At 38.9% G+C, this 144,179-nt stretch overlaps 1 protein-coding gene across 2 annotated transcripts; it reads right to left on the reverse strand.

Annotated features, from left to right (window-relative positions):
• Window positions 1-17,233: 17,233 nt before the first annotated feature.
• COLEC10 (collectin subfamily member 10) lies at window positions 17,234-93,507 on the reverse strand. 2 transcript variants are annotated; one of them, XM_061123565.1, is made up of 6 exons: window positions 93,464-93,507; window positions 33,517-33,588; window positions 32,000-32,071; window positions 21,990-22,043; window positions 20,133-20,228; window positions 17,234-17,683 (listed from the first exon to the last, which is right to left on the reverse strand). In XM_061123565.1, the coding sequence occupies exons 2-6, from the start codon at window positions 33,527-33,529 to the stop codon at window positions 17,292-17,294; spliced, it is 627 nt and encodes a 208-aa protein (XP_060979548.1). In that variant the 5' UTR covers window positions 33,530-33,588; window positions 93,464-93,507; the 3' UTR covers window positions 17,234-17,291. The 2 variants fall into 2 exon arrangements, with proteins under 2 accessions (XP_060979548.1, XP_060979547.1); XM_061123564.1 differs by lacking the exon at window positions 93,464-93,507 and adding an exon at window positions 60,242-60,506.
• Window positions 93,508-144,179: the final 50,672 nt, after the last annotated feature.

Here is a 144,179-nt window from a genome sequence, read left to right on the forward strand (position 1 = left end):
GCCTTCAGGAGGAGTATTTCTTAAGTGAGTATCAAATTAGGCCCATCTGAAGAATTTTCACTAGTGTCTCATCCTATTGGCTCAACACATTATCTAAAACAAATCCTGCAAAATTGAAATGAGCTAAAATAATAGGACACAGAATGAGAGGCATGAGTTATTTTGGCCTTAGAGCCCCATGGGCTGGGATTTTTAAATATCAGTATTTCTAGTCAAATCAACTGACTATAGAATGGCTCCTTTGCTAATTATGTTGGTGTGCTCTGTACTGACATTTCAACAATTTGCTGTGTAACTCTTATATAACCTTACATAGCACTTACTGGTGTGCCAGGCTTGCTCTAATGACTTTACGTATATAAACCTATGACCCTCTGATGTAGTTACCCTTTCACAATCCCCATTTTACATGGAAAGAAACTGTAGCACATGGAGGTTAAGTAACTTGCTTAATGTCCCGTGACCAATACACAGTAAAATCAGGGTCATTATACTTAACTACCAGTTTGTATTTGCAGGCAGCAGAGAAAATGGTATGTGTTTACTACATTTTCCTCTTACAATCACACAGAAAAGCTTCATTTGCTAGATTGCCTTGCAACTAGATAGGGCAAAATGACTGAGTTCTAGCTAGAAGAATGTAGGCAATAACGATATGAACTTCCTTCCAGACATGGCCTTTAAAATAATTTTCTGCTGTCTTTCAGATCTCTCTCTCCTTTGCGGCAACTAGGAAGCTAGTGGCTCTACACAGGGCCACCAAGAGATGGAGAAGGACTCCCCAGTCTATTTTTAAGGGTCTTATGAATGAGAATTAAACATTTGGTGCATTAAACCCCTATGATTTGACAGTGCATTTACTTAGACATACTTCAATGTATCCTGACCAGTAAAGGAATTGGTATTTTGAATCAAACCGCTTTAAATAAGTTATAATATGTGACATTAGCTTCATTATTAGTCATCAAGAAGATCCATATCACAGGCTAGGATTATGAGAAACTATCTATTCTGTTTATACTGTAGAAGAGCAGCTGGAAAGAACTGTGATTCTAGTAACTTCATAGACAGAATAAATGTCTTTAACTTGTTAGAAATGGATGTATAAGATGAGAACACTAGTGTCTATTGGCTATTACTGGCTGCCTTTGGCAAGGTTATTATGCAAAAAAAAAAATCTGACAAGAACTGGCCAATATGTAAGCAGAATTGAAAGAGAACAGCATGCAGAAATTGAGTTCTTGCCACGTCGGAAGGCGTCCAAAAATTAAAGAAGATGCTCCTTTCTTTTAGTTTCTTTTCAGAACTACCATCTTTTAGTAATTTGCCAAAATGACCAACACAAAGGGACAGGCATTCCCACTACATGTTCTTTAGGCCTTTTAGAAAACATGGAGTTGTTCCTTTGGCTACATCCAGGCAAATCTACAAGAAAGGTGACATTGTAGATATCAAAGGAATGGACACTTTTCAAAAAGGAATGTCCCGCAAATGTTACCATGGCAAAACTAGAAGAGCCTACAGTGTCACCCAGCATGCTGTTGGCATTATGTAAACAAACAAGTTAAGGGCAGGTTTCCTGCCAAGAGAATTAACGTGCCTTGCGAGGGTATTAAGCACTCAGAGTGGAGAAAACGTCTTGAAACATGTGAAGTAAAGTGATCAGAAAAAGAAGAAAGCTAAAGAGAAAGGTAAGTAAGTAAGTAAGTGTTAGTCGCTCAGTCGTGCCCAACTCTTTGCGACCCCATGGACTGCAGCCCACCAGGCTCCACTGTCCATGAGATATTCCAGGCAAGGATACTGGAGTGGGTTGCCATTTCCTTCTCCAGGGGATCTTCCCAACCCAGGGATCAAACCCAGGTCTTCTGCACTGCAGGCAGATTCTTTACTGACTGAGCTACCAGGAAAGCCCAAAAGAGAAAGGCACTTGGGTTCAACTGAAGCACCAGCTTGCCCTACCCAGAGAAGCACACTTCATAAGAACCAATGGAAGGGAACTTGAGTTCAAGTTGGAGCCTATCCATGTGAATTCATGGCAAAATGGGTCTAAAAAAGATAGAAGACCTGGACTGTAAAAAAAAAAAAAAAAAAAAAAAAGATGTGATGCTAGAAGACATTCAAGAAAAGGTTTAATAAAACTTCTCAGTTGAAATAAAGTAATCTGGGTAAAGACAGATGAAGACTGTAGACTTTCCAATACTGCCTCCAGAGAGTCTCCAAGAGAGGGAATGGGACAGGCACAGAGCAAGAAAACAGAGAAATACATCAGGTTTGAAAATTCTTCCTATCAAAGAATTTTATGTGTGGTTGCTGACACATGGAACCTAGAGCAAGAAGAGGAGAAAACTGCTGATTTTTAAAGGAACTGCATTCCTGAAGAGATCACAACTCTGGCTTTAAAAGTTCCTTCGGATGAGACCTAAAACAATCCTTTGGTCCCAAACTTTTGAAGAACAGTCAAGCTTCAAAGGGGCTTTCCAGGTGGTGCTAGTGGTAAGGAACCCATCTGACAAAGCAGGAGACATAAGAGATGCAGGTTCAATCCCTAAGTCAGGAAGATCACCTGGAGGAGGGCATGGAAACCCACTCCTGTATTCTTGCCTGGAGAATCCCATGGACAGAGGAACCTACAAAGGCTATAGTCCATAGGATAGTAAAGAGTGGGACATGACTGAAGTGACTTAGCATGCACACATGCAAGCTTCAAAAGCTATTCAACCCCGAAAGAAGGCATGGTCTCTAACATCCGCATCAGTACAGGCCAAGGAGAATGATGAACAAGAAGGAACTTGCCCAGTGATAGAAACAGGGGTGCTTAAGATCAACGGTCAAATGTATGCCCTGTTGGACCAGAAAGAGTGGTAGGTCAGCAGAATAAAAGAGCACACATGCACTTATTCTTGTAGCTGGAACAACTTTAGATTCTCAAATTGACTGATGGCGCTGTCAAATTGCCAGGTATAATGTGTCAACTCAGCAGCCATATGTTTTTTTAAATCACAGAAAAAGCCTTTCTCACCTTGAAAATGTCAACTTGATTTAAAAAAAAGAAAAGATAAATAGGATCACCATGAACATAATAAAAACCTGAAATACCTCATGGTCATTGCCATAATTGCTAGTTCTTCATTTGGGAAATGTCTGGTAATCGTAAAAATACTCAGGGCAATTAAAATTTCAGTGAGTGTGAAAGTGATCTTACACAATCAAATTGATTTCCAGCTGGCAATCACACCCCCATGGTCTTACCCAAGTTTGGTTTCTGTGTGAGGCAGTAACACAACCCTGCTTATTGGACCAAGATATTTCAAGCAGTGTGCCAAAGATGTCCAGTGTAAAGGAGAAATACGGTCTGTGTTTCTCTACTGCCTGAAACAGCCAGTAGGCACATTGTTTTATATTAAAGTAAACATACTGTATTGTAGATGAGATTGCAGCGTTGAGATGAATTTTTGAGATGAGCTATGGAAGTGCAAATAAATTTATTTTTGCAGCATTGGCAAACTTCAGCTTCCATGGGCTGAATCACTTGGCAGAGACAAGCCTGCCTGCCTTAGTTAACTGAGAAACTGGGAGGCAAGGATGAACAGAAGGGAGAATGGCTGTAGGAGGCAATTTACAATTTAGCAGGATGGGTATCGGTGCCTCCTCAGATATTTATATCAAAAATCCCACTGGTCTTAACTCACTGGATACAAGAGCAGAATTCAGGTCTAGGACTTTCAAGGATGCATGTTCCTTACAAGTAATTGCGGTTGATTGTGATGGATGACATCTCCTGGGCAAAATGAAGGTGCAGTAATGGCACAGCTAGGTCCTTTATCCCTCTTCATTTCTTTCCCTTCTTCCTACTTAGCCCTTCAATTCTAATCCACACAATTCAAAACAGTATTACTCCATACAAAGATAGATGCATTTCTAGATGGGTAGATGATTAGATAAATCAAAACATAGAAAGAAAAAAGAGAGACATAGAAAGAGAGAGATTCCATGAGTTACTGGAACTGTTACTTACTCCGTCCCCATCCCAGCTCTTCTGCCTTAGTGCTGGGACAGACCAAAACCAAGCTCTGCGGGGACGACAATGGGATCTTGTGTCACAGCCAGCAGGACACACTGCATTTTCACAGAGATTGGTGAAGAGGAAGAATGAGAGTCTACATGAGGCTGACAAGTGGCCAGCATTCCATCAAGGCATAAGAGTCTGTAAGGACATCAAGACAAGAACCCAGAAAAGGTAGAGTCCTTTCAGGACTTGGATCCAGATGAATCACAATCTAGCAACAGCCCTATGTTTCCCACTTTCTTCCCCTGCTTCAGTCGGTCTGAGCTGAGTTGCTCTTTCCTGCTGTTAAAATATTCTGGCCTTGGCATTGACATGTACACACTGCAGTGTTTAAAATGGATAACCAAGAGGGATCTTCGGTACAGCAAAGGGCACTCTGCTCAATGCTATGTGGCAGCCTGGATGCGAGAGGAGTTCGGGGGAGAATGGATACATGTTTGTGTATGTGTGCTCAGTCGCTCAGTCATGTCTGACTCTGCAATCTCATGGACTGTATGTAGCCTGTCGGGCTCCTCTGTTTATGGGATTTTCCAGGCAAGAATACTGGAGTAGACTGCCATTTCCTTCTGCAGGAGATCTTCCTGACCTAGGGATCGAACCTGTGTCTTCTGCATTGCCAGGCTGATTCTGTACCACTGTGCCACCTGGGAAACCCACGTATGTGTATGGCTGGGTCACCTTGCAGTGCACTGGAAACTGTCACAACATTGCTAATTGAGTATACTCCAATATAAAATAAAAAGCCAAAAAAATATTCTGGCCTGAAGCAGTACAAAGGGAAAGCTAGAAGCCCAGAAGTAGTGGGGCAGAGGGAATGGGGAAACACACTCTTTGCACAAATGACTTTTGCTTGATTGAGTTGACTCTGACTGACAATAAAATTTGAGTCTTACTTTATGTGTTGTTATGATTAGAATTAAAATAGACTCATGATAACCAATTTATTGGTAACTTTTTGAAGAATTTAGACGTAAAACTGTATATACACATTTTCATTTCTTAAGTATGATACCCATGATAGCAAAGAATTTCAGGGTCTTGTGGAAACCTTTTTTAAAGTTCTCAAGGACTGGGGATCACAAGAGTGTGCTTAAAGATGTGAGATGATAGAATATGCAGATACGGATGGCACACTTGAATTCCATCTGACCCTTTTGCATTGGCGATTTAGAAACTCCTAAAGTTAGGAATATCTTTTAGTCCCCTTTGCATCTGCCAAAACCAGCTCTGTAGACTTAGTAGTTCTTTCTTCTCCTAAAAATAAATCTGTAAACATTTTGTGAAAAGTCCCTATAACCAACTCTACTATTTTAGAGAGTCTCTCCTCCCTCACCTTCTAATTTTCACTGAAACTTTCCTGTTTCATCCTGGGTTCAAGTCCCATTGCCTCACATCTGGTATCTACCATTCTGCTCATCTCTTTATTCTGATGCTTTGTCAGGACTATCTCTATTAATCCTGGCTGTCCATTGCTTGCTGCCTTTCTAAGTTTAATGGCCTTCCAAATTCCTTATCATATCCTAGTTTCTAGACACCCTAGTAGGCATTGCTAGCCTCTGCTTGCTAAAGAAGTGAGTTTGGACTCTGGTCTCTCTGGTGGATTATTTTGTTTGCCCTTCAACTCCATCTTTACCTGGCTCCACTGTGGTTAGAGTCTAGAGAGGTTGAATTTTTTAGCCTACAACAGCTGATCCCTCACACTGGTTTCTGGTTGGGATTAGCAATGGGAAGCACTTGTGGGTTAACAGGGAGGAGTAGGAGATGCTAGTCAGCTAATGATCTGTTGGTTTCCCTCCCCGCCTGGCAGAAAGTCGCTCTCCTACCTCTAAGTCACAGTTCCTCTTGGATCGCTCTCCCATGAGCTCTCTCCAAGTGTGGTAACCCATTCCTCAGACTGGCCCTATAGGCATGGCTGTTACTGCCCCTCATGTTTCATCACATCTTGGTGGTTTCTCTTAACTGCCCATGAGCATGCATGCTCAGTCACTTCAGTCTTAACCTGCCTACATCTTTGTAAAAGCTCCCCTTTTCAAGTCTTCTCACTTACCTCATTTACATGTTCCATCTCTTTCCCATAAGGACCCTAAATAAAACACCCCTTGTTCCTAAAATACTGCTCTGAACATAGTAGGGCCAGAGGACACCAAGAGACCTTGAACTCTCTTCCTGAATTGGCCCTTTATAAAGTAGCTATTGAGCAAACATGTGGTTGCTTAGTCGCTAAGGCATGTCCAGCTCTTGAAAACCCAGGGACTGTAGTCCACCAGGCTCCTCTGTCCATGGGATTTCCCACACAAGAATACTGGAGTGGGTTGCCATTTCTTCCTCCAGGGGATCTTCTCAATCCAAGTATCAGACTCACATCTCTTGGATTGGCAGACAGATTCTTTACCACTGAACCACCTGGGAAGTCCTGTCCCACTATATACATCACAGTAATAAAAGAGGAAGGCAGGGAATAGGTTTTTCCAGGCTAGAATACTATTTCTACAGCACTGGGACCCAAATGCTTTCAGAATCCCCCAAAATGACTAGACATACTCACTAGGGGGGACCCACAGGCCTATGCTTCCCTCCAATGGCACTCACACTGTCCTTTAAGATGACCCCCGAGCATTCCATCTTCCTGCCACACTGCATCCCACAGTCACACCACTCCAGCCCAGGGAAGCCTAGTTATGTCATTTTCCCTCCTCTAGGTCAAAGCAGTTGCTTCTTAAGGTTCTTTCAGGAACTTCATCATGTTTGGCTTTTAAGTGTTTTCCACCAGATCCCCCTGGAACGCTGTCTCTATTAGAGTCACTTCCTTTATGTGAGGCTGTAATTTTTCTCGCCTTCTGAGGGACAGAGAAAAAGAGTAGTCTCCAAAACTCTTGAAATATCCATTTGTTCTTTTTGAGATACAGACAATATGTTCCTAAGTTCCAAACCAATTCATGACTGATGGAGTTGTTGTAAAACAGGAGTTTTTTGGACAGTTTTTCCTCTTTTCCACACATCCATCAATACGTGTGTTGTATACACTGACAACATGCCCAGAAAAACTGATTTGTGAAGGTTTTATCTAGAACCTAACTAGCAAAGCCAGAGCAGAAACTCTGGAGTTTCCAAATATGCCAATTACATGGTAAGGTGGAACAGTGCAATGATTCGGCAATGAAAGCACTGGACTGAACTGCCTGCAATGAAATCCTCGTGGGGTGACCTTGGGAATGCTCTGTCATCTCTGGGCCTCTATGTACTCACAGGTAAAATGGAGATGGTAATAGCGTGTGCCATATAGGGTTGATTTGTGGATTAAATTGAAACCACATGTAAAATGCTTAACATAGCGTTCAAATTACTTTAGTTAGTGCTGTACTATTATTTTGATTGATAATGTCCAGTTTCCATTCTTGATTTGATTGTTTCAACTCTCTTCTACTGGAAAACTTCCTGAAAAATATTACCTATATATACCACCTCTGGGACTTCTCAGGCAGTATTAGCGGTAAAGAAGCCGCCTGCCAATGCAGGAGACATAGGAGATGAAGGTTTGATTCCTGGGTCAGGAAGATCTCCTAGAGAAGGAAAGGGCAACCCACTCCAGTATTCTTGCCTGGAGAATCCCAAGGACAGAGAAGCCTGGCAGGTTACAGTCCACAGGATCACAAAGAATTGGACACTACTGGAGCGACTTAGCATGCACACACGCGTATCATCTCTCCTCTTTGCAGACCATTACCCCCGAGACCCAAGCCTACTTTATCTCCTGATTCTCTTGTTCTATTGAGATTTCTTTTGCTAACTTCTTTTAGAACTTCATGTTGACAAGTCCAACAGGTACTTTTTAATGGCTTGTCTTTGAACTCTCATAGACTTTCAATAAAGTTGATGCTTCCTTTTTGAAATGTTCCTGAGTGTACTGCTATTCTCCCTGCACTCTTTAACAATGTATCTTAAGAAACCTATCTCTCTCCTTCTCCCTAACCTTTAAATATTAGAATACCTCAGATCTCAGGTTTGGGATATTTGGTCTCCTCACTCAACATTGTAACCCAAAGCAACCTACCTCATTTCTGTACCTTCAAATCCCACCTCCATGTTCAGGATAGCTGTGGGGTACTCTGACCAGGACTGCCCATGAAAAGTCTCTAAAATAACATGAATGGGAAATGTCTACGTGCTGTGATACAGACTCAAGTAAAGTGAACTTTTAAAATTGCTAGCATAGAATTTCAAATTCTGGAACCTACTCTTTAGGCATATATGACATGACTTGTTGATTTGCAGAATTATTGTCATACAATAGCATAAATTGTTTTTGACAAGGTCTTTTGAAGAGAAGGAAGCTTGATTTGCTCAGGACTTCTCATAGTATATTACTCTCCTCATGTGGGGTGTGGAGTATTACCAGTATTTTGAGTGAATCTTAGTGAGAAATAAAAAAGGAAACTTGTTCAGATGTGTAATTTGGTGGATATCACTCTTGCTAATTAATAAAGTATTGATGATTTTTATTTCTTCAGTCCTTGAATTCATCCTTGATTTCTTTGATCTAGGTTTAAGACCTTTAGTATCATGAGCTGGATGGTAAAATTGATCTAATAGCTTATATGGGACAAAAAGAAACAAGGATAATATAGCATTTCATCATGTCAGAATAGGTTAAGGCTAAGCCTAATGCCTGGTGGTAAAAGAATCAAAGTCTTATTTTGAATAGTCCATTAATGAGAAAAAAACAATTTATGCTGCTATCAGCATAAATTCATGCAAAAGGAGGTAAATGAGAGACTAACTCTTCCTTATTGTCCTAGGATAGTTGGAGAGATCAAGTTTAGCAGAAAGATGGGATGCTGAGAATGTAAACACAGAAACAGAAAACAGAAGCTACATCTTTAAAAACGACAGGGCGTGAAGCTGCTGATGACAAAAGTCACAGGACTGTGGACAGAAACCTCAATGCCCACCAAATATCTTGAAGTTAGAGGTACTTGATTTTAAACATGAGGCTTCTGAGGAAAGCCCTGGAAAAGCTGAGATACAGAAAATGATAAAATATGACAAAGTCTCAAAGGTTTAATTCCTTGAGGTTTTTAAAGTCCAGTGGGTCTCAGGTTCTTCTGCTGCTTGCCATTGAATATTTTCCACATTATCTTTTACCACACCAAATAGCCTCAGCCGAGGTCATCCAGTAGAGGCATAGTGAGAAGTGCTTATGACCCCAAGCTACACCGATATCTGTAAAAATGGCATTCTTCTAGGACAATATTTCCCGAAGCTGCGATACCAGTTAGAATCAATTTGTCTGGTTCTGGTGAGGTGAAGTGGACTCTATTGAACTTGATGGGATGGAGATTCTCTAGATCAAATGCTTATCCAAAGATCTCTTATGGATGCTGAGCGCAGAAACCTAAAGAAGGTGGGGTTACTTCCAGTGATCTTTGCACAAAATAAAGTGGAATTGCCTTTTACTCTTCATCACTGGGTGTTAATGGAAGAAGCCGAGTTAAGAAGAAAGGAACTAAGGAATTCTAATCCTGGTAACTAAGTGATAATTATACTTCTGCCAAGGGTGAGGATGTTTTCCAACAACTCTGGCTAGGAGTTCCCAGAAACTAATAAGCCATCATGACTATGTTAAATGTAAGATTTCAGAATCCCAAGAATGCCAATTATTTAGGAGTGATTATGAAGTTTGACAGTAAAGATTTCCAGTGTAAGAAGTTTATATACCAGGACCCAGATATCTTGTTATTTCTGTCCAGATGGACCTGAGGCTTTGTTTGTGGTGATCAAAGGAATACATCCCCCCCTTTTTTTTTCCTTGCACAATTTCACTCTGTGCCTACCATCTTGATAATTCATACAGGCATGAATTGGTTAGACCTGCATATTACTTCATACTGAGCTGTTGAATTTTTTAAAATTTCTTTTTGGTTGTGCTGGGCTTCTTTGTTGCTGTGTGTGGACTTTCTCTAGTTGTGGCTCATGGGCTTCTCAATGCAGTGACTTCTCTTGTTGTGTACTACGGGCTCCAGGGTGTGCAGGCTTCAGTAGTTGTGGCACATGGGCTCAGTTGCCCCTTGGCATGTGGGATTTTCCCAGGCCAGGAATCGAACCTGTGTGCTCTGCATGGGCAGGCAGGTTCTCAACCACTGGACCACTAGGGAAGTCCTGAGCTCTTGAATTTTCGAAAATGTAAGAATGAGGAAAATTTAAAACACATTTTAAAAGGAGCAGTCATGTAATGCTCCATCCCGCCCCCAATAATATAGGAAATTATATGAAGAAAGAAGAGCTTAGGAATTTTTTTCTTTTACACTTTCAAAGATGGAGACACAAACATATATATTTATTCCCTGCCCTACACTTTTTATCAAATCTCTCTGTGCAAGGGTGTTTAGGGTTAGAAAACCCAGAAAAAATATTTCCAAGCTTCTCAAAAAAAAAAAAAAAAAAAACTGTGTTTTTTGATATTTCACTCCAGTGTCTCAGAATGTATTTTTGGATTTCCTTTTTTCTCAAATGTAGAGACCAATATTTTGGACTGTGTTGGAAATAGCTTCCTGTGTTGGCTCACTCTATTCGTTAAGTCCTAAGGTCCTTTAGGGCAAAGATAATATCTTGGTTTTGTGGATGAGAGAACTTTGGGGCTTGTAAGTGCCTGTACAAAAATCCTTCATTCTTCCCGGAGACTGAGTCCCTGAAATGTACCAATGTCAGCAGAATCAAAGATAAGATCAGAAAAATCAGGGAGCTTGGGAAAACATATTCTGAAACATATTATTATTTTAAACATAAACATTTCCAGAAAACATCTATGTGTAAAAACACATATACCTCTTCTGGTAAGATTTCTTCAGAATCGTCTTCTCTGAGTTGATTCAGGAAATATGCACATGAAATTGTGATCTCCTAGGGAAGAGTCTCCCACAATTGTCCATTATGTGTGCTATAGTTCTTTTTTATATATTAATCTTTTTATTAGAATATATTAATAATTGGTTTAAAGTGTTGCATTAGTTTTTGCTGTGTAACATCGTGAATCAGCCATATGTATACATATATAACCCCTCCCTTTGGAGCCTACCTCCCACCCCACTCCCATCCCATTCTTCTATACTTCTTAGTAAAAATATTCACCTAGATTTTATTGGATTTAAATTGAATGTGTTTTGCAATTATGTCTCCACTTACCTCATTTTCTCAAGACCTAGGAAATGTTTCTGTATCTTGGCTTTTCACACATTGTGATGGAGCTTATGATTACTCTTCCCAACTGACATCCTAAAAATGTATCAGGGGATGCGTTGTAGACGATCTTCATCTCCTTCACCTCCTCCAAAAGCCCACCAACCAGATTTGTGCAAAGAATAAGGCTTACTTAACTTTTGATAAATTAGCCTGTGTGAGGGTTTTAAAGTCAAAAATACATCAGCCAAAGTGTTATATGGATTTTAAAATTGTATGGACACAGTTTAATCTGTCTTATTTTCTAGTTGCAGATGCCAACATGGTGATTAATTCAAGGTAACCATACTCACGTTTTAAAAAATTATAAAATGTCTGATTCACTTCTCCCTTCTTCCTACCTGTCTTTATTATGAAAGTGACAATCTGTGGCAAATCTGTGTTTCATTGAATTTTGGTGTAGGTCACAGAAGAAAATAATGTGGAGGAACATTTATCAGGGGTCAATATTCATCCAGGCACAGACCCAAAGATATATTCTGTCTTCTAAAGAAGTGGTGTGGGTGGGTATACCCAATGACGCAGGAACTTCTTGTTCACATCAAAATTAGTCAGCCTACAGGAATGTAAAAATGTATTTGAAGAAATATGTTAATGTTGCTCTTCAAGAAATGGTAATGTGGTACTTTTATCAAAAAAGTTTCCTTGTCCGACTTGTTTCAGTATAATTTTGAAGAAGTGTTACATTGAAGAGGAAGTAGGAGTAAAAATAGAATAGGTTTATATATTCCATCCCCAACAATGGATTAACTTTTTGGCTTCAGTATGGTAGCCTTGATGTTCAATGAGCCAGAGGAGAGTTCTGTTCATGAGGCTAGGAATCTGATCTGTCTCCTTTTTCATTGTGCCTCTCGCCCTCATATCATAGTTAAACGCTCCTTAAGTATATTTGGTGAATTAGAGTTAGTGAGCTCTACTCTCCACCTAAGTCAATTGTTCACCAAGTACATTTTAACACATCTGGACTCTGATCTAGATTTCATCCCACTGGCATTGGACACCTGCCTTGAACCCACTCAGTGAGGTCTTACCAAACCATTGACCTCCTCCCTTGGGGTTTAACCCTGTCCACCATATACCTTCTCCTAAACTGGGTTGGCCAAGAAGCTCATTCAGGGTTTTTGTAACATTTTACAGAAAAACCTAAAAGAACTATTTAGACAGTCCAATAAATAGATTATTTATATTTGAGATGCTCACATGACTTTGAATCTTAGTTCTACTCTTTATCTGTGCCTCTAATGCCTCACCAACAAAATCTGAAGTCACTGGATATAGGGCATAATATCTAGGTTTAGAGAAATGTGCAAAACTCGATATTCACCTTAGTAACCAGTGCCACAGTGAGCACAGCTCTCCTGCCCTGATTTGTATTTTCATTAAGAGCCTACCCTAGCTTGTCTCAGGGCCAGGCCTTTCAGAGTTATAAACAGCAGAAAGACAGATGGAAATCAGAGTGAAGTATTTTAGTTCACTGTAAGAAAAAGAATTCAAATGGGGTTAGCAAATTACTAAAACCCTTCAGATATGGACTTTATGGCCATATGTTGGGGTGCAGTAAAAGAAAGTCTCATATTAAAAAATGTATGTATACCATAACTGTGGCAAATGCAGTGGGTGCTGCGATTTTGTTAACTTTTCTTATTCCATAGATGTTTTATGTCTCCGGGTATGCAATCCAGAGAGCTGAAAATTAATTGGTTAATAACAATCAAAGCAGTTCATATTTGGGCATACACCTTAGCAGGAAAAAATACATTTTTTTTAATACCAGTAGTTTTTATGGGTGAATTATCCAAAGTGTAATCAATGTTTGTTAAATGTGTCTCAACACAGGATGTATACCTTTTTATTGTGTTTAGGCGATGACTCTGGACATAAGCTCTTGTCTAGTTATAGAATGTGTTGCTTTGAGAAGGCAGTGTTGTGCAGCTGTGAATAAATTTTTAATTTTCATCCCCTGGAACCTTTGTGTCATCCTTGGGAAATGCCCAGCTATATTTCTGAAAAGTTGAATAAACAGTTCACTTTTGAGAATGAAATTTATTTTAAATGCTATTTAAGGAAATTCTCTCCTGAATTATTTTATGGGACAAATAATTACTTGCTCATTTTATATTTTTAAACTTTCTGTTTTATATTGGCATGTAGACGATTAACAACGTCGTGACAGTTCAGGTGGACAGCGAAGGGACTCAGCCATACATACACATGTATCCATTCTCCCCCAAGCTCCTCTCTCATTCAGGGTGCCACATAACTTGAGCAGAGTTCCCTTTGCTATACAGTAAGTAGGTCCTTGTTGGTTATCCATTTTAAATAGAGCATTGTGTATCTGTCCACCTCAAGCTCCCTAACTGTTCCTCCCCCTATCCTTCCCGCACCCTGGCAATCATAAATTCATTCTCTAAGCCCGTGAGTCTGTTTCTATTTTCTAAATACTTTCATTTGCATCATGTCTTTAAGATATTTGTTTTGCTTTCCCTATAGTTAACTCTGTAAGTTATCTGCAAAACTACAGTGATGCTGCACTGCCACCTCCTCAACATTAATGACATGTAGACATTCTCAAATTTAAAGAGAAACCTGCGAGTACCATATTTGTAACACACATTTCTGAATTCCTAGCATCTCTGTTAATTAGCCCTAATCTTTAACTTTGGAAAATAATCAAGAGAGATTATCTGAGCCTCTGTTATCACAAGAGAATCATGGATGAAATTCCATTCAAAATAAGAGTAAAATCAGAAGAGAACACTGGATTGAGAGCTTCAATCAGTAGGCTGGAGTTCTGCTTTTCCCACAAACTGATTTTGGTAAATTGTTTAGCTTCCCTGGACCTCAGTATTCTCTTTAGGAAGATGGCATTAAGAATGTCTGCCCTTCATACTTAGAGTTTATCAGGATTACAGGGAAAATAAATATGTGAGGGCATTTATTTTGTAAGCACAAAGTAAGTTTCACTGCAAATCTAATCAAGTGTGTGGTGTCTTCGAAATGTCCCCCAGGCAAGATTGCAGGATAAATCCTATTCACTGAAACTCTGTCATCTTCTCTTGGAAGCATTGGCAGCAAAGATGAGTCATTAAGAGAAATGTTGTTATTATTACAAAGATCATAAGAGAAATAAGAATAGCATTGACAGTGCACATAATTAATATTCACACTTAGGGGAGCCTAGAACAACTCAGAATATGGGTCCCAATGTGAGCTGCCTGTGGGCAATGTTTATTGTCTGTTCCCTCTCTACTTTTTCATCCTGTAAGTGATCCCTGGTGGATCATTCGGTAGAGAGTCTGCCTGCAATACAGGAGACCCAGGTTCAATCCCTGGGTCAGGAAGTTACCTTGGCGGAGGACATGGCAACCCACTCCAGTATTCTTGCCTGGAGAATCCCATGGACAGAGGAGCCTGGCGGGCTACATAGTCCATGGGGGTCACACGAGTTGGACACGACTTAGCGACTAAACCTACCTACCAAAGTATTTCTAGACTCTTGTTCCTTGAGCTCTTGGCTGGCATTCTACCCAGGGATCCTGACTTTGATCTGATGTCTTGCTTTGTAATTCTGATTTAATTGCTCTGCCTTCAAAATATGCCATATTCTCAAAAGTCTGAATCCATAACTAGTTTATTAACCTGATGAATGATAAACATTGACCAAATTCCTGTTATTGAGCTGAATTGAATGTGGTATAAATGGCTGGCCTTGACTTTGGAGCTGAATTGAATGTGGTATAAATGGGAGACCTTGACTTTGACATCACTGTGTCCTAATGACCTACTATATAGTTAGAACCTTCAGAACTTTTCTTCAGAGGTGAGAAGTGGAGAGGTCACAGTTTTGGCTAGCAGACTCTTTTATATGACTTAGAATTTAGATTAAGAATCACGAGTCACCAACTTTTAAAAATAGAAAACTATCTCACAAATTTCCAGCTTTCTGACTTCTCTTAAATATCAGACCATATAGTGGCACTGGGTACTTCATGGCAAAAATAGCAATGACTGAGAAGCAGCTGGTTTCTTTAGGAGGGCAATCTGTGTTCAGTGTACCAGGGTCCCCACCTGTACCACTTCATTTATTTATGTCATCTGTGTGGCCCCTGTAGGACCTGAGTTTGTGACCCTTGAAACATTCTCGGAAATAACCTAATTAAATCCATTCTCATAACCAGTTAGTCATGGATGAAATCATGAACAGATGGTTTAAGGTGAACATATGTTGTTGATCTGTTTCTCTTACTTCATTAACTGTTTTGCCAGCATTTTAAACAGTCTAATTATATGTCACAAACTATAACTGGAGCAGCAGTTTACAAGGGGATAATCTAGGGTTTGGCTGAACTTTTATTTTTAAATTTTAAACAAGAGCTGCTTTGAGGTTTGAACTGCAGTTCAAAGTAGAATTTTAACAGCTTAGTATTATAATATAGGTGAGTCTTAGGCATGTTCCAAATGCCATACTTGACACATTGTTGTGATGTCATAGGAAAATGTCATAGGAAATGACATCATAGGAAATGACATCTTGTGATATCATAGGAAAGCACCACTGATGTGGGGTTTTTACAACATACAGTTACACAGAATAAAGCACCTGCCATGAAATGTCACCATGAGTGATATATTAGAGGCAGACAAAGACCTTAGAGACATGATGTTAGCCCTGTGAAGCTCCCAGAGTTCTCTGAAGGCTTCACAAACTCTTTCCCTCATTCTCCATGCCCAAGAGAAGGAAAGTTGCTATGTATAAACCTAAGATGAGGGAAAAAATGGAGACATATTAATAGAAGGGGGTCATCTTAGCACAAGATTATAAATAATATTGTTTGGGAACTAAGCTTTTCTCTTTTGGGAGGGTCCTTTCTTGGGCGGGGCTGCATAGTTGCTTTGCAATGCTGTGTTAGTTTCTGCTATACCACCAAGTACATCAGCTATACGTGTGCATATATCCCCTACCTTCTGGAACCCCCTCCCTCTCCCCCATCCTACCTTTCCAGGTCACCGTAGAGTGCCAGCGAGCTCCCTGTGCAATGCAGCTGCTTCCCGCTAGCTATATGTTTCACACATGGCGTACAAATACATCAATCCATACCCCCCAATTCATCCTCACTCCCTCTTCCCCATTTCCACATGACTGGTCACCACATCTTCATCTCTACTCCTGCCCTGCAAATAGATTCATCTGTACCATTTTTCTAGATTCCACATACATGCATTAATATACAATGTTTGTTTCTCTTTTTATCTTTTCAATTTCTGGAGTTCCCTTTTCCTCAGATCAGAGGGTTAATATCTGGAGGCCTGGGATTAAGTTGTGGGTGTACACAAAGGTGGCCCATGTTTGGTATACTTCAGTGAAGGCTGTCAATCAGAAGCATAACATTTAACTATATGATTCCATATGGCCTAGAATAGGTCACTAAGCTAGAAGGTCCTCATATAGAGATTTAAGATTAAAGTATTTCTATGTCTGTGCAAACAGAGGACCTTGCAAGTGTGGCTATGGCCATGGTGAGTGACTGGTCAAAGAACTGGGGACCTTGGGTTCAAAGATAGATAGTACCTTGACATTACTAGTAGAAGCCTTCTCATATATCTGGCTTTGAGCCTAGTCATCTTCAACCCACTGTCCAATTCATCATCCACTAGGCCATATAGACAGTGGTTTAGGGCCTTAGAGAGAGTCAACAGAGCAAATGTCTCTTAGCATTCCATCTGAGAAGTAGACAACCATCTCCTATACAACGAGTGATTCAGGTTCTCTCTTGGGACCCGTAACCTGGTGAGCTACTGAATCAATAACATACCATGTATGAAAATGATCAAAATCATCATGGATAAGCATGGCGATGAAGATCCCAAAATTTAGTCTAGCATTTCTCACTTGCCTGGAGTCAGAATGAATCTAGTGCAGTTAGAAAAGGATGGATAAAAATAACAGCGACGGTAGTCACAGGGAAATGACAAATGTGTAGGGAGAGGGAAATTACTTTTTCTTCTTGATGAATTCACAGACAAAGTACATGGTAAGATGGCACTCGGTGTCATTCCATCTGCCAGAGCTCAGCATCTCCACACAGTCCTCATGGCCATAGGGGTCGCTAGGCTCACCCTCCTTCCAGTTGCTGTAGTTCTGCAGGGGAGTGTTGTCAGTGAACACATACTGACCCTCCCTCTCAAGGTCGTTCACCCCGATGAACACCCGGAAGAAGCCACTCTTGGAAACGTAGTCAGCCAGCAGCGTGTTGGCAGCTTCGTCCTTGGGCATGGCTAGCATGCCACCCCGGATGCGGCAGTGGGTCAGGGATTCCCTGTAGTTCTTCTCCTCCTGCACGATGTAGTAGAATTTCTCTTCGGTTTCCCTAATCCCTGCTATGACTTCGCAGTGAGGAAAAGAAGAACATGATTATCTGTCTCAAACAGAGAAAAGCTAAGTATGTAATATTGCTAGATTTAAATTAATTTATTCAAGATTTAACAATTATTTTGCCTATCACGAGGTAGGCACTGCTTCCGTGTTTTGCCCGCCTTTGTAGTTGTCTGATGGAGAACCAACTCCTGTCATTGGTCCTCCCCTGTCTTTCCTCCTTTACTTCCCACACAACGTGAAGCAGACAGCTATTTGGACAAAGATGTATTATATGAACCGTCACCCAGCTCATCTCAGACAATCTTTCCCCCACTAGTTTATGCTTTTGCCACCCTTTCAGTTCCATGAATGTGCCCTTCTCTCTTCCCCTTCCATGCCTTTCATGCCTGGAAAGTGTTCTTAGAGCTTCATCTGGCAAATTCCTACCCATCCTTTAGATTTTAGTCAAAATGCTTTCTTCTATAAGAGCCTTTCCAATGCCCCTGGACAGAGACAGAGGCTATTGTGCTTTCTCCCTTATGTTCCACGGACCCCTTCACTTCATAGCACTCAACACATTTTAGCCTAATCGTGTGTCTCTTAAGCTTGTGAACATCCTAAGGCCCATGACCATGTCCTTGTCACTCTGTCGACTCAGTGCCTGTACCAGTGCAGGGTAGTGGTAAAGGCTTATTGGACTGATACAGAAATAATACAGAATCTCATCCACTTCTGGCCAGATTTCTAGATTGTGAATATACGTATCAGTTGAGATGGTCTATACTTCAATTCTGGACTGCAAGTAGATCAAATCAGTCAATCCTAAAGGAAATCAATCCTGAATATTCATTGGAAAGACTGATGCTGAAGCTGAAACTCCAATACTTTGACCACCTGATGTGAAGAGCTGACTCATTTGAAAAGACCCTGATGATGGGAAAGATTGAAGGCAAGAGGAGAAGAGGGCCACAGAGAATGAGATGGTTGGATGACATCAGTGAATCCATGGACATGAGTTTGAGCAGGCTCCGGGAGACAGTGAAGGACAGGGAAGACTGGTGTGCTGCAGTCCATGGGGTCGCAAGGAATTGGACAGGATTTAGCAAACTGAACAATAACACATACTTCACTTCCGGTACATAAAGTAGATTGAGCTTCTGAGTAAGATTCAGGACAGAATTAGGAAGTCAGTATCATCCCAAGATCATGATACGCTATATATATTTAGGGCTTTGTGGTCCAAACACACACACACATATATATGTATATATACACTTCAGGGTTTTTAAGTTAAAATTTACAAATAAAACTATGAGTACTCAAATGTTAAGAACTATGGCACTATGTTAAACCTCTGGAGTTTGGTTTATTCATTGGGGTCGAAGTCAGGTCAGAGGCAGCATTTGTACAGCTTATAACCAGAGTTATAACCGAGGGTTAATTAATATCAAACATTTCCTATGCCTCTAGTATTACAAGATGAGGATGGACACAAGATAGCATTTGTGTGCCTCTGCTAATGTAAATAAATATGACTGGATTATAATATTTCTGTACCATTGTATGGAAAACTCCAAATGAACTTTTTGGTCAACCCAATAAATAAAAGTACAACAAAGTGAAAGCAATTGTGACAGCAACTAGAACAGCTCCCTGATTCATACTGTCTTAGGAGAGAGCACATAAGCCCCACTTTAAGGGTTTTACTGCTAACCACCCTGGGGAAATACGAGAGAAAACAAAAATGGCTAACACGGACTATTGCACAGTTTAGAGAAATGCATAATGTTCTCATTCATTTGTACTGAGGGTAGAGGAGTCAGTGAAACTTGTATTCAAATCCTTCCTCCACTGCTCAATAGCGTGTATCTATGGGTAAGGTAATCTCTCTAAACTTCAGTCTAATCATAACAATTAGTATTATTGCAAGTAAGCAACAAAGCAACTCCTGTTTTCATTACTATTTTTATCTTCTAAGATGCTGGTTGTTTGGCTCTTGTCTCTTTTTTTTTTAAGGCCCAGCTAGTCAAATTCTGCCTTTTCTCCGTTTCCCTCTCTCACTAAAATCCCCTTTTCTACCTATAGGAATGTGCATATGTATGTCCACAGGGCCTGAAGTGTACTAAGTGGATAATCAGAATTTTAAGAGATCTCTAATCTGGTGACTCTATCTCAATAATCTTTTCCCAAACTAAGTTAGTTCCTGCTAGAGATATTAGAATTGCAGTGGTTTGTTGGTTTTTGTTTCTTTAAGAAAGAGATTACTTTATTTTTAAATTTGTATTTATTTATTTATTTTGGTCATGTGACATTCAAGATCTTGGTTCCTCAACCGGAGATCAAAACCATGCCCCCTGCAATGGAAGGGCACAGCCCTAACCACGAGAAAGCCAGGAAAATCCCAGAATTGCCATGTTGAAAGAGATAAATCTGTGGATAAATACAAACAAACAACAAAGCAAACGAGAATAGACTCACCATTCTTGACAAACTTCATTGAAGCCTTAAGGCGAGCCACACTGATGTCTAGTTGTCCAACAACTTTTCGGTATCTTCCACAATCACAGACAGTACCTTTTAAATGATAAAGTTCTCAATTCATGTTGATGCCCATGAAGAATGGATAAGAAGGGCAATTACTCTCTTCCCTATATTTACTGTCTTTTTCTAGTCTAGCTATGTCTTTCTGTGAATGGCGATGCTTTTCGTGTTTTATTAAAGACAAGGTTTCCAATATACAGGAATTCAGAATATATCTTTTACAATATTTTGAAGGAGTTAAAACAGAGTTCTAAAGCAGTTTTTTTTTAAAAGAACAGTAAGTATGACAAACCACTGCTCACATATTGTGAATCATTTGGCATTTTTGTTGAACACAGAACGTACCTCTACAGTCTCAGAATAAAATCTTTACAGCATTTTAAAAACATATTTCTAGTTTTCTCTTGTGTTACTGTATTGTTCGTTGGCGCACATAACTCTTCTAAGATGGGAGAAACCTTTTATGACGACATTAATGTTAATTCTGATTATCCATTTGGAGTATAGCTTAATGTTTTGAGGACTAAGTTTAAATCTTGTGAATAGATTCATCTTATAATTTTAAGAGCAAGTTATCACATTTGTGGATTAACTATGATTTTAATTTCTGCCACTAATTCCCCTTCACTCATTTACTTTGTCAATCACCTACTGCTAATGTGGCAGAGAAAAAACAGTAAGGAAGATGATGTAAAGTTCAAATGATTTTTTTTTTCCTATTTAATGGATGCTTCATGTCAACATTTCCATTTGCTTTTTTCTCTAATGGTTGAAAAGAAAAATGAATTTTACTAGCCAAAGGGAGAAAAAATTCTGTGGCTTTATTCATCCATATTCACAGTTAAATATAAGGAATTTAAAACAGCTCTTACAATTAGGCTTCTCTACGTCTTTATGGATAGGGGCTTCCCAGGTGGCTCAGTGGTAGAGAATCCACTTGCCAACGCAGGAGATGCAAGAGATGCGGGTTTGATCCCCTGGGTTGGGAAGATCCCCTGGAGGAGGAAATGGCAACCCACTCCAGTATTCTTGCTGGAAAAATCCATTGACAGAGAAGCTTGGCAGGCGACAGTCTGTGGGGTCACAAAGAGTCGGATACAACTGAGCAACTAAGAACGCGCACACTCACACCTTTATGGATAGAAATAATTGAAGCTCACTAGGAATGAGCTACTTTCTTTCCCTGCATCAAGCACTGGAAAGAGTCCTCTTTTCAGTATCAGGGAGAGGCTCCCAGGCCACTGACGCATGTTCTATAACCACCAGGCCTCGCTCCATCAGGCCAGTTTGCTTGGCCAATGTTTGGTTGAGACTCTGGTGAAAGGCTGAGTCTATTGCTGGTCCTATTGTTGAGGTCCTTATGGATTTTCCTCTTGGTCTAGGGGGATGAGGGCTGCTTCCTGATGTACTAGATTTGCTACCTCAAGCAAGCGTGGCAGAGGTGGAATGAACCACCTTCCTTCTACCCGTTCCATAGGGCCTGAAAAGTCACCACTTGAGAGAGAGGAGAATTTCCTTCCCTCCTTTCCTCTGGCCCAAGGAAAAGGTGGTTAATCACACTGAACAGACTATTGTTCTTCTATTAAATACATTTATTTTTGAGACAAATAGTTTTGTAATGATGCTAAAAATTAAAAAGAAAAGCAACCTGAATATCTATCAACAGAGGAATGGATAAAGAAGATGTGGCTGATTCATTTTGCTGTATAGTAGAAACTAGTATAACATTGTAAAGCAACCACACTACAATAAAAATTAATTTTAAAAAGAAAAAAAAAATCGAGCATATTATACCTGCTTTGCCTTTTCCCCCAGGTATTCCAGGCAAACCCTTTTCCCCTTTGTCACCTGAAGAAAAACAATAGCCATGAAAAGAACAACTAAACAAAATAGTACTATTCATGAGTAGAATTAAATGCATAAAATATAATGAAAGAATTATATCAGGCAGACAATATATTAGACACCTAAAATAAGAAGAAAGAGGTTTTAAAGTTCATTTGTAATATCTCCAAATAATATTTACTAATATTATAAAAATAATTTGGTTTCGAGTTGGCTGCACAGGTACAACTAATCAAACAAGTCAATTAGATGGAACAAGTTACTTAGATGGAATACAGAATTCCAGCTGGATGTATAAACATTTAATTTTGTGTCATTTATCCCACTAACATGTTTTTATAGTGTGGCCTTCTAGGCAAAGATAATATAATATTCTGCATGTTTTTAATTTTTAAAGTTCTGTTGCTTTACATATCTGAATCAATTTATTAGCATAATGCAGTGTCTGTGTATTTATTATATTATGCCCCCAAGTTCTTCCATGTGGCTTTGCCCTTGGATTTTCAAAAATGTATATTGTGCTTTTTCAATTTAATTGAACAAATACATACTATTTACTTACTCTATGCAAGACAAAACATTTGCTTGGTACTTTGAAAAGATATAAAGAGAGATAAGAGTAAACTTTTGGCTTGAAAGAGTTTATGCTTTTTGGAAGAGATGTGATGTATGCAAATATTGATAAAATAAAGTTTTGTCAAAAATATTATTCTGAAATATCAATCTTGATAATTTTCCTTTCTGCTCTTTTTCGTATGTGACCTTTTTCTTAGTCAGAGACATTGACAAAATAAATTTGAGAATCAGAATTGTTAAAGCACAGAGGAAAAAAGCTGACTTTTTTTTCAACTTCAAAATAGGCTCTTGAAGTCCACATCAGACACAATAATTGAAAGCAAAAGCTTTTGATTTATAAGAGGAAATGTTTGGCTGAACTTTGGGGGAATCAAAAGAGAAGATCCCGATAGAAGTAAAATAGAGCTTATGCTTCAATGGAGATCTGGAAAAAGAATAAGAAAAAATTCAGGGGGATAAATACAGGATGATGGTCATACAGGCTAAAGAAGAGTATGAGGTTTACTCTTGTAGGACAATGATATGGCCAGGGATTGGGTAAATAACAGAGGGGACAATGTAAGGGGGAATGGAGTCAGCATTGAGGTTCTGCCTATTTCTTTCCTTTCCCAACAAAAAGGGAAAACCCAAAGGATTCCCCATATTACCTGTCCATTAGCTATTCTGTCTTTGCTGATCACTTTTCATTAAGAGTCCTGTATGTGTTGATCATTGATCATCCAGAAATTCATGCCGACCAGGGCCCCAAGGATTTGCTGAGCCTTTCCTAATTGACCCACATGGACGCTTTTCTTTACAGTGATGCCAGACCTTCATGAGCTCCCCAGATAAAAGGAGGGGGCTCCTTGAAACTCTGAATGTAGTTTGAGTATGCAGTGGAATATGTCTGATCCTTGTGCTTAGATGAAATGAGACAATGGTGAAATCTATGACAACGGAATGTGATAAATATTTTAAGAGATACCATGAACAGAGATAACATACTCTGTCCAATGTTAGAGGGAGCTGGCAGAGATGGTGCTCCAGCTGGAAGAATGAAGGAAGGCTCTCCTGAGGAGATGGTGCTGGAGTTTCAGCAGGTGGAGGTGGGAGCCAGGTAGTAGACCCCAAAGAGCAGAGGTGTAGTTGGGAAAGAAGCATAAAAGTATGCTGAGCATCCTGATAAGGAAGATTGATCTGGACACATCTGATCTGTGTGCTGAAAACTCCTCATTTCCCTTATGTGTAAGCTGGAAAAGATAAGACTAGATTTGAGAAAATGTTAAGGGAAGAAAGGGAATATATGTTTGCTGAGTGCCAATTATTTGTCAAGTATTGTTTGGATAGTTTAGATGTATTGTCATATGAAATCCAATGAGATAGGTGCTATCCTTATTTTTCTTCTAACAACTGAAGAAATTGAGAGTCAGGGAGGCAAAATAAATGACTCAAGGACATCCAACAATTCAATAGCAGTGCTGCTATTAAAACCCAACCACTTCTGACTCTCTAGTTTGTGGTTCAGTTCAGTTCAGTCACTCAGTCATGTCCCGACTCTTTGCGACTCCATGAACCACAGCACACCAGGTCTCCCTGTCCATCACCAACTCCTGGAGTTCACCCAAACCCATGTCCATCGAGTCAGTGAGGCCATCCAACCATCTCATCCTCTGTCATCCCCTTCTGCTCCTGCCCTCAAACTTTCCCAGCATCAGGGTCTTTTCAAATGAGTCAGCTCTTCGCATGAGGTGGACAAAGTATTGGAGTTTCAGCTTCAACATCAGTCCTTCCAATGAACACCCAGGACTGATCTCCTTTAGGATGGACTGGTTGGATCTCCTTGCAGTCCAAGGTACTCTCAAGAGTCTTCTCCAACACCACAATTCAAAAGCACCAATTCTTCGGGGCTCAGCTTTCTTTATAGTCCAACTCTCACATCCACACATGACCACTGGAAAAACCATAGCCTTAACTAGACGGACCTTTCTTGGCAAAGTAATGTCTCTGCTTTTAAATACGCTGTCTACGTTGGTCATAACTTTCCTTCCAAGGAGTAAGCATCTTTTAATTTCATGGCTACAATCACCATCTGCAGTGATTTTGGAGCCCAGAAAAATAAAGCCAACCACTGTTTCCACTGTTTCCCCATCTATTTGCCATGAAGTGATGGGACCAGATGCCATGATCTTAGTTTTCTAAATGTTGAGCTTTAAGCCAACTTTTTCACTTTCCTCTTTCATTTTCATCAAGAGGCACTTTAGTTCTTCTTCACTTTCTGCCATAAGGGTGGTGTCATCTGCATAACTGAGGTTATTGATATTTCTCTTGGCAATCTTGATTCCAGCTTGTGCTTCCTCCAGCCCAGCATTTCTCATGATGTCCTCTGCATATAAGTTAAATAAGCAGGGTGACAATATACAGCCTTGACTTACTCCTTTTCCTATTTGGAACCAATCGGTTGTTCCATGTTCAGTTCTAACTGTTGCTTCCTGACCTGCATACAGATTTCTCAGGAGGCAGCTCAGGTGGTCTGGTATGCCCATCTCTTTAAGAACTTTCCACAGTTTACTGTGATCCACACAGTCAAAGGCTTTGGCATGGTCAATAAAGCAGAAGTAGATGTTTTTCTGGAACTCTCTTGGTTTTTCAATGATCCAGCAGATGTTGGCAATTTGATCTCTGGTTCCTCTGCCTTTTCTAAAACCAGCTTAAACATCACATATTGCTGAAGCTAGTTTGTGGTATTTTTCAAATAATTTAACCAACAATCTATTGAAGGGAAGCAAAGTCTTCAAAAAGAGCTATAAAATGTTGAAAGTAATATAAACCTTATCATCACCAAAAACAATATGGACTTGAAAGATCATATGAATCTAGCTTCATATTTTAATTAAAAAATAGTTTATTTTCTTTATATGTGAATCTCTTTCAATTCAACATGAGTTGAAAACTGATTCTCATTCTGCTATGATCCTAGTTCTTGTCTAAGTCCAATAATAAACATTTAAAAAGTATACAGAAAGTATTTGCTTTAGAAAGGTATAGGCTTTTGGAGAACTTCGCTGGTAGTCCAGTGGTTGGGACTCCATGCTTTCACTGCTGAGGATGCTGGTTCAATCCCTAGTTGAGGAAGTAGGAGCTTCCTACAGCTTGCAGCTGTGCAGCATGGCCAAAATGTTAGGTTTTTAAGGAAAACAAAGTGCACGTAAGAGACCAAGGAGATGAGACACTAGCACTATTACTCCCTAACAGAGAGAAATAAAAGAAATGCCTGGTAGGTATTCAGAGAAGGCAAAGATGACTGTGGATCAGAGTAGGAAAGGAAGGCTTCTTTGAAGCAGCAGCCTTTAACTGGATATTAACAATGTGGAGGATAGATTCTTGAATTGATACATGGATTTTTTTTCTGAGAAGATGTAAACACTGTGACTACTTTCCAGTATTTTGACATGAATTCCTTCCTGTTTTTTAACAGATGGGAAAGTCAAAACAGTATGGTGGAGTGAAAAACCACAGAAGTCTGAACAACCAGGGTTTGAATGCTGACTCTGCATCTTACTAGCTAAACATGGACCAGTTACTTAATTCCTTTAAATTTCCATTTCTTCATTTTCAAAGTGGAATGATGGTGCCTAAAGTCATAAGAAGGATAAATTAGACAATGTCATGGCATTAGGTCTGTGCTTGACTTGTAGAGGGTATTTAACCAATGTTTGCTTCCACACACTAAATCAGAGTTACAGTAAAGGAAAGCATGCCAAGTAGTTAGCCAGTTCATGGTGGATGTGAGCTCATTATGTCTATTTCCCCAAAATGAAATCTGGTTTAAAGCCACACATAAAAATTAATAAGTGAGAACACCTCTGTATTAACTGTCTTAAGGTTGAAGAATCACAGGCTGCATTTAAACAAACAAAACACCATAATACTTTCATTGTAAAAGGATTATCAACCTTAAATAAAAGCATCTATTTTGCTATGAGATTGAATTTACCTATAGTAAATCAACCTTTCCTATTCCTGAAATGAAATATTGACATCCAGAAAGCTACCTTCTCCATACAAGTGACAACATTAAGGTCAGCCCAGAAAGTTGAGATTAATCTGAGTCAGTGAAAAATTTAGAAGGACCAGGGACAAAATGAGGACAATAAATTTCAAAGTACAGTTTAAAAATGAAATTAATCCAGTTGAGCCAGAACACTGAACCTCCATTTTCAAAAATATTCCAGGACATGCCCATAAATTTTCAAGGCATGTCTCTGGAGGAGAAAAACACTTAGCCAGTGTTGAAAACTGATGTTAGGGGAAAGTAGTAGCTAACAAAAATAAAGAGTAGAAAAGAGAGTCACATCATAGGAAATGACATATATCATTTATTTTTCATTCTTAATGCAATAAACATTTAGAAAATTTCTCCTTTATAGTAGACATTAGAAAAAAAATGATTAAAAAGCAGGATTTCCCAAATACAACTTATATATATTTAAACAAATAGATCTGATATAGCTTCCATTCATTTCCTCCAGAAATTCATAGCCTATTGAATGACATGGACAAATTAATAAGGCATAGTGATAATAATAAAGTGATAGGTGTGCACTAGGTGCATATACATAAGAGTTTGAATAAGGAATTGGCCTGAAGAAGATAAGGTTAGTTAACCCTATCCATTCCAGACTGCTACTTCTCCAATATTTGGAACTTCATCCATTTTGAGGCTCAGAAAAATTATAGCACACTTTTTGACCTTCCCCCCATCTCTGTTGTTTACCATCCTCTCTTCAAGAGTTATCTAGTCTTGTTCTATGGAAGGGTTAAGACTTGGCTCAACATCATGAACTTCAACTCTCCTGGTTGGAGTCTTATCTAGATTTGACACATCTAAATCTAGGAAAGTTCAACATCTAGAATAATTCACTGAAAAATGAAGGTCTTGAATTCTGGATGTGTTCATCGCAATAACGTAGTCTCCCCCTCCACTTCTGCTCATCTCTAGGGCAATACTTGAGATCTTAACCTTATGTAATGTGATTGCATCTCAGAAATCTTGAAGTCCAACATCCTACACTCTAGTTACACATTTCCATCCCTTAACCATTTGTTAAGTGAAGCTGATATAACCAGAGGCAGATTCATGATGATTTTATCCAAAGCTTATACAATTTGAGGAGACTTTTTAAAAAAATACCAAATTCCAAATTGAAAAGGACTTATAAAAATGAACACATTATAAGAAAAAATTTTGGATCATTTTTATTATCATTATTCTAAATTCTTTTTCAGGTAGATTCCCTATCTCCTCCTCTTTTGTTTGGCTTGGTGGGCATTTCTCATGTTCCTTTACCTGTTGGCTATTTCTCTGCCTTTTCATCTTGTTCAGATTGCTGTGTTTGGAGTGGCCTTTCTGTATTCTGGTGGTCTGTGGTTCCTTTTTATTGTGGAGGTTTCTCCCAGTGGGTGGGGTTGGACGATTGGCTTGTCAAGGTAAAACCAAATGGCTAAATTTTAAAAGCAGTCAAGGGCCACAATACAAAATTCACTTAAAAATGTAACTTTTTAATTAATAAATGAATTTTGTGCATCTATAATTGTTCTTTTCATATAGTATGTGCTGTGTATGTTTGGCTGCATTCATATTCATCCAATTGACCTAGCAATATTTATTGATGGGTGTCTCATGTCCCTTTTCAAATATCACCTTTGCCTAACTCAAGTTTGGGGTCTGTTTCTGCATTGTTTATTTCTTTCCACTGGATAGACTTTGCACTAAATCAACACTATCTTAATTGTTTAGCTTTATAATAAATGTTTAAATTTATTAAACATTAATTTATAACATTTATTTGATTTAAGTCTTTCACTTTCGTTTTTATTTTTCAAGATACTCTTTGGGTATCCATGGTCGTTTTCATTTCCATATAAATTTTGAATTGGCTTATCAGATACCAAGAGAACTACTTCTGGGATGTTAATTGAGAGAAGGCTGAAACTATAGATCAAATTTGGGACATCTTAACAATATTAATTATCCTAACAATATTGAGTCTCCCAATCTATGCATGTAGCTTTACTTCCATCTCCTTAGATAATCTTTAATTTCTCTCCTTATAATCATGTAGTGTTTGTTGTAGAGAGCTTATACATCATTTGTTAGATTTATTTCTAGATATTTGCTATCATAAAGGGAATCTTTTTAATTTCAGTTTTTAAAATTCTTTCTAGTACTTAGAAACAAAAATTGATTTTTGTAAGTCAAAGCGCTGCCTGCATGTTTAGTCATGTCTGACTCCCACCGGGCTCCTCTGTCCCTGGGATTCCCCAAGCAAGGGTACTGGAGTGGGTTGTCATGCCCTCCTCCAGGGGATCTTTTTCACCAGGGATTGAACCTGCATCTCCTTCAGCTCCTGCATTGGCAGGCAGATTCTTACCATTGCACCACCTGGGAAGACCCTTGTTAAGCTATCTTTAAAAAAACAATACAAATAGCTTATCTGTAGATTCTTTTGAATTTTCTGGGTATGTTACAAGATTAGGAAATAATCACCATCTTATTTCTCCATTTCCAAGTATTGTGATTCTTATCTCTTATTCTGGCATTTTTGCTCTGGCTAGAACGTCTTCTATAATGTTAACTGGACTTGATGATGAGGGTTATACTTATCTCATTTCCATTATCAGGAGAGCTGTGTTCAATATTTCATTACCAAGTATGATTTTTAAATAAGTTTTAATTGATGCTATTCCTTTTCATATTAAATGTTCCCCTTGATTTTCAGTTTGCTAAGATTTTTTTTAAAAAACATAAATGGCTGTGTGTTTGACTATTTTATTCAGAATTTCATAAGTTCTAACTGGAGGTTTTTATTTTTGAAATGAAAAATAAGTGTCCCATTTCCTGGGCCACTCATCTCTGGCAGACTTTGAACACCAATTAAGTCTGAGCAACTTTCTGCTCAAGTCTCTTAGTCCTTTAATGCTGCCTCACATGTGAATCTGTAAATGAGGAAAAATGGATCAGGATGTAGAGCCTACCTTAGTGTGGTCCCCTTCTTCTCCAGATCACAGCCCCTAAAGTCTATTCAATTTGGTTGCTCTCTCATGTCTTCAAATATGTTTGTTTGTTTGTTTTTGACTCAACTAGTCATTCTTAGCAGAAGGATTCATGCAGGTGAATCTCTCATAGACTGTAGCAGAAATCTGAATTTTATCTTTGTTATAAATCATGTTAAGTGATTTTTCTCACCTTCACAACTTGTTATTGATGGTGTATGTAAATTAAGAATATTGTCAAACTTGAAAATACCTCTGTAAAGTCTTGTTCACATATGAGCTGTTAGATTTGAAATTTTTTTCCACCAATGAACTCTGCCTGGTACATTTCATACCCTGTTTCTTTTGCACAACCTACACATTTCTTGGGCTGGATGCCCTGGACATATTCCTATGATGATCTGACCCTTGCCCCTCCACTGTTCCATCATGACTTTGGATACATCTGCACAGTAGGTGGTAGAAGTATTCCTGGAAGCTATTCCAACATCAGAATTGTTAGCAGGAACTTAACTGTACGTGGAAGTGACTACAAACTATTGAGATATATTCCATTAAGTCCAAATGAAATATTTCCCCTATTCAAGTTCTTTTTAACTAGCTCCCAAAATACTTGTATCCACTCCAAAAACTGATACAAGGAGAAATATGATGGAGGAGAGTTGGATCAGAAGACAGGACTCTTTTTTTTTTTTTTTTAATGCTGTTATTGTCTTTATTTTGTCCATGAGGGAACTGAAGCACAGATAGATTAAGAAATGTCCACAAGGTCAAATATATACAAGAAAGACCCTGAGTGGATTGAAACCCAATCATTCTGATTTCAAACCTCAAGAGCTTAAATACTCTGCTGAATGACAGACCAAATAATCCATGGTAGAAGATGTTCATACTTTAATGGATGATCAAGCTTAGGCTGGGAGCACAAAAGAAAGGAGGGGTTCAGGAAAAGCTTTATCAAGTTTATTTTTCCATGGTTTCAAAGAATGAGTGGTATTTTGACTGACAAAGAGGTGTCTGGGGTAGAAAACTGTCTGAGTAAAGGCAGGGGGCAGGAGAAGACACCTTGACACGTTTGGGAAACAGCAAAAGGAGACAGTCCTCTTAATCCATGCATTCCAGTGGGGACAGTATCACCTCACAGATCAAAAGTCAGTGCAGCAGGGGTGAAAAAATCTTACTCTTTTAAAATATATAAAGGAGAAATATACACAAACTACATAACATGTGGTCCATCGGTGGGAAGTTTTTGGAGACTTGCAACAATTTGAAAAAACTCACAAATAAACTGCATAGACTAGAAATACCAAAACAAATTAAGAAAAACGTATGTCATGAACACATTAAATATATGTGTTAAATAGTAGTCTATTTTATCATTTATACCATAAAATATATACAAATTAATTATAGAAAGTTAATGTTTATCAAAACTTCCATACACAATCACAGGCCATACATGGTGCCATTCCCAGTTGTGAGAAATGTAAACAAACATAATGATGCAGTATTAAGTCCTAACTGCATAAATTTAACTGGAGTAAATACTGTACTAAGGTATAGTTTCGTAGCCACCTCCCACTACTCAAGTGTTGCAAGTATCTGCTTAAAATACTCCTCTGATGCAATTCATCTCCACTGGAGCAGTTGGTAGGTTCAAGCAAATTGTGTATCCAAGTAAAAAGTGATCACTCTGCATCTTCAAACCAATAGTACAATGTCTGTATGAATTGCTAAATATCAGAAGCAGTAAGAACTGGCTACCATTGTGGGGTTTTAGGAAAAGAGGATAAAGAGTGCTGAGATAATAAAGAGAAGGCCACCTCCATAGTGAAGCAGGAATGTGCAGGATCAAAATATGAGTGAAAACAAAAGGATGTAGACATATACACTTCAGATTCCTACTCTGTTAACATATCTCAGACATAGAATTATTATTATTCCACTCCAATTAAAATACAGTATTATACTGTTCTTGGCCACCTTGATTTTTATGAATAATTGTTTTCTACAACCGAGTGTGCTTCATGATCATAAAATGGGGTTTGATGACATCATTTTAATCGTATAAAGGATTATAACCAGTAGGTCCCAGGAGACAGTTCTATGTAGAGTTTAACTGAACTTTATGTTTGACTCTGTCCTTGAATTTCAATTGAATTTTGCTCAAGGCCTTTTTGTAAAAACACATTGCTTACATATGGAAGAAACAGCCAAGCTAGGAAGAGAGAACTCGTATTTTAAAAGAAAGAAAAAGGGTCATTTTTGTGATACAGAACATTTCAAAATAGATCAAGGGTAGGTTCCCTCTGCTTTAAATTGCTACTGGAAAATGGTAAAATACAGCTTACCCTTCTTGCCAATGGGCCCAGTCTTGCCAATATTGCCTTGATCTCCTATATCACCCAGTTCTCCCTTAACTCCTGAAAAGAAAAATGTGTCATCTTTATATCTTAAGGTTTTATCTTCCTTTTAATGATATGCCTAATATATGATATTCACTTGAAGGAAATACTTAAAAGTGCATTCTTCTATCTGTGATATATAATATATATTCTTTGCTATATCACCTCTTTTAATAGCATTATAATGCATGCAGTAAAATTAAAGTGTGGGTGAGTATGACAGTCCGGGGTTTGATGATATTAAAATGCTTACAGATGCAATATTTCTAAAGAACTTGAGCAGAGGATGTTTAATCTAAAGGTCAGATAAGGGGCTGAGTGAAAGAATTCTTGTATTTTATTCTGATTCTATTCCTCCTGAGATCCATTTTAGCTTCACTTTGGGATTCTATTTCCTCACTGCCTTAAAACAAGATTTGACTTTCTTACCATTTTTTAGAAAGGGAGCGAATGTACAATCATAAAACCTAGTAATCAAAGGGACATCAAAGATTGTTCCACCATATTTTTATTTAAAATATATATATATATAAAATCAGGAATTCCTGAGATCCTACAAAATTGTTATTAATTTGGGTTTTTAATCTGGGATTATCTAAAAGATATTTACCAGCTGTAAAGCTGTCTATATGTGAGAATAATTCTGCAGTTGATTGTACATATTTCTTCCCAGTCCAGGGATCCAACTCATGTCTCTTACATTTTCCACATTGGCAGGTGTGTTCTTTACCACCAGCAGCACCAGGGAAGCCTATTTTCAGACTAAGAAGAGTTTAAGTCAGCATTTCTCAAATTGAAGCCTCAAAAGCCTGAGTCTGCTTCTCTTTAAATTACTGAAGATACAAAAATCAGTGGTCCAGGGCCACCACCTTGCAGCAATTGGCGAGGAATGGTTCTAGCACTCAGGACACACACTTACCCATCACAATGCAGAAGCTGTATTTTGTCAAGGTTAAGTCTTGTCTTGTGATTAAAACATTCACAAAAATCCTTTGTGTTATTCTCATTTTCTTTGCTTGTACCTCTCCCATAAATACCCCACCATTTGCTGGGAGATCTTGGAGAAAAGTGAGTAAATGAATGGGTCAGACAGTTCTTTCTGTTCTTTCTTATCTTCCTCCTCACACTCTAAACCAGAGTTGCTTAATGTGGCTTCTGAGAAGAGACACAGCAATGAACAAAGCTGTGTTTCTAAAACTAATGGTTTCTCAGATATTCCCAGAGACTGCTATGCTCCAGAATTCCCAGGGTGTTCCTCTTTCATTGGCCCTAATGATGCAGCCTGAGAGCTGTGTCCGAGTCTTGCTGACAACCAATCTCATGGGGACTCTCTGGGGGTGGCTAAATTCACATGTGAAATACATTTCGTGACTCTTTGGAGCAGAGGGTGTTATGAAAGCTGCTAAACTTCCAGGCCAACTCCCGTATAGAGAAAAGTGTCAAAGTGATGTCCTGTCACCTACCTTTCGGCCCCATGCGTCCCACTTTGCCAAGCTTTCCCTCCTCTCCTGGATCTCCTTTTTCACCATCATTTCCTTTTGAAATGAAAAATGAATGAGTGAAGCAGCTCAAATAGTAATATAAGCACAGACTCCCCAGGAGAAACTGAACGTGGTTAGAATTCATCTCTCAGCTCAGTGCTTGCCTTACAGTTTCAAGGTGATTATGCCTAATAGGAACACATGAACTAAACACTCAGAGAAAGAGAAGAGACTCCCATTAACTTTTTTCTTTCACTTTTTCCCCTTGTTGTTGGAGGAGGTAATCAAGAGGATGTGACTGTTGGTTGACCAGCAAGCTAGACCCTAGATCCTCACCCTCTCCCTTGTCCATGGAATGTACATTCCAGCCTGTTTGCATAGCTCAAGCCATGTCAAGGATGCAGCCTTGAGACAATAATGTGTTGAAACCACCTAGGCTGAAAATATGACTGAGCCCAGTTAAGGCATCTATGTAAATAAACCTTTAAGATTCTGGTGGGTGAATGCAGAGATCTACTTGTCTTAAGCTGCTCAATACGAATCTTGAAACTTCCATTGTTTATGAAACATTCCACCTACCAATTTGGAGTGGCCTGCCTTTCTTTTTCACCCCTTGCCCTCTGTGTAGGGGGACAGGTTCAGATTTCACTGAGGAAATTCCTAAAATTGCAAACCAACACACACCCAACTTGGTATTTAAAGAAATATCCTTTTTGGTAAAACCCTGAGAAGTTTGCTTGGCCTGACAAATCTTTATTCTTGCTGGAGAATCTGGCAAATTCTGGAAGCATGTGCATGTATATACATCCACACATGCATATCAATGTATTATATGTATATATATATATATATATATATATATATATATATATAAAGTATACATAAAGTTTATAATATGTGTGTATGTGTCCATGCTCAGCTGTGTCCATCTGGAAAGCCCATATATATTTATTGCTCTCTGACTTGAGAATCAAAGATGCTTGAAAATCCCAAAATCATAAGCATGGACCTAGAAGGTAAGAACAGAAAACTCGCTAGGAGTGGGGAACAGCTGCAAGGCGGGTCAGTGTGAGCAGTGACTATTCTAGTCATAGGTGGGTCGAGCTCTAGCAGTTCCCCAGTCAACAAGGACTGAATGAGTGGTTTGGTGGAAGGTGCCCTAAACTGTGACCCAGGAATCCTGACTTTACGTTGAGTTAGTTGCTTGATGGATTAAGCAAATTTGCAAAAGTCAGTGATTGAGCTTATTGGCTTTGGTGTGAGATCAATCTGGAGTTTCTCAGCTCTAGTATTCAGTATCTGGAGAAAGTTGAATATGTGACTTCATTTTATGAGCCTCATTTTTGTCTTCTATAAATGGAACTAATAACATCTAGCAAAGAAGGCTCCTGAGAAATTTAAGTAAGATACTATGTGTAAAAGAAGGGCTTCCCTGGTAGTCAACAGTAAAGAATCTGTCTGCCAATTCAGGAAATGCAGGTTAGATCCCTGGGTTGGGAAGATCCCCCGGAGGAGGGAATGGCCACCCACTCCAGTACTCTTGCCTGGAAAATCCCATGGACAGAGGAACCTGGTGGGCTATCGCCCATGGGGCCGAAAGAGAGTCAGACACAGCTTAGCAACTAAACAACAAAAATGCATAAAAGACTGAAACATTGCACAGAGCTGAAACTAACACAACATTGTTAATCAACTATACTCCAGCATATAATAAAAAAAATTTTAAAAGACCCAGAATGTAATTGATGCTTAGCAGTGGTGGTGGCTTTTGTTCTTCCCTTTATACTTCAGTTTCCCCACCCTTCAAGTGGAGATAATCACCGTCCTCCCCAACTCTCCCAGTGTATTAGGATCAACAAGGAAGGCATGTGAATGTGCTTTGAAAATAAGAAGCACAACCCACAATATTATTAAAATCAGCTACCTGCCTTATCACCACAGCAATCTCAGGACAGGAAGGAGAAGGAGTCCTGGACATCTCCAGTGGAAAGTGGTAGATAACAGACTTCAAAAAACGAAAATAAAATTCCTGGAATTAGATTAGATTAGTATGGGAGAGAGACTGTTGAGACATTCATTTATCCAGAAAAAGCACAATCAGCCATTCTCTAATTTTTTTCTGAGAACAGAATGTTTAAATGAAAGCATAGCAAAGTATGGAAGAGGTTAGATTTCCAGATCGTGGGACTGGTCAGGCACTGGAACTGAAACTCTAGTATCTCCTTTAGGGGAAGGCTTTCAGAAAAAATTTCACAGGGGATTAGTGTGATCAGGCCAGTGACGTGACGTGGATGAATGAGATGGCATTTCTCTAGCTAAAGTTATTAGTGAATGTTTATTGAGCAATTATAATGTGTGCCAACACTGTGCTAATGTGCTCATCACAGCAATTCTAGGAGATAGAAAGGATTACTGCTCCATTTTATGGATGGAAAAACTGAGACTCACTGAGATTAAGTTTTTACCCTACTGTCATAGAACTTGTGAGTGGCAGAACTAGGATTCAACAATACAATTCTCTGCCCCTCTGGATCCATACTAAAAAACAATTGTTTCTTCCACTCTAGGATTGTGTGATTTTTAGTACATTGTGGATTTTATAGAACTTCACGCTGCACCAAATTTTTCAAGGAGAAAAGGGGAGATGGAGAAAGTGAGTTTTTATTCCTCTTAAAGTAAGAAAGAGAGTGGGGAAGACAAAACCAGCTCAATGTCTCAGTGACTTAGTTCATAGGGAATGTATCCTTGAGGTAATTTACTATAAGTGTGATCTGGCTCTGCCACTCATGAGCTGAGGGACCTCTGGAAGCCCTTGACCTTGGACCTTGTTTCACTCATTTGTAGAATGTCAGAATAATACCCTTTTCAGAGAGTTTTAGTATAAATAAAATTAGAAAAATATTTCCTTCAGGAAGCTCTCTCTGACTCTCTCAGGCTGCACTAAATTCTCCTTCTAATTATCTTCATTGTTTAAAATGCCATTTAAATGAAGTTTAAAATAAACTTCATTGTTTATCCGTGCTGTGTGTTTATCTGTTTATCCTTTCTACTCATCTGTGACCTGTGGGATTCCTGGGTCTTGAGTGATTTTTCTACCACCCCCAAAACTTAGCAAAGTGCTTGACTCTGGAGCTTAACAAATATAGTTGAACCGGGTATATTCTATGAGCCATAAAACATTTTACAAATACAATGATAATGTTTACTGAATATTAAGCACCAAAGAGTTCCTAGTCCTGGACCTGCATCCTGTCCTTTGAGCTTCACAACAACCTCTGAGATGGATATCTCCCTTTTACAGAAGAGAGAATGAGGTCAAAAAGAGGTTAAATAACTTCCCAAGGTCACATCGATCATAAGTAATAAAGCCAGAATTCAAACCAGGGAAAATGCCTTCAAAACCAATGTCCTGAACAATGTGTAGGATTGGGAACAAATTTCTGTTTTAACATTTCTGGGTCTGGGGATTGTTATTCCGAAACAATGAGGCTTCCTTGATGGCTCAGTGGTGAATAATCCATCTGTCAATGTAGGAGGGAGAAGGAAATGGCAATCCACTCCAGTGTTCTTGCCTGGAGAATCCCAGGGACGGCCGAGCCTGGTGGGCTGCGGTCTACGAGGTCGCACAGTCAGACACGACTGAAGCGACTTAGCAGCAGCAGCAATGCAGGAGATGCAGGAGATGCTGGTTCAATTCCTGGGTTGGGAAAATCCTCTGGAGAAGGAAATGGCAACCCACTCCAGTATTCTTGCCTGGAAAATCTCATGGACAGAGGAGCCTGGCAGGCTATAGTCCCTGCAGTTGCAAAAAAAGTTGCGCATGACTTGGTGACTAAACAACAGTTCCACACAATGGTACCAAAGATGCATGTCTGGCTCACCAAAAGGCAAGATCAAACGCGGGCGTGTGTGTGCTTTGGTGAGTCATAAAACCACACTAATTATTATTCGTGCCATGATTATTTCTCCTCTCTCCCTTCTTGTAAGCTTTCCCATTCATTTTCAAGCAAGTACTTAAGTGGAGGCAGCCAGATGAGTGACTTAGTCATCTGCTGCTCCCTGGTGGTTGCTGATAGAGACCTGGGAGGGTGAAAATAGGATTATTATCCTTTTGACCTGTATGCCTGAATCCCAGCCTGGTGGTGAGAGGGCTGCTGGCTGCAATGAAGTAAACAACTTGTCCCCTTGCCTTGAGCCTGGGCCCCAGCTTCATTTGATCTTTGGGACTTGTTTTAATGAGAACAGAAGAGAAGCATAAAAGCAAGCTTTGGAAAGGATCCCCACATGGCTCACAGTTGTCTGCTTTTATCCTCTTGGCAATATTTCATTGGATTAGTAGGGCAATTTAGACTTACTTTCCTTCTTTTAAAAATAGCCACTTTGCATTTAAAAATTAAATGAAAAGCTATCAACTGTAATGAACTCATTTCAATTTTACAAAAATGATTTGTTTCAGCCCCCCGCCCCAGGCCACCAGCTTGCTTCGGTAATCTCTCCAGCAGAATTCCAGCAGAGCACACAGTTGAGCAATCTTTCTTAGGTACAATTTTTTTCTCCAACAAGCAAAACGTCTTTTAAAATTAAATTCTAGTTTGAAATGAAATAGCTGAGCCTAGGTCATTACCCCCTGCTCAAAGGAAGTAATTATTAAAAATTAGAGAATTGGTTTTGGAAATACTAAAGAAAATTCACAGGAAGTTTTGTACTTTTTCCACTGCCAGAATAATGTTATGTACGATGGGGGTGGGGATGGGGGACATTAACAGTCCTTCTCCTGGTTTCAGGATGATTCAAGGGCATTAGATCTATTCCTAATATTATTACATCAACTCCACCTCAGATCATCAGGCATTAGATCTCAGAGGTTAGGGACCCCTGGTCTAAATGGTTTTATACTTAAACTGGTACCGAATGGTTAATGGGAGCCAATAAGAGAAGATTATCTTTAGATATATATATTTTTTGAAGGAGAAGATTAAAGATAATATCAAAGATTATTAGTAAAGAAAATTAAAGATTATCTTTAATTTAAAACCAGGTATGACTTGCTGATTGCCCCAAATATAGCACTCGGGGATAGTGTAGTGAGATTACAGATCTATGGTGACGTTTTTTATAACAGCACTCTTTCTTCATTTGAGATTCTAAGGGGCAATTCTCTTCATTTTTTTTTTTTTTTTTTTAATGAAAGCAGAAAAAAATGAGCAGGTATGATTTCTAAGAAACATTATTTTTACCATCTTCATGGCCGGGAGGCTTGCTATCTGTGGATAAGGGAGATCCTGACCTTGGTCAACCTTGCTTGAGAACAATAAACAATATGTTTCGCCATGATTAGTAAAGAGATGGTGGTAGCACACAGGTTCTCTAAGAGATTTTTCTGAGATGCTTCCCTAACATTACGTCACCTCCTTATGATGAACGCGCATGAAATAAGATCATTCTTGTAAACAGCCAACACTTTTCCTAACACATTTAAAATGTTCACAGGGACCTCCCTGCTGGTCCAGTGGTTAAGAATCTGCCCTGCAATGCAGGGGACATGGGTTTGATACTTGGTGGGCAACTAAGATCCTACATGCCGCAGAGAAATTAAGCCTGCTCACCACAACTAGAAAATTCATGTGCCACATCGAATATCCTGCTTGCCGCATCAAAGACCTGAATACAGTAAAATAAATAAATAAATACTAAAACATTCACAAAAAATTGCTTGTACCTGTCCAGAGGAGGGATATGGTTACAAAAGAACCATGATCAGGAAACTGCATGCCTTCAAAGAGAAAAGCTGTCCCAGGGAGAATCTTACATGAAAGGTAACAGCTTTTGATCAAGGTGAAATTTTCAAGGGGCTCAGTCTTAAGAACCATAAGTCTATTCAAGTTGAATGTAGCAATGGGACCATCATTCAGGTTTCCTCTAGAAGCCTGATGCAATGGATAGAACAGGAGTTTCATAGTCTGTTATGGGCTGAATTGTGTCCTCTCTCCAAAATTAAGTCTGAGCACTGAAGAAATGATGCTTTCAAATTGTGGTCTTGGAGAAGACTCTTGAGTCCCTTGGACTACAAGGAGATCAAACCAGTCAGTCCTAAAGAGAATCAACCCTGAATATTCATTGGAAGGACTGATGCTGAAGCTGAAGCTCTAATATTTTGGCTACCTGATGCAAAGAGCCAACTCATTGGAAAAGACCCTTATGGTGGGAAAAACTGAAGCCAAAAGAAGGGGGCAGCAGAAGATGAGACAGATAGCGTCAGCAGCTCAATGCACATGAATGGAGCAAACTCTGGGAGATAGCAGAGGACAGAAGAGCCTGGCATGCTGCAGTCCATGGAATCACAAAGAGCTGGACATGACTTAGAGACTGGACAACCATAACCCCAGAATCCATATGTCCAAGCCCTACACTAGCACTTTAGAATGGGACGATATTTGGAGATAAGGCTTTTAAAAAGGTGGTTCACTTAAATCATGGCTTTTAGGGCAGTCAATCCAATCTGACTGGTATCCTTATGAGAAGAGAAACTTAAACACACAAAGGAATATGAGGGATACTTATGCTTACCCTGACAAGGCCATGTAAGGACACAGTGAGGAGACAACCATCTGTAAGTCGATGAAAGGGGTCTTGGCTAAGAGAGACTAAATCTGCCAACTCTTTGTCCTTGGACTTCCAGTCTCCAGAATGGCAAGACAATAAATTTCTGTTGTTCAAGCCACCCAGTTTGTGGCATTTTGTTATTGCAGCCCTAGAAAACTATTAATAAATTACAGTCATGCGGAATCCAGTTTCCTGACCAGGGATGGAAACCTGGTCCCCTGCATTGGAAGCACAGAGTCTTTGCCACTGGACCACCAGGGAAGTCCTCATTCCTCCTTTCTATCTCCCATCTTGATGCTTATTTTTTCTCATATCCATCCTTTCTTTTTCTTCCATTTCTATTGCCATTACTTAACCTCTTCCTGTCCTCATACACTAACCCTTGCAAGTAAGCCCTAAATGGTCTCCACAGTCTTTTATTCACTGGTGATTCCAAGTGCCTAGAACTGTGTCTGTTCAATACATAGTTGTTGAAATACTGGTTTCTTTGACACTGAACTTCAGTTTTTCAAACCACCATGCAAACTTAATCTTTAAAAAATCACATTTTCAATATAAAACTGCCCTATTCAAAACATTTCAGCAGTTCCTCTGTGTTTCTAGGTCAAGTCCAAACTAATTAGTCTAGTGTTTGGACTTTCACAGACTGGCATCAGTGGAACTTTCTGGCATTATTTTTTGACACTGACCTGTATAACCTTCTATTCCTGCCCAATGTGTCTGTTCATTGTTCATTAAAATGTCTTTCAATGTGTGTCTCCATTGAAAGGCACATGGCTTTCTCTCTGTTTGAAATTCATCTCCTAGGGAACAGTTATAAAATAAAAGACTTATATGACCATATGAGAAATTTAAAGTTTTTATATGATAAAAGATGCCACATAAATATATAAAGTTTTTCAACAAAAATATGATAGATAAGAAAAAAATCAAACACTAAGACATAAAACATGATTAATACTTTTATCATACAAAAAGTTTTTGCAAATCACTTCCCAAAAAAAGACAATAAATTAAATTAAAAGGTTAAAAGCTAATCTAAGAATATTAACAGCAAATGATGGATGAAAATGTCCAGATTCACTATTAGTCAGAAAAACATATGTCTGTGTAAATATCTGTATCATATTTTGCCATCAGATTTAGTAATAATTTCAAAAGATTAATGTATCGGAAGGTGCCAGATATAGAGAAAACACTGTCATTGTTTTTGGCAACATAAATTGTTACAACACTTTTGGAAAATAATCTATCAATGATGATTAAAATAAAAAATCCACACACTCTACCTTGAAAGAAAAATGAAAGTGTTAGTTGCTCAGTCATGTCTGACTCTTTGCGATCCCATGGACTCTAGCCCACCAGGCTCCTCTGTCCATGGAATTCTCCAGGCAAGAATACTGGAGTGGGTTGCCATTTCCTTGTCAGGGGGATCTTCCTGACCCAGGGATCAAACCCAAGTCTCCTGCAGTGTAGGCAGATTCTTCACCATCTGAGCCACCAGGGATAGGAAACCTATTTTATGGGAATAACTATAAGAACAAATGTATATATGTATATATGCCTGTAGTGGTAAAAGCAAAAAGCCATTAACAATCTGAAGTTTATCATCATGAGACTAATGAAAATATGAGGAATGTTACGCAACTACTAAAAATAATGAAAGATCCCTGAATTAAGGAGTGTCTATGTTCTATTATGTAAAGAATTCCTCTTGTAAAGTCATATCCATATGATCTGATTTAGAAGAAAGAACAAATAAACTGAACAAATACAGAGAAAAGTGTTAATATCAAGCTATTAATGATGGTTACATGAGAGAATTGGATCTGAAACAGAAGCCATAGTGAAAAGAGAGATCATTAGCTTTTTCTTTATACATCTTTATTTTATACACATTTATACATGTTATATGTTACAACAAGCTTGAATTACTCTTGCAATTAAAAAAATAAATCGCAAATAATATAGAGGAATCACAGCCCTTTTCTCCCTTTATAAATCCTACCCATGAGTCTTGTCTCAAATTAAATTCTAAATTCTCTGAATTTATTGATGGAATTATTTCCTTGGAAACTCACCATCTGGTTCCTTGTTAATACTTTCTAACTGCTGTCTTGAAGCATTATTTTTAAATGCATTGTTATTTAAATTAAGAGTGTAAGTTCTTTGTGATAAGGGTGACATTCTACACTTTGTTCTCAAGAGCTATTCAGAACTGCACAATGTGCTCACTCATTCATTGCTTGAACACATATTTATTGAGTTTCTACCAGTTCCCAAGTTCTGGGCTGGATCCTAAGGATACAACACTGCCTCAGACAAAACATGATCTAAGACTAAAAGTTTAGCAGGAAGAAGGCACCCAGCAAGATCCTGTAAGTGTCATGAGAGTTACAAAAGGGAAATTACTGTGTATTTTGTTGGCAATTAACAATAATGTAGGGGTAAGAAGACTAGGGCGTTCCCTGATGGCTTAGCAGTAAACAATCTGTCTGAAATGCAGGAGACATAGGAGATGTACAAGACATGGGTTCTATCTCTGGGTTGGGAAGATCCCCTGGAGAAGGAAATCGCAAACGACTTCACTATTCTTGCCTGGGAAATCCTACGGACAGAGGAGCCTGGTGGGCTATAGTCCATGGGGTCGATAAAGGATTGGACGAGACCCGGTGACTAAACAACAACAACAAAAGAGACTTGGCTTTTATTCATCTATACTGCTTTTTCCTCTGATGACAAGATAACCTATCAAATAAGCAAATAAAATGGAAGTGCTTTTTCTCTATTAACACACTAAACAATTGCAAGGTAATACTGGAATAGGTAGCCATTCCCTTCGTCAGGGGATCATCCCAACCCAGGGATCGAACCCAGATCTCCTGCATTGCAGGTAGATTCTTTATCATCTGAGCCACCTGGGAAGCCCTTAAGGAGATACCAGTAATGTACTTGGGTCTTCCCTGATGGCTCAGTGGTAAAGAATCCACCTGCAGAGCAGGAAATGCCAGTTCGATCCCTCCATCAGGAAGATCCCCTGGAGGAGAGCACGGTAACCCATTCCAGTATCCTTGCCTGGAGAGTCTCACGGACAGAATGGCCTGGTGGGCTACAGTCCATAGGATGGCAAAGAGTCAGCCGTGACTGAAGCAACTGAGCACGCATGCATATTGTATGAACTTATTGACTAATGATATCAGCATTAATAATGATAACAGCTATGTTTATTGGGTGCTTACTATGGGCCAAGCTGGAATGTTAATATGCATGGCCATGACGTCAACCAGTCTCTTTACTGTGTTTCATCAACTCCAGGGGCCCATAAACTTCATTTCTCCTTCACCTCACCCTTGTATAACCTAGCAAAGTAAAAGGAGAATCTCAGGAATCCTACAATCTTTCTTACTTGAATTACAAAGCACCTACTCTGTTTTCAGACTTATCTACCTGAAAAAATTTCCTCCTTGGAACCTGCAAGTCTTTTGCAGTCACTGCATGTCTGAGTAACAAGGAGGAAAACAACAGCAACTAATATTATCCTTAATGTCAAATACAACATTAAGCTTTGTGGGGCAGGTTTTCTTCTGCCTGAACATATATTCACTATTTAAATGCACTCATAGCCAAGTCGTAGAAACAATTGCAAGGAGGGTATATCCAATCTGTCTAGACTGCGTGGTGACCCACAGTGCAGTGCAGTGGTAAAGAACAGGGTGTGGGGGATCAGCACTCACAGGCTGGGAGAGCTTAGTAACCCGCGTCAAATTTTTCAGCCTCGGTTTCCTCATCAGTAAATCAGAACAGTGAGATATCTTACTCAGAGTGTTGTGGAGATGAGTAAAGTGATGATACTTACAAGGGCCACATGGTACTGGAATGCAGTGAGTACTCGAGAAATATTACTGGGTTGGCAAGAAACGTCATTGGGGTTTTTCATAAGATGTTATACAAAAACTCAAATGAAAGTTTTGGTCAACCCAGTGCATTATGGGCCCCTAGAATTTCTAGCCACTATAAAAATTAGAGGGATGCAAATTTTATAATTACCTATAAGGGAAAAGTATTTGAAGAAAATGCATATATTTATATATCATTTATATATATATATGTATATATATATATATATACATTATAAATCAACTACATTTCAAATTTAAAAAATAAAATAGAATGAGAATCCCCCTTAAAAAAAAAAAAATGTGAAAAAAAGAAAGTAGAGTGATATGAAGAGAAGCCAAAGGGAAGCAATGTCCCTCTCAGCCCATACCTTGGTTGTGCAGGTTTCCCATGCCCTGGATGGTACGTATTTTTGCTTCCAGAGGTCTGTGCTTCCGGCATTGAAATGTTTACAAACCCTATAGATGGAACATACAATATTTTGTCTAAAGTTCCTTCCAGCACATAATGGGGGCGGAAGCAAACTTAAACAAAAAGAGTAGGAGTAGTAGTGTTGTGTAAGTCATAATTCTGCTATTACATAAATGAACAGCCCGATCCACGGATATCCAAACTGTATGGAAAAAGGCAGTCCTCCCTGCTGACTCTCACTGAAAAAGACCAAAAGTTACTGAGCAGGACCCACTGGGCCTTCCTAGGACAGGCCTTCCCCTCCCTATATCCTTGGCTTTAGCTCCTCTCTGAAGTACCTAGATAATGGTCTCTGATGCACATTTCCAGAGTTTTTTTTTTGCAGATGTGAAAACCCCCACAAAATGAAGATGTTCACTACTTGATGACCATGAGCACATAGCTCCCAGGCCTCCTGGAGCCTAAAGACTATAAAATTAACCCTTGTGACACCACCCTGTTACCTCACCATCAGCCAATCAGAGACTTGTACACAAGTAGATCGGGTACCCTGTGGACCCCACCATCAATGCACCTCACCAGCTTTTAAAAGTGCTTTACTGAAACCCTTCTGGGAGCACAAGGATTTTTAGGGCATGAGGCACCTCATCTCCTTGCATGGCCCTGCAGGAAATATTTCTCTGCTTCCAAACTCCGACGTTTCGGTTTGTTTGGCCGCACTGTGTGTTGGGTGCACGAACTTGGTTAACAAAAATATAATAACTAAGAGTAAAGACTGTAGGTCGTGTGATTAGCTTCTATAGAGAGGAAATACCTAAAAATTATTTAGGATCTCTGTTTTCAAATGCCTATTGCACTTAAACATCTGGATGTTCACAGGCAATTCAAAGAGAGTTTGGAATTCAGTACAATCTGCCAATTTTCTTCTGAAATATATACCCCCTTCACCCTCTCCCAACAGCGTTAATGTATGCCTTATTTTTAATTTATGTTCCACCAGGACCTTCTCACATCCTTCAATCTATTATCACCCCTTCCAAGAGATTTATCTGGTTGAAAAACAAGAGATAATTTTTGTCATTCTCCTACTCAAAAACTTCCATTGGTTCCTTTGGTTTAAACTATCATTTCATTGGTCAAACCTGATAAATATCACTACTTCTACAGAACAGCTATGAAAACTGAAAAGAAAAAGAGAAAGAGAGCGAGACGAAGAAGAAGAAAGAAAACCTAAAGTACAATGAAAATTAGATTAACAAAGCATAATGAAGCATATGAATATTTACATAGATGTCATTGGAGCTAGGATAGGGAAAATAATTCTGTCTTCTACTTTATTAAAATATCAATCCTATTTACCTAAATTGGAGGTAGAATAACACTTAACTCCTCCTCCACCAGATACCACTTCTCTAAGACTAGGTCTCTGATGACCAGAAAATTGACTCAATAATTTTGTTACATTGTGATATTTTTTTGACAGGGCAGAGTACTGCATCCTAACCTCCCACCCCTACTCATATTTTAATTCTAAAAGGTAAGGCAGAAAGAGATGGAGAAGGACGGGCTATGGGATGAAGCATTTTCATAGAGTCCTTTCCCAGTAAAAAAAACTTTTTAGGAAGATTCAGGAACACTTTGGCTGCCATAAATGCTGAACATTTTAATTTTGCACATGCTCATTTGTCAGGAGTTAAAATGTTAGTCAGTTGCTGGACATTTTAGCTTTGTACATGCTCATTTGTTGAGAGTTAAAATATTAGTCAGTCAGAAAGGGGGAGCAGGAAAATGTGCCATTTTTGTATGGTTGAGCAACACTGGAATAACACCAACATGGTATTATTGCTCCCCCTGATCATCAGAAGATGATGATATAGATAATATAGATCTGGATCTAGATATTGTTGACTAAAAAAATATGCACAACCTAAAAGTTGAGTTATGTTTTATTCAGCAGAAATTTTTAGTACTTCAAGTCCAAGAGGAAGGTAGTATCTCAAGTAACCCTGAGAGAACTGCTTCGAGAAGTGAGCAGGAAGCCAGGATATATATGAGTTTTGCAACAAAGGGCAGCTAGTTGGAACAAAAGATTACTGTTAATTAAAAAAAACAAAACAAAACAAAACAAAACTAGATATCCCCTGGAATTCAACACTTTTCTATGTATGGGCAGATGCAAGAGTCTGGGCTCACTGAAATAATTTCTTTGATGTGTACCTCAGTTATCTGGGCCAGTATCCTGTGTTTTCACATCCTGAGTTTTCTCAGGGCTCATGTAGGGAGTGGCTGCAGTCCGATCGCTGCTGTTTGCTATGCTAAATCACTTCAGTTGTGTCTGACTCTTTGCGACCCTGTGGACCATAGCCTGCCAGTCTCCTCTGTCCATGGGATTCTCCAGGCATGAATATAGAATGGGTCGCCATGCCCTCCTCCAGGGGAATCTTCCAGATCCAAAGTTCGATTCCATGTCTTTTAGGTCTCCTGCATTGGCAAGCAGTTTCTTTACCGCTAGTGCCACCTGGGAAGCCCCCTGATGGCTGCTAGATGAAAGATATTCTTCATTTCCTTTCTGAGTTCCCTCAGGGCTCACTGGTTGCTATCAGTGGCTGCTATCACTGATGACTGTGACATCTTTTGTTTACTGATATGGCAGGCAATATTTTATTTCTCAATATATATACATATACATACATACATATATACATACACATATATTAAATGTGTGTGTGTGCTCAGTCATGTCTGGCATTTTTTTGCAACTCTAAAGACTACAGACCACCTGTTCCTCTGTCCACAGGATTTTCCAGGCAAGAATAGTGGAGTGGGTTTCCATTTCCTACTCGGGGGCATCTTCCCAATCCAGGGATTAAACCTGAGTCTCTTGCATTTCTTGCATTGGCAGGTGTATTCTTTACCACTGAGCTGCCTGGGAATATATATTAATAAAAGTGGCCCATTTTAACAAAAGTATAATGTCCCCTTAGGAGTACTCTCATCTAAGAAAGCAGGTCATATCCCTCACCTTTGTACACTCTGTGTGAGCTTTATTTCAATGTATTTGGTCTCTGTCCATGGTCTAGCACTGGCTTTGCCCCGAGATCATTGGTCACATTGTCCAGCCTTGCTCTACAAGTGCTGGGGCAGCACTGATAAAAATAGATCGAGAGACCCTCCTTTTTGGTATATCAAAGCCTCCCAGTCTCTGGGGACTTTCATTTTGATCTGTTGCACATTGTCACACTTGCTGCCTCACTCCATCTCCCAACTTCCTATTGGACATATGGGCCTCTTCCTTTTGGTTGTCTGGTCATATGGTAACTCAGCATGTGGTCTGATGAAAGAGAGGTGACTTTGTCATAGCTCTGAATATCAAAATCTTTTTCTAGATATCTGTTCATCTCAGGCCAGGCAGAATGAGAAAAGGAATATTTCCACCCATATCAATAAAGAAAGGATGTTACAGTCAACAGTGATTGCAAGTCATCACTGATGGTGAGCCCTGAGGGAACTCAGGAAGGAAAGAATACCTGCCATTTAGCAGCCATCAGACTACAGCCAATACCAAAATCATATTGATTACATTCTTTGCAGCCAAAGATGGAAAAAGCTCTAAATAGTCAGCAAAAACAAGACCAGGAGCAGACTATGGCTCAGATTATGAACTCCTTATTGCCAAATTCAGACTTAAATTGAAGAAAGTAGGGAAAACCACTAGACCATTCAGGTATGACCTAAAGTAAATCCCTTATGATTATACAGCGTATGTGACAAATAGATTCAAGGGATTAGATCTGATAGAGTGCCTGAAGAACTATGGACAGAGGTTCGTGACACTGTACAGGAGGCAGGGATCAAGACCATCCCCAAGAAAAAGAAATGCAAAAAGGCAAAATGGTTGTCTGAGGAGGCCTTACAAATAGCTGAGAAAAGAAGAGAAGCTAAAGGCAAAGGAGAAAAGGAAATATATATCCATTTGAATGAAGAGTTCCAAAGAATAGCAAGGAGAGATAAGAAAGCCTTCCTCAGCAATCCCTGCAAAGAAATAGAGGGAAACAATAGAATGGGAAAGACTAGAGATCTCTTCAAGAAAATTAGAGATACCAAGGGAACATTTCATGCAAAGATGGGCACAATAAAGGACAGAGTAAAGGACAGAAATGGTAGGGACCTAACAGAAGCAGAAGATATTAAGTATAGGTGGCAAGAATACACAGAAGAACCATACAAAAAAGATCTTCATGACCCAGATAATCACGATGGTGTGATCACTCACCGAGAGCCAGACATCCTGGAATGTGAAGTCAAGTGGGCCTTAGGAAGCATCACTATGAACAAAGCTAGTGGAGGTGACGGAATTCCAGTTGAGCTATTTCAAATCTTAAAAGATGATGCTGTGAAAGCGCTGCACTCCATATGACAGCAAATCTGGAGAACTCAGCAGTGGCCACTGGAAAAGGTCAGTTTTCATTCCAACCCCAAAGAAAGGCAATGCCAAAGAATGTTCGAAGTACCACACAATTGCACTCATCTCACACGCTAGCAAGGTAATGGTCAAAATTCTCTAAGCCAGGCTTCAACACTATGTGAACCGTGAACTCCCAGATGGTCAAGCTGGATTTAGAAAAGGCGTAGGACCCAGAGATCAAATTGCCAACATCAGTTGGATCATTGAAAAAGCAAGAGAGTTCCAGAAAAACATCTACTTCTGCTTTATTGACTTTGCCAAAGGCTTTGACTGTGTGGATCACAACAAACTGTGAAAATTCTTCAAGAGATGGGAATACAAGACCACCTGACCTGCCTCCTGAGAAATCTGTATGCAGGTGAGGAAGCAACAGTTAGAAGTGGACATGGAACAACAGATTGGTTCCAAATCAGGAAAGGAGTATGTCAAGGCTGTGTATTGTCACCCTGCTTATTTAACTTATATGCAGAGTACATCATGAGAAATGCTGGGCTGGATGAAGCACAAGCTGGAATCAAGAATGCTGGGAGAAATGTCAGTAACCTCAGATATGCAGATGATACCACCCTTATGGCAGAAAGTGAAGAAGAACTAAAGAGCCTCTTGATGAAAGTGAAAGAGGAAAGTGAAAAAGTTGGCTTAAAACTCAACATTCAGACAACTAAGACTATGGCATCTGGTCCCATCACTTCATGGCAAATAGATGGGGAAACAGTGGAAACAGTGGCTGACTATTTTTCTAGGCTCCAAAGTCACTGCAGATGGTGACTGCATTCCTGAAATTTAAAAGCCTGCTCCTTGGAAGTAAACTTATGACCAATCCAGACAGCATATAAAAAAGCAGAGACATTACTTTGCCAACAAAGGTCTGTCTAGTCAATGCTATGGTTTTTCCAGTAGTCATGTATGGATGTAAGAGTTGGACTATAAAGAAAGCTGAGTGTTGAAGAATTGATACTTTTGAACTGTGGTGTAGGAGCAGACTCGTGAGAGTCCCTTGGACTGCAAGAAGATCCAACCAATCCATCCTAAAGGAAATCAGTCTTGAATATTCATTGGAAGGACTCATGCTGAAGCTGAAACTCCAATACTTTGGCCACCTGATGTGAAGAACTACTCGTTGGAAAAGACCCCGATGCTGGGAAAGATTGAAGGCTGGAGGAGAAGGGGACAACAGAGGATGAGATGGTTGGATGCTAGCACCAACTCGATGGACATGAGTTTGAGTAGGATTCAGGTGTTGGTGTTGGACAGGGAATCCTAGTCTGCTGCAGTTCGTGGGGTCACAAAGAGTCATGGGGTCACGCTGAATGACTGAATTGAACTCAACTGTGACTACAGCCACTCCCTAAGAAAACTCACCTCAGGATGAGTTTTCACTCCAGATATGAAAACAAAGAACACTGGCCCCAGGTAGCTGAGATGCATATCAAAGGAACAGTTTCTGAAGTGATAAATTCCTTAACTTGAGATATCTGGTTTTCCTTTAATTAACAATAGTCTTTTGATGTTCAGACTACCTGCCCTTTGTTGCAAAACTTCTATTTAACCTGACTGCCCCCACCACCTCCTCAGATCAGTTCTCTCAAGGTTACTTGAGATGCTGCCTCCTTGGCTTGAAATCCTAAAAATTCCCACTGAATAAAACGTAGCTCTCAACTTTTAGGTTGTGAAGACATTTCAAGTCAACAAGTACACACCATGTAAACTATTTTTGACTGCAACTGATATTGTAATGTCTTATATGTACACCCATCCTGGGTGATATGTCAAATAAACGACCTTCAAAAGGATCATAAGCTTTAGTTTCCTTCTCTTTAAATAGAGATAATGATTCCTATAGCATGTCAGTGGAGCCAAAGCAAAATAATGCATAAACCTTTGTGAATTCTAGAGACTCATATTCATATAATTTATTTCACAGATATAAGTATTTTCAAGAGACTTGAAATGATGTTTTTAGATAAGAATAACCATGATAAAAAATTTGAAAACAACTAAATTATTCAAATGCTACTTCACTTGAGTCTCTGAGTGTAGATTTTAACCACACATATTTATAACTCTTTCATGAAAGAGTAGAGAAAACCGTAAAGTATAATTTAAAGAATTCTAGAAAATTATAGAATATTGCAGATCAAATACCAGTGCAAAAACCATACAGACTGGTTATCAGTTGGAATATCCTGTAAAGATGTGGAGGTACCAAATAAAACCATTTCTAACAGAATTAGAAAGTGTTTAGAAATAGAATTTCATAAGTAAAAATAAAAAGATAGATCTAAGTTGTATCTGGCCTATATGTGTGTGTGTGTGTGTGTGTGTGTGTGTGTGTATATATATATATATATATATGGCTAATGACATAAGACCAACAGAAGTGCCTGCCCAGGACACAGATTGTGGCTATAGGAAAATGGTTCTTAAAGGAAAAAAAAGAAGAAAAACCTAGAAATATCATTCTCACTCTCCTTGGATTTTACTAATCTATGGTTTTCTAATACTTAAAGAGTCCTTGAGAGTGTGTTAGGGATAGTGCTAAGTGCTTTATGTGGCTTAACTAATTTCTCCTCATCACAGTCCTATGAAGCAGTCATGCCATTATCAATCCATCTTACAGATAAAAAGAGTGAGGCTTGTTTTTTTATGTTTTTATTCATTTAATCCTACTACATTCTTAGGGAGTATTTACACTATTATTACTGTTTAATTGATAAGAAGCCCTAGGTTCAGTTGGAGAGTTAGGAAAAAGAAGCCACATTAACAAAGAGAAAGGGTGGACTTAAGTTTGTGAACTTCTGATAAATAAAAGTTTACTTTGCAGTGAGACTAAAATAGGCAGGAAATGGCAGCAAGGAGCAGAAGTGGGTCCTTTTCCCTGGTAGATTTCTGTCTGTAGAGCCAAGATTACCACCTGTGAGCCTTTGTTTAGGGACGTGGGGAGAGGTTTATGGTGCTAGTAGCAGCAGTGGTTCAGTTCAGTTCAGTTCAGTCGCTCAGTTGCGTCCGACTCTTTGTGACCCCATGGACTGCAGCACGGCACGTCTTCCTGTCCACCACCAGCTCCTGGAGTTTACTCAAACTCATGTCCATTGTGTCGGTGATGCCATCCAACCATCTCATCCTCTGTCGTCCCCTTCTCCTCCAGCCTTCAATCTTTCCCAGCATCAGGGTCTCTTCAAATGAGTCAGTTCTTTGCATCAGGTGGCCAAAGTATTGGAGTTTCAGCTTCAGCATGAGTCCTTCTGACGAATATTCAGGACTGATTTCCTTTAGGATGGACTGGTTGGATCTCTTTGCAATCCAAGGGACTCACAAGAGTCTTCTCCAACACCACAGTTCAAAAGCACAAGTTCTTTGGCGCTCAGCTTTCTTTATAGTCCAACTCTTACATCCATACATGACTACTGGAAAAACCATGGCTTTGACTAGACAGACTTTTGTTGGCAAAGTAATGTCTCTGTTTTATAATATGCTGTCTAGGTTGATCATAACTTTCCCTCCAAGGAGTGTCTTTTAATTTCATGGCTGCAATCACCATCTGCAGTGATTTTGGAGCCCAAAAAATAAAGTCTGCCCCTGTTCCCACTGTTTCCCCATCTATTTGCCATGAAGTGATGGGACTGGATGCCATGATCTTAGTTTTCTGAATGTTGAGCTGTGGAAGCTCATGAAAAAAAAAGAAAATGATAGTTGAGCTCTATGCTAAACATGTCTTAATTTTCAGATTAAGCATTTGAGACTGGCAATATAATTCTCTCCATTTAGAAAACAGGGACACCAAGGTTGATAAATGTTGTTTGTTGTTGTCTTAGTTGCTAAGTTGTGTCTGACTTTTGCGACCCCGTGGACTGTAGCCTGCCAGGCTCCTCTGTCTATGGGATTTCCCAGGCAAGAATACTGGAGTGGGTTGTCATTTCTTTCTCCAGGGGCTCTTCCTGACCCAGCAATCAAATCTGTGTCTCCTGCATTGGCAGGCAGGTTCTTTACCACTGAGCCACCAGGGAACTCCAGATAGGTAAGTGACAGAGCTCAAATTCAAAACCATATATTCCGTCTTCAAAGTGTATCATCTTTATCAACATGTGATTTCTATTACTGCAGTCCCTAATAATGATTGATATATAGCCAAATTATTATGTAAGCAAGTTGTGGGGAAAAAATGGCATAGGTCATGCATAAAATTTTGTTAAATGAAACAAACTAATTTATATTTTTTGTCATTACCTACTGACTCATCTTTGTCCACACTTTGATTGACTGAAGTTTTATTCTTCCCATCCTGATCTAACCTTGAACTCTTTTCTTGACATCTATTCAAAGGGAAAAGGAGAGGGGGAAAAATGGTTCAGAACACCCACATACTGGAATATAAAGTTGAAAAAGCCAAGCCACTTAAAATTTTGGTCCGTCCTCATGCATAGCATACATATTAACACTCTTAATGAAAGACTCTAGTGAATTAATATAATTAATATAAAGGTTTTAGGAAAATGCCTCCTTGCTTAACCTCTCTGATAAAGTCACCAGAAAGAACTCAGCAGCTTAATCTGTATCAAGGTGACCGAGCTAAAACAATTCCGTGCCATGTTTATACATTGACCTCCTTTTCTAATGTTAATTTATAACTCCAAGGGAAGGATCATTTCATGCCTAATGAGGATGACAAAACGTGAGGACAATGGTATAACATGGTGAAATGGAACAAGGTTTACTGGTTGGAAATCTGGAAGATGACTGCCACCAACGAGGAGCTGTGTGACCTCAAACAAGTTACTTTATGTCTCTGGGCTTCAGTTCCCAGAAATGTGAAAATAACGGGTTAAATTAAGTAATCTGGAAATACTTTAAAAGGTACAGTTACTTTAAAAGGTAGTTACACTTCCAATCGGGGTGTGAAAGTGCCCCAGATACTGCTGGGCACACTGGCCATCTGTTTGGAAACTGAAAACACTCTTGAAAAATAACTCGTGTGTCAATTTACGGGATCCAGGGCCATGTTCAGAAAAATAGTGAGTGGCCAGATGAAGTCCAAATCCTAGAGGTAAGAGATTTGCCAAGAAATTGTCCCAAAGAAAGACGTTTACATACTGGCAAAGCCATGTGATCTCATAGTGTCAGGCACTCAAAGATTAGTGCTCTCGTCCACCCACGCATGGGTTCCATAGGGATGGATAGGATTTTTAAGCCAAAACTTAAGTATAATAGCTATTTCATCCTGCCCTGTAAAATCTTCTGATGTCATCAACACCGGTTGGGGCCCCTCCAGCTGATTAGACGGTTTAGCACAATGACTGGAGCGTGGAGTCCAATTGGGATTGAACTGAGCTCCAACCCGCCACCTTCCAACTGTGTGACCTTAGGCAAGTGACATAATAGTTCTGAACCTCAGATTCTTCATCTCTCAAATAAGAATTATAATGTCTCCTCTCTCAAAGTCTATTGAGAGAGTTTAACTTAAAAATTGCTGGAAAGCATTCAAGCAGTGCCTGGCCAGTAGCATCTATTCAATGGGTGCTAGTCTTATTATGGCCACCACTATGCCTGAGACTGCCATTACACTCAAACTGAAGAGCAGAGAGCCTTTCTTGGCCACATGAGTTCATCACAGGCCCCAAGTGTGGGGTGATGATCATTACATGTAAGTGTGCAGTGTCCTCAGAGGCAAAGGGAAGCCTTCCTTCCTGAGTGAAATGTCATTGAGTTAGTGGTCAGGCCAGGCCAACACAGGGGCACCAGGGGAGCTGCGCACTGCTGTGCTTACAGAAAACCAGTGGCCTCTGGTGGGAAAGTTCTTTAAGCACTGAAGGGGTGAAATGACAGCACCTTCCAAGAGCAGTTGTTTGTTTTTTCTTTTCTTTTTTTTTTTGAAGCATTGCACAACTTACGGGGGGATCTGCAGAATATCTCTGGAAAGTATTTTCAAGGAACTGTCAGGGGATCTTGGAAAATCTGTGTTCATTCATTGCATCTAAAGGGAAGCCCCAGTGACTCAAGTGGTAAAGATCTCCCTGCCAATGCAGGAGACATGCAAGAGGCGCAGGTTCAATCCCTGGATCGGGACGGTCCCCTGGAGTAGGAAAGGGCAACCCACTCCAATATTCTTGCCTGGGAAATCCCATGGACAGAGGAGCCTGACAGGCTACAGTCCAAGGGGTTGCAAATGAGTTGAACATGATTTAGACATGTTTATTTATTTACTGAGCCATCACTCACTATGTGTCAGGAATTCTTCTAGGGTCTCTGCCTTCATGAAACTTGCATTCTAGGACTGACAGTATGTATATAAATAGCAATAAGTCTGTGAAAATAATAAAATGTCTTGGAAACTATGACAGAGAGTGCAGGGGTCTTCAGGCAGGGCCCCACTGTGCAGACGGCACTGGAGCTAAAACCAGAAATGAGAAGAAGGAACTCTTCTTGGGAAGATTTGGGGCAAGTGTGGGTCAGACAAAAGGAACATCAAGTGCAAAGATCCTGGGTTGGGAATAAGAGACAAAGCAAGGAAGGCTGCAACAAACAAGTGAGCAAGTAGTTTGAGGTGGGAGAAGTCAGGGGAAGCCAGATGGATCTCAAAGGACCTCTCAGTCCACACACACACACACACACACACACACACACACACAAATGTCATTGAAAGAAAAGCCTTCCAAACTAAAAGCCAAAATAAGCAATAGGGTAAAATACCATTCTAAATATCATCTATAAACAGACGAATGAAGCGATGGAGTTTATTATCAGAGAGGCAAGTCATCACATTCAGCATGTAGTACAGTACAATGCTGGGCTGCGAGGTTGCATAAACTCCATGTTCTGAGGCAGTGTCCTATTCATTTCTTACCAAAAAGGAGTCAGTGGGCTGTATTTTCAAACGTTATTCTAATAGAAATTAGTAGATGTCACGGAATGACCTTGGACCCATACCAGAAGGTCAGGGGTCAAGCTCAAACTTCATGACTATAACATCTACGTGGAAGACCTTGAAAACTCCACTTGACCTCATTGAGAGTATTTGCTTATCCTTAGGTTTAAAATAATTGCTACCACGTAGGGCAATTATAGGGCTTCCCTCATAGCTCAGTCAGTAAAGAGTCTGCCTGCAATACAGGAGACCCAGGTTCAATTGCTGGGTTGGGAAGATCCCCTGGAGAAGGAAATCACAACTTACTCCAGTATTCTTGCCTGGAGAAACCCATGGACAGAGGAGCCTGGCGGGCTACAGTCTATGGGGTCGTGAGAATCGGACATGACTGAGCGACTAAACACAGACACACAGGACACCAGTGAAAATTAAACAAGATAGTGAAGGACAGGGAAGCCTGGCATGCTACAGTACATGGGGTCAAAATGAGCCAATCAGGACTTACTTATTACCCAAATATTTCTTAGTGGTTTTATGTTTCTTTTTTAACATTTCTTATTAAAATTTCTTGTCATTGATGTTTTGAAGTAAAACCACTAGAGGTCAGAATTTCACATAAATTGTTTAAGGAAATCACCAACGTTGGGGGAAAAAACAATGTTTTTCTACTAAGCAGCATAAAATAATAAATTTAAGGTGCAGAAAGAAAAATAAAAATGGCTTTCAACAAATAATTTTTGATAACTAGAGCAATACTCATTCTCAAAGCTGCTATTCAATGAACTTAGCTGAATAGGAAGAAGAGGGAAAGACAAATAGAATTTGTTAAGTATCTATTCATGACACCGATAACCGATACAGTTTAAGGTTCACATTGATTATCTGATGTTATTCTTAAAACAGGTCTGTCATGAAGCTCATTTTGCAAATAAAGAAAGTAAAGTATTAACAGATGTGATACCATCCTGAATGAAGATGAAGCAGGTACAATCCAATGTTTTCCACTAAGTCAAGTTTGTGAAATAGTGCAAGAAAATGGTGTCTCTGTGTTAGACAATATACTATATGACAGATTAGCATTAACAGTTTTCTGTTTGCCACTCTATATATTTTTATTTAATTCCAAGTCTCCTAAATGAATCTAGAGAAAGTTCCTTTTATTGTCTGTTTCTCAGCATATTTAGAAGTTTCTGAACACAGTGCTGATAAATATGGTATTGAAATGATTAGCCATGAAGAAAAACATAGACCAGCTTGCTTTTAGGAAAAATATTTTGAACAAGAGCAATAATCTAGTTCTTTAAAATGTTTACTGAGCCATCAAACCTTTCTTTTTCATCATTTTGTAGAGAGAAACATATAAATCTGCCTTATTCAGGGGTGGGGAGGACTATCATCATGTTCATAAGAGGATGAGGTAGGGTGGATGGCAGTCTATATCTTGAGGGAAGACAAAAATCATTTCTGTGTTTTGGGGTATCCACAATTCTAGCACAGGGCACAGAGCAGAGGGAGGGCAGTGATGAATAGGCCCTTGATACTATACACGTTGTGCGCATAGAGGCAATTTGCAAAGAAAAAATGAGTTACGTGGGTCCTGACCCCAAGAGTTTTTAATCTAACACCAGCTTGAAATGTAGGTACAAGCTTTTTTCCTTAGCTTGAAACCTCTAGCATTGTACATGAAAGAAAATGTTTTTCCATAGGACAAGTTTTTCCGTAGCTTGAAACCTTTAGCATTGTACCTGATGCCTGGGACTTAGTAGGTATTAAGTATGCTCCAGAATCTTGCAATCACTTTAATAAGAAGGAAACGTGGAATCCATTTGATGCCAGGTCCCTGGGCTCTAGGGGAAGAAGAAATTGTACCAAGTCCGTAACAGACTTAGTTCTGAAACCTGGGGTTCTTAAGGGGTCTTTCCCAAGTCTTTCTTCCCTGGGAGCACTCACTTCTTCCTTCTGTCACATTCTCACTTGTAATCATCTCATAATTTCTACACACACTCAGGAAGAGAGTTAAAGGGGTTTCCACCGTTTGGAATCTTAAGAGAGTTGCTAATGGGAAGGGAAAAGTTTTGTGTTAAACTAAAAAACGAGAGTTGGAAGATTCATGTGGACACTATGCTGGTATCCAACACATATTAATTGTTCTCTGCTTTCCCTCCTAAATTATTTACCATTTCATTGCTCATGACACTGATACATACATATATATATATATATGTGTGTATGTATATATGTATATATATATATATATGTATGTATGAAAAGTGTAAAAGTGTTAGTTGCTCAGTTGTGTCTATTTGCAATCTTATGGACTGTAGCCCATCAGGCTCCTCTGTCCATGGAATTCAACTGGAGTGAGATGTCATGCCCTTCTCCAAGGGATCCTCCCAACCTAGGAATCGAACCCGGGTCTCCGGCATTGCAGGCAGATTCTTTACCATCTGAGGCATCAGGAAACCATATATATTATATATATATATATATATATATATATATATATATACACATACATACACACACACACACAATTTAATGCATCTCTTGTACATAAAATAGTGCTTAGCACATTCAATAACATTCAATATATGTTGCCTGAGTTGAAATGACTAGAATCATTGAATTGTAGTACACTGTCTTTTGGACATTATTTTAACAATACTTTGTCCATTCTTCCTCCAGTTTGAAAGTTGCAGTTTCTCTGTAAGGAAAACTGCTTAACAGTTCTATTCTCAAATGGGTTCTCCCATTTGAAGGGACAGAAAAAAATTAATTTTTTTAGCATTTTCCATGAACACCCTGGAATCATACAAAATGTCCTCTATTCTGTGAAAAGCCCAGTAATGGTTTTAAGTAAATACTTTGTTTCTGATCGAAACTTTCTTTTCTGAACAGTGACCCTCGCATTATTCATTTATTCACCCAAGAAATTATTTGGAAGCCCCAAGGTCTCATTGTTCTTCCTTGCATTTATTTTATGGTATCAAAGGTTAAAACTTAGATTGCAATCTTAGGAGGAAATTAATTCACTGATTAAGAAAAATGCACTTTAAGCAATACACATTTAAATCACTGACAAGCACAGGGCGATGTTTTTCTGTTTTGTTTTGTTTTAAGACCTTTTTTTCAACTAAAAATTTTAAGCAGCTGCAATTCTTCCACCCTCTAGCCTGGAGAAACATAGCATGAATTACTAACGAAGGAGAACCGATCTGTACTGCAGTAACCACTTTCAGAACAAAAGGGTCAGAGCTGAAACCAAGAAAACAGGAGCATTTTTTTAATCAACCAGTTGCTTGACGCGCATTTGGACCTTGGCCCTACCTGAAAAAAAAAAATTCCAATATTCTATCATCCTTCTGCTGAAGGCTCTTGGCCCTAAAGTCTCCACTTGCAAATAAAGAAATGCTTATTTCTATACCACCTCCAATCCTTTATTTGTTTTATTTTTATTTATTTATTTATTTTGGAGGGGGTTGTTTGGTTTTGAAGAACATAGAAGTATAATTATAAACATACTGATCTTTCAACATTTGCTATTTGGAAAAGGCAGGCTACAAAAAAAAGGGGAAACATGTCTGATGTTTGTTCTGCAACTACTATGTTCCAGACGTTAAATATTTTTTGCAAATATTACTTTATTTAATCATTACCCCAGTGGTGAATGGAGAGGATGATAACACTTTCCCCCAACCCTAAGATGAAAGAGCTTAGGTTCAGAGAGTTAAAACTTTTGTTAAAGAGCATGTAGCTAGAAAGAAATGAAACAGAAATTTTCAGCCAGGTCCACGTCTCAATAAAGTAATTTTTTCTGTTATCCCACACCCCTCAAAATGGACCACACACTTTTATTATGACTGTAGAAAAATATGATTGATAGGGGACATAAGTTTAAGACATGGAAGAAATAAAAACAATATGCTGAGATGACAGTGCCATTTTCCTTTTTTTTTTTCTTACTGCCACCTCCAATTCTTGAGGGACCTTTTCCTCTTCATTGGAACCCAGGAGTCCATTAATTTATGAAATGTATGAAAGAATTAAAGTTTACTGAGCTTTTGTCTAGTAGCTTTACCAGAATCAGTATGAGAAAACAGTTGGAGTAAAAACAGTCCATAAATAGAGATGTTATTAACAAAAGGATTCCTGACAGTCAATGTCGCGTCTGTGTATCCCCCCGGAGCTGATGGAAGGCAGAATATTCCTCTATCCCAGGTGAATTCTATCACATCCCTGTCCCAGGCTTCCACTCCCTCCCCAACTTCTCTTACTTAACATCAAGGGAGATTTTTTAATAAGTATCAGGACATTGATTTTCCTAAAATAGAAGGAAAGTAGAACTCTAGGGGGGAGAGTAGAAAACTCTAGGGAGGAGAGTAAAGAAAGTGGGAGTTAGAGGGGCACTGAGCAGTGAAGTAAGAGAGCTCACTATTAGACAGGAAAATTTCACTTTTTTCTTTCCTCACCTTTGGGTCCTGGTGAAATGGTGTGTGTGGCACAGACTTCAGTCGTAGGACGACTGTCGAGGTCCAGACCCAGACTCTGAATTTGCAAAAGAAAGAGCACCAGGAGAATGAACTGGTTTCTTCGAACTCGGGCTCCAAAGGCACCCATTGCTGTGGTTTCCTCAAAAAAGGGCTGCCCCACAGTGCCAAATAAACAGTTTGATTTTTAATGAAAACTTCTTCTTTGGGGAAGAAAGGGAAATATCTGGAACACACATTCCAGAAAGGGCTGTAAAGACAGGAAGGAAGCATATCCTAGGTTGTTTATTTTCTCAGTGTTTCAAATGAGCCGTACATTTTCCAGACTGTTTACTTTCAAGTGACAAGAGTTTATTGAAAATTATCTCTGAACCAAACACTCAAGTGTGCAGGTCAGTAGAAACACCCCAGAGAATAGAACAGATATACCTTTGCCTTAGTACACGAATGGATAATTTAATGCCCAAATTGCACTTAAATGTTGGGGTTCCAGAAGGACTGAGCCAGAGATTTTGTGAATTGCCAACATATTATATAATTGTTGTGCATGGCTTTGAGCTTTTTAACAAGGAAATATTAATTACCTGCTTCTGGTGGCAGTTGAACACTAATACTCTAACTGTTCTCCATGAGCTTATTTCCTTCTCTTGCTACAAAGAATTGTCTTGGGGTTAAACCCCAAAGGAAAGAACACTACTTACTGCAAAGCAATTAGGCAAGAAGTATCAAGAATGTTAAAAATATGTATAACCTTTGCCCTAGTAACTGGCCTTCTGGTACACTGTCTTAAAGAACTATTCTGAAATGTGGACAAAGCTTTGTTTAAAAGATGTGGCCAAAAGAGAAGGGACATCATTTGCCTAATGATATATTGTTGTTGTGTAGTAGCTAAGTCATGTCTGACTCTTTTGTGACCCCATGGACTGTAGCCCACCAGGATCCTCTGTCCATGGGATTTCCCAGGCGAGAATACTGGAGTGAGTTGCCATTTCGTTCTCCAGGGGATCTTCCTGACTCAGGGATCAAATTTATGTCTTCTGCATTGGCAGGAAGATTCTTTACCACTGAGTCAATGATATGTTAAGGGTTGCCAAATCATAGTACATACAAATGCATGAGCGTACAACACAACACTTTTATTAAAAGAAGGAAATGGCAACCAACTCCAGTATTCTTGCCTGGGAAACCTGATGGACATAGGAGCCTGATGGGTTGCAGTCCATGCGGTCACAAAGAATCAGATACGACTGAGCGACTAAACAATTCTGGAGGCTAGAAATCTGAGTTCAAGGCATTGGCAAAGCATGTATCTTCTGAAGACACCAGGAGAGGATCAGTTCCAGGTTCCTCATAGCCCCTGGTAGTGCCTTGAGGCACTACTATGGTATGAGGTCTTGCGGGTAGGACTTCAACATAGGATTTTTTTTTTTTTTGCCTGAGGAGACTCAATTCAACCCATAACAACAGACTAGTAGTATGACTAGACTCATCTTTTCATAAGTCATACAAGGAAAGGGAGGGAAAGGAACTGACATTGTTTGAATAGTCATTATGTGCAAAGATAGCCTTGGTCTCTTAACTTGCTTATTTTCTTTAAACCTGAAGACAGCCCTGTGGAATAGATAGTAATTCCCTCGTTTTACAGGCAAAGTACCTGAGGCTCAGAAAAGTTGAGCAGTTTTCCCAAGGCCTCTGTGATGGCTGCTTTATAAGAGTCAACTTGACTGGATCATGGAGGCCAGACCCTTGGCTATATACTTTTTCTGGGCATGTCTGTGACAGTGTTTCCAGGTGAGCTTAGCATTTGAACTGGTAGACTGAGCAAAGCAGCTTGGTCTCCCCAAAAGAGGGGCTGTCTTCCAATTCATTCAGTGCCTGAGTACAACAAAAACACAGAGAAAGGAAGAATTTGCTCTCTGCCTGAGTGCTAGAACTGGGACTGGTGTTGTCCTACACTTGGACTAGAACTTACAGCATCATGTATGCTGGTTCTTAGGCCTTTGGACTGGGACAGGGATTTATATTATTGTCTTCCTCGATTCTCAAGGTCTTTGGGCTTAGCCTGAAGCTATGCCACTAGCTTTCCCGGGTCTCCAGCTTGCAAATGGCAGATCATGAGACTTCTCATCCTCCACAATCATGTAAGCCAATTCCATCTAATAGATCTCTTTCTTGAGGTACAGACATGCATATCTGTAGATATAGGCATATACAGAGGTATAAGCTGAAGAATGTACAGAATGAAGCAGGGCAAAGGCTAATAGAGTTTTGCCAAGAAAATGCATTGGTCATAGCAAATGCCCTCTTCCAACAACACAATAGAAGACTCTACACATGGACATCACCAGATGGTCAATACCAAAATCAGATTGATTATATTCTTTGCAACCAAAGATGGAGAAGCTCTAAACAGTCAGCAAAAACAAGACTGGAAGCAGACTGTGGCTCAGATCATGAACTCTTTATTGCAAAATTCAGACTTAAATTTAAGAAAGTAAGGAAACGACTAGACCATTCAGGTATGACCTAAAGTAAATCCCTTATGATTATACAATGGAGGTGAGAAATAGATTCAAGGGATTAGATCTGATAGACAGAGTGCCTGATGAACTATGGACAGAGGTTCATGACATTGTAAGGGAGACAGGGAACAAGACCATCCCCAAGAAAAAGAAATGCAAAAAAGCAAAATGGCTGTCTGAGGAGGCCTTACAAATAGCTGTGAAAAGAAGAGAAGCTAAAGGCAAAGGAGAAAATGAAAGATATACCCATTTGAATGCAGAGTTCCAAAGAATAGCAAGGAGAGAAAAGAAAGCCTTCCTCAGCGATCAATGCAAAGAAATAGAGAACAACAATAGAATGGGGAAGACTAGAGATCTCGTCAAGAAAATTAGACATACCAAGGGAACATTTCATGCAAAGATGGCACAATAAAGACAGAAATGGTATGGACCTAACAGAAGCAGAAGATATTAAGAAGAGGTGGCAAGAATACACAGAAGAACTGTACAAAAAAGATCTTCATGACCCAGATAATCACGATGGTATGATCACTCACTTAGAGCCAGATATCCTGGAATGCAAAGTCAAGTGGGCCTTAGGAAGCATCACTATGAACAAAGCTAGTGAAGGTGATGGAATTCCAGTTGAGCTATTTCAAATCCTAAAAAAAGATGCTGTGAAAGTGCTGTACTCCATATGCCAGCAAATCTGGAAAACTCAGCAGTGGCCACAGGACTGGAAAAGGTCAGTTTTCATTCCAATCCCAAAGAAAGGCAATGCCAAAGGACAGTCAAACTACCATGCAATTGCACTTATCTCACACGCTAGTAAAGTAATGCTCAAAATTCTCCAAGCCAGGCTTCAACACTATGTGAACTGTGAACTTCCAGATTTTCAAACTGGTTTCAGAAAAGGCACAGGAACCAGAGATTAAATTGCCAACATCTGCTGGATCATCAAAAAAGCAAGAGAGTTCCAGAAAAACATCTACTTCTGCTTTATTGACTATGCCAAAGCCTTTGACTGTGTGGATAACAATAAACTGTGGAAAATTCTGAAAGAGATGGGCATACCAGACCACCTGACCTGCCTCTTGAGAAACCTGTATGCAGGTCAGGAAGCAACTGTTAGAACTGGACATGGAACAACAGACTGGTTCCAAATTGGGAAAGGAGTAAGTCAAGGCTGTATATTGTCACCCTGCTTATTTAACTAATATGCAGAGTACATCATGAGAAATGCTGGACTGGATGAAGCACAAGCTGGAATCAAGAATGCCAGAAGAAACATCAATAACCTCAGATATGCAGATGACACCACCCTTATGGCAGAAAGCAAAAAAGAACTAAAGAATCTCTTGATGAAAGTGAAAGAGAAGAGTGAAAAGGTTGGCTTAAAGCTCAACATTCAGAAAGCTAAGATCATGGCATCTGGTCCCATCACTTCATGACAAATAGATGGAAAAACAGTGAGAGACTTTATTTTCTTGGTCTCCAAAATCACTGCAGATGGTGACTACAGCCATGAAATTGAAAGAAGCTTGCTTCTTAGAAGAAAAGTTATGACCAACCAGACAGCATATTAAAAAGCAGAGACATTACTTTGCCAACAAAGGTCCATCTAGTCAAGGCTATGGTTTTTCAAGTAGTCGTGTAGGAATGTGAGAGTTGGACTATAAAGAGAGCTGAGCACTGAAGAATTGATGCTTTTGAACAGTGGTATTGGAGAAGACTCTTGTGAGTCTCTTGTATTGCAAGGAGATCCAACCAGCCCATCCTAAAGGAAATCAGTCCTGAGTATTCATTGGAAGGACTGATGCTGAAGCTAAAACTCCAATACTCTGGCCACCTGATGCGAAGAGTTGACTCATTGGAAAAGACCCTGATGCTTGGAAAAATTCAAGGCTGGAGGAGAAGGGGATGACAGAGGATGAGATGGTTGGATGGCGTCACCACTCAATGGACATGAGTTTGAGTATACTCCAGGAATTGGTGATGGACAGGGAGGCCTGGCGTGCTGCAGTGCATGGGGTCACAAAGAGTTGGACACGACTGAGTGACTTAAATGAACTGATGTATACGGGCTTGCCAGGTGGCTCAATGGTAAAGAATTCATCTGCCAAGCAGGAGACATGGGTTCAGTCCCTGTGTTGAGAAGATCCCTTGAAGAAGGAAATGGTCTGGAAAAATTCCATGTACAGAGAAGCTAGGCGGGCTACAGTCTAAGGGGTCGCAAAGAGTTGGACTTAGTGACTAAGACAACAACAATACAGATATACACAGACAGATCTATATCTACACAAAGATACAGATAAGATATAGATAGATAAGGATATATCCTGTTGGTTCTGTTTCTCTGGAGAACCCTAATAGTCCCCATTGAAAAGGGGACAAAAGAAATTCAAATACAAATTACGCCTAAAAATTCCTGCTTTAAAATGCTATTTGGATTGCATAAAGCTGAATATACTCAAGGTTTGAAAGTGCATTCATTTTCATACATGCTTAAAATGTCCAAAGTGGATGCATTTGTCAAGTTAACTGTGATAGGAAAATGGAATTACTAGAATGACGTTAGAAGCCTCAAATTTCACATCTGTCATAACCAGATGTATGACACAGAGCAAATCACTCAACTGCAATTGCCACAAGGCATATAAAGTGAGTGTGGACTTGATATTTAATGTACTTTCTGAATTCTATGATTCTTTGAAAATAGGTGTTCTTTAAGCTATTTAGACTATTCTAAATCTATTTCGCTTCTTTCATTTCTTTTTTAAGCACTGACTGGCACACAATGAAAATGCATTCATTACATCTATATACAGAGATCCACTGGTAACAGTTTAAAGCAATAGTCCTTAGTATTTTTCCTTGAATGCCCTATTCCTGCTTCTTTTCAACATTTGTTTTTAAAAACTCACAGTGTATATAATATCTTTCCATATTAATGAATAGACTATCATATCAAAATTTGAATTAGTTCTGATTATTCATCACACATTTTATATATAAAATGTGATTTAGTCAATCAGTGCCCTATATATTCAATCAGTGCCCTATTGTTGGGAATTGAAACTTTCTAATGTTATAATATCGTGATAAACATCTTTAGAGTTCAAACTGTGTTCTTATTCTTTTTGATCTTGTAGAAGATGAATGTATTTGCCTTGGTAACTCACTGAATGCTGAGAGCAAGAGACAAAGAGAAATTTTTAAAAAATAATTCATATATTGTCAGCACATTGTTCTGTCCTTTCTCATGGAGACTATGGTCTCCAGATTGATTTCTTTCTAATCTGGCTTGGAAATTATAGTTCCCTTTTCCCCTCACTGATAAATATGGGAGATTATAAATAGGTGGATATTCAAAGAAGAGGACTTTCATAGACTAGAGAGGACTGCTCTACTTTTAGCTATGATTTACCAAGAAATGTGATCTTAAAAAACACTTTTCAGTTTTAATCTGGATGACAAGAAAAACACTACTGCCACTAAGAAACCCTGGTTATGGAAAAAATAATTCTGAAAGGAAAATAATGAGGCTGGGTAAGTTTAAAGGTCAGGGAAATAACAGGATGGAGATCACAAGGCAGGCATTTTGGAATGCAGGTTATGTTTCCAGGGGAAAGTCTAGAATTTGAGATTTCAATTGGAGAGTGAAAAGAATGGAGATTACAGATAAAAGTGGAATTTTGAGTGAGAAAAGAAGTTCAAGAGTATGAATGCCAACAGAGTCTAAGTTCAGGGGATCAGAAGGTGAAAGGAGGGTTAGCAAAGAGATCACAGAGGGAGCAAAGTGTCAAGGAAGCCAAAGGACAAGAAAGTCTAGGTGTATAATTGGTCCCAATGAATGCATGGAAGCATAAGATGAAGGCTGAGATAAGTCATGGGACTTAGAAGTCAATAATTTATAAATAGCACCTTATGAATGAAAGAGATCATTTGATAGAGAGATTTCATGAAGATGAGAGAAAAGGAGTGATAAGGAGTTCTATGACCACTGGGAAAGTCATTATTGAAAAGTCACAATCATAAGAAAACTATAATAACACAAATCTATTGACATATATTTCTCCTGCTTACTTACCTTCAGCATCTAAGAATATGCTGTATTAGTTCTCCTTAAGAGTTCTAAACAGTGCTTAAACCAGAGTGCTGTTAAAAATTAAATGGTATGATGAGTGAGACAATGGAATCTAGAATAATTTACTATGAAATCTGTCGATGAAGAAAAGAAAAATAATGTAAAGAAGGTACTAATGAAACCACATTTGTGAACCACTGAAAGTTGTGAGCCCGTCACTATTGTTTAAAAACTTTGTACAGGTTCCCTGATAACTCAGTAAATATGGATTGAATGAATGACAGAAATTTTAAAGGGGGAGAGAGGATTGAATAAATGAAAGGAAGTCATCAGATGATGTTAAATGTATTTCTTGTGAAAAATATCTGATGTTTGCTTGAAAACTACTGAGATTTAAGAAGTAATTCTCCATTATTTAGAAAATGAAGTCAGAAGTTGAAGTACAAGTCAACTCTACTTTTTCTTTAAAACATAGTTCTGAAATAAACAATAAATCAATCAAGTTGTCAGTTCGTATAAACTTAGAAGAGGTTAGATGGAGCTAGTGGTAAAGAATTCACCTGTCAATGCAGGAGAAACAAGGGATGTGGGTTTGATCCCTGAATCAGAAAGATCGCTTGGAAGATGACATGGCAACCTGCTCCAGTATTCTTGTCTGGAAAACTCCATGGACAGAGGAGCCTGGCAGGCTATAGTCCCAGGGCCGCAAGAGTTGAACAAGACCAAGCCCCACTCCCCACCCCCGCCACACACACAAATAAATCTAAAAAGACAAGAATTAGTGACTCATTTATGAAATTGTCCTGTGATTCCACATTTTCCTGAATTTTTCATCTTCCATTTCCCAAGGCATTTGAAACTTCAGGTTTAAGATTTATTTTTGTCCAGGGTGAATAACAAGTGATATTTCACCCCCTTCCCTTTCTTCTACCCATTTTTCATGGTGAATGGTGGCCCCATAAAAAATATGTGCACATTTCAATGCCCAACCCTGTGAATGTGATCTTAGTTGGCAAAAGGGTCTTTGCAGATGTAATTAAGCTAAGGACCTCAAGATGAATTATCTGGATTATCTGTGTGTTGTGTTAGTCACTCAGTCATGTCCAACTCTTTGTGACCTTGTGGACTGTAGCCCACCAGGCTCCCCTGTCCATGGAATTCTCCAGGCAAGGATTCTGGAGTGGGTTGCCATTTCCTCCAAGGGATCTTCTCAACCCAGGGGGGGAACCCAGGTCTCCAGCATTGCAGGCGGATTCTTTACTGTCTGAGCCACTAGAGAAGTGAATTATCTGGATTATCTGGGTGGTCCTTAAATCCAATAGCAAGTGTCTTTATAAGAGACACTCAAAGGAGACATGGGACACTCAAAGGAGAAGGTCACATGAGGACAGAGGCAGAGGCTGAAGTTATGCAGCCACCAGCTCAGGAACCCCTGAGTTACCAAATTTGGAGTTACCAAAATCTAAAAGAATCTAGGAAGCACCATTTGCCTAGAGCCTTCAGAAGGAGCTCAGGCCTGCCGAGCCTCCATTTCATACTTCTGACCTTCATAGTTTGAGATAATAAATTTGTATCATTTTAAGCCACCAACTCTGCATTAGCTTGTTACGGCAGGCCTAGGAAACTAAGATACCATTCTTGCGATATTCATTCCCAGTTGTTGGGAAGGAATGACGTACAATACATTTACTTGGTGCCTGACAGAGACTGTGTAACATCTGTTCTTGTGCATTTTAATTATTGTGCATTTAATTACAGCTTAGATGCTGTCTGGAGGGAAATGAAAAACAGAATATGAAACAAGCATATCCCAAGGCCGAAGTGTTTTACTAGTTAAAACAGGAGAACAACAAAAGATGAGGACAACCTCATCTCCTGAAGGAATTTCCTGACAAGGTGATATAATTCAACTCTGGACTTGGTTTGGTCTTTGTCCATTCCCATATAAACATCTTATTTGATTAAAATTCTCTCTTGTTAAGCTGATTTAATTGTTTGATGTTTGTAAAAAAAATAGAAGTTAATAGAATGGCTTTTAAAATGACATATTTAGAAAGCAAATGCTAACAGACATTCATAAAATTATTTTTTTTATATTTTAAGTATCATATTTATAAAAGCATATTTAAAAAAATCAAATCACTTAGGTTTATGAGATAAAACACAAGCCTCCTGCTATTCCTGCCCTATTGTTTATTCTTGCTCCTGTGAGGACATTATTAAAATCATTTCTTCTTCTTTTATCTCTTCCATATTTTTAAGCAAAAAATTTATACTGATATTCTTGAGTTTTATTTTTTTCAATTAAATTGACTTAATTGGAAAGTGGAGATATCTTTCTCTTTCATCCCTAGTCCTACATCTTCTTCCACATATGTTTCATTTATTTCTCTTTATAATTTAATATTATCATTTATACAATATTCAGTGTATTATCATGACTGTAACAATTATTCATAGCTGAATCACATAGTGCATTATGATGACGTTTTGTTTCCTGAACTAATTTTGTTTTCACAATATTTAATAACTGTGTTGTTTTCTTTTACATGCTTTTCTATGTAGCAACTCTATAATAACTACTCATTCTTTGAGATTTGTCAGTTCTGTGTAAAGTGTAAAATGTTCAACTAGTTTCCACTACTTTTCTTAGAAATAACTTCTTCCTCTGCTTTTCTTGGAAATGCCTCAAGTTTCTTGTACCATCTTGACTGAATGTTATTTAGGCTTGAGGTAGAGCTTTCATTTTGGGACTTTCCTTCACTGTCTAAGAACCTGAATTACTACTCCTTTTCCTGTATCAACATTTTTTTTCTTGGTTTTATCCTTCACCTTGTGTTGTATTTTCCTGAAAAAGAATGAAGCTGCATGTCTGAAATTCAGATGCTGCATGTCTGAAAATGTAATAATTCTATCTCCAAATTATGTTGTATTTTGGCTGGGTATAGAATTCTGGGTTGAAAGTAATTTCACCATGACATGAAAAAACATCATTCTACTTTCTTCTAGCTTCCAGTATTGCTATTAAGAAGTTTGAAGTCATTCAAATTGTCTACTCTTTGTACAGAATATTGTTTTCCTTTCTCTGAAAGCTTTTAGGAGCATTTCTTTAGACTTTATCTACTGAAATTTCAGTAGTATGTCCTTAATTTGAGCCTTTTTGCATTCACTGCTCTGTGTTATCTGTAGTCACTTTTCTATTGCTTCTTCTCTTCTGTAGTATCTATCATAATAGATTATTATTATTATTTGTATTCCATTATTGCTATTTTGGTGACATTCTGGAGGAAATAGAGCATAAATATGTAGATTTAAGCTGCCGTATGGATTCAGATATTCCAAAGATTACCTTATCATATAGTTTCAAGCAACTCCTTCAGGCAGGTGTCCTAAGGTGAGACTCAATGAGCATATTCTTTCCCCTAAAAATTAGTCTTGGGGAGAATATGGCTACAGGAAGAGAGTAGGGCATCCTTTTCATATAACATGCATGAAACTAAACAAAATTATTAAAAATAAACTATTTCAGAGTTCTGAAAATTGACCAAATAAGATAATAAGTGTAAAAACATTTATTCTCGAAAAAACTGTCATAGCTTTGTATGAGAACATGAACGTATGAGTCCTTCATGTGTGATGCCAATTCCATCTTTCCTCTATCTCAGATTGTGAGCATAGTAGTTTTATCAGTAAAAGGAAGTCCCCCAAATCCAACAACTTTGCTGCCACAGACAGACTTAATATGGAGCAATGTATGTGAAAATATACATTAATGTAACCTACTAGTGAGTACAGAAATAAATCTTCACACTGATTGTTGGCAAAAGTACCAAGGCAATTCAGTGAGGAAAGTGATAGTATTTTTTAACAAATGATGCTGCAGGGCAAACTGAATTGCTGCACGAAAAGAACTTAGAACTACATCTCACATTGTACTCAAAAATTAACTCAAAATGGATCAAAAACTGCAATATCTGGTGTGCTGTGATTCATGGGGTCGCAGAGTCGGGCACGACTGAGCAACCGAACTGAACTGAACTGAAAGGACAAAACTATAAAACTTATAGAAGAAAACATAAAATAAGATCCTTGTGACCTTGAGTTGGGCAAAAATTTCTTAGATATTACACCAAAGTTATGACCCACAAAAAACTGATAAATTATATTACTTTCAAATTTAAAACATTTGTACTTAAGCACACATATACATCATTATGAATAAATAGACAAGTCACAGATTGGAAGAAATTATTTGCAAACTATATTTTCAATAAAGGACTTGTAAAAAGCTGAATAATAAAATGCAACTGACTAAATAAAAAAGCATGAGCTAAATAACTAAACAAACATCATCACTGACTCGATGGACATGAGTTTGAGCAAACACTAGGAGATGGTGATGGACAGGGAAGCTTGGCGTGCTACAGTCCATGGGGTTGCAAAGAGTAAGACACAACTGAGTGACTGAACTGAACTGATATTTCTACAAAGACAGCAAATAGCTAATATAGGTACGGAAAGATGCCCAATGTCATTACTCATTAAGTTCCAATGAGATACCATTAGCCACAGATTAGACTAGTCATAATAATAAACCAAGTGATGGTTAAGTGTTGGCTAGTATGTAATAAACTAGAACCTTCCTTCTTTATTGGTAGGGATGTAAAATGGTACAGTCACTTGGAAAACAGTTTGGCGGTTTCTTTAAAAGGTAAATATAAACTTAAAATATAAGCTAGCAATTCTACTCTTGGAAAGATTTCCAACAGAAATTAAAATATATGTCCACACAAATACTTGTACATGAATGTTCATAACAGTGTTATTCATAATAGTCAAAAATTGGAAACAAGACAAATGTCCATCAAGCAGTGGATAGATTGTGTCCATCAAGCAGTGTACCCATACAATGGATCAATAATGTCAGGATCAAACTACTGATACATGTAACAACATAGATGATGATGCCTCTCCAAATGATGCTTAAGTAGAGGAAACCAGGGGCTTCCCTGGTGGCTCAATGGTAAAGAATTCTCCTGCCAATGCAGGAGACATGGGTTTTATCCTTGGGTCTGGAAGATCGCTGGTGAAGGAAATGGCAACCCATTCCAGTATTCATGCTTGGGAAATTCCACAGAGGAGCCTGGCGGGCTACAGTTCACGATGTCACAAAGAGTTAGACATGACTTAGTGACTGAGCATGCAAGCAGAGGAAACCAGACAAAAATTCCTACATATTATATTATTTCTTTAACATGGAATTTCTAGGATTGGCAAGATTTTCAAGATAGAAAGCAGATGAGTGGTTGCCTGAGGCTGGGGGTGGAAGCAGGAATTGATTTCACATGGGCACAATGGAACTTCAGGAAGTGATGGCTCTGTTATAAAACTGTACTACAGTTACAGTTGCACAACTATATAAATACACTAAAAATTCCAATTCTTCACTTACAATTGGCTAATTGTATGGTATATGATTTATACCCCCATAAAACTCTAAAAAAATCACACAGAAATGAAAAACAACTAACGTTAAAATTACCTTCCAAACTCTTGAAATGTTTTAATCCTCAAGAAGTGTTTGTAAGCCTAGAATACATCGATTAGAAAAATTTGCCTCTGCCTCCACTTTGGAAATCAGTTCTGGTAGATTCAGTAAGTTATCAATCTTAAAATTGCTGCCATGTTAGCACCTAAAGAATATCTTTATGTGAGGCTTTTTCAATCAAAGCAATCAGCAAAAAAACAGTAGCCAGAGAAAAGAAAAAACTTAATATAATATAAATTACTAAATTCTATTATTTAAATAAATCTGAGTATAAGCTTAATTACAAAAATTAATTACACTAAAGAGCATGAGTATCCCCAACCGGTTACTTGGAGATCAATACCTTCTTCTGGCTCTAATGTGTCTTGAGGCAAGTTTCTGATTTTCATTATTTTGTTCTGTGATTAATTATACACAGCAATTTCTTGAATAATATTGGATGAATTAAAATGGATAATTATATGGGCATATAATGATAGGGGTTTGAGTTTTAATGATAGATGTGTGTGACACAAATGCATTTATTCACCTACTGATTCAACAGCTGTGTATCATTTATCAGATACTGTAGTATAATGTCTGAATTATTTATCAGATATTATAGTTTAATATTTGTGTCCATAAGGCACAGGATTTTCCTTAGGGAATTCATTATATTTTGGGGAAGACAGAGAAGTTTAAAAATACTTGCCAGTTTAAGTTATTTCTTAAATTTTTTCCCATTCTGATAGGGACAAAGAACAGGTATCCAGTTGTCATGGAGACTTAGATGAGAGGGACTTGACTTAAGTTTTGTAGATTAGGGAAGTTTCCCTTAGTTGATGTTTCCTAAGCAGGTTTTAGAAACCTTATTGGAATTAGACAAATAAAGCTGAGAAGGGATAAAATGAAAACAGATTGCATAGACAGAGTAGCATATGCCAAGTCTTGGTTGAGAGGTATAAAAATATGTGTGGGGAACTGAAAGCAGTTGACTGAGGCTACAGTTTGGAACTTGATTGGATGGATGAAGCTCAAGCTGAAGGTAAGGACTAGATCCGAAGGACATTGTAGGTGTTGCTTAGGAGTTTGGAAAAGGTACTAAAGGCAGTGGATGTGCAAGAAAGATTTTAAGAAAGGGGATGTTGCTGCTGGATCCGAAAATCAGAATATGAGAGATATGTCAGATATTTCTTCATTCACAGAAACCAAGAAATAATGGTTTATTTGCTTAACAAGATAGGAGATGGGTTTTTCAGTTTGCTTGTTGTTGTTGTTATTGTTTTTTTTTTTTTTCCCAAATACTAAGAAATCTGAAAGCAGAGAATCCTAATCTTACTAATTACATAGTAGTACCATGCTATCGTCAGGGACCAAGACTTCTACTCTCTGGCTTCACTATATTTTCATGTGGCTTTTCTCCTCATAGTCACAAAAAAGCTACCATAATTTCAAATGTTGCACCTACATTCTAGGCAAGATGAAGGGAAAGATTGTAGACCAGGGCCTGAGATAATTAGACAGCTTGATAGTCATCTTTTCAAAAAATTATCCTGGAGAACTTCTGGGGTGAAATTCTCTTACAGCTCATAGGCCAGGATTATGTCCCCATGCTATCAGCAAGGGAGGCTAAGAGATCAATAGTTTGATTAGGTAGATCAGGGCTTTGGAAGCAAGAATGGATATCAAGTGAAGCAAAGGGATTTAAAAAAGAAAGTGAAAGTAACAAGACATACTGATTGCTTGGAAATGGAGGGCAAGGGAGAGGAAGTGGTCAGGGAAATTCCTAGGTTACTGGTTTGAACAATTGGAAGTGATGTCATTTACTGAGACAAGAAATGCAAATTTCAAGAAAAGATGACAAATTAAATTTTGAGGATTTTAGTTCAACATCCTTGTGGAATATTCAAGGTGAGGTATTGGATGGCCCAAAAGAAATCTCAGCCAGAGGTACAGATTTGAAAGTCATCCACATATAGGTTGTAATTAGTCATCAGAGTGGATGAGGTCTTGAAAGAATAGGAAGTGATATGCAAAGATAGTCAGTGTAGAATAAAGGAAGAATCAAAAGAATCTGGTAGCTTGTCAAATCCATATAAAGGAAGAAAGTTCAGATTTTATAACTAAGAGATTCTTTCATTCTTGTGGCAGTATGAAAGGGAAATTAATACTTTATGCACTTCTTTTTCCTTTTTGACAAGGCATTTTTTTCCTTTGTAGTTAGCCCAAATACATGATCTCTTTTAAATTGCTTTATGCTCTCTAGGAAAAATAGATGATTAGACTGAATATTTCTAATAGAAACTGTGTTAAACAAGAATAGTGACTTGACATTTAAAAAGCCAGGACCCAACTTTCAATTTTATTACAGATTTTGTCTCTGGAAAGATGATCTCTTGTGTCACACCATATTTCTCAAATGTGGAGACCAAGATCCATGCCCTGCTTATGGAGATGGGTCAAACAAAGGTTCATTGTACCTGAGTTCCCTGGAGACAGGCACTAAACAGATACAGGCTGAATGACTAAAGGGCATCTCATAACTGTGTATGGAGGTCAGAGATGAACGTCCTTCGGGGTAATTGCTGTTGACCACTTCTTTTGCCCTTTGCTTCTGAGAAGCCACAGCAACAAGGTCTCCATACAGACTGAAGAGTGTCTGGTTGACCTGCTTGGCATTCAATACGGAGAAGTCAAGAGAGATCATCAGGCATTTGTTGAACTGATGAAATCCAGAATATCACCCATTCCTGGGAAAAATATTTCCTGCATTATAGAGATAAATATTTACTTCAGCTCTGCTGGGAAACATGTGCCTGATAAATGATATGTTCCTTTTTTAATGGTCTGTTTACATTTCAGAGATTTCACATTATGAAATTTGGTCACTTACATCATATATAATTTTCAGCACATATTTTCATGAAATACTTCTGAGAACGTCTAAATTTAGTAGTCAAGCAAATATCTTTCCTTTTCTAAGTTCCCATAAATGAACCCCAAAATGTCTGCCTCATAACAGGCATAGATACAGAAGTCTTTTACTCCTATTACTTTTTCTTCCACAGGATCCAAAAATCTCATAAGGACATGTCACGATGTATACAACACTGGGGAAAGATGTTGCTTGAAAGTGAGCATTTTTTTGCTAAAATATTTTTAAACAAGTTAACTTCAGAGGCAGACTCTATCAGAGAAAACAGCAGCCAGAATTTAGGGACTCCCAGAAATAATGCTGTGTGTGCTTCCTGACACCATGGGAATATGTACATAGGTTAATGTGTTATGATATCTGGGCCACACCATTGAACTCAACTCAATTTTGGTTTTGTTTCAATACTTCAACCCCAGGTCCATGGTGTCTCTGTTAAGTGGCTCCTTGTCTGTCTCACGCTGCCTCTATGAATATGTTTAGTGCATTTAGTTTAAAATACAAGCATTGTCATATGACTTGTTGGCAATCTATTGCTATGGAAGAATTTCCCTGACAAAAAATCACATTCACAAGTTGCATTCTTAAATTATTTCAAGTCAATCAACTAAATTGAGACTGAAGAAAAGACTATATGCCATTGTGTAATTTCAAGTGTGTGCAATCCATCACCTGAGGGAGCTTAATCTCATGTTATACTACCTGCAGTCCTGAGTGGTTGGTAATTACTGCATTTCACAAGTAGGGAACTGACTTTAGAAGGGTTGAGTAACTTACTTAAGGTTTTAGGGGAAAGTGGTGGAGTCAGGGTTCAAACTCTGCCTGTTGACTGCAAAACACCTGCTAAGAACAACTGTTTTTGTTGTTCTTTAGTCCCTAAGTCATGTCTGACTCTTTTGCAGCCCCGTGGACTATAGCCTGCTAGGGTCCTCTTTCCATGGGATTCTCCAGGCAAGAATACCCAAGTGCTAAGGATAAAAGAGGGTGAGTATTTTTGAGCACATCAAACAACTTAAACTTGAGTATATGGGATTCATCTTCTTCAAAATTCTCTAGCCAATAACATACTAGGGATCTCCCCTTTGTCACCTGTCTTCTCATTTCCTTCTCTACATTTTCCTTTAGAAATTTACCTTTGAGGGACTGCACTGTGTTGGTCCAGGAGTTAAGACTCTGTGTTCCCAATATAGGGGGCCTGAGCTCCCACAAGCTGCAACTAAGACCTCATGTAGCCAGATAAATAAAAATAAATTAATTACAAAGAAATTTGCTTTTGATCTTCTCTTCTTGGTTCTATGTATCCTCACTCTCCCGCCTTCTTGGGCTGCCCAAGTTTCTCCAAAACCATTTTTTGTTGCATTATGCAGATATTTTTTTGCTTTCTCACTGTGTGCCTTCCACTAAATTTTTCCAATAATCTAAAATTAAATATCCTTTTTAAAGATACATACCACCACCAGCAACATTTTTTTTTTTCAATTAAATTAAAATTGATAGAAAATACACCAGGATGACAACATTGCCATATTTATTTTTCTCTCTTCTGAAAATGAAATGGACACAAAAATAACATCAACTGACCTTGGGAGAGAGCACTGGCTTGATTTGCTATTTTAATTTGTTCCACAGATATTATATTAAACTGAGAATCTCATTAACTCTGTGAGTAAATGAGACTCAGAGAGACTTTAGGAGACATAATAAATTTGCTTAACCAATAAGCACCTCAACCAGACCTCGAGTTCAGATCTTAGAAATTAAGGTCAGTAATGATAGCCTTGGAGCTTTAGAAATTTAATGATATAATGCCTTGAATAATGGAAAGACTTGTTTTTTTAACTTAAAATACTCACCTGGCAGGGAAGACTTGTAAGGAGCTCTCAGAATTATACCTACTTGCATGTATGCTCAGCTGTGCCTGACTCATTGCAACCCCATGGACGTAGCCTGCCAGGCTCCTCTGTCCATGGGATTTCCCACGCTAAAATACTGGAGTTGGTTGCCATTTCTTTCTCCAGGGTATCTTCCTGACTCAGAGATTGAACCTGCATCTCCTGTGTCTCCTGCCTTGCAGGCAGATTTTTTACCACTGAGCCACCGGGGATGCCCAGAATTATACCTAAGTGACATTAGTATGACCTCTATGAGAGATCAGTATATGCACAGACCTGTTGCTACTATTTCCATAATTTGTCTAACTTCTGACCTCCTATTTAAAAAATGCATGCATTTTTCTAGCTCTAAGCTAAAACTGTGCAATGTTGCTAGGAACATGTTGGCTTAAACCAAGCCAAATGAACTTTGGCTAAGAATGAGAAATTTCAATTGTTTCGATAATGTTGTAGGTGGAAATAATTATACCAACGTTGCCATCCTGGTATATTTCCCATCAGCTCTTCAAAGAATGACAAAGTTATCCCAGAAAGGTCTTTATTTGGGGGAGTACTGAACTCTTTTGTTATCTCTTTTGATGCTTAGAACACTAAAATAATACTGATATCTTTCCCATTTGACATGTGACAAAACTGAGGCACAGAGTATTTAAGTGACTTGCTTAACATCACTTAGCCAGTGAGGTGCAGAGATGGGATTCAAGTACAGGATCCAAAATCTGTACTTGGGCTGAGTCAGAGCATTTCCATATTCTGCCACTGGATTCAAAATTTCTACCTTTACAGTTTGCCATATTGTTTCCATACATTGAGCAATGTACACGTTATATGTTAGAGAAACTGACAACTTAAATAATGTAATCATGGTCTAAAAGGAGGGTGATGTTGCTGCTTCTATTATTATTATCATTTTTTTTTCTGCTCAGGCTGGGGAATAAATGTCACTGTTTTATCTACTATGATATTGTCAGTCCCTCAGTCGTGTCTGACTCTGTGACCCCATGGACTTCAGCATGCCGGGCCTCCCTGTCCTCCACTATCTCTCGGAGTTTTCTCAAGTTCATGTCCATTGAATGTATTATCTACTGTACATTCATCTACGAACATTTATTTCTCTCCATCTGTTTGCCAGGCACTTTTGCTTGTGATCAAGGCCCAGACTTTCTGAGTTGGATACTTTAGTTGATGTTGTAAAACATGGACAACAGTCTCATTAGGCTCATGATCTCTATCTTCCTCTTAAAAATCTGATCTTATAAATGGAGCAACAAAGGCTCAGGAAGGCCAAGAGACTTCCCTTTAGCCAGATGGGTGGGACATAACAAGGATTTGAATTCAGATCTGATTTGCTATCTAGGTACTTATCTCACTACATCACTAAAAAGGAAAAATGTTTCAGTAATCCAAGTACCACCTAAAACAGTAATCTGGAAAGAGCAATGAATGAGTTACATTACTTATAATTTATCCTATGGATGTGAGAGTTGGTCTATAAAGAAAGCTAAGCACCAAAGAATTGATACTTTTGAACTGTGGTTTTGGAGAAGACATTTTTTTTCCCATTTATTTTTATTAGTTGGAGGCTAAGTACTTTACAATATTGTAGTGGTTTTTGCCATATATTGACATGAATCAGCCATGGATTTACATGTGTTCCCCATCCCAATCCCCCCTCCTGCCTCCCTCCCTATCCCATCCCTCTTGGTCCCTTGGACTGCAAGGATATCCAACCAGTCCATCCTAAAAGGAGATCAGTCCTGGGTGTTCATTGGAAGGACTGATGCTGAAGCTGAAACTCCAATACTTTGGCCACCTGATGCAAAGAACTGACTCACTGGAAAGACCCTGATGCTGGGAAAGATTGCAGGCAGGAGGAGAAGGGGATGACAGAGGATGAGATGGTTGGATGGCATCACCAACTCAATGGACATGAATTCAGGTAAATTCTGGGAGTTGGTGATGGACAGGGAGGCCTGGCGTGTTGCAGTCCATGGAGTCACAGAGTCAGACACAACTGAGTGATTGAACCGAACTGAACTGCGCTTTTATTTCTACTTCATTTTTAATAATTAATTAAGCTTTAGATTTCATTACAGACTCTTACCATCCATAAGTAAATGAAAAAATTTTTTAAAATTTTGCAGCCCTTATCCCTCCAACTTGAAAATGGGTTTCAGTCTACAGCTGTAAAGGACATGGGTGTTTCACTCAAACACTTAAACTTTGGGAAAAGGATGGAAGTAGGATTTATTCATTTTGAAAAAGCAAATAGCTTTCACTCTCTTGCTCTGTTTCATCTTTAGCCTAACTATTTATTGATACTTTAACCTTTCTTGTTGGTAGTGGGACTCAGAATGTTTTAGATATATGAAAAATTAATTTGCTTAACTGAATCACTGTAAGAGTGCTGGAAAGATCTCAGCTACCTGACCAACATAGGCAGCAAGCTCCTGACTTGGTCCTGTTTTTCCCATTTTATAAACAAGTCAGTAAATCCAGGATAGAACCACTCAGATATGCTTCCATAGCAGCAAAGGATTGCTTGGTATCTAGTGACCTGGATATGAACTGATTTATTGTCTTTTTATCTCCAAAGAAAAAATTTTTTTTCACATGGGTCTTAGAATCATGCAATAATTTTTTTTCATTGTCTTAAAAAGTAGAAGCTGTTGTATTAAAGTAAAATAAATTATCACACCAAAAATTATAAAATGTTTTTCCTGAGGAATAAAACAGACATCCAGACATTTAATCAGACTCAGTTCAGTTCAGTTCAGTTCAGTCGCTGTCGTGTCCGACTCTTTGCGACCCCATGAATCGCAGCATGCCAGGCCTCCCTGTCCATCACAAACCCCCGGAGTTTACTCAAACTCATGCCCATCGAGTCGGTGATGTCAATCAGACTACGTGTGTGCTAAGTTGCTCAGTCGTGTCTGACTCTTTGCAACCCCATGGACTATAGACTGTCAGGCTCCTCTGTCCACGAGGATTCTCCAGCAAGAATACTAGAGTGGGTTGCCATGCCCTCCTCCAGGAGATCTTCCCAACCAGGGATTGAACCCTGAACCCAAGTCTCCCACATTGCAGGTGGATTCTTTACTATCTGAGCCACCAGTGTGTCTATATTGTTTCTTGCATCCTCTATCTGATGATTTATAAGCTTCTCTTGGATAGAAAATCTCTTTACTAGCTTCTGAAGAAACCATATCACTTTAAGGCTGCCATAAGATGATTTCAAGAGATAATGGTGAGTTTATAATTAAATCAATACTTCACAGGCCAAGTAAATTTTCTTATTTTTTCTTGACATCCAAGTAAAATATTAAAAAGAAAATCAGTTATGCTCTGATTACTGTAGAAATTCTTAGAAATTATGTGACAAGAGATTTGAAATCTAATGCTTTCCTTTTAGTAATCCACCAAAATAAAATAGCTAAGACTTACGAAGTGCTGGGGAATATTCACTTTTACAAGTGCTTAGCATGTATGAATTAGATTCTCACAAAAAGCCAAGTAGGTAGGCACTATTCTTACCAGGAAGCAGGTATTTAGAAGTTAAGTGGCTTGCCCAAGGTTTCATGGCTAATAATCATCATTTGTTGGCAAAGGAATGTCTCTGCTTTTTAATATGCTATCTACATTGGTCATAACTTTCCTTCCAATTTTTCCAGTGGTCATATATGGATGTGAGAGTTGGACTGTGAAGAAAGCTGAGCACCAAAAAATTGATGCTTTTAAACTGTGGTGTTGGAGAAGACTCTTGAGAGTCCCTTGGACTGCAAGGAGATCCAACCAGTCCATCCTAAAGGAGATCAGTCCTGGGTGTTCATTGGAAGGACTGATGCTGAAGCTGAAACTCCAAAACTTTGGCCACCTCATGTGAAGAGTTGACTCATTGGAAAAGACTCTGATGCTGGGAGGGATCGGGGGCAGGAGGAGAAGGGGACGACAGAGGATGAGATGGCTGGATGACATCACTGACTCGATGGACATGAGTTTGAGTAAACTCCGGGATTTGGTGATGGACAGGGAGGCCTGGCGTGCTGTGATTCATGGGGTCGCAAAGAGTTGGACATGATTGAGTGACTGAACTGAACTGAACTGAACTGAATCATCATTTGAACTGTGAGTGCAGACAATCAGTTTCAGAGTTGCAACTTCAGCCTTGAAAGCCAGTTTGTCTCTCCAAGCAAAAGCTAATTCAACTACACCAACAGTGTATTTCTGAAAAGTGGGGGAAACTGAATTTTTAGATAATTGAATTTTCAGATCATTTATAGAGACAGACAGGAGTGCTAGAAGTTATAGCTTGGTTCTTTTCCAGATGCAATCAAGGCTGAGATGGCTTTTTGTTTCTTCTTCAGGGCTAATTCTACAGCTCCTGTAATTGATGTTAAAAGAAAATTCCTTTGATTCATCAAGAATTTATGAGTACTGACTCTGTGCCACGTACTTGCCTAAGCACTGGAGACTGTACAGTAAGACTTAGCCTTTGAACTTGAGAATTTCTCTTTGTTAAAAAACCAATTTAAAAAAACAAGCCAAACTTTAAAAATTCGATTATGCTGTTCTTGTGGCTTAGTAAATAAGGATGTTTTTAAAAATTATGTCTTTCTTTGATGATTGAGTATCGAGCATTAGGAGCTACCATGTGGAATGATGACTCATTCTACAGTAGACAGGTTTATGTATGAAGATAGATTAAATTTGCTCCAACTCTAAAAATTTATTTTGAAAATCATATTTTCCTAACATCTATGAGATAAGCTTGTTTTCCCGACATGCTTTTTCAATAAGAGGGTAATTCAGACTTTCCACTTATTTGCATTATTGCTGAGAGCTGTGTTTTATTAATTGGATTTTTACTGTAATTGGCATGACACCTTTGACATTGGACTTTCAAGGCCATCTGTTTTCTCCTATTCGTTTTTAGTTTTTCTTTATACTATGTAATCACATTCCTATAGAAAAATGTAGAAAACTGGAGGGCTTTAGTTCAGAAATAAAACAATACCTCTTGGGGAGTTTATGTTTAAAAGAGTAAATATATATCCTTATTTGCACATTTTTCAGAGAAGAAACATCTCCATTCCAGCCGATGGCAGGGGGTAGGGTGTTGAAAAAGCCGCATCTGCATATTACAAGTATATTAGTCCTCTAAAAAGACAAAAGTAGATATGCCACAGCTCTATTAAGAGCTGGAAAGTGAAAGTCCAAATTTCACTTTGAGCTTTAGTCTCTCTACTTTTGTGCTTCCTGACCCCCTATAATTCAACTGAAGCTTCCTTGTTGGTGCATCAGCGCAAGAAAGACTCTCTTAACTCGATCCGGAAGGCTAATGGCTGGATGTGACACAGCATATGTTATAACATACTCTTGGTTACTGAGTACACACAGAGGCTTGAGACAGCTGGCCATGGCCACACTTCTGGCTTGGAGTCACGCCCTGAACTTCCACAGTTGAAATGAGTCCATGCTTCTCTAGCTGCCTGATCCATTACCCATGTGGTAATAGAGCCAAAGTGGTAAACCAGTTTCACCAAGGCTCAGATGGACCCGAGATGTTTACCTTGTACACTGATCCATGTACTCTTTTATTTGAAAGTGGTTGCTTCTTTGTGATAATGATGTGCTGTCTCTTTTGAGAAGGTACCCATTAATAACGTGTTGGTATATATTCCTCCCCAACCACATTTTTGAGTAGAGTCCAACCAGATTACTTAGAACTAAGTCAGCTAAGCTAAGGTTTCCTAAGAGAATGTTCTTCCCAAGACCTTGTCACACTCTTAGCTGAATTCTTGATATGCAAGTTCATGCTGATTACTTCACATGAAAGCTAAAGGTGGGTAAGAAAATTCTATGTTTCAATGTGTGGTAAAGCCATTGACTAACTCATAAGGCCATAGGAAGACAGTCTATGGCTCAAGATCAGGTCTAAATGAAATAAAATTGATTTCTAAATAGGCAAAAACATTCATAACCTTCTCCAGGGGATCTTCCCAATCCAGGGATAGAACTTGGGTGTCCTGCATTGCAGGCAGATTCTTTACCATCTGAGCCACCAGGGAAGCCCCAGATAAAGGAGAAGAGGGTGGCAGAGGATGAGATTGCTAGAGAGCATCACTGACTCAATGGACATGAATTTGAGCACACTCTGGGAGGCACTATGCCCTAGAGGCTCAGGTGGTAAAGAATCTGCCTGCAATACAGGAGACCCAGGTTTGATCCCTGGGTCAGGAAGATCTCTTGAAGAAGGGAATGGCAACCCACTCCAGTATTCTTTTCTGGAGAATCCCATGGACAGAGGAGCCTGGCAGTCTATGGGTTGCAAAGAGTTGGACATGACTGAGTGAAGTTGCAAAGAGTTGTACTCTTCACTTGGAGTGACTTTCATTTCACTAGGAGGACAAAGGAGCCTGGAATGCTACAGTCCATGAGGTTGCAAAGAGTCCGATATGACTTGACTACACAACAACAAAACCACAACTAATAAAGCAGATACAATACCACATAAAACTCAGGAAAGTCTAATTGTAAAATTACAATTGTTTGAAAATCAAGGCATCTTTCTTTCATGTTTAGAAGAATTCCAACATCTCTAGCTTCAATATAGAGATTGGATGTGTTGAGTGAATAGTTTGAACTGTCTATTGTTTCTTTAAGTGGTACCATTAAAAGGATGGGTTGGCCAATATAAAATATGGGCAAAGCAACTGTTGAAATATGATACAGCCATTATTTAATCTGAATGATAAATTCATGTCAAGAATTCCAATTTTCTGTACATCAATGGACTTATGATAATCACCATTAATCATACTCTTTCTGAGAGATCCCATTATAATCTGTACAGAGCCATCAACAAAGCAAAACCAAGGATAAAATGAAAAGAGTTTGCCAGAATGAAGGCTGCAGAATCTAAACAAAGATGAGTGACACATGTTGGGTAGGATAAATCTACAAATAGCCTGGGGCCAGACATCAGACATTATTTGAAATGACAAACTTCACATTAACTAAAAGAAAAAAAAGAAGATCACAGATGGAGACAGACAGTGGTGCTAAAAGTTATACAACTGCATGATTCATTTCCAGAAGAAATCAATGTTGAGATGACTTTTTTCCTCCTTCAGAACCAATAATGAGCCTCCTATAATTAGGTAAACTTTCTACGTCCTATCAAAACAAACTGTTAAGCCACAGAGAGGCCACTGACACATCTGCCCCTCAACCAAAGCTATAGTATTTTAATCTAAGTACAATGCAAAGATGCATGAGTCAATCTACCGTAAATTTTCAGCAAATAGTATGTGTCATTGGAAATAACTTTTGCTTCTCCGAAGACCGTAGATTTATTCTGTAGGAGTTTTAGAAACAAGCAACAATAATTTTAGCAAAAGCAATTCCCTGCGTTCACTAAACCATAACTGTCTGAAACTAGTTATTTCTAGAATTACACAGAACCAAAATAGCAAACATGTAAACAGAGAGCTATGGGTTAGAATTCATCAAACTGAGGGAGGGGAGTTTTGAATTTTAACGTATAAAATATCACAGCTGTTAACTATTTATAGTTGCCCAGTTTTAATACACAATTCAAACACTAATTAAAAACATTCTCCATAAATAGAAAACCAAGTTGCTGTGTGTGCAGAGTGAATGATACAATCAACTTTCCTGGCTATCAGTTTTCTCTTCATACAGGCGGTCAAAAAGTAATTGACCTTTGGACTTCTCATTAAAACTCAGCAATGGAGTTCAGAAAAAATGAAGCTGGGTCTATTCATGCCATCAAATGAGGTTATAGCATATCTAATCCTATTGTTTCAGTTTTCCATATTGTCATCATGAGTTGCTGGGCCAAATTCTAAGCCAGTTGGGGAAAAAAAGCAGAGTTGAGCCGATTGGTCATGCCACATTTTATCCACTCCACATGTACAGGCAGAGCCTTCGTTTGCCACTGAGCTAAAAAGATAAAAACATGAAACATGCAATGACATCCTGGGACACTGGGATGGAGAGATGGACTCCTATTGTTCTGAACTTATGTTGTTTTATGTTGTTGCTGTTTTTAAGATTTTTTTTCTTTAGTGCCTATCATTTTAAAAGTCTTTATTGAATTTGTTACAATAACAAATTCTGTTGTTTACATACTATTCTTTTGTCTATGAGGCATGTGGAATCTTAGCTCCCCCACCAGGGATCAAACCTTCACCCTCTGTACTGGAAGGTGAAATCTGAAACATTGGTCTGCCAACATGACCTTAAGTTGTTAGGTTGTGTTAAGTTGTACTAATGCCCAAGGGAAATTCCAGGAGGAGAAATTCTTTGTGGTTCTCACTTTCTGAAATTTCTGAGGAAATTTCATCAAGAGCTTAAGGCAAATTGGTGATGGTGATGGTGGAGGTGGGGGTAGCTGTGTGGGTAATAATTTTTCCTGAGAAATGATAAAATCATGGAAGCTAATTAACAAATCCACAGGAGTCTAAAATTGGAGCTGGAGAGAAACAAAGAGTCTCATCGAATCATTTTACTTTATAAATAATGGAAATGATAAGATCCAGAGATTTAGAGTAATAAGCCTCAAGTTACGTTTTGCTGAAACATGAGTTTGGATCGCAATGTGTTTGGGTCCCAGCTGTGGTTTTTCAGTCACAGCATAGCTTTACTACTCTTTCATGTATGTTCGTTTTGTTAAAAACAAAAATAAAAACAGAAGCAAAATTCTCATTGAAGACATCTTGCAAAGCTACATGTACATGCTTGGGTCCTTCTAGTAGTGGTTAGCTCTACAAAGAATCCACCTGCCAATGCAGAAGATGCAGGAGATGCAGGTTCAGTCCCTAGGTTGGGAAGATCATCTGGAGTAGGAAATGGCAACCCACTACAGTATTCTTGTATGGGAAATTGTATGGACAGAGGAGCCTGGTGGACTACAGTCCATGCGGTCGCAAAGAGTCAGACACAACTGAGCGACTGAGCATAGCTTTACTATGGCCATTGTGTGTGACCTTGATTTTCAAGTACACAGTATCTCCCATCCCCCACCCTCTTTTCAATCCCAAACGCTTATAATAGATTTTGTATACTTCCTTATGGACGGCCAAGTTAGAATGTACCTTCAGGTTCTTTGCAAGTGAAATGTGACTCTTTACATTCAACAAGAAACTTGTGCCTTCATTAAGGTGACCATAGAAATTATTTTCTAAATCACACATTTATGAGAGCAAATGCGGGACTATTGATTATTACAACAGGACAACAGATGTACACTGAACTACTCTGGACAAACTAGGATATGTGATCTCCCTAGTTGGAGTGTTTCCAATATCCAAATAGTAAAAATTCCCCTGTACAGGTATTTGTTCTATTTTAACTTTTTTCTTAAGACTCGTTTTTGTTGACTTATTTTGAAAGGCAGCATTATATAGTGGAAAGGTAAAAGGAAATAGAGAGAAGATATGGTGGTCTCACTTCTAAGTGTGAGACTTTCAAAGGATCATCATCCTCCCTTGAGTTCAGTATTTGCATCTGACTAAGTCATCATGGGGCTTCCCAGGTGTCTCTAGTGGTAAAACCCACCTGCCTAGGCAGCAGACATAAGAGATGCAGGTTTGATCCTGAGACGGGAAGGTCACCTGGAGAAGGGCATGGAAACTCACTCCAGCGTTCTTGCCTAGAGAATCTCTTCCCTTGGAATCCTCTTCCTTTGGACAGAGGAACTTGGTGGGCTACAGCTCATAGGGTCACAAAGAGTTGGATGTGACTGAAGTGACTTAGCACACATGCAAATTACTATTAAGTCTTCCTCTAGCCCTAATGGTCTAGGATTCCTATGCCCCCCAAATTTCTATTTGTATTTCCATATACATATATGAAAATAGAGGTCAATTATGAAAATAATATGAAGCTTCAATAAATATTGAATAAGAAAACAAACAGAATTTGAGTCTGGAATATACTGTTGGTAATGTTATCTCTGAAAAAAAAAAGAGCAAGATTGTTTATCTATATTGAAAGTCACACCCAGACACATAATGTCACAGCAACTTGGTTGTTCAGTACAGACAGGAAACGTTTTTTTCATGTGTGTTTTTGGCAAAACTCTACGGCTTAGGATACTGGTAGGGTTTTTTGTTATAACAGTCTTTCATGTGGGAAAGTCACATTAGACGCTGTCTGGTTGCTCTTGGTTACGAAGACTTTTCCTATTTGACTCACCTTCAATTTTCAGGCAAATTCTCAGGCTTTCTGCTATTGTTTCTGGGTATCTGCAAGTTTTTTTTGTCTTTTGAAAGTCTGGGTGATAAAAGTGTTACATGGTCCATGTAACTTTAGAGGTGTAAATTATTAAAAACATAAAAGTGGTTGGATAAGAAACAGAGGCAGAATTTATCACAAATTCTAGATTCTTATCTAGTTTAATAAATCCCCCCTTTGAAATTAGAAGTGATAAGCTTTATCTACTTTCTGCATATGCCACAGGCACAATTTGGTATATTGTTTTGACTTTCCATATTGCTTGTCTGAATTCTAACATTTCAAAACTTCCTCAAGTCATCTTGCTGACCCTGGGAGACAAGTACAAATATGGATAGTTTCTCTCTTCTGTTATGACTCTCGGTTATAAATTTTAGGTGCAAGATTGCTTCTTCATATAATTACTATGATGCATTCCTAGCCAAGCTACAGTGTAAAGAATAGTTTTTTAAAGAGCTTACTGAGCTTTGATGTTAATAATGTGCTAAACATTTTCTACACACAATCTCAACAAATTCTCAAAATGATCCATTACATAAAATGAGGGTCAGAAAGATTAGTTAACTCAACCAAGTTTGCACGGCTAGTAAGTGGCAAAGCCAGGATTCAAACACAAGTATATCTGAAATCCAAGGCTTCCCTGGTGGCTCAGTGGTAAAGAATCTGCCTGCTAATGCAGGAGAGGTGGGAAATGTGGGTTCGATAGCTAGGCCAAGAAGATCCCCTGGAGAAGGAAATTGCAACTCCAGTATTCTTACCTGGGAAATCCCATGGACAGATGGGTGTGGCAGGCTAAAGTCCATGGGGGCATAAAAGACTAAAGTCTTTTTAGTGATATTAAAGGCTGTTTAGTGACTAAACAGCAACAGTATCTGAAATCCAAACCCTGTGTCTTTAACAACTATAGTGTCATCTCAGGGCATATCATGGGATAACAACTTTCTTCTTTACATTTGCACAGTCTCATGTTTTTAACACTCTTACTAGCACACCCATTTAGCTTATTTGATCCTTATGGTGTTTTATGGGGGCAGCACAAAAGGGTGGATGCTAGGTTCATTTTACAGATGAGGATGCTCAGAGAGGATGGTCCAGCATCACAGAGCCAGCAAGTTGCAGTGCTAGCAACTGAACTTGTGTCTTTGAGCGGCTGTCCTAGTGAAAACTCCATAAAACCAGTGTTATATCTTGAAAAGACTTTTTAAAACATTAAAACCTTAAAAAAACAAAAGTTCAAACGTATCACAAATAAGGAACGACTGTCATATTGATCACAAAGTTTGGTTTTCCCTTCTTGCCTATTTCACATCTCAACCATTTTCTGGCCAGTTTGAATTCGTGGTACCATCAGTCAATAATGGTAGTTAGAGTAACCCAGACCTCTGTGACTCTCTCTGAATTGTCACGCAATTCCTTGTATTTACTAGTCTGTTTTTCCTACCCAGTTCTGATGTTAGGCACAAAAACTGTTTTTCATAGGTCTTCCCTGGAGAGTGGGTGTCCACTAAAAGTTTCCTGAATAAAAAGCACAAGGTGTTACTGTTAAGGCATGTAATAATAACATTTAGTGTTATTTACTCATTTAATGTTATTTACTCATTTTTTCTAGAAATATGGATTTAGCTGGGAGTCACAGCTGTTTTTTCTTGTAATTTTATTTATATTTGGTTGTGCTGGGTCTTGGTTGCCTCATGGGCTTTTCTCCTCGTAGTGGAAAGCCAGGCCTGCTCTCTAGTGTGGTGCATGGGTTTCCCATCGCCGAGGCTTCTCTTGTTGCAGAGCACAGGCTTTCAGGGCAAGGGCTTCAGTATTTGTGGCGCACAGGCTTAGCTGCCCTGCGGTATGTGGGATCTGCCCAGAGCAGGGATTCAACTTGTGTCCCCTGCATTGGCAGGCAGAGTCTTAACCACTAGACCACCAGGGAAGTCCCTTTAATCTTTAATATATATCAATCACTCTTGAAAGGATTTTAGGTACATCAAAATATGGATTCCTAACAGCTATCTTATTTCACCTCAATCTCACAGGTACAGAAAATGATGCACAAAGAATTCAAACAGTTTGCCAAAGACATATTATAAGTAAGAGGCAAGGTAAAAATTTGAACCCAGTTAGTGTAGTTTAGAAAAAGGAAGATTTCAAACTTATTAGCACTTAGCAAATTCTATTAGGTGGTATTCTTTTAGTCTTGGATCCATTTCATCAAAATGATGAAAATGCATTCTTATAGTGTTTTGCTACTGAAAGGATGTACGGAAGGAAATGTCATTAAAAAAAAAAAATACACCTTCAGATTTTCCTACAAAAATGAAATGGTACTCCATCATTGGGAGATTAGGCTGGAAAAAATAAATGCTGCTTCAGCAGATTGTCTGCTGAGGATCTGACAACAGGAGCCAAAAATAGTTGGTAGTTGGTAGATAATAGCATGCGCTTGGGAGCAAGACAAATAGGTTTAAGACCCGGCTCTATCCATGTTAGGGGCCAAATCCCATAGAAGTCCACTCTCAGACAAGGATTTGCATGGCCCTTTGACATGGTGCCAAACTAACTGTGAAGTTTCACAGGTTATGTCCAGGCACACGAAGTACAACCCCATGTGCCTGGAAACTATTCTGTGTTAGTTATTCTCTATCTGCCCCTATTATTTTACCCTGGGGGAAAATCCAGGAAAAAAAAAAAAAATCCCACTGTCCCTTTTAGACCAGATCAGAGTCTCACTTGTCCTCTGGTTTCTGGGTTTGAATTTGCCAAGTCGCTGCACATCTTTAGTTGGAGCTCAGGAGGTGGGGAAGGAGAGAAGTGGAGGTGTTCCCTCCACACTCCCCCGGTAGGGCCAGAGTCTGACACTGGCTCTCTCTTGTATCAATAGTCACAGCTCCTGTTGAATGACTCTCTTGCATACAGTTAAAACTCTTCCTCTTGTGGATCCCAAAACCCAGCTCCCCTTTCTGATGCTTCCCCACTGTTGATAATCCTTGGTGCTTCTTCATCTCTTACTGGTTCCTTTAATTCTGTCCATACCTGTCTGTAAATAGCCCTTTCATCAAATTTCCTTTGCTCAAAGCCTTGAATGTACATCTTCCTGCTGAGGGTCTGACTAACATATCCCTTATCAGTATGGAAATTCTTGTTAGGGATTTAAACGAAGCAGAGATGCCACAGCATGGCTTCCTTGGTGACTTAGTGGTAAGGAAGTTGCCTGCCAATGCAGATACATAAGAGACTCAGGTTCTATCCCTGAGTTGGGAAGACATAAGATACATGAGAGACTCAGGTTCGATCCCTGGGTTGGAAAGATACCCTGGAGTAGAAAATGGCAACCCACTCGGGTATTCTTGCCTGAAGAATCCCATGGATAGAGGAGCCTGGCGGGTTACAGTTCATGGGGTCACAAAAGAGTCAGACATGGCTTAGCGACTAAACAACAATGAAAACCACAGAGACCCACAGCAGATGTATTTCACTACATGCTTCCTGTTGACCTTCATCTTTCTCTCCACGTGCTCTAGGATGAATGGGCTTTTGCTCTTCCCTTTGTGATACCTGTATCCCTTAGATCATATCCTGAACTTCACTTCACATGGTTTAATCTTCTACCTTGATGTGCCAATGAGATATTAAGGAACCGAGAACATCTTTTTCTCCTTCGAGAATGTCTGCTTTTAAGACTATTGCTATGCTAGGTCCCTCAAAACAAAAACAAAATAATAGCTTATTTAAGAAGCCTAAATAATGATGTAATTTTTGTGGTTGGTATCTGCTTTCTTCTTTCTGATGTTTTGTGCATCATGTCTTGGAGTTGTCATAAAGAAACACAATTTACCAGGAAGAAAATAGTAGAATCCATTCATTGGATAGTTTAATATTATATATATTGCCTGGGCCAGACGCAGAAGATTTCTTAGAAGTCCACTAACCCCATCTCTTGTTTTATAGATATATAGATGTGAGTAAAATTGGTAAAGAATCTGCCTGCAATGCAGGAGACCTGGAATAGTTCCTTGGGTTGGGAAGATGCCCTGGAGATTGGAATGGCTACCCACTCCAGTATTCTTGCCTGGGAAATCCCATGGACAGAGGAACCTAGGGGGCTATAGTCCATGGGGTCGCCAAGAGTCAGACGCGAATGAAGTGATGTAACATGCATGCACACATGGATCATGCACTATGCCAGACAACAGGTATATGACAGGAAATAAGACAACTCACAGGTCCTTTCCTCTGAGGTCTTATAATATGAAGAAAGAGCCAGGAAGTTAAATCACATATATTTGTATAGCTGAATCACTTTGCTGTACATCTGAAACTAACACAACATTATAAATCAACTATACTCCAGGATAGAATAAAAATCACATTAAAAAAAAGAAAGTTAAGTCAGCATTAACATTGAAAGGGAAAGCAATACCCACTAGAAGGGCAGTGTACTATGGATGACCTGGCATGGTGAGTGACACTAGGAGGGGTCAGGAATGGCCTCTGTAGAAGCTGCTGCTTCGAGTGGAAAGCCGAAAGGTGAGCAGAGGGAACTGACCCTGGGAATGTGAGTGGAATTGGTGAATGTGAGCCTTGGTGAAGCCAAAAGAAGGTTCTGTCTGCATGACTGGAATAAAGGCTTCAGAGAGAGCATGGTGAGAGGAGGGGCAATTAAGGTGAACAGGCACAGGGGGCCAACACTATGCATGCCACACACGGTGACTCCTGAGCCTTCAGAATTTGGGGGATATAACTTAATACTATTAGTGAGACTGCTACAATTGCATATATTTAATTTTACATATAGTGTCATTTAATATAACTTTAATGTATACTATATTTTTCATGTTATAATTTTATATATAATACTTAGATGGTCATGTAAAACTGAAAAGAACTCGAAGAAAGCTAATTTAGCATCACCTGATAAGGTTGGGAAATAATCCTGGTGTGTTTATTAAATTGTGTGGACAGGTTAACTCAAGAACAAAATATCGATGATTAATCTAAAGACCCACAAAGATGGATCACAAGATTCATGAATGAATGAGAATGAGGGTATAACACTATCATTTCAACACAAACATCCATTGATTCAAATATTATACCTCCTAAAGGCGATCAGTCCTGGGTGCTCTTTGGAAGGACTGATGTTGAAGCTGAAACTCCAATACTTTGGCCACCTGATGCGAAGAGCTGACTCACTGGAAAATACCCTGATGCTGGGAAATATTGAGGGCAGGAGAAGAAGGGGACGACAGAGGATGAGATGGTTGGATGGCATCACCGACTCAATGGACATGGGTTTGGGTGGACTCCGGGAGTTGGTGATGGACAGGGAGGCCTGGCGTGCTGTGGTTCATTGGGTTGCAAAGAGTTGTACTGAGCGACTGAATTGAACTGAACTGAAAACAAGTTTACCAGCTTATGTAGAAAAGAGGGGAGTGAATGTACATGAATTCCTATGGTATTTTGTTCAGTTGTTCATTTAATGTAGTACTAAGATTGGGACTTCCCTGGTGGTCCAGTGGTTAAGACCTGAGCTTCCACTGCAGGGAGCATGGGTTCGAGCCCTGGCTGGGGAACTAAGATCCCTCATACTGTGTGGTGTGGCCAAAAAATAAACACATAGAAGTAAGCAATACTAGGATTAAGTTTCCACATCTCATGGAAAGGAAAGTTTAATGGAAGAATGTTGATTCCCATCATGCCATGAATTTTTCTAAAATTACAAAAAGGTCTTTAAATGCCCCCATTTGAATCCACTGTCCCATCATTTGACTTTAACCAGAGCACAGTTTTGGGGGCCCTTAAGGGAAAAGAGGGTGATAGAAGCAGGGAAGCTAGTATTTCTTCATGTCAGTGAATTTACTGTGTACATAAACTTATTACATTCTCTCAGTAACCTCAGAGAAGCTGAATAACTCAAGAAGTTGATAACTCAAGGTTATCAAGCTAGAAATGGCAAAACTGTGATGTGAGCTCTGGTTGGTCTCATATTAAAGCCCAAGTTTATCCTGTCTTACCATGGTCATTTTCATGCTCTCTGTTCAGTAGCAGAAAAGAGTGAGAATCGACTTTCTTGCTGTATCTCCGAAGTCTAGGAATGTGTCCAGAAGAGCCTAGAAAAGGAAAGAAGAATGTTGACCTGAACAAATTCAGCTTCTAATTATTGAGCATCTATTAAGTGCCGAGATTCATGCTGTGGATTTCATGATGAAAAAGGCAGGGTCTGAAACTTCAGGCAGCTAGACAACAAAATTTATATTTAACAAAGTCATTCAACAGGAAAAAAATACAGTTCAATGTGATCACAGCTTTAATGGAATGAGTGTCAATTATATTCAAAGATTTCCAAGAATAATAATCTAGATGTACAGGGGCAAAAGAAATCTCTACCAAGGAAGTTCATACTGTGAACAGATGTTTGAGATGATCAACTGAGAGTTCAGAACCCTTTGCAGATTGAGGAGCTAATGGACATTGTGGTAACTATAGTAACTATGGAAGGTGATGAATTGTGTCAATTAATTTGACTGTGGTAACAATGTCCCAAGTCATCTCATTGTACTTGTTAAATATACACAATTTTGTTTGTCAATTTAATCTCAATAAACCTGAAGGGGAAAAAATACTTTGGAAAGAGTAGGAATGGAAACCTCCCATCACCTCGAATGCTGTTTATATGTCTGTAATTATTCCCGTCAACCATGCTCTGTGTGGGCTTCCCTGATGGCTCATCTGGTGAAGAATCTGCCTGCAATGCAAGAGACAGAGGAGATGAGGGTTTGATCGCTGGGTGGGGAAGATCCCCTGGAGGAGGGCATGGCAGCCCACTCCAGGATTCTTGCGTAGAGAATCCCATGCACAGAGGAGCCTGGCGGGCTATAGTCCATAGGGGTGGAAAAGAGTCGGACACGACCGAGCAGCTATGCACACATACACGTGCTCTGTGTGTGAGCGAAACCCTGTACCCTGGAACTAACCATACAGGAAGAACCACGCTGGTGTGACTTCAATTCTAGGGCTGGCCTCTCGTGAAAGCAGGAGAGCCCCACCATTCTCTAGAAGAGAATTTCCCACCACCAGTCATAGGAAAATAAAATGAAGAAATTGGCTTAAACAACATTATAAAATGTCAAGTTCAGAAATAAGATCCTTTTTTTCTGGCATTTATTTGCCCAATAACTAGTTATTAAGTGCTTCATCTGTGCCAGGCACTGTTCTGGGCTCTGCTAAAAGTGTGATGAATAAGTTAGATATGGTCCCTCCCTACAGATGACTCACAAAATAAAATATTTGGTTAATAAGGAGATATACTTTCCAAAAAAAAGACTCTGCCCCTAGATATATGCTCAGGTTGTATAGGTCCTTATCTGGTTTGGGATGAGTCATTCTGGAAATCAGGAGTGATAGAAATCATCTTTATGTTGGGGTGATTTTAATTTTCTGCCCTATTCAGATCTATTTTTCACTCTTTTGTAAATTTATTTTTTTTGAAGTATAGTTGATTTACAATGTTGTAAATTGTTTACAAATGTTAATTTTAACAATGCTGTAAATAATTTACAATTGTTCATTGTAAATTACAATTGTTCAACTTACGCTGTTTACAGTTGTTGCTAACTCCTGTTATACAGCAAAGTGATTTGGTTGTTATATATATATATATCCATTCTTTTTTAATATTGTTTGCCTTTAAGGTTTGTCATAGGATATTTTTTTAATTAGAGTATAATTGCTTTACAGTGTTGTGTTCATTTCTGCTGTACACCACCATCAAACAGCTATAAGTACACATATATCCCCTTCCTCTAGAAACTCCCTCCCACACCCCCAACTCCATCCCTCTAGATCATCACAGAGCACCATGCTGAGCTTCCTTGACATGTATACACTATCATGTATAAAATAGATAGCTAGTGGGAAGCTGCTGTAGTTTTCATCCTTTATAACCATCCTGTTTGCATTGAGAAATTGACTGGTATGGACCCCATTGAAGAGCATGGGCTTTGACTTCTGCTTCGCTAAGCCAATAGGACCCCTGCCCCCAGGAAACTGTGGGAAAGGGGACCCTCATGATGCCTTGGCCCTCAACATAAGGCCATGTACAACTCCTCTCAAGGTGAACTTCTCTATGTGACTTCCCTTGAAGTCCAATGTCTGCTCCCTCCTCTCTCCATTATGCCTCAGAGGTGGTAACTCAGCCACTATTTACCACCTGAAGATTACTGCATGATTCCATGGGTTTCCCGTCTATCCACTTGCATCATTATAAACAGTTCTTTGTAAATGACTCATCCTTAAATTATTCTCATTTGAGTGGGTGTTCTGTTCCCTGGTGGGACCCTGACTAACACCTTTGTTGTATCCAAGTTTCTATTCTTTATTTACTTATTCTGCTTACATCGATTGATACCACACCCTCAACCCGGTATAGAGGAAGACACACACAGACAATAGAATACCTGCCTAAAACAAGCACTCACACATACTCTTAGTAGGAACTTTATTAATCTGTCAAAACAAGATGCACTGATCCAAGAAATGCCATGTAAGGAATTTATCCTGTCCATTACAGTAGTATTTGTAATAACAAGATACAGAAATCACTGGTTAGATATATTATGGTACATTCAAACAATAGAATGACTTGCAAATATTAAAAAGAATGCAAAGATCTATATATAATAATATTGAAATGTCTCCAAGAAATGTTAAGAGAGAAATCAAAGTACTCTATAGTATTTTATATTTCTATTTGGGTAAAATACACAATATAGTGTATCTGCTACATGAGTGGGTCTACACATAAAATTTGGTTTTGTATTTTTTTGGACGTATAAAAAAAGAAATTTTGAAAGGGATATGAAGAGAGATTAGGGAAACAAGACTGTTACTTTACATTCTTTTAGCTTTTTGTTTCTGTTTTATTTAAAAAGAAAACAACAAGGGCTTGAATTAATTTTTTTAAGTAACATAAAAACAGAAATAGAGATGTAATTTCAACCCCCTGTTTTGCTTCACTTAATAGAGGAGTTCTGAAATAGTAGTCAGAGGAAATAAAATAGCTCCCTAAAACAAATTTACAAGAAACAACACCAGTACATTAAACAATATTACTTGTGAAATCTGAAATGGCAACATTTTACTCCACTTATTTCACATGAAAATATATTGAAACTGACTTCAAAGGCTGAACCACATGTCCTTGACAGCCACCAAGGGCCTGTTAACATAACCTCTGCCTGGTTCCTCTCTTATTATTTTTGCAATACAATTATAACTGAAAGTCCCCAAACCTTGTAATTGTCAACTAACTTTTGGAAAATGTGAATGGTTGACCAAAGATTTAATGGGAAGGCCCCTCCTACACTCTCTGAACTTTGTGGTGGTCTTTGGGTACAAAATGACCCAGCTGCAGCAATCCTCAAAGATGAGCCAAAGGAGAAAATAATTGTCTTTTCAAAAAGGGTTTCTCTCTGGACATCAAAGATCTCAGAGAAGGAGTCTGTATAATATTATTTCCTTTTCCCAGAATTTATTGGCATCTATCCAAGAGTTTTCACTGAAAATTAACATCCTCCTGGGTACAGATAGGTTTGATATCTGAGCTCAGCTGGGTCACCCTATTTTTGTGTGAAGTACAATAATATTCTGTCCATGCCTTGGGCACTCTTATTAATCCAGCACAGTTTCATATCTCTTCTTCCTGTTTCTGCTTTTCACAAATAATCACAACAAACTAGAGATAGCAAATATTCCTGAAAGTACAAAATAATGGCTAATGCACATACAAAGCCATTGTGAGCTTTAATTTCATTCTAGGAGAATACAGATCATGAGCACTATAATTTCTGATAGAGACTTCCACGCACACAAGCACATTACATTAATTATTTTCCATTCTGCTTGCTTATTGACACAGTATCTGCTGTGATTGTTACTCATGTGTGCTGCAAAGAGGCTAAATAAACAAGGTTAAAGAAAATATTTTGTAGGAGATCTTGCCCAATGAACAGGGAATACTATATTATTAGTATTCTGCTAACTCTGTGAGAGTTGGACTATAAAGAAAGCTGAGCACCGAAGAATTGATGCTTTTGAACTGTGGTGTTGGAGAAGACTCTTGAGAGTCCCTTGGACTGCAAGGAGATCCAACCAGTCCATCCTAAAGGAGATCAGTCCTGAATATTCTTTGGAAGGACTGATGCTGAAACTGAAACTCCAGTACTTTGGCCACCTGATGTGAAGAGCTGACTCATTTGAAAAGACCCTGATGCTGGGAAAGATTGAGGGCAGGAGAAGAAGGGGATGACAGAGGATGAGATAGTTGAATGGCATCACCGACTCAATGGACATGGGTTTGGGTGGACTCCGGGAGTTGGTGATGGGACAGGGAGGTCTGGCGTGCTGTGGTTCATGGGGTTGCAAAGAGTTGGACACGACTGAGTGACTGAACTGAACTGAACTCAAAATACTAGTCTTTCCTATTGCAATTAGTTCTCATCTATTAAACTATAGCCACGCACTGGACTAAGTACATTACATGTATTATTGCCTTTCAACCTCATGATAATCTTTGAAATAAAGATTTTGATTCCTATTTTACAAATGAGAAGTGGAAGTTCAGGAATATTATCTGGGATTGACATAGCTAATAAATGGCAGAGCCAGTGCTTGTTTTCAGTGTACACGTCTTTTCTTCTAAATCCCAAGAACAGGATTAACTTTTTTTTTTTTTTTTTGCATGCTTAGTCACTCAGTCATGTCCAATTCCTTGTGATCCCATGGACTGTAGCTTGCCAGACTCCTCTGTCCATGGAATTTTCCAGGCAAGAGTACTAGAGTGGGTTGACATTTCCTACTCCAGCAGATCATCCCAACCCAATGATCCAACAGGCAATTCTTGCTTCTCCTGCATTGACAGGCAGATTCTTTACCACTGTGCCACCTGGGAAGCCCTAACTTTATAGTTAGAGCTTAGTACTACTGGAGGTTAGCAGGACTAACATTGCAGAGCTTTAAATCACCAAATTGGCCACCATTTTATCTCTAAAGAAAGTGACTTACCCAAAAGACCCAATAACTCTCCTGCCGCCAAAATGAAACAGCAGTACATATCCCAATGTTAAAAAACCAAAGTTAGTAACTTCTGATAGTTCTACTCACCTACTTTTCTGCCCCTATCTGTGGCTTGAAAAAGACCCTTCTATGGGTTTTCCTGGAAATATTCAGACTCTCCAAACCTCTACTGAGAGGGGTTTTTATTGTTCCATATTTGGGCAACAGAACTACAAAGTGAAAGAGAGATGACAAAATTCAAGCAAATGCATCACAAAAAGTCCCTTTCTGGAGACTCACAGACTTAGAAAATGAACTTATGGTTGCTGAGGTGGGGGGTGGGTGGCGGGGAGGGACAGTTAGGGAGTTTGGGATCGACGTGTACACACTGCTATATTTAAAATGGATAACCAACAAAGACCTACTGTGGAGCAGAGGGAACTCTGCTCAGGGTTATGTGGCAGCCTGGATGGGAGCGCAGTTTGGGGGAGAATGGATACACGTATATGTGACTGAGTCCCTTCACTGTTCACCTGGAACTCTCACAACATTGTTAATCAGCTACACCTCAGTATAAAATAAAGAGGAAAAAAAAGGTGATATTACTAGTTAGAGCATAAGAGACAAGGAGATACTGAGGACACCTTTCTCTCTCAGTTAGTACAAAATAATGAACAAAAGCATCTTTCTGTGTAATATATTTCAACACAAGATATGATCAGAATAAAATATTGAAATATATAAAAAAAAATCCCTTTCTGAATTGTTTTAAAACACAGGCCATGGCCGAGAAGACCTTTGTTTACAAGAGAATGAGATTTTCCTTTTCCAGAGAAATTCCTCTCACTTCTTTGCCTATGAACAAAAGGGCAATAATCCAAGTACTGTCTCAGGCTGAGTACAAAACCACAGCCATGGGAATCTTGGACAGGGCTTTTAATAAATGCAAGGATTAAACCAACGACCACACTGATTGGGCAATGGCATGCGTTCCTTTTGGTGACGTGCCTGCCCTCTCGGTAGATTGTGCGGATCAGTTACCATATCCCTTTGAGCTCAGAGTCACTCTCAGGATGAATACTCCATTATACAGCCCAAACCACAGAACACAAAGCTTGAAGGGGCTACAGAGTTCTTTAATTTCAACTTTTCCAATTTCTCCCTGCCCTAGCAACCCATCCCTCAACTCATATTTTACAGACGAAGGGTGTCATGACTACTGCCTTGCCAATAAATTGCTAAATGAGGATTCTAAACCAAATTTCTGAATTTCTGACCCTCTGCTCATTCCACAACATGAGAGGACTTTATTTTGAATCCTAGCTAGCTTCTTATCAGTGGGCAAGCAAACTCTCTAAATCTCAAATTTTTCCATCTGTAAAGTGGGAACAATGGTACTTGTCTTATAGGTTTGTTCTGTGATGACTGTGAAGAGGTTAATGCTGTGCTTGATACATGGTAAGTGCCAAGTTAATATGTTATCATCATCCTCATTAATATAATGTTCTCAGGTCAAAGTCTGTTCTCTAAGATGTGATACACATATGGGTTTTTAAATTACATTTACCCTCTATGAGTGCTCAATTTCATTGTAAGTTGAATTAAGGTCAAATATAACGTAATATGGGCTTCCCAGGTGGCTCAGTGGGTAAAGAATCCACCTGCAAAGCAGAAGATGCAGGTTTGATTCCTGGGTCGAATCCCTGGAGGAGGGCATGGCAACCCACTCCAGCATTTTCACTCTTGGAAGATCCCATGGACAAAGGAGTCTGGTGGACTATAGTCCAAGGTATTGCAGAGTCAGACTGAGGCAACTGAGCATGCATGCACATAACGTAACATACATAATACACAATTTCTCTTCCTATTTACACTTCTTTTGGATTAACTTCTAACTGATCAAGGAGAAAAGGTCTGCAGTAAGACATGTGAGAATGGGAAGTCCCTCTGTAAATGGTTTTGCTTTTATCTCCTTTAACTATCTCCTTCAACTGCATGTCCCATGACCAGTCATCAGCATCACTATTCACTAATTGATTTGCTATGTCAGAAATATGGTGATCTTTTCCTTTTTAAATTAATTTTAATTGGTATAAAGTTGATGAACAATGTTGCATGATCTTCTTCAACTACTACTTTTCTACATTTTCATCCAACACTTCAAGCTAATCAGTGACTTAGTCCTGTAAGTCTTATTACTCTTATCCGTATATAGTCTACCCCACTGCTCCATCTTCATCATAATGACATAAATGTTGACCATCATTTATCATTTGAATTATTTAAGAATCTCCTATTGCTCCCTGCTCCCCATTTTCCTTGCTACAGCCAGAGGTATCACTCTAAAACAAAACAAAACAAAACAAAGATCATCTTTCTGTTTTGTCAAAAAACTTTCATGGACCCCAACTGTCCACAGAAAAAAAGCCTAAACTCTGCCACAAGCCATACAAGACAAAAGAGCCCTCTTCAGCCTCAATTCCCAACTATTTTGACCTCAAATGCTGAAATACTTGTAGTTTTCCAAACATGCTAAAGATTTCTGGCCTTTCTTCTAATCATGCTCTTCTCATGACACTATCTAGTTTGATGATTAACTTCTTTTTACTCTTCAAAACTCAGCTCAGGTTATTCCTCCCTGTAGGCAGCTTCCTCTGTATTTAACAGACCTCACTCCCCAGGTCTCATTGCTGTGAATTTCATATGCCTCTATTATTATACTGTTTTGGAATTTTTTACTTGTCTCGTTCCTCCACTAATTGGAAATTTCCTGGCTAGAGAATGTTTTTTTCTTATTGGTACCTTCATGTCTATCCTAATATCTGGCAGAGAGTGAGCACTCAGTTGATTAGTTTTCATGAGTGAGAACCTCCCAGACCCTTGTGATAGATAATTAGTTACTGCTATGTGTTATTGCATTTAGCGTACATATTTTAGAGATGGAAGGCTGGATGAAGCTCCATGTGCCATTGGCCGTGGAGTGAATACTCACAACCATAAAACAGGGTGTGCACAACCACAACTCCAGAGACCTTTAATCTGGTCTGGAATATGATGCAACTCTGGCACCACCCTCTGTCTTTCTTTCCAAAGAATACACTGGACCTTTAAATATGGTTTCCATCTGTGATGGTTAGAACCCAACATGATGTGATGCTCTCTCACAACTTCCATCCTTCCATCCCAGAGTCATCAGTGGAATTTTGAAAGCTTCATATAAAATACAGGATGAATAATTATAAATGCTTTTGTACACAATAACTCAGAATTGTGCATGAGTGGTAGGGTAGTCATTGTATATAATATGAAGTATGATCAATTTCATAGGCATGCTTTCATATGTTCAGAGTTTTCTGGCAATGTATTTTTTTTTTAAGATATTTGACACTTTATTGTAAAATAGGCTTTGTGTTAGATGATCTTCTCTGGCAATGTATTGATGGAAAGGACCATATTTTCTCAAAAACTTCAAAACAATTATATAATGAGTACTGCTTATGTGCCAAGACTTATTCTAAGCTCATTACACATATTGACTTATTTGATTCTCCCAATAACCCCAGTGAAGGAACTACCATTATTACGTCTATCTTAGTGATAGAAATTGATGCTCAGAGATTTGTCCTTGTTTATCTTTTATTGTTTGTACCTAGTATTATTAACATTCAAATAATTTTTGAATGAATGAATGAATACCACACTACCAATAATTAGTTACTGTGATTTTTATTACTGTCATCAGGAAAAAAATAATTTTATCTACCTGAGATGACAAGACCACATATGAATTGACCTTTGAAATTACTTCCACTATCTTAAAAAGAAGACTGTGGAGCATTCTCATTTTAAAATAGAGATAACAACATCTTAAGTTTCTGTGTCATACACTTGACATTTCACTTTTTCCAAAAATTTGTCCTTTACACCACTGTGAAATTTCAGTATGATATATGATACATATCAAACTTTTGCCTTAGCTGTGTATCCAGCAGTTATTCATTTAATGCGCCAGACACTCTCCTAGATGTCAAGCAAACAAAGATGTATAAGACAAACTCCTTCTCTTGAGGAGCTTATAATTAAATGGAGGAGACATGCAGGCAACCACATTAGTACTCATATCTATTAATACTGTGAACATACTTGGTGCACTTTGTACACATTTTCTTATTTAATCTTGACAAGGAACTTCCAGGGTAAGCCAAGGAAATCAGGGGTATAATTGGTTCAAGATCACTTCACTAATAAGGGTTGAATTAGGATTTAAACCTAGGACTGTCCAATCTCAGGGCTCATCATATGATACTATGGACAGTAATGTTAAGTACTTTAATCCAGAGGCTGATAGAGAAGGCAGGATAACATAGAGGAGAGAGAAAGTAATTTTTCCACTGATAGAGAAAGAAAGATCTGTGTGTTTTTCTGCACTCATGTATTTGAGGCAGAGACAGCTTCCTAGAAGAGATTTTAGCTGTGGAGAGAAGTTAAACTCACAAAACAATTGGTTAAGGTCCCAGAGTTAAAAGTAATTAGCACAACATTGTAAATCAACTATATGTCAATAAAATTAATTAGCTATTGCTGGGAAATGAGTTACATAGAGTTAGTGTTAGTCGCTCAGTTGTGTCCAACAACTCTGTTCGACCCCATGGACTGTAGGCCACAAGGTTCCTCTGTCTATGAAATTCTCCAGGCAAGAATACTGGAGTGGGTTGCCATGGCCTCCTCCAAGGGAGTTTCCTGACCTGAGGATAGAAGCCAGATCTCCTGCGATGCAGGCAGATTCTTTACTGTCTGAGCCACCAGGGAAAGCCAGAGCTACATGTAAGGGAGTGGCAATAGACAATGAGATTGTCCATCTAAGAAACTTCTACTTCATCTTATCGGAAATGGGATTTTATGATAATCCAAATAATTGTATTTGAATTTGTATAAAAGATCATTCAGTTCAGTTCAGTCACTCAGTCATGTCCAACTCTTTGCGACCCCATGAATCACAGCATGCCAGGCTGCATTAGCTATCTCTAAAGGATTTTTTAAGAAGGAGAAAGATTGAGAGCAAAGATATCAGTCTAGACAATAGCAAATAAGGATCTGAACTAGGGAAGGAATATTTTTGGGACTGGAAAACACATCACTAGTAGGATATTTAAAGCAAAGAATCAATAGAATTCATGGATTGAATGTGGGCACAATTACAGTCTGGCAATCTATTGAATTTAGCCCTGTAGCATGTTTATTTCTTTAGCTGTGTTGAGTGGTTATGGAATTTAAACAATACCTGATTTTACCAGGCACTTACTATGTGCCAAATAAAATTTTAAACCATCACACAAACATGTGTTAGGTATTATCATTATTCTCATTATAGCTATAGAAAGTGAGACATAGAAAATTTAAATAACTTCCCTAAGGATAGATATAGAGCTACTGTAATGCAAACTGTGAGGCTATGCCAAGACTTCCTGTCCCCTTTAGGAACAGAACACATGGCTATAATGGCTGGCAGTATTGCTATTGGACACCCCTTAGCTCCCAGTCCCACTAAGGGAAAAGAGCCACATTGCTCAAAGCCATAATATCTTTTGCAGGGGAGGCCTAGGCTTCCCTGGTGGCTCAGATGGTAAAGAATCTGCCTGCAATGTGGGAGACCTGGGTTCGATCCCTGGGTTGGGAAGATCCCCTGGAAGAGGGCATGGCAACCCACTCCAGTATTCTTGCCTGCAGAATCCCCATGGACAGAAGAGCCTGGTAGGGGTCCCAAAGAGTTGAACACAACCGAGCAACTCAGTACAGCACACAGCACAGGGGAAACTTACAACCAATAATTGGCAGAAGCAGGGTTACAAAGTCCCTCCGAAGCTTGAAACAGTTCTGAAAGCGCATCCCAATTCAGTTCAGTTCAGTCGCTCAGTCCTGTCTCACTCTTTGTGACCCCATGGACTGCAGCACACCAGGCTTCCCTGTCCATCACCAACTCCAGGAGCTTGCTCAAACTCATGTCCATTGAGTGGGTGATGTCATGCAACCATCTTATCCTTTATCGTCCCCTTCTCCTCCCACCTTCAAAGTTTCCCAGCATCAGGGTCTTTTCCAATGAGTCAGTTCTCTGCATCAGGTGGCCAAAGCATTGGAGCTTCAGCTTCAGCATCAGCCCTTCCAATGAATATTCCGGATTGATTTCCTTTAGGATTGACTGGTTTGACTCTCCTTGAGAGGCCAAGGGACTTTCAAGAGTCTTCTCCAACACCACATTTCAAAAGCACCAATTCTTTGGTGCTCAGCTTTCTTTATGGTCCAACTCTCACATCCATACATGACTACTGGAAAAAACATAGCTTTGACTAGACAGACCTTTGTTGGCAAAGTAATGTCTCTGCTTTTTAATATGCTGTCTAGGTTTGTCATAGTTTTTCTTCCAAGGAGCAAGTGTCCTTTAATTTCAGACTGCAGTCACCATCTCCAGTGATTTTGGAGCCCAGGAAAATAAAGTCTCTCACTGTTTCCATTGTTTCCCCATCTATTTGCCATGAAGTGATGGGGCTAGATGCCATGATCTTAGTTTTTTGAATGCTGACTTTTAAGCCAGCTTTTTCAGTCTCCTCTTTCACTTTAATCAAGAGGCTCTTTTTAGTTCCTCTTTGCTTTATTCCATAAGGGTGTGGTCATCTGCACATCTGAAGTTATTGATATTTCTCCCAGCAATCTTGATTCCAGCTTGTACTTCATCCAGCCTGATATTTTGTATGACATACTCTGCAAATAAGTTAAATAAGTAGAGTGACAACATACAGCCTTGACATACTCCTTTCCCAATTTGGAACCAGTCTGTTGTTCCATGTCTGGTTCTAACTGTTGCTTCTTGACTTGCATGCAAATTTCTCAGGAGGCAGGTAAGGTGGTCTGGTATTGCCATCTCTTGAAGAATTTTTCAGTTTGTTGTGAGCCACACAGTCAAAGAATTTGGTATAGTCAATAAAGCAGAAGCACACGTGTTTTTCTGGAACTTTCTTGCTTTTTCTATGATCCAACAGATGTTGGCAACTTGATCTCTGTTTCTTCTGCCTTTTCTAAATCCAGTTTGAACATCTGTAAGTTCTCAGTTCACGTACTATTGAAGCCTCGCTTGGAGAATTTTGAGCATTACTTTGCTAGCATGTGAGATCAGCTTCAGACAACTCCACAAGTCTGGTTTGATAGGAGTCTACATAGCTCTACTTCTTTTTTTGTCCAATGCTGCTTCCCTCCTTAACCCCCACAGCTTTGATCTCAAGAGCACTCCTTAATAAACATCCTACACTGATCTTCATCTCAGAGTACCCTCTCAGACCTCTCTTCTAAACAGCCAACAAATGACAGGGATAGCATTGGGATTCAATTAGACTGGTGTAATAGCCACGGTTTAAAACACTTTTCTATGTACCTCTGCAAAATCAAAGACCATAGGGCAATGTCCAGGACTGCAAAAAATGATTAATAAATGAACACATTATGACTTCTACTTTTTGTATTACTTCATGATGCAGAAAAGTCATTCAATAAAATTATTCTTGAATAGAAGAGAATTGAGAAGATGCTGAACTATGTATTGTCAAAATCAAGAAAGGAGACCATTTCTAGTTGACTAGAAATAGGAATTAGTCAACTACATCAAGCACTAAAGAAAGACTAAATAGAATAAGGACTGATAAGTGTCCACTGACTCTGGCATTGGGATAGTTTGAGCAATCCAAGTGAGGTCTGTTGACATGACACAGTGCAGTCGTGAACTATACTACTGTGTTACGGAAAGAACAGGATGATGAGAGAATGAGATGAAAGAACGTAAGGTTGAGGAGTTATCGTAAACTATGCTCTCAAGGAGATTGGCTTTCAAGGGAGCCAGGATGGAGACTTGGTATTTTCTAACATTGTTCATCTGTGAAGCCTGAGCTCGGTCTATGTCTTCTGGACATAGGATCCCAGGACATTACTCCAGGGATCCTGGAGTAATATCGTTTGTAATAAGGTGGCACAGTGGTAAGGAATCCGCCTGCAGAGGCAGGAGACGCAGGAGACATGGGTTTGATCTCTGGGTTGGGAAGATCCCCTGGAGTAGAAAACAGGCAACCCACTCCAGTGTTCTTGTTTGGAAAACCCCAGGGACAGAGTAGCCTGGTGGGCTACAGTCCACAGGGTCGCAAACAGTAGGACACGACTTAGCGATGGAACAGCAACAACGGATCTTAAGCCAACATCTGAGGTTCTACGAACAGTCATTCACACCACATCTTCTCCTTTCTCAAGAACTGGAGGTTCCCAAAACTGAATCCTCAAACCCCACCCTGTGATGTGGTCAAGCCGCGTGGTTGGTCACTTTGGGCCTGGTGCCCATACTTGTCGATTTTTTGGAAGCCAAGTTTCAGGTAAGAAGTTCCTGACCTAAGGCCACAGGGGTGGGTGGCCTGGAGAAATAACCACAGAAAGTAGTTCCCACGAACCCACATAGCACAGAAACCATGTTTGAAATGCTGATGTTTGTGCTCATTTATTCTCAGCAGCGTGCAGTACCAAGCATTATGTAATAGAGGCAATAGCAGCTAAACCTTTAAAAAATAATCTCTGTGGTAAATTTGAAAACAAAATGTTGAAGCCTGGAACATTTCAGATTTTCCACTCAGTGGATTGAATTGCCAGATACTTCAGTATCACTTTCTCTCCATTTAGCTCTGGAAAGCAAAGGTCAAATGCATGACCTCCCAATTTCCATGTTCTGGAAGGAATAGACACTGAAGCTTTGAAATGGAAACCGAGCTCTGAGACATGGTACTATGTAGATGCAAATACATGTTATTGAAGTTGTATGGATATCTTACAGAAAGTGGGATCTTATCTGTTAGTTATGATAAACCATGTAACTCCCAGTTTACTATAACTCACTGTAACTGGGTTGAGAGATTATGTGTCAATGGTCTTGCCCAGATCTCTTGTGGCTTAAAAAAAAAGAGTAGTGTGAGAACTCTTAATTGACAAATTCTAAAATCCTTCCTCAATTTCCCTTTTAAACCATTTTAGCAGGTAGAACTTTTAATCTCCAAACCTCTTAGCAAGAAATTTAATATTATTCTCTTTCAGTAAATCAGATGGCCTGTTCTCACCCCCCATGTTTCTGAAAAAAGTAAGAAAATGTAAGCAGGCTTCAGTATGACACCCCCTCCTCAGTGTAACACAAGAGGAACACAAGAACAGTGGCAGTCTCATGCCATCTAGGACATTCAGCGATGGACACTCTGCCCACTACCCTTAACACCACGTTATAGATGTGCATGTATGCACATCTGTGTATGTGTGCACATTGTGTGTGTATGTACGTGTGTTTGTGTGTTGGAAGGGGAGCTGATTCTCCCCTAAGAGTTGATGAGCCTTAACAATCAGTGTCGGCATTCCAATCTATGTGGCCATTCCCATTTAAGGTCACTCATATAATCTAGGCCCTACAAAGGGTCCCCCTATTAAAGAAAACTAGTAAAATGCCATCTCCCCCAATTTCAAAAAGTGAAAGTTGCTAAGTCGTGTCTGACTCTGCTACCCCATGAACTGTAGCCCACCAGGTGGCCATGGAATTCTCCAGGCAAGAATACTGGAGTGGGCTGCCACTTCCTTCTCCAGGGGATCTTCCCAACTCAAGGATTGAACCCTGGTCTCTCACATTGCAGGCAGATTCTTTACTGTCTAAGCCATCAGGGAAGCCCAATTTCTGGTGAAGCTTTAAAAATACTTAAAAAAAATTTTTTTTCCTAATTTATTCCATTTCTATCTTTTCCAGTTCTTGAAGCCTTTCTTCATAAAAGGTGAGACTCAAGGTCCCAAAGGATATTCTAGGAATGGGTGAGAAATAACTGGTTAGTAATTGTCAACTCTGTCTTTTGTCAAAAGCTAATAATACAGGCCCCTACCCAACCAGAGGCATGGAAACATAAAGTTTAAAACACTTTCTTGAAAAGGAAGCTTGAAAGAGTCACAGTTTTTTCTCATAGCAATGCAAATTTAATATCTGAACTGTACTATACACTCTTCACCTCCCAGCCCTTATCATACTGGCGTGTTTCTGACAAATGAGACTTCCCAGAAGGAATATGCATCCGTGTGAGGTTTTGACCTTCAGTGTCTGGCTCTGAATGAAAGCAGCTGGGAGTACACAACTGTCACATTCTCTCTTAAAACAAAAGCAGCAACAAAAATCCCACTCCTGCCTCTCAAAAAGCTATTCCTCCAACTTCAAATGAAGGTCTGTAACTGCAGCTTTCACCCAATGTCTTGACATCAAATTACTTGATTAAAAGATAAATACAGAATGGGATGCTGCTTTTGCTGAAAGATATAATGATTGAGATATACATTCTAACAGAAACATCATTGCTTTATTTCACTAAATGTTATCCATTCTTTCCACACAACTAAAATTTAAAACCAGAATATTATCCAATTTTCATAGAAGTCACAAAGAGAGAACTAAGCTGAATAGTAAAATGTGTAGAAACTGGGGGATTTAAATCAGCCTCTGGAATATATATCATCTCAGTTTTATTTCTGTTCATTAAATTCTATCCCACCATTTCTCCTTCTATAACTCAATCACTTTTTTTCTCCCATTTGAAAAATACTCTCTTCCCAGCTCTCTGCTTGTCTCTGAAGTGTCCCTCAAAAATACCACCCTCAAGAATATCTGGTCAGGAATATCATCTGTTTATTTATTCTCCAAATGGGATACACAAATGAAAGAAATAGACATAAACCCTTACATTCTTGGAATTGATAATGGGGGAAATGGATGGAAGACAGGCAATAAATAATAAACAGAATAAACAAGTAAACTATATGGCATATTACATGGTGAAAGTGCTATAGAAAAACATATAGCAGGATCAGCAGTACTGAGAAGCAGGAAGTGGGTGTGCAGTTTGTGATTTTAAATAGATAGGGCAGTTGGATGGACTTTCTTGAGACAGCAATATTTAGGCAAAGATTTGAAGCACGTGTAAGTGCAAGGTGGGTATCTGGGGGAAGAGCGTATATGACAGCAGTTGCCTGCAGCAGAGCAGAGGGTCAGTGCAAAGGTCCTCAAGCAGGAAGTGCCTAATGAACAGGAGGAAGACCAAGGAATCCAGAGCGAGCAAGGGAAAACTAATAGGGGACAATATCACAGAGACAGAAGTTGGGTAAGGAGGGTCTCCTGACACTTTCAGGATTTTGGCATTTATTCAGTGAGATGTAAGTCACTGGGGTGCTGTTCTGAGATGTAAGCCATTGGAGTGCTGGTTTTTTGTTGTTGTTTTTTTTTTTCTTTAGCCCTAGTCAATTACTGACTTGCATTATACCTCTATACATGTATCTTTTAAAAATATATACTTATTTTTAATTGAAGGATAATTGCTTTACAATACATTAGAGGGTTTTTAACAAAGGAATGTTATGATCCTTCTTGCTTTTTAGAAAGATGACTCTGACTGCCAAGTTGGGAACAGACTGAGGAGGAAGCCACAGTGAGAAGGAGTGGTTAGGAGGCTACTGCAATGATCCAGGCAATAGGTGATTATAGCTCACACAAGGGTGGAAGAAGAGGAGGTGGGAAGAAGTTCTCACTTGACCACTTTTTAGATCTATTTTGAAGGAGGAGCCAAAAGAATGTCCTGAGAGATTGGACGTGGGATGTGAAAAAAATGGTCCGCCTTTTCCAATGTCAATACCCTGCATGAAAGATAAACTCTGCTTTAACTTCTCCACCTCAAGCACTTTCTTCTTAGTGCTAAAATCTTTTTTTTTTTTTAATTTAATTTAAAAAAATATTGGCAGCACCATGCAGCATGTGAGATCTCAGTTCCCTAACCAGGAATTGAACCTGGGGCCCCTGCATTGGAAGAACAGAGTCTTAAACACTGGACTGCTAGGAAGTCCCTGAAACAGTTTTTATATGACACTAACATTTCATGTAGATTCTTGTATCTTTGCTGTTTCATCCCACACAGACTTAGATGGGAAATAAAAAGTTTAAGGGGTTATAACTGCTTGACTGTAGGAGAGGCCCGTCTGTATGGAAGTGGGACACACTCGGAGTTTTTTTGTTTTTCATTTGCTCTCCTTAAAAAAAATCTGGCCAGCAATTAAGTTGTCACAGAACAAACAGAACCTGTACTCGGTTCACAATTTATGAGGCTGATCTAATTTATGAGGCTGATAAATTTATGAGGCTGTTGACAATTCCATTACAGTTCTGACAGTTACAGCTTTTATTTTTCTTCAAAACATCAAGATATTCTATTTGGATGTTGCTGGGACAGAAATGAGAGGAATCTTGGCATTTGAGCAAGATGATTGTCAGAGGAAGCAATACTAACCATGAGATGGTCTTGCCATTTTTGTCCCAAAGCCAGCTTTAAGGGTAATAATAATCAAGTACACAGAGTGCTTCTCAGAGGACTGAGCTGTTTTACATGCATCCACCTATGTAATCCTCCCAGCAACTGGCGGATTATGTGTTGTTGGCTGCATAGTACAGAGAAACATATTGCCTCATAATATGTATATTGATTTCCCCAAGTTATATCACTGGTAAATGACAGAGCTAGGCTCAAAACTGGGTTCAGAATTTAATTCTAGTCATATTTCTACTATGTTGCATTGACGGATCTGGAAAAAGAAAGTAGACCAGAAAAGAACAATGTTGTTTCACAATCTTGTTAAAGATGGGTCTTTCCAGGAACATAAAGGGGTGGTGTTCAACAAACCTGTAGGATATCTAAGGCCTTAACCTGAGATGCAGACTCACCCAGGACCAAACTCTGCCTATTCCATTTCCCTCCAGATGGAAGCCTTCAGCCTCCACCAGCTCCAAAAGGAGTAATTCCTCCAGACCCTATGTTTTGATTGTAGAGGACATTAATTTCCTGTCCCTAAACTCCTTAGGTGCATCCCAGGTGGTGCTAGTGATAAAGATTCTGCCTGCCAATGCAAGAGATGTAAGAGACACAGGATCGATCCCTGGGTCAGGAAGATCCCCTAGAGATGGTAAAGGCAACCCATTCCAGTATTCATGCCTGGGAAATCCCATGGACAGAGGAGCCTGGTGGGCTACAGTCCCTGGGGTTGCAAAGAGTGGGACATGACTGAGTGACTGAGCACACAAACTCCTTAGAGAGTCCCCATCTTAGATATAATTGCTACTGCTCTTCATCTGTGGGGCCTACAGTACTTTATCTGCAGGAACAAATGAGAGAACCTGTTTATGAAGTCTGCGGTGCTGCAAAGCCCTCTATGAAATGTTAAGTTCTGTTGGTATAAATCTGGAAGTAATGTGATCCATTTCCCTTTGACAGGATAGAAGAATAAAAAGCCACCATCTGCCTGTCCCCAAAACAATATTAATGGGGCTAACCCCATGGATTTAAATTGAGGCAGCTTCTAAAATTAGGGAAATAGAAGGCACAAAGTTCATTCCATCAGAAGTTTATTGATTTTCCAATTAACATTGAAAGTTTGCTTCTAAAATTCTTGCTTACTAGTTCAGAAATGAAGTATGACTGTGGATAATAATTGACATGAATTGCTATATTCTGTATATCATCCACAATGCCAAAATGATTGATAATGAGCAAGTCCTAGTTGTTTAAACACTCTACAACTAAAGTAGCATCATTAGAAAAGATAGAGATCACACAGCCTGAGATTCTTGTGCATTTTTAATGATTCTAGCTTAAAACAAACCTACAAAAATATCTGTTCCTAGGTGAATTTGATTTAAACACACTCAAAAGAAGATTAGTCTCTTAAGAAGGACTAGGTGCTTTTTAAAAAATAAAATTTATTTAAGTACAATTTTTGGAACCAGTTCAATATGGCTAGCCTTTTAACCTTCAGAACTTTATAGGATGCTTACAATGAAAAAGTGAAAAGAATGTTCACCACTATACTGACATCCATGCCCATGGTAACATTGGTAAATACAGAAATTATTTGCTAACTTTGGAAAAGGAAATGGCAACCCACTCCAATATTTTTGCTTGGAAAATCCCATGGACAGAGGAGTCTGGAGGGTTCCACTCCATAGGGTCACGAAGAGTCACGCATGACTGAGCAACTAACACTAACACGATTGGCTAACTTAGCTACCATTTTGTATTGTGACTGCACAGCTTCAGGGTACTAGGTTCCCACATAATTGAAGAGATATTAATTGATGTTAATCAATTAATCCCCCTTAATTGATGTTAAGCTCAACTCTTAATCACAACCTTGGAATTTAACACCTAGTGTTTAACAAACTCTGGGAGATGGTGAAGGACAGGGAAGCCTGGCATGCTTCCATAGGGTCGCAAAGAGTTGGACATGACTGAGAGACTAAACAACAACAATTTGCAACTTGTACGAGGTATCTGTGTGCATCTCTTAGGTAAACACAGTTACAAAACAAACCCAGAAACCATTATTGCAGTTTTTGGAAAAGTTAAAACCTTCTAAAATGTTTATTTGAGTAGGGAATTTTTAATTCATGTATTCCAAGCACTGAAAACAGTAGCTGGTAAACAGTTGGGTTCTCAATAAATATTTATTGACTGTTGGTTAAATGAATAAATGTTCTATGTTTTGCACCAACATTTAATCATTTCAGCAAATCTGAGTGCTTACCCTGTGCTAAGTAATATGTTCGATCCTAGGAAAGGTAGAATGAGGCATGAGGCAAAAGAACCAGAGACCTAGCTCAGAACTGTAAGTAGCTGGTGACCTAGTGTGTGTGTGTGTGTGTGTGTGCAGTCGCTCAGTCGTGTCTGACTCTTTGTGACCCCACAGACCGTAGCTTGCCAGGCTCCTCTGTCCATGGGATTTTCCAGGCAAGAATACTGCAGTGGGTTGTCATTTCCTGCTCCAAGGGATCTTTCCAACCCAGGGATCCAACCCTTGTCTCCTGCATAAGCAGGCGTCTTCTTTACCTCTAGCGCTATCCAGAAGACCTATAGGGCAGAATAAAAGGAGATAAAGAAGCCGGACTATCAACCAGGGCTGTGTGATCATAGAACAGAAGGCTACTGCCTGTCTCAGGAGGTCAGACAAGACTTCGAAGAGGATAGAATACTTGATTTCCCTATTGTAAGAGAGACACAGTGAGGAATGAATGAAACCTCACAGGATCAATGATAACTCAGTTTCCTTTGCTCTTTCTCCCCCTACCTTTTTTTTTTTTCCAAGGTCAATTCTTATCACTTTTTAAGAAGTTAGATAGCATGGTAGTGAAATTTTAACTGGGCTGCTTAGCTTCATTAATAGTTTGTTTCTTGGGTTACGTCTTCTCAAATGAACGCTACCTGTTCAATGCCAAGCACTGCCGGTGCCCAGTGTCGGGCACTCATCAATGCGGAGGCAGCACCACGCCTCCCCTAGAGGATCCCCCTCCTGCGTGTCATCTGTGTGTCCTCAGGCTGGAAAGACCTCCCCTCCCGCAGGAAAAAACTTTGAAGCTGGGACCTGATGAGTGACAGTAGAAACAAACAAGGCGGCGAGGCAAATAAAAAAAGAAAAGAAAAAGAAAAAACCAGGAGGGGGTGGAAAGGAGGGAAAGACCTTCCAGGAAGAGGGAGGAGCGTGTATGATGCCACCCATTCCCATAGGCTCCAAGGACCAATTTCTTGGGAGTCCTTAAAATTAATGGCTTCAGGAGCAAATGGAAAACAGGCTTTCCTGTCACTCCTCTCTCACCTGACCATCTCCCGGGGGCCCTGGCACTGTGCTGACAGGCTGGCCAGACGGGCAACAGGGAACCCACTTTCCCTTTTCCGGCATTCTCCTCCCACTGACCCGGAAGTCGCAAGCCACAGGTTTCTTGGAACTGCGAATACTGTTTGAACTCCAGCTAAAACTGGAGATGTGTTTTGAGTCACATTATGCAAGCATATTTATACCATCTGTTTATGACACTGACAGGTGGACACTATGATTCATTAGTCATACTGCATACTAAACATAGACTCTTGGAAAATCCTGAGTCCTGGAGAGTCACAGGATACCGGTCAGGGTGCCCAAGGAGAAGGGAGTGGGAGTCTTTTCTTAAGATTTTATAGCTTGTCAAATAAAATCCTTACCGTGATGAAAACGTTTTTGAAAGCATTTCATACAGTGGATTAGGTAGATGAGGATGGAGGAAATGGAGTCGCAAAATATATACTATGATGACCAACTACGGGAGATTTTCCTTTTCTGGGGGTTATGTGTGTCTATACACAAGCGCACACATATTGAAGTATCAGAAAATATTAGGTAACTATGGGGTCAGAAACAAGTCAACTCTGTGTCAGAAGTGAGGATTTGGTTCTAAGACAATTACTTCTTTCTCTTCAGTAGAGTTTCCGTCTCACTTGGACTTAGCTCATGCTCTTTACCTTCTTATGCAAATATTTTCTTAGTTGCTTTTGTTGTTGTTGTTTAGTTTCTGTTGGAGTGGAGTTTCCTTGCAGTGTTGTGTTAGTTTCTGCTGCACTGTAAAGTGAATCAGCTGTATGTACACATACATCCCCTCTTTTCTGGATTTCCTTCCCATTTAGGTCACCATAGAGCGCTGAGTAGAGTTCCCAGTGCTATACAGTAGGTTCTCGTTAGTTATCTATTTTATACCTAATAGTGTGTATATGTTGATCCCAACCTCCAAATTCATCCCTGCCTTTTCCCTCCTTGGTATCCATACATTTGTTCTCTATGTGTATGTCTCTACTTCTGCTTTGCAAATAAGTTCACCATTTATTATTATTATTATTTTAAATCATATTAGGACCCTTTTGACCACAACACACAGAGACCTAAATATGAAGCCACAAGATATATCCATCTTTTTGTTTTTAGGGACTATTCCCCCTACCTATGAATTAGGAAATCTACCATCACAAGCTAAGGCTGGTATCACTCCAGTGCTCTCTGTTTCAGCCAAATGTGCAAACTTTTAACAGCCTCATAAATAACAATAACTTTTAAAGTAGTTTCAATATGCAAGTAGCTCAAAGTCAAGCTATCTGATGGGGACCCTTTCCCTTGGGGAAATAGAAACATCCAAAAGAGTCAAGGAAGAAAGGACTCACTGCTGTATTCAATTAGTTGAGAAACCATCAACGTAAATAAGGCAATACCTTCAAGAACACACAAAAAAGAAGGCAGTGAAGTAGAACAGATTAAAAGAAAAAGGAGAAGTCTGTTTTAGCTACCAAGTGACCCCAAGGGTGAAGAATAATTTCTTCTTCAGGACAATTTTAGTAAAGGTCTCTTAGCAAGATGGCTTGGTGGAAACAATTTCTTTTCATGTCTGTAGAGAACTGATGAAGTTTGCAGGAAACACAGGCAGTTTAATTCCAAACAAAGTATAGTAGGTCAGTTAGAGGGAGCAACTTCAGAACACTTCTGTCCTCTCTTAGAATACTAATGGCTTTCAAAAGTCCCAGTGGTCATGAAGTAAGTTATTTACATCTTAAGAGACAGGTCAGAGGAAAACCTCCTTAACTCTGTATCAACTCAAGATGGCTTTCACAGAAATCTCAGTTTTCTCAAATAGATAACTAATCATGTTCATCCCACAAAATCACTTTTAGCCATAAATCCTCAGTAACAATGTATTGAGTCCAACAATCTGCCAGGATTTGTGTCAGACTGAAGAAATACCCAGATACACAAGGTCTCTGATTTCAAGAGTGAGAATGAGAAAAATATCATTAGATATTTATACAGCTATTAATATAAAATCACAGAACTATGACTATAAGGTTGTAAAATCACTAAAGGGATAACTCTGTCTGGAAGATGCAACAAATAAGACAACAAATTCTAAAAAATAAATCTCAGTAAGAGGTCCAGTGAATAGCTGAAAAATTTCCCTCAATCACTACACATGTACCAGTGAAAGCCATGACTAATCAATCGTTTATTTTGACAGAGCCTCAGCATCCCTCTCAACCCAGCTGACTACCACCAAAAAGTCACAGCTACTGTGGACCCTACTTGCCAATCTGGCTCAGTAAAAATGCAAGGAAGTGTTATTTGTATAGTTCTGAGAGCAATTACTCATCTAAATTGCCCATTGCAAAAGGGTATCAGTTCGATCAATTATTTATAGGGCCCAAGACCAAACATTGGAGGATACACATTCATTCCTTAGCTTTGTGACTATGGCTAGACCTTACATCAAAATTTCTTTCCTTGTCAGAAATGGGAAAATATTTTTGAACATTTAAATGTTCAATATAAAAGTGTTTTTTATGCCTATGTTGATAACTGAAGTGTTAAAACAACATAAGATGTGGATTACCATGATAACATCCCTCATAATTCCAGAGGTATTGGCTTTAACTAACTTTTTCTTAGTACTCTTGGAAATCTCCCATGGCATTACCCCTCCTCTTTAGCTTGCAAAGCCCAACGTAAGTATAATACAGTGAAACTCCAAGGTACCCTTAAAGGGGGAAAGAAGTTTAAAATATGAGAGGGAAGAGATGGGAGCATTCCTGGGTAGTAGTGTAGTGACTTCAGAGCAAGGGTTTGAAAGCCAGATTGTGTGTGTGTACATCTTGCATCTGCCACTAACTGTGTGACACTGGGCAAGTTACTTACTTGCTCTGGTCTTCATTTTCTCATCTGTAAAGCAAGTCCTAAATGCAGTACTTGGGTGCAATCTGAAAAATGACAAAATGATCTCTGTTTGTTTCCAAGGCAAACCATTCAATATCACAGTAATCCAAGTTATGCCCCAACCACTAATGCGGAAGAAACTAAAGTTGAACAGTTCTATAAATACCTACAAGACCTTCTAAAACCTAACACCAAAAAAAGATGCCCTTTTCATTATTGGGGACTGGAATGCAAATGTAGGAAGTCAAGATATACCTGGCATAACAGGCAAGTTTGGCCTTGGAGTACAAAATGAACCAGGGCAAAGGTGAACAGAGTTTTGCCAAGAGATCCTACTGGTCATAGTAAACATCCTCTTCCAACAACATGAGCAATGAGTCTACACATGGACATCACCAATGGTCAATACTGCAATCAGATTGATTATATTCTTTGCAGCCAAAGATGGAGAAGTTGTATACAGTCAGGAAAAACAAGACCGGAGCTGACTTGGCTCAGATCATGAACTCCTTATTGCCAAATTCAGACTTAAATTGAAAAAAGTAGGAAAAACCACTAGGCTATTCAGGTAAGACCTAAATCAAATCCCTTACAATTATACAATGGAAGTGACAAATAAATTCAAGGGATTAGATCTGATAGACACAGTGCTTGAAGAACTATGGACGGGGTTCATAACATTGTACAGGAGGCAGTGATCAAGACCATCCTCAAGAAAGAGAAAAGAAAAAATGCAAAACGGTTGTCTGAGGAGGCCTTTACAAATAGCTGAGAAAAGAGATAAGTGAAAGGCAAAGGAGATAAGAAAAGATAAACCCATCTGAATGCAGATTCCAAACAATAGCAAGGAGGGAAATGAAAACCTTCCTCAGTGAACAATGCAAAGAAATAGAGGAAAACAATAGAATGGGAAAGACTAGAGATCTCTTCAAGAAAATTAGAGAAACCAAGGGAACATTTCATGCAAAGATGGGCACAATAAAGGATAGAGATGGTATGGACCTAACAGAAGCAGAAGATATTAAGAAGAGGAGGAAAGAATACAGAGAACTATACAGAAAAGATCTTAATCACCCAGATAACCATCATGGTGTGATCACTCACTTAGAGTCAGACATCCTGGGTTGTGAAGTCAAGTACACCTTAAGAAGTATCACTACAAACAAAGCTAGTGGAGGTGATGGAATACCAGCTGAACTATTTCAAATCCTAAAATATGATGCTGTGAAAGTGCCGCACTCAACACGCCAGCAAATTTGGAAAACTCAGCACTGGAGTTTTAGTACAGTTTTAGTACAGGACTAAAAAGGTCAATTTTTAATTCCAATTCCAAAGAAAGGCAAAATCAAAGAATGTTCAAACTACCACACAATTATACTCATCTCACACGCTAGTAAAGTAATGCTCAAAATTCTCCAAGCCAGGCTTCAACAGTACATGAACTGAGAACGTCCAGATATTCAAACAGGATTTAGAAGAACCAGAGATCGAATTGTCAACATCTGCTGGATCATGGAAAAAGCAAGGGAGCTCCAGAAAAACATCTACTTCTGTTTTATTGATTATGCCAGGCTTTGACTGTGTGGATAACAACAAACTGGAAAATTCTTAAAGAAATGGGAATACCAAAACTCCTAACCTGCCTCCTGAGAAATCTGTATGCAGGGCAAGAAGCAATAGTTATAACCAGACCTGGAACAACAGGCTGGTTCCAAATTGGGAAAGGAGTACATCAAGGCTGAATACTGTCACCCTACTCATTTAACTTATATGCAGAGTACATCATGCGAAATGCCAGTCTGGACGAAGCACAAGCTGGAATCAAGATTGCTGGGAGAAATATCAATAACCTCAGACATGCAGATGACACCACTCTAATGGAGAAAGTGAAGAGGAACTAAAGAGCCTCTTGATGAAAGTGAAAGAGGAGAGTGAAAAACCTGGCTCACAATTCAGCATTCAAAAAATGAAGATCATGGCATCTGGTCCCATCACTTCATGGCAAATAGATGGGGAAACAATGGAATCAGTGACAGACTTTATATTTTTGGGCTCCAAAATTACTGCAGATGGTGACTGCATTCATGAAATTAAAAGATGCTTGCTCCTTGGAAGAAAAACTATGACCAACCTAGACAGCATATTAAAAAGCAGAGATATTAATTTGCCTACAAAGATCTGTCTAGTCAAAGTCATGTATGAATGTGAGAGTTGGACCATAAAAAAGGCTTAGCACCAAAAACTGATGCTTTTGAACTGTGGTGTTGGAGAAGATGCTTGAGAGTCCCTTGGACTGCAAGGAGATCCAACCAGTCAATCCTAAAGGAAATCAATTCTGAATATTCATTGGAAGGATTGATGCTAAAGCTGGAGCTCCAATACTTTAGCAACCTGATGCAAAGAGCCAACTCATTGGAAAATACCTTGATGCTGGGAAAGATTGAAGGCAGGAGGAGAAGGAGATGATAGAGGATGAGATGGTTGGATGGCATCACTGACCCAATGGACATGAGTTTGAGCAAGCTCTGGGAAATGGTGAAGGACGGGGAGACCTGGCATGCTGCAGTCCATGGGGTCATAGAGTTGGACATGACTGAGCAATTGAACAACAAAGGCAAGGTTACTAGAACTTGATTCCTAATGACGTTGTGAGGCTTGAAGGAAATAATATGTGTAAAGCCTGCAACACTGCCCATTACATAGCACACACTAAACAGCAAGGAGATCCAACCAGTCCATCCCAAAGGAGATCAGTCCTGGGTGTTCATTGAAAGGAGTGACGCTGAAGCTGAAACTCCAATACTTTGGCCACCTCATGCGAAGAACTGACTCATTTGAAAAGACCCTGATGCTGGGAAAGATTGAAGGCAGGAGGAGAAGGGGACGACAAAGGATGAGATGGTTGGATGGCATCACCAACTAAATGGACATGAGTTTGAGTAAGCTCCAGGAGTCGGTGATGGACAGGGAGGCCTGGCGTGCTGCAGTCCATGGGGTCGCAGAGTCAGACACGACTGAGCGACTGAACTGAACTGAACTGAAATAAGAGATAAACTTTTATTCACTAAATAGAAATTTGTTGAGTGCTAAGTTCCATATCCTCAGCGGTGTGCAAATGCTTACCTCAACTCTCAGCAAACCCCAAATTTGTTCAGTTTAAGATTAACATTGTGATAGGGTGAACACAAGAATAATCTGTGTTTTTTATGAAAAGAGTTTCCTAGCTGTGGGGAAGACATCAAGACTGTTTACAAAATCTGTGATCTTACAGATAAGATATTGTGTAAAAAGAGGTCACCTTTCCCTTTCTCTTTTCCTCTCTTCCTCCTTCTTCCCTCCCTTTCTCTTTCTTCCTTCCTTCAATATTCTTTGAGAGTTTAGTATGCATTAGATTCTATGGTAGAAATCTGAAAATTTTGTATTATGGTGAATACCTCAGACATATTGGTAGTTTTGATCTTGCTCATAAATCCAGTAATTGTTGAGAAGACAACTTAAATGATCCTGTGAAAGTGTAAATTGATTCACCACAGTAAAGCATTAAAGATTAGTTTCCTAAATTTCAGGGCCTCCAAACTTGTAATATTCTTCTCCATCAGAAAAAATATTATTGAGGATTAATCTCTAATATAAGTATAATATGAATTTATAAATCACATAGTAGAACTGTAATAATAATATATTGCTTATTTAAAAATAATATATTATTTATTAGAAATAATTAACGATAAAGAAATGAGATAAAATAAATGATCTAGTATTTCTTTTTGTACTTCCAAGAATTTCTCTGTGCACACCTCTGGGGTTCTCATACCTTATGTAGAAAACACCTCTTCTATGGGATTTATCTTGGCAAAAGAAGAATATATAACTATAAAATATGGGGAAATGTTTTCTTTTTATAAGACCAACATCTTGAGAAATATTTGGCCAATTTTACACTCTGCCATGCCAAATAAGACTTTACCACAGATACACAGGCAACAAAAATTTCTCAGAAAATGCAGTACATTTTCTTGAGATGTGTTACCTTTTAATTAAGAGTTGCTAAACCCACTTACCAAATTCAACAGTAGAGTACAATGGTTAAGCACAAAATCTCTGGAGGCCAATTTCCTGGAATCAGATTTTAACACAACCATCCTTAGACGTGTTACTTAACTTTTTATGCCTCCATTTCTTCCTTTGGAAAAGGTAGAAGGATAGTATGCATATATCATAGATAGTTGTGAGGATTAGATAACTCCCTAGCACATACTATGTGCCCTAGAGTTACTTTTTTTTTTTTACTAACTTTGATAAAGATAGCACTGAAAAGCTAAGCTTTCTTTGCTTCATTTCTGAGTTAAACTACTTTACAATCATCAAGCAAGAGCCAAAGCACAGACTTCTTGAAGTGGGTTTAATCCTTAATCCACAGATAAGCAAATCAAAGGTGATTTACCCAGCTTCTCAAAGGAGTAGAGCAGGAAATCAAAGTCAGATCCCCATTTGTGCTGTGCCCCCTGAATCTGTCCTTTCTATAGGCTTTATTCTAGCTGCCCACAAATCTGTTCTTAAGGGGGAAGGGATCTGCATGGTAGGTTCTGAGCCACTGGTGCCCCCTCCTTCCCTCGCTTGTCTGTGTTTTATTGAAATGAATCTCAAAGGTGAATTTTAAGGTTGAATGTTGGCAGGAGCATGTATCAGGGTAGGAAAGGCACTACCCTAAGGAGGCTATTGGAACACTGTGTGTGTTTGTATTCAGGAATTCCAAGTTAGTGCTCAATGAATTTGTTAATTAGATTTTACTAACTGAAGCCACTTCTTTTCACTCTTGCTTAATTAGGAAGGAAGGAAGGAAAAAAGGGAGGAAGGCAGGGAGGGAGGAAATGTCGAGTACCTATTCAGTTCAGTTCAGTTCAGTTGTTCAGTCATGTCCGACTCTTTGCAACCCCATGAATTGCAGCACGCCAGGCCTCCCTGCCCATCACCAACTCCCGGAGTTTACTCAAATTCATGCCCATCGAGTCGGTAATGCCATCCAGCCATCTTATTCTCTTTCGGCCTCTTCTCCTCCTGCCCCAATCCCTCCCAGCATCAGGGTCTTTCCAATGAGTCAACTCTTCGCATCAGGTGGCCAAAATATTAGAGTTTCAGCTTCAGCATCAGCTTCATCCTTCAAATGAACACCCAGGACTGAGCTCCTTTAGGATGGACTGGTTGGATCTCCCTCCGTCCAAGGGACTCTCAAGAGTCTTCTCTAACACCACAGTTCAAAAGCATCAATTCTTCGGCGCTCAGCTTTCTTCACAGTCCAACTCTCACATCCATACATGACCACTGGAAAAACCATAGCCTTGAGTAGACGGACCTTTGTTGGCAGTTATGTCTCTGCTTTTTAATATGCTATCTAGGTTGGTCATAACTTTCCTTCCAAGGACTAAGCATCTTTTAATTTAATGGCTGCAATCACCATCTGCAGTGATTTTGGAGCCCAAAAAAATAAAGTCTGACACTGTTTCCACGATATTTAACCATCACAATTTAGTGGAGGTGGGCATTTTACAGGAAGAAACTGAGGCTCAGAATGTTGAAATAACTTTCTCAAGATCACAAAGATATTAAAAGACACAGCCAGGATTTATTATATAGTTGTGTAAGATCATCACACACACATCTATCTTAATGCTTCCCATGAGACACCCACCATTGTCCAGGCATCCAGTTTTCTGGAAAGATTATCTCCCTGAACAAAATGCAAGCCTCTGAGCTATCATAGACCCAAAACTTAAGCACAAGCTGAATCTCAGTGACAAAGAATTACTCTTTTGATAATGATTCTGTCAATTTAGCTCTTCCCTGGCCCTACAGAATTACATTTACTAGATTACTCATTTTCATGGAAATTATGAAAAATACTAATTCAGAGTAAAGTGGGAACATAGGAAGCTAAGAAGGGGGATGGCATTCTGGGACTTTCCAGCCTCCTCAATGAGTTCCCAGAGGCACTCTTTCCCATACCTCATCTACTCACACTGCTTGTGATTGACTTGAGTCACATTATCATAAAAATATCTTCCCAAAGAGTTCTCAGTTTAAAAAAATTATTGTGTTCCATAATTCACTTAGAATTCATTGTTTTGCATTTTGAACTGCATTTTCCCATAGGATTAATGGTTTCAGTTTAGCTATCAAAAACTCTCTGACATATAACGTAGCTGAAATGTACTTAGTACCATACTGGTAAAGTGCAAATAATAGACTTGATAAGAAAATTCTTATAATTGCTAAAATTTAATAAATATGATCATAATAATTGTAACCTTGTACCAGGATCTGCATTTAACACAATCTCATGAAAATCTTTGAAGATATCATACCCCATTTTTATAAAGGAGAAAACTTTCTTGAGCCAGATTAAGTAATTAGCCAAAAAAAACATAATTATTCAATTTTCAGGATTTAAACTCAGATCTAATACAAATTTGATATTTCTAGTTTTTCAAACTCTCTGAATGTTAATGTAAGAAAAAAAAAAACTGTCATCAAAGGTAAGAAATTCAATTTTACTTCCAGTTCTGTTGAAAATATGCTTTGGGCAAGTCCTTTGACTTCCCTGGACTTATTTCACTAGTGATCTGAACAGTTTGGACAACTGGTCTTTAAATTTATCTCGATGACAAATTTCTCATCCCCTCTAAATGCAGCCCTTTTAAAAACTCTTTGTTCCACAGTTAAAATTTTTAGAAGTTTTTCTTTCTAGTCAATCAAAATATATCTCCCAATAATTTCCAAAAAATTTTCTCCTAGAACCATACCAAGTAAACCCATATGTCCTTCTCCATCTATCCAATCAGTAACTGCACAAAGCAGTACCAGCATTAGGGAATCCAGAAAGGCTACAGTCAAGTGAGTAAAAATGAAATGAAACTATTACAATTGATATTTAATACAGATATATCTGAGTCCAGCAGGAGCATAGAGGAACTCTGTATGTCTGTCTGGAATATATTAGTGATGGTGTGGTTGGCTGTACTGAAGTATTAATAGAAATAAAGACTAATATCCTAGGGGCTTAACACACATTTACTTTTCATTCAAGTAAATTTCAGTGTGGTTTGGTGATACTTCTATGCAACTCTCTCCCAAGTGATAAACTAGGAGCCAGGTTGCTTCCAACTTACAGTTTTGTCATCTTTGATCCTTCACTGCATAGACAAAAACAGAAAATGGAAAATCATGCATAAGGTTTTGTGGCTAGGGTTGTAAATCACTTTTGTCACTTCTGATCACATTTCCCTGGCAAGAACTCAGTCACATGGTCCTAGCTCCTTGCAATGCTGACTGGGAAATGTACTCTTCCAGTATTTCCACAGATCAAATTGTTTGGTGCTCAAATTGCATTATGTTTCTTATAAGAACTCAGGGAGTTTACATTGCAGAGTTACAAATAAGTTAAGATTTGAAAAATGAGCAGGAGTTTTACAGATGATAAATATGATGGAGGTGTTTGGGTTAGAAAGAAATTCCTGAGCAAAGATCCAGACAGACCCAAAAAAACAACACGGCAAGTCCAGAGACCAGTATTTGTTACATAAATACTTACTGGGTCCATATCATCCATCAATTCCTTTGCTTAGTGCTGTATTTATCTTGGGAAAACTGGATGTCTCGGCAAGAGTTCTCCCTAAGACAAATTCTTGAGTGAAGATTCTATATTTAGAAAATGATTCCCCAAAGCAAAAGTGAACACACGGGAAAATGAAACAGAAAAGGAAGAGAAGCCAGTATGAGGTTGCACCTTCTAATTGGCCACTGATACAAGCAACATGTCACTTGAGCCTGAGGGTTGAAGACTTATGTGTCTCATAACTGCTCTAAGAAGATTTGAAGTTGTGCACAAAAAAAGTCCAATAGCATCCTCTTCCAGTACTGTCCACCTCTTTTATTACTCAGATTCACTTTGGCCTTCCATTAGTCCAATCCAGGACAAAGTTCCATTTCAAAGGTAGTCAGTTATTAAAAGTAGATTAAGGGTACTAGCTCCAGTTCCTGTTGCTGTAACTGGTACCGAAGCACGTGATTTTAATTCATTCTCTCACTCATATACTATGTTATGGGCTGAATGCTTGTGTTAGTTGCTCAGTCATGCCCGACTCTTTGCGACCCCATGGACTACAGCCCACCAGGCTCCTCTGTCCATGAGATTTTCCAGGCAAGGACACTGGAGTGGGTCCCCATTTCCTCCTCCAGGGGATCTTCCCAACCCAGGGATCAAACCCGGGTCTCCTGCGCTGCAGGCAGATTCTTTACCAACTGGGCTATAAGGGAAGCCTGAATGCTTACGTCCCCCCAAAATGTATGCAGTGAAACCCTAGCCCCCAATGTGACTGCATTTGGAGATAAGGCCTCTATAAGTAAGGTTAGGCCCTAATACAGTAGGATTATAATTAAGAGGCACCAAGGAGCTTGCTCTCTCCCCCTCTTTCATCACCTGGACCAAGGAAAGGCCAGGTGAGCACACAATGAGAAGGAAACCATCTACAAGCCAGGAGGAGAGCTCCCACCAGGAACCACATGGCCACCACCTTGATCTTGAATTCCCCAGCTTCTAGAACTGGGAGAAACACATTTCTGGTGTTTAAGCCACTTAGTCTCTGGATTTGATTATAGCAGCCTGAGAAAATTGACACACTATCCATTGAATATTTTCCTCACCCTTAGCCTGTTTTTGGTTGGTCTAGTGGTCTCTCCTAGTAATCAAGGTTGCTTGCCTAATGATATGGTCTAGACCTTCACTCCTGGGGACTTAGGACTCATGCCTTTGTCAGGTCATGGCCTGACATGACATACACTGGCCCATTCATCATAATCAATGGGTACAGAACCCCAAGTAAATATTCCCGTTAATAAATGCTCCAACCTCTCTCCTCTGTATAGTAACAATGCTAGCTCCTTATGGAAACCATGATCAGTTACCCACACCAGTGCTATAATCATTTCCTCACTTGCTGGTTCACTAGCATGAAGATTTCAGAGTGACTAAAAGGTCACTCTAGCTTCACAAAGAGTAGAACTCTTCCTTTTTCCTTTGGAGGTAAATCCTTTAGGAAAATAGTTCCTCAAGTCCATCAGAGTCCAAGCACAATTTTACATGTGAATTTCAAAAAACAGTGCCTATTTTATGTAAATCTATTGCTTCTTGGATTCATGTACTTTATCTGTTGCAGACCCAGAGCATCTCTTGATCCTTGACTCAATATATTTACTCTATTCTGAAGATAATGCTGAAACTGTGAGGGCAATATTACTGAGCTGGCACATTAGTTGAGTGTTTAATAAGCATTTCCACTGTTCTAGTAGGTTTCTTGATGATTGAATCTAAAATAAGTTAAGTAGATCCCACAGTTATGATGGTATTTTAAGCATTTGGTAAGCCTTTAATTGTGGTACTAGATGTAGCACTGAAGGCAGAAAAGGCAAACCCATATCTTTATATATGATAATTCCAGGAAAAATAAATCTTCTCTCCCTCCAGGGTGGAAGAGGTTTGATGCTGGTTTCACTGAGGGAGGGCCCCATTAATGGTGCTATACACAAATTAGAACCATAGGACTAGGGAAAAATGGGTTGGTGTGGGTGAAGCACTGGATATATACAGTTCACTTTAGATATGTAGAGTTTGAAGAATGGGTTAGAAATTTAGATTTATACATTCAGAAGATAATTGGGAGCATCAGTATGGAGTTCAAGAGTGAGACCCTGGGCTGAGTAGGATGGGGAATGGATAGCCTATAGATGGTATACTCAGAATAAAAACTTCAGTCTCAGAGAGACTGCTATTCAATCCTGCAGTTCTCTCAAGGATAATTCTTGGCAACTGTAAAGGAAAAGGGATAAGACTGAAACTGAAGCAACTTCAGTCTGTGATCCTAGGAAAGGTGATATATTAAGAGAATTCTTGGGATTTTTACTCTTGTTTTCCTTGATCATATAGTTGAAGTTGCTAGAATAGGTGGTGGGTATCAAGACTGAACCAGTACTTCATTTGGAAGAAACTATTTTCCTAAGGATCCGAAAAGTTCTCCACACTTAGTTTTCCTGTAAATAACAATGACAGCTAACCACTTTTGAGTGCTTAATATATGAGCTATCATTTGAGTCTAGAATTTCCCTAAAAGTAGGCTGATTGCTGTAATGGGTTATGGTTTGGTTGAACAAATGTTCTGGTTTTCCCAGTAATATTTCAGTTTCATATTTCAGTGATATTTCAATCACCCAGTAACATTTCAGTGCTCTCCCGGGTAGCTCAAACAGTAAAGAATCTGCCTGCAGTGCAGAAGACCTGGGTTAAATCCCTAGGTCAGGAAGATCCCCTTGAGAAGGGCATGGCAACCCACTCCAGTATTATTGCCTAGAGAATCCCATGGACATAGGAGCCTGGTTGGCTACAGTCCATGGAGTCACAAAGAGTCAGACACAACTGAGTGACTAACAGACACACACACATTTCATTTTCTGCCTAGGGTACCAATCTGGGTGTTATTATTAATGTGCCCAATTTCATTCTCAGAAGTGTTGATATCTATATTATCCAGTCCTCCTAGTTATAAATATGATAAGATATCCAGTCCTCCTAGCTGTAAATATGGTAAGATATTGATCCCTTCAAGGAGGCTAGACAGCTTACCATAGTTGGGAAACCCCATAATATTCTCTGGCCTCATCCATTTGTCTTAGTGTGCTAGGCAATGTTACAATTTTTAATATGTGCCACAATGTGAAAAAGGTACAGAATCTGGGCAACTTGCTTGGTATTATCATCTCAATTTTAGAGGTAAGGATATGGGTTCAGTGGCACAACCAAGATCAAACTGGAAAAGAGAAGATAAAAATCCAGATCCCTATGGGAGATGACGAGGGTGGGATGATCTGAGGGAATAGCATCAAAACATATATATTATCAAGTGTGAAACAGATTGCCAGTCCAGGTTGGATGCATGAGACAAGTGCTCAGGGCTGGTGCACTGGGAAGACCCAGAGGGATGGGATGGGCAGGGAGGTGGGAGGGGGGCTCAGGATGGGGAACACATGTAAATCCATGGCTGATTCATGTCAATGTATGGCAAAAACCACTACAATATTGTAAAGTAATTAGCCTCCAACTAATAAAAATAAATGAAAAAAAAAAAATCCAGATCCCTCTAAATGATATCATCTTGCTTTCCAAGAATCCTTAAAAGGACATCCAGTTAATTCATCCTATGCTCAGGGATGCCAATCACATACTCATTCTGTTTATGCTGAAATCATTTTGGGACAATGATATGGAACTCTATCAAAAAGAGAAATACTTCTTACTTTTTGAAAACAATTGTGCCATTTGGGACCCAACCAAGTATTTCAGAGAAGTATTAAAACCAGTGAACTAGAACCTGATATAGAGTATAATTTATTCTGCACACGATTTACATTTATGTGGTTCCTGACTTTGAATCCTCACATCACACCGAAACACAGCTCTCTTATCAAGCACAGTTTCAAAGTGGCTCAGCAGATAAAGAATCTGCTTGCATTGCAGGAGATGCAGGTTTGATCCCCAGGTGGGGAAGATTCCCTGGAGTAGGATATGGCAACCTACTCTAGTATTCTTGTTAAAATCTATGAATAGAGGAGCCTGGGTGGGCTACACTCCATGGAATCACAAAAAGTCAGACATGACTGAGCATTCATGCACAACTTATTTACAAGTAGTTGAAAAACACAATCTGGTAAAGACTTTGACTTCTCTCCATTGTAACTGGTCACACAAAGAGCTTTCCTGAATGTTTATCTATACATTTCACTCACTAAAATAGTAATGATATTCTCTTTGTATCAAGAATATTTCTTGATACAATACAATACAAGAATATTTCTTTGTAGCAAGAATATTTCTCTTTACAAAGTGTAAGTTCAATTGGAACTAAGTCAATGAAGAGAAAATTAAATCACATATGATTATGGAAATAACTTTCCTGCCCTAAGTTATCCAAAGTTACTCAGTTACTAAGTGGAAGAGTAGGGAATTAAAGCCAGATTTAGAGCGCTTCAAAAGTCCAGGTTGTGAAATGATGTTCAAAGATATCTTTAGTGATTCATGTCACTCACCTGGATCCCCATCGTTTTGAGACAATTCCTCAAGGCTGATTCAAATCCCTTTGCTTGAATTCTCTATCTCCAACTACAACTTTCTAATTTTCTCTAATTCCAATAAAGTACTTTCTTTAGCATCATTAAAGTTTCCAGTTTCTGAGTCTCATCTCTCAATAATCTAAAACCATTCATTTATTTCTGGCTTTACTTTTTTTTTTTTTTTTTCAATTATTTTATTTATTTATTTTTTTTCAGTGGGTTTTGTCATACAATGACATGAATCAGCAATAGATTTACACGTATTCCCCATCCCGATCCCCTCTCCCACCTCCCTCTCCACCCGATTCCTCTGGGTCTTCCCAGTGCACCAGGCCCAAGCACTTGTCTCAGGCATCTAACCTGGGCTGGTGACCTATTTCACCATAGATAATATACATGCTGTTCTTTTGAAACATCCCACCCTCACCTTCTCCCACAGCATTCAAAAGTCTGTTCTGTACTTCTCCGTCTCTTTCTCTGTTTTGCATATAGGGTTGTCGTTACCATCTTTCTAAATTCCATATATATGTGTTAGTATGCTGTAATGTTCTTTATCTTTCTGGCTTACTTCATTCTGTATAATGGGCTCCAGTTTCATCCATCTCATTAGGACTGGTTCAAATGAATTCTTTTTAATGGCTGAGTAATATTCCATGGTGTATATGTACCACAGCTTCCTTATCCATTCATCTGCTGATGGGCATCTAGGTGGCTTCCATGTCCTGGCTATTATAAACAGTGCTGCGATGAACATTGGGGTACACGTGTCTCTTTCAGATCTGGTTTCCTCAGTGTGTATGCCCAGAAGTGGGATTGCTGGGTCATATGGCAGTTCTATTTCCAGTTTTTTAAGAAATCTCCACACTGTTTTCCATAGCGGCTGTACTAGTTTGCATTCCCACCAACAGTGTAAGAGGGTTCCCTTTTCTCCACACCCTCTCCAGCATTTATTGCTTGTAGACTTTTGGATAGCAGCCATCCTGACTGGCGTGTAATGGTACCTCATTGTGGTTTTGATTTGCATTTCTCTGATAATGAGTGATGTTGAGCATCTTTTCATGTGTTTGTTAGCCATCTGTATGTCTTCTTTGGAGAAATGTCTGTTTAGTTCTTTGGCCCATTTTTTGATTGGGTCATTTATTTTTCTGGAATTGAGCTTCAAGAGTTGCTTGTATATTTTTGAGATTAATCCTTTGTCTGTTTCTTCATTTGCTATTATTTTCTCCCAATCTGAGGGCTGTCTTTTCACCTTACTTATAGTTTCCTTTGTTGTGCAAAAGCTTTTAAGTTTCATTAGGTCCCACTTGTTTAGTTTTGCTTTTATTTCCAATATTCTGGGAGGTGGGTCATAGAGGATCTTGCTGTGGTTTATGTCAGAGAGTGTTTTGCCTATGTTCTCATCGAGGAGTTTTATAGTTTCTGGTCTTACATTTAGATCTTTAATCCATTTTGAGTTTATTTTTGTGTATGGTGTTAGAAAGTGTTCTAGTTTCATTCTTTTACAAGTGGTTGACCAGCTTTCCCAGCACCACTTGTTAAAGAGGTTGTCTTTTTTCCATTGTATATCCTTGCCTCCTTTGTCAAAGATAAGGTGTCCATAAGTTCGTGGATTTATCTCTGGCCTTTCTATTCTGTTCCATTGATCTATATTTCTATCTTTGTGCCAGTACCATACTGTCTTGATGACTGTGGCTTTGTAGTAGAGTCTGAAGTCAGGCAGGTTGATTCCTCCAGTTCCATTCTTCTTTCTCAAGATTACTTTGGCTATTCGAGGTTTTTTGTATTTCCATACAAATTGTGAAATTATTTGCTCTAGTTCTGTGAAAAATACCATTGGTAGCTTGATAGGGATTGCATTGAATCTATAGATTGCTTTGGGTAGAATAGCCATTTTGACAATATTGATTCTTCCAATCCATGAACACCGTATGTTTCTCCATCTGTTTGTGTCCTCTTTGATTTCTTTCATCAGTGTTTTATAGTTTTCTATGTATAGGTCTTTTGTTTCTTTAGGTAGATATACTCCTAAGTATTTTATTCTTTTTGTTGCAATGGTGAATGGTATTGTTTCCTTAATTTCTCCTTCTGTTTTTTCATTGTTAGTATATAGGAATGCAAGGGATTTCTGTGTGTTAATTTTATATCCTGCAAATTTACTATATTCATTGATTAGCTCTAGTAATTTTCTGGTAGAGTCTTTAGGGTTTTCTATGTAAAGGATCATGTCATCTGCAAACAGCGAGAGTTTCACTTCTTCTTTTCCTATCTGAATTCTTTTACTTCTTTTTCTGCTCTGATTGCTGTGGCCAAAACTTCCAACACTATGTTGAATAGTAGTGGTGAGAGTGGGCATCCTTGTCTTGTTCCTGATTTCAGGGGAAATGCTTTCAATTTTTCACCATTGAGGGTGATACTTGCTGTGGGTTTGTCATATATAGCTTTTATTATGTTGAGGTATGTTCCTTCTATTCCTGCTTTCTGGAGAGGTTTAATCATGAATGGGTGTTGAATTTTGTCAAAGGCTTTCTCTGCATCTATTGAGATAATCATATGGTTTTTATCTTTCAATTTTTTAATGTGGTGTATTACATTGATTGATTTGCGGATATTAAAGAATCCTTGCATTCCTGGGATAAAGCCCACTTGGTGGTGATGTATGATTTTTTTAATATGTTGTTGGATTCTGTTTGCTAGAATTTTGTTAAGGATTTTTGCATCTATGTTCATCAGTGATATTGGCCTGTAGTTTTCTCTTTTTGTGGCATCTTTGTCTGGTTTTGGAATTAGGGTGATGGTGGCCTCATAGAATGAGTTTGGAAGTTTACCTTCCTCTGCAATTTTCTGGAAGAGTTTGAGTAAGATAGGTGTTAGCTCTTCTCTAAATTTTTGGTAGAATTCAGCTGTGAAGCCATCTGGTCCTGGGCTTTTGTTTGCTGGAAGATTTTTGATTTCAGTTTCGATTTCCTTGCTTGTGATGGGTCTGTTAAGATCTTCTATTTCTTCCTGGTTCAGTTTTGGAAGGTTATACTTTTCTAAGAATTTGTCCATTTCATCCAAGTTGTCCATTTTATTGGCATAGAGCTGCTGGTAGTAGTCTCTCATGATCCTTTGTATTTCAGTGTTGTCTGTTGTGATCTCTCCATTTTCATTTCTAATTTTGTTAATTTCGTTCTTCTCTCTTTGCTTCTTAATGAGTCTTGCTAATGGTTTGTCAATTCTGTTTATTTTCTCAAAAAACCAGCTTTTAGCTTTGTTGATTTTTGCTATGGTCTCTTTAGTTTCTTTTGCATTTATTTCTGCCCTAATTTTTAAGATTTCTTTCCTTCTGCTAACCCTGGGGTTCTTCATTTCTTCTTTCTCTAATTGCTTTAGGTGTAGAGTTAGGTTATTTATTTGGCTTTTTTCTTGTTTCTTGATGTAAGCCTGTAATGCTATGAACCTTCCCCTTAGCACTGCTTTTACAGTGTCCCATAGGTTTGGGGTTGTTGTGTTTTCATTTTCATTCATTTCTATGCATATTTTGATTTCTTTTTTGATTTCTTCTATGATTTGTTGGTTATTCAGAAGCATGTTATTTAGCCTCCATATGTTTGAATTTTTAACAATCTTTTTCCTGTAATTGAGATCTAATCTTACTGCACTGTGGTCAGAAAAGATGATTGGAATGATTTCAATTTTTTTGAATTTTCCAAGACCAGATTTATGGCCCAGGATGTGATCTATTCTGGAGAAGGTTCCGTGTGCACTTGAGAAAAAGGTGAAGTTGATTGTTTTGGGGTGAAATGTCCTATAGATATCAATTAGGTCTAGCTGGTCCATTGTGTCATTCAAGGTTTGTGTTTCCTTGTTAATTTTCTGTTTAGTTGATCTATCCATAGTTGTGAGTGGGGTATTAATGTCTCCCACTATTATTGTGTTACTATTAATTTCCTCTTTCATACTCGTTAGCATTTGCCGTACATATTGCGGTGCTCCTATGTTGGGTACATATATATTTATAATTGTTATATCTTCTTCTTGCATTAATCCTTTGATCATTATGTAGTGTCCTTCTTTGTCTCTTTTCACATCCTTGATTTGAAAGTCTATTTTATCTGATATGAGTATTGCGACTCCTGCTTTCTTTTGGTCTCCGTTTGCATGAAATATTTTTTTCCAGCCCTTCACTTTTAGTCCGTATGTGTCTCTTACTTTGAGGTGGGTCTCTTGTAGACAGCATATATAGGGGTCTTGTTTTTGTATCCATTCAGCCAATCTTTGTCTTTTTGTTGGGGCATTCAACCCATTTACATTTAAGGTAATTATTGATAGGTGTGGTCCCGTTGCCATTTACTTTGTTGTTTTGGGTTCACGTTTATACAACCTTTCTGCATTTCCTATCTAGAGAAGATCCTTTAGCATTTGTTGAAGAGCTGGTTTGGTGGAGCTGAATTCTCTCAGCTTTTGCTTATCTGTAAAGCTTTTGAATTCTCCTTCATATCTGAATGAGATCCTTGCTGGGTACAGTAATCTAGGTTGTAGGTTATTCTCTTTCATTACTTTCAGAACGTCCTGCCATTCCCTTCTGGCCTGGAGGGTTTCTATTGATAGATCAGCTGTTATCCTCATGGGAATCCCTTTGTGTGTTATTTGTTGTTTCTCCCTTGCTGCTTTTAATATTTGTTCTTTGTGTTTGATCTTTGTTAATTTGATTAATATGTGTCTTGGGGTGTTTCGCCTTGGGTTTATCCTGTTTGGGACTCTCTGGGTTTCTTGGACTTGGGTGGCTATTTCCTTCCCCATTTTAGGGAAGTTTTCAGCTATTATCTCCTCGAGTATTTTCTCATGGCCTTTCTTTTTGTCTTCTTCTTCTGGGATTCCTATGATTCGAATGTTGGGGCGTTTCACATTGTCCCAGAGGTCCCTGAGGTTGTCTCCATTTCTTTTGATCCTTTTTTCTTTTTTCCTCTCTGCTTCATTTATTTCCACCATTTTATCTTCTACCTCACTTATCCTATCTTCTGCCTCCGTTATTCTACTCTTGGTTCCCTCCAAAGTGTTTTTGATCTCATTCATTGCATTATTCATTTTTAATTGACTCTTTTTTATTTCTTCTAGGTCTTTATTAAACATTTCTTGCATCTTTTCAATCTTTGTCTCCAGGCTATTTATCTGTAACTCCATTTTGTTTTCAAGATTTTGGATCATTTTTATTATCATTATTCTAAATTCTTTTTCAGGTAGATTCCCTATCTCCTCCTCTTTTGTTTGACTTGGTGGGCTTTTTTCATGTTCCTTTTCCTGTTGGGTATTTCTCTGCCTTTTCATCTTGTTTAGATTGCTGTGTCTGGACTGGGCTTTCTGTATTCTGGAGGTCTGTGGTTCCTTTTTATTGCGGAGGTTTTACCCAGTGGGTGGGGTTAGACGATTGGCTTGTCAAGGTTTCCTGGTTAGGAAGGTTTGCGTCAGTGTTCTGATGCGTGGAACTTGATTTCTTCTCTCTGGAGAGCAATGGAGTGCTCAGTAATGAGTTTTGAGATGGGTCTATGTGTTAGGTGTGACCTTGGGCAGCCTGTATGTTGACGTTTAGGGCTATGTTCCTGCGTTGCTGGAGAATTTGCTTGGTATGTCTTGCTCTAAAACTTATTGGCTCTTGGGTGGTGGTTGGTTTCAGTGTAGGTATGGAGGCTTTTGGACGGTCACTTATTACTTAAAGTTCCATGTAGTCAGGAGTTTTCTGCTGTTCTCCGGTTTTGGGCTTAAGTCTCCTGCCTCTGGATTTTAGTTTTATTCTTCCTGTAGTCTCAGGACTTCTCCAACTATACAGCACTGATAATAAAACTTCTAGGTTAATGGCGAAAAGATTTTCCCCCGTTAGGGACACCCAGAGAGGTTCACAGAGTTACATGAAGAAGAGGAGAGGGAGGAGGGAGATAGTGATGAGCAGGAGGAGAAAAAGGGGGACTCAAGAGGAGAGAGACAGATCTACGCAGCTGTCTGTTCCCAGAGTGTTCTCCGTAGCCCAGACACCCACCAAGATTCACAGAACTGGATTGGGAAGAAAAGGGGAAAGGAGGAAATAGAGGTATTCTGAGGTAGAAAGCAGAGAGTCAAGATTGGGAGAGAATAATCAACACACTCCTGAATAAAAGTGGGAACTGAATATTGGATTCTTAAATGTTCACTATTTATATCATATATTGAAAAACAAAAATTAAAAATCTAGAGTAGAGATTAGACTCTTAAAAATACTATATTAAAAACAAAAACCAAAACACACACAAAAAATTTTTTAAAATATATATGAAGTTCAGTTTAAAAAATAGGGCTTCTCTTCTTTTTTTTTTTTTTTTGGTAAGGTTATAGTGTATTGAAAATGAAAATTAAGGAGTAGTAGAGGAGTACTAGAGGACTTTAAAAGAAATAAGAGAAAAAGAAAAATAGAAAATAGAAGAGAAAAAGGAGAAAAAAAGAAAAAAAAAAAAAAAGAATTTTCCCTAATTAAAAAAATCGTAAAAATCTATGAAAATGAAAGTTAAGGAGTAATGGGGGAGTAACAGGGAATTTTAAAGGAAAATAAAAGAGAAAAAATAAAAAATAAAAAATGGCTTTACTTTCTGATACTAGCCAGGTAATACTTTTTGGCCAACAATTTCCACAAAGCTTTACCCCAATACTATTGGTATCCCCTTCTAACTATCCTGGGTAGACCCTGCTGGCCCTTTTAATGAGACTCCTTTGCGAAGCAATGTAATTAACTAGATAAGAACTTGAAGAGACTTGAAGGCATTTGGTCACTGGAATAGAACATTCAAGCCTTGTAAATAAAATGCCATCATCCAGAAAATTTGGTCTACATGATTCCATTTATTCTGGTCCATTAAATGACTGGTTAAATATTTTGAGCATTTGGGTGTCAGCCCCTAACCATGGTTTTTCAGTTCCTTTTGAGCACAAATAATATTTAATATCTTAATGCTAAGATCCCATATGCCTTGAGGCCAAAAAAATAAAACAGAAGCAATATCGCAATAAATTAAGACTTAAAAAGGTCCACATAAAAAATCTTCAAGAAAAATAAAATTTAAAAAGTTTCTTCTAGTAATATGAAATAAATCTTTTTGGGGGGGCCACGCTATGTGGCTTGAGGGATCTTAGTTCCCTGACCAGGGATTGAACCCAAGCCCTTGGCAGTTAAAGTTCAGAGTCCTAAATTTTGGGCCACCAGGGAATTCAGAAACATATCTTTTAATAACCAAATGTTTTTAGGTATTTCATTAGGAAACATTTAAGTTGCATTATTGTGATACAACTATTTGAAGAAACAGGCTAATGATGTTTTATTAATATATTTAAAGATTTTTCTATTAAATTAATGAAATTCATCAATTTAAAGAATATGCTTAATAAAAGTACTAAAACTTTATGAATATATATACCAAAAAGCATACATAGGCACATTCATACAATCATATCAAATATATAATTGAGTATTGATATTTATGAAGTGGGACTATAATTAGACTTACTTTTTTCCCAAGTTACCTATATATATAAGATCAATTTCATTATTCACTGATCCTTACTTTGTAAGGCACAGAGTAATAGAACTAAACTTATATTTGTGAGCAAGAAAAGAAAAATTTTAGAATGAAAGTGATTGTCAAATTCAATATGGTTTTGATCTTTACCTCTACAAAAACACAAATGGTCAAGCTTTGGTGTCATAAACTGTAAATTATGAATGCTAAAACCATAGAGGTGTTGTAATGATTTCAAGTTTCCATTTTTAAAAACTGTAAGTGGTTATCTCCACTTCCTACTTTAAATTTGGAAACAAAACAATGCAATATTTAATCACTTTTACTGAAAGAATTACTGTTCAGGCTCAGTAAAAGTGGAATAGAAAGTGAAAGTGAAGTCACTCAGTCGTGTCCAACTCTTTGCAACCCATGGACTATAGCCCACCAGGCTCCTCCATCCATGGAATTTCCTAGACAAGAGTACTGGAGTGGGTCGCCATTTCCTTCTCCAGGGGATCTTCCCGACCCAGGGATCGAACCCCGGTCTCTCTCATTGCAGGCAGATGGTTTACCGTCTGAGCCACCAGGGGTTGCAACCAGGTTTAGGGTGGAAAGAATTCAAAGAATCAACAGGTCTTGCAAGCCTTACTTATCAAGGAACACGAGTTCAGTTAACAAACACTTTTTGAGCACCTATTTATAGGGCTTCCCTGGTGGTTCAGATGGTAAAGAAACTGCCTTCAGTGTAGGGGACCTGGGCTCAATACTTGGGGTGGGAAGATCCTCTGTTGAAGGGAATGGCTACCCACTCCAGTATTCTTGCCTGAAGAATTCCATGAACAGAGGAGCCTGGCGGGCTATAGTCCATGGGGTCAAAAAGAGTCAGACAGGACTGAGTAACTAACACTTTAACTTTTTGTAAGCTTACAGTAGTTCCTGCATTACTGATGCTGTGTCACTACATGGCATTTGGTCCATTACTTTGGATCACTACAATATTCGATCTCCATGCAACTGTTTCATTTGGCCGGAGCAGGGCTTTCCGTCAAGGCAGTAGCTAAACCATTAGGGTCACTTTTCCCTCTCCTTCCTCTCCCCTCTTCAATCTACAAAGGCACTACTGGGATTTAGCCTCTAGGCAAAACGTAACCAACCTTGTTTTAGGATACCATTCGCCTGATCACGGGGCAAAACACCAGCCTGTTGTTTTTATTTCCTTTACTGTACTCTGATCGAAATGTGTGCTTTCCTTTCAATGTCCTACTCCTCATTTCCTGTCCAAACTTTTCTACTATGATACTAATTATTAAAAGCCTCAACTCCATCACCTAATGCATCCTATACATTCTGATTTAAGAGTAACCCCTAGGACACCTTAGACCCCTGTGCCTCATTCACATGGAAGCTTTTTATTCTCCCATATTCACTCAGGCTCAGGGTTGACAGGAAGAGTGGGGCTCTCCCCATCATCACAATGATCTGTAGGACATGACTCTTCCACTCTTTGTTAACATCTCGTATCCTGTGTGAATTCACACTTGTGAATTTCATGTGAACTTGTCATGGTCTCCATCACTCCCTCTGCATTCATGAAGGGGTTTGCATTCATGATTGGCTTCACCACCAAGCCCACTATCTTCCTCTCCACCACATTTCCTGCAATCATTCTTAACAGCCTCAACATTTCTATCTATCCATCACAGTGGTCTATATCCCATCTCAATTACATTCATATGAACATTTTTTCTGCCAAATAACTGGGCCATTTTGGAAACGTCCTATGATTCCAATTCACTTACTCTTAATATACACACTGAACCAGATCTCCATTACTTTCCCTCACCACTTCTCTTTCAAAAATTTTTTCAGCTGCACCCTTGGGCATGTGGGACCTTAGTTTCCCAGTCAGAGATTGAACCTGTGCCCCACACCCCTGCCCAACCACATTTAAAGGCAGAGTCTTAATCCCTGGGCTGCTGGGAAAGTCCCTCCCCTATCACTTTTAAAAACATCCACCAACCTCTTCTGCACTTTGCTCCTTTCTCTGCTTAGATCTCATCTTCAGAAGTGCTTCCCCTTGCTTAGGAACACTCTTAAATCACTTTCCCCTCCTCTTTATCTTACTCTGCCATTTTTTTGCTGGGTGAAACTCAAGCTTGATTAAACTCAGCTATCCTATTGCTCTGTGCTTGCACCTAAGAGGCTATATGTTACTAGAAGAAAGGACACAGGTATGCTGATAGACTTCATTTTAATTTATGAACTCTGCAATGCCTGATAATCCTACCACACTTCTCCAGAAAAATTACTTCCTCATTCTCCAATCTACCACCCTTTTCTGATAGCCACCCTTTCCTCCTATCTCACTCTCAGCTGAAAACATTGCAGGATAATTTCCCCCAAAACAATCAGGAAAGAAACAATTTCATCTTCTTCTCTCTGATGCTAGCTCTTCCTTCCATTTGCCTCTTCTTCTTGCCACTGTCTTCTTCTTCTTTTATGGATCAGGTATCCTGCTCTCGTAGAAGGCCTTCCCCTCCACAGGTGCTCTGGAGACCACAATATTCCCTTTCTTTACTGCACATCATTTTCTTCCTCACCACAGGATCATTCATATTTGCCCACAAATTTCCTGGTAGCTCATGGGCTTTCCTGGTGGCTTAGAGGGTAAAGAATCTGCCTATAATGTAGGAGACCTGGGTTCAATCCCTAGGTTGGGAAGTTCCTCTGGAGAATGAAATGGCAATCCACTCCAATATTCTGGCCTGGAGAATTCCATGGACAGGCAGAGGAGCCTAGTGGGTTACAGTTCATGGGGTCACAAAGAGTTGGACACAACTGAGCGACTAACTCACTTTCATGCCTTAATACTCATCTTTTAAAAAGACCCCATAATTCTTTTCAGTTTTCATTTCGGTATCTGCTCCAAAGGGTTTTAAAGAACCCTCTATACTCATTGCTTTCCCTTCCTCCATTCTATTTGTTCCTAGTCTTACTGTAACTGAACAGCCATTAACTGAAATAATTTTTTTCAGGGTCACCAACATCTTACATCTTCCCAAAGTCAATGACAAATTTTCTGTTCCTGCTTTTCTCAACATCTCAGTAGGAGTCAACAAATCTGACTAATCTTATCTCTTAACTTCATTTTCAAGGTTTTTGAGACCATATTTACACAGTGTTTTTTCTCCCTTCTTGGGACATTCTTTCTCAATTTCCTTTACTGGCTCCTTCTTTTTTTTCAGATCTTTAAGTATAGGAAACCCCTAGGGCTCTGTCCTCAGCCTTTATCTGTTCTCTAGAACACACATCCTAAGGCAATTTTAACTATTCCCATGATTTCAAATGTCATCTAAATGTCAATTTTCCTCATACAAAGTACTACAATTAATCTCGATGAATAAACAAATGAATGGCAAAAGGGCAACCATTTCCATAATCGTGTATGTATCTTGTATATGTCTTACTGTGTAACCTTGGGAAAATTACTTAATGCATTTATGCCTCAATTGATAACATTACTTAATATCTGGAGTTCTTATGAAATTTAAATGATAATGTACCCAAAGCACTTAGCCTAGTGCCTGACAAACAGGAAGCACTCAATAAATTTAAACACAACAATACATATTAGTTATATCAGGGATGGGCTATTATTTAGAAAACACAATTAAGCCAAACAAAACAAGTTCTTAAATTTTCATCTCAAGATCACATTTACAAGAATATCACAATCACTTGGCATTTCAAGAACTTCTATTCATGAGCTTTTGTATTTAATTAATCTTTTTTACAGCCAAGGTGATGGTTTCATGGCTCCTCCACACATGACCAAAAGCAATCTGTCCCCTCTATCTTATATAAGAATGGAGTCAACTGAATAGACACTTAGGGTAGGTGTTAGTTATTAAATACATACATGGGGTTTAAGTCTATCCACAATGGGAATAACTGGGATATTTACTCCTTTGGGGAATACAAGCAAAAGGAAAACATAACTGATTCCTTTTAAATTCTTACAGTCTTATAGGGATGCCAATAATTTTTACCTATAATGTCTCATTTTATCTTTAAATCAATCTTGTGAGGTGGCAGGAAGACTATAATTTTTATCTTATAGTTGAAAATAGTGAGGTGAATTGACTCTCACGGTTTATAATTGGCAAATTCATACCTGGAAAACAGTTCTTGATTGCTAGTCTGCTGAACACTCCAGTACTGGTCCTCAGTGCTTTGCCTTGGTAGATATTGTGATGAACTGATTTTATTATATGAAATAGAACAGGTTGTTTTTCACTTGTTAACACCAACACCTTTATTTTATTGCCATCTAACAGATTTCCTTAATACCCCTTGACTGAGAAGCTGCACGTCTGTGCTTTAGTCTACTGTATATAACTTTACAAACCATGAAACCTGGTCCATTAACACTTGAGAGTTTCCATAAGGCAGAAGACACCCAGACACTCACCAGTTATAAAGCATGACCAATGAAGGAGAAAGGGGTATGACAAAAGCAGAGCCTACAGAGAGATTTCCTTACAAAGCCTAGAGTAGACAGCAGGTTTAGAATCACTCAGAGCCAGGTCTTCATCACCTTGCCATGGCATTTGAAGAAGAAGAAGAAAAAAAAAAAAACTTTTGAGTGTATTTTCTCAGCTAAAACCAAGGACCCTAATATCTAACTCATAGCATCATCATGAGGATTAAAGTGCCTAACATATTACTGGTGTTTAATAAGCATTTGTTCCCATTTCAATTCCCTCAAAAACCACTGATTCATTTGGGTTAAAGATGTCACCCTGCAGGAAGAGGGAGACCAATTCCAGCTGGGCATTTTATTACCAAGTGCAACAGAGAGTAATTAAAATCAAATATGTACCCTTGCTTTGTTCTTTGTTTTGAATGCATTCATCTTGTTTTTAAAAACTGTCAATTACAATGCAGGAAAAAAGCTGTGTGAAAGGTATTAGAATGCTTATATTCCTCAGCCTACTGAAAATGTCATTTTAAAAGTAAAAGCCTAAGAAAAATTTGATAGTGTTTAATTTGAAGAAGAGATGAACTCTTAGACAAGTATTGCTTTGATTCCCTCAATGAGATTTTTGCTGATAAATGAACATAATCTCATATATTGTATACAGAGACTCCTTTAAAAATCTGCCTCCATTAGCCTTTCAAAAATGTCATCTTTTACTCATCCACATCATGGTTTTTCTCCCTTCAATAACCCCTAATTACTAGAAAGGAAAGAAGAAAAAGGACTAGGATATGAACTGTATTACTTTTCAGAATCTAGAAATCTGCTTAAGATGTATTTTCATAATTATAGCTTACACAGATATCCTGGAAGTAAAAGACTCTGAGTATTTCTAATTATCTTGTAGATTATCAAGTTAGAAGAGAAAATGGCCAAAATACTTAAATGAGCATCTTCTTGTGAGGATCAAACTGATTAAATAACCTTTATGAGCAAAAGAGAATTTCCACATTCACATCATAAATGGATCTATTAACTTTTAAAAAATCTTTTTATTTTGTATTGGGGTATAGTCTCTTAACTTTTAATATTGTTTTAAAGTTCGAACTCTTAAGCTGTAAAAGTTATAACTTTTAAAATGGGTTTACTCATAGCACATATAAATTACTTTTTAGTCAGAAAAGACATTTCAGATTTATTTCATAACAATCCAGCCACAGGGTGTTACTTTTAGTCCCACTTAGCGGACAGCTAGAAAGTGAATATCACAGATAGAAGTAATCTGTCCAGGATATACTTCAAATAAGTGGAATGAATAGTTAGAACTTGAGCCTGGGTCTCTTGAGCCCACTTTGCCAATGCTTTTCACTATTCACTTTGCTTTAGACTTACAAGACTTTGATTTGAGTCTCATATTAGTTGTTTCTGGGCAGTCAACTTTGGGTAAGTCAACTAACTTCTCTGAAGCTCAGGTATCTTTTTTTAAATTTAATTTTATTTTTCAATATTGTACAATTTTATTTGTTAATTGCATCTCAATACAGGAATGGTGGGAAACCTCATCTCATTTGGGTTCTTTCTTTATGTCTTCAGTTGTAGATCTTTTCTAGTAGGTTTTTATCTTTTTCTTAGATGGTTATTCTGCAGATAGTTGTGATATGGGTGTGCTCCTGAGAGATGAATTCAGGGTCTTTATATTTTGCCATTTTGCTAGTGCATAAAAAAGAAAGAAACAGCAACATACCCTCAGGTATCTTTCTTTTCAAATGGGTAAAGTAACATCTAGTTTCCTTTCAAGGCTTTAGAAAGAGCAAAGGACATAATGAATATTAAAACACTTCACAACAGCTTTTAATATTCCTATTAAAAAGTCAAACAGTTTGACAGTTAAATGGTTATAGAGACTGACTGCCTGGCAAAATGGAAAGAACAAGACCCTGAGTGAGCCTCAGATATAAATATAGGTCTAAATTCTTATTTTTTCACTTCCTAGCTTTGTACCTGACCCAAGTTCCTTATTTTCTGAGGATCGGTTTCCTCACTTGTAAAACTGGCACACACAATAAGTGCTGCTCCATGATCTGCACCTGATTTACTCCCTTTTAAACTGAAATAGTTATTATTCAGGTTTTATTATATTCTCAGTATTTGTTTAAAGAGAAATTTAATAGCTACTCAGCAAAGGCATATTTGCTTCTTTGCCAGTGGTGGTGGTTTCGTCACTAATTTGAGTCCGACTCTTGTGACCCCATGGACTACAGCCCTCCAGGCTCCTCTGTGCATGGGATTTTCCAGGCAAGAATCCTGGAGTGCGTTGCCATTTCCTTCTCCAGGGGATCTTCCTGATCTAGGGATTGAACCCGGGTCTCCTGCATTGCATGCAGATTCTTTGCTGAGCCACCAGGGAAGCCCTTCTTTAGTGTGACCAAATTTCATCTTGAAACTGCAAATCCCACCTTCACATTACAGACAGGTCTATCAGATTGAATTAAAATAGAAGTAATTTATATCCTTTTCAGTGGAAAACAAAACACAACAAAAGCCTATCCTGAGATTCAAGCAGATGAGAGGAAGATCCGAGAGAGAAAAGAAAAGATCTGTATGAAAATGCAACCTTGGCCCAGCTGTCAAAGCATACAAAGAAACACAGAGGTTTTGCTCGTTGGGTGAAGAGCAGACTGTTGGGATCCTTTCCGTGTGCAAAACAGTGGACTTGGACCACCTGGGAAGCTGAGAGGCTTAGACACCTGAGCCACAGGAATGACTGAGTGGCATTGAAAGATCTCAGAGAAGCTTGCTAATGCAAACTAGCTTTCCCCAAAAGGCCCTGTTAAAAAGCCACCCATGGTCAAGTTTGAGCATCAGAATATCTATTTGCTTTCCTGGTTTTTGTATTATTTGATTCTC

This window comes from Dama dama, chromosome 21 (assembly GCF_033118175.1).
Source record: "Dama dama isolate Ldn47 chromosome 21, ASM3311817v1, whole genome shotgun sequence".
Lineage (NCBI taxonomy): Eukaryota > Metazoa > Chordata > Mammalia > Artiodactyla > Cervidae > Dama > Dama dama.

Excerpts from the sequence above, each read along its gene's own strand:
- COLEC10 (XM_061123564.1), bottom strand. The coding sequence starts at position 60,389 with ATGGGTGCCTTTGGAGCCCGAGTTCGAAGAAACCAGTTCATTCTCCTG. Across the intron at positions 32,072-33,516 it reads GGGACGCATGGGGCCGAAAG|GAGTTAAGGGAGAACTGGGT; the intron begins GTAGGTGACAGG and ends TTTTCTTTTCAG. Across the intron at positions 17,684-20,132 it reads AATGAAGTTTGTCAAGAATG|TCATAGCAGGGATTAGGGAA; the intron begins GTGAGTCTATTC and ends CTCACTGCGAAG.